Genomic DNA, 104,734 nt, shown 5'->3' with positions numbered 1-104,734 from the left:
CATGCGTCACGCAGCTTCAGACACAAAGTCATCACACACTACCTAAAGTAACCGCACATTTGTCACACACACCGCTTTTTGTAACGCACATTGGTCACGCACATCTTATTTGTTACTTTTATTGGTCACAAACATCACTTCACCATAAATTTTAGGCACATGGTTCTTGTACACTTTCTCATTTGTTTCGTCATCGGCTACGCACAATTTCTTGAATGTTCCGCTCATGTGTTACGTATATAGGTTAAGCACAGTTGTTTGCATGATACGCACATAAGACATCGCACACTTCGTTATATATTACGCACATCGTCACGCACACTTCTCTATACGTTACGCACATGGGTCACGCACATGGATCACGCGCGTTTCTTTGTATGTTACGCTCATTGGTCATGCAAACGTCCTCATATGGTACGCACATCTACCACGCTATTTTTTTATGTTACGCACATCGGTCACGCAAACGTCCTCAGCTGTTACGCTCATGGTTACATACATCGACCACGCACACATCTTTGATTTTATTTTTTCGTCGTTCTCTGGTGTGACGGGCGCAGTCATTTCTGATGTTTTGTTTGATTATTTTGTTTTGATTGTGCCACCCAGAAAGGTCACGTTGCGAAAGTCCGTATTTGCAGCTAAGAGCTTAATAACTGCTGTATTTTCAGCTGGAAACAATAACAAAGGAGTGGTTTATTGACATTCTTCCATGAGGTCGCTAGGCAGATTGCTGTAAGATTTAGTATGTGCCTTCCCTGCAAGCAGAGACCTTTTTCTATGTACTTCTCTGGGCTGGCGTTCGCGAGGAAAAGAGACCTCTGCCATGGGTCGAAACTTTGTTTGATCAAACCGCCGTCCACGATCGTGGACGCTTTGTATGTTACGCACATCGGTCACGCACACTTCGTTATTTATTGCGCACATCGGTCACGCACACTTCGTTATTTATTGCGCACATTGGTCAAGCACATTTTCCGATACATTTACACAATTCCTTGTACTACTTCTATGTATGCTATTACGCACATCGGTCATGCAAACTTCCTCATATGTTACCCACATCGGTCATGCAAACGTCCTCATATGTTACGCACATGGGTCACGCGCACTTCTTTTTATGTTACACTCATCGGTAACGCAAATGTTACGCTCATGGTTACGCACATCGGTCACGCACACATCTTTGTATGTTACGCACATCGGTCACGCAAACGTCCTCATGTGTTACGCACATCGGCCACACACTTCTTTGTATGTTACGCTCATCGGCCACGCAAACGTCCTCATATGTTGAGCACATGGGTAACACACTTCTTTGTATATTTCTGATTTTTTGTTTGATTATTTTGTTTTGATTTTGCCACCCAGAAAGATCACGTAGCGAAAGTCCGCATTTGCAGCTAAGAGCTTAATAACTGCTGTATTTTCAGCTGGAAACAATAACAAAGGAGTGGTTTATTGAAATTCTTCCATGAGGTCGCTAGGCAGATTGCTGTAAGCTTTAGTATGTGCCTTCCCTGCAAGCAGAGACCTTTTTCTATGTACTTCGCTGGGCTGGCGTTCGCGAGGAAAAGAGACCTCTGCCATGGGTCGAAAATTTGTTTGATCAAACCGCCGTCCACGATCGTGGACGGGGAGATCAAGAGCGCATGCTCCGTTCATTGTTTACTGGCCACTATTTGAGCCCACAATTACTAGCGCATGCGTGAAGCGTATATCCGCTGCGGGATAATAAGCCCGCATTTGAAACGGCGTCCTCCGTAGAAATATCACGCGACGAATTAAACGCCAGCGAACGCCAGCGAACGCCAGCCCAGCGAAATACAGAGAAAAGAGGCCTCTGCTAGCAGGGAAGTGAGCGCCTAGAAAGAATACCAGATTCTTTGATTTCCAAAAATTGTCTCAGAACTTATTAGATAACTTCAATTGTTTCCTTGCATTGGCCATCTACCTGCACCTGTGAACCAAACAGCTATAGGATACTGTACATGTTTCAACGACTAGCCTACCATAATTAACCATCCATGCAAGAACTAGGCAACGTCCCATTGTCCTGCGGCAAAAAGCTTTATCATAGCTTTTCCAATGATATTTCTTGTAATAAACACACAGAAAAAATTATAGAATATAGTGAGATTTTGAGGAGATTACATGAAACATGTGCTCCCTAATATATCTTATCGGAGATTTTCTGTTTTGAGCCATTCAAAAGAAGAAATAACAATAGTTTTTCTTGATATAATTTTCACAAGGCTACCCACGTTAGATTTGTTCGATAAGCCATATTACACATACTAATAAATCCTGAAACTCTAATATTCAGTGTAACTTATGTTGTATTTTTTCGTCTTGACCACTCAAATGTTTGCATATGCGTGCGCATAAGCGTACATATGCCGTTAGGTTGCCTAGTTCTTTCACGGAGCATTACTTAAGCAACTGATTCAACAAAGTAAACTTTGAAAATTCAAGTTCCCAAGGACCAAACTCAGTTTTATATGCTTCCTTGCAAGTTGCAACGCAACAAAAGATTGCAAGGGGATGTTACCTACGCAACTTAATTGCAACTCGCGACGCAATTTTTCTTGCGTTGCAAATTGCAGGAAAAATTGCCTCGTGACTATTGCCAATCACGCCGCCATTTAAGGTATATATTATGAATATGTTATTATCATATTAAATATAGATCTAAGATCGTATTTTTTACCTAGAATGACTCTACACACAAAATCTGGAAAGACTGAAGTTTATGTTTTGCTCTACATAGCGAAACAATCGAAGATTGCTAAATGAATAGAGCTGTAAGTATTTTATTCGGGTGACCTCTATTTAAGGATCACCAAGTCTTAATGAATTTTCGTAATATTCAAGTTTTTTTTTTTTAAAGTAATTTTCCCTGAGCGGATACAATCCCTTTGATCTCTATCGTTTTCTCATTACCAGGCGTTAGATCTTCATTCCTACCCGTCAAAGCATAACGACCAGTGAATGACTTCCTCAAGTCCAAACTTTAATTTACCCGACGCCATGACCCTTCTTTAATAAGCTCAAGCGCGAATGACGGCTCTCGTATATATTAAAAAGGCTCGAAGGTAAGTCGTATTTTTGTATTATACGTTTGAACATCATCTCGTTTTGTACGAGTACAACGCCTACTAGATATATTAGGCACTGCCTAAAGGCGGAGCCCTAGGAAATTAGTTATATAAAGTTAAATAAATCTAAAGATAAAGTCGTATTATTTGATCATACGACTGAACCATGTCTTGAACCATGTCGGAGTACGAAGCCTACTACACTTTTTTTATAAGAAACTTCCAGGGTTCCAGAGTCGCCTTTTCTTTTTCTTCTCTCTCATGAGTAGGGAAAGTTGGAGCCTCTCAGCCTATCCAGTCTGAGATTTCACCAAATTCTTAGAGCATACTTAGAACATGTCGAGGCTCAGATAGCACTAGAAAATATTGTTTTGTTCGTGTGAGGCATTCCGAAATCTGAAAAGCAGAATCAAATTGTGTTCATAATAACACCCTGAGGTATTTCTTCTATTGATTCATTTGTGTAATTCTCTACCTACTAATTCATTGGGTATTATATTTTTATATACAAAAATTTAAGGACATTTTCAGCCTTAAACTGCTTAAAAAATAAGAACGGCCCAGCTTCAATTGAAAATAAGACGTTCTTAGAAAAAACAATGAGAGTAAATATATTTAGGCACTGCCTAGAGGCAGAGCGTAAAAAAATAAGTGATGAAAGTTAGTAGGTCTAAAGATAAAACTACTTTTTTTAGAAAGGTTTTTTTAGAGGTGTAATCCCAATATTGCTTTAGATATGGACGTTGACGCATCTTGACATTCTCCGCCCTTCAAATATTCTATTTTTTGCTTTTCATGCGGTGCGGTCACGGAGATTTGACAGCGATGGCTCCGTGTCAAGCTCAGCGTCCACTAATCCCGTATAAGCCCGAAATTTACGAACTTTCTTTCCAAAAATAGTATAATTAATGATAACGGGGTGTTCGTCAAACTAGTCCCACTAGCCCATGCTCATATCGCCCCAGTCTCCATCGTTCGAAGAATGTGTTCTCCCTTCCAGTAGGCCAAAACAAAAACGATTGAAAATTAAACTACAATTAAAGAAAAATGAAAATTCCCTTATTGATGTAAAATTTGAACATTCTGCGTTGTAGAAGTAACAATTTGATACTATATACACAAGTAAAAATTCAAGGTCTGTGACAGAGTGGAATAAATCTGTTCGGCGGATGGCTCGAAAGTTTACGAAGACAGAAACCAAAAACAGCTTCACGCTGTGCTGGGACAGAACTAAATATATTCCAAATCACGCAGAAATCACACACATGTAGACACTTTACAAATAAGGGCATAAAATCTATCTAAAACACGCACACTCTTTACAACGTACACGCACAAGAAAAAGTTTATTTTACACTGTCACAGATTCTTAGATATATATCAATTTAAAAGCAGTGGAAAATTAAATTGCTTCTCCGGTGTTCGATTCTTTTTGTAAAAACAGACCAGCAGAGTGTGTTAGCGGTTAGGAGCCCCCCCCCCCCCCCCCTCCCCCCCAAACACACACACACACAAACAATAAATAAATACATGAATAAATAAATAAATAAATAAATAAATAAATAAATAAATAAATAAATAAATGAATGAATGAATGAATGAATGAATGAATGAATAAATAAATAAATAAATAAATAAATAAAGGTTATTTCAATATGAAAATCTTTTAATATTGCAGTAGATTTTTTAATATTTCAGACATTTTTAAAAGCCTCCAAATCTCAACATCTTCTCGCAAGAGCATGTTCCTTAATCCCCCTCCCCTCCCCCAATTAAATAATCTACCACCGTAGATTTGTAGTAGGCTACAAATTAGAGTTCTCATTAGAGTTCATTTGACTGGTTTAGCAGGTGAGCTAGGGCTTACAATCGGAAGTATGTATTACCCAGAAAGCAATACGCCCACTTGGACTGGAGAAATCAAACCAAATTGTCATCAGATAAACTAGGCCATTTTCTTAGGAAGCCGACGGCAAAAATGTACTTTACTTCCCCGCGCGAATCCTTAACCATTCCCATCTTATATAAATACAATCCATATTTGTATAGTTTCCGTTTGTCCGGTTTTCTTGTACCTAGTGAAGAGATAATCGTTATGAATATTTTGCAGGTTTTTTCAGTTAAAAGTCATTTTGCGTTAGTAGAGCGGATACGAGATTGTTGGTGTGAGATGTTATTGAATTGTGAACTTGATTCCTAGTCAAATGGGTCGAGTGAGTGAAAAGTCCTCATATATATCCAGTTTGTGGTTTTTGTAGTCATTAGATCTGATAAAAAGTTGATTGGTTGTCGGTGACAGGAAAATGTTGAAGGCGTCGATCCGGGAAGATACGCTGTTAAAAAACTACGAACTTTAAGTCCAATTCGATTAATGAAATTAAGACACAAAACTTCCGCAAAATACATTCATCAACTGTGATTTAATCCGAAAATGTGATTAATTGAGCGCAATGGACAACACAAATCTGCTATCTGAAGGACAAAAACAAATTATTTCTTTGTTTGGTTTAAGAAAAAGATCGCTTAAAGATTCCTAAAAGTCAAAATAATTTGCGATTAATTCAGAAGAGGTAAACAACTTTAAGTCTTTCTTCTTGTATTCTACCGAAAGGCCAATATGGGGAATTGCAGTCACCCTAAGAGGGAAATTAATACTTTTGAGTTATCATGATTAAACGCAGTGATCGTTTTTGCATCTTTCTTCCTTTTAGTCAATTTTGCAATGGCTGACTATATTGGAGAGAAGTTGATAGGTATTCAAGATTCAACTCGATTGCAATACTGTTTAATACCCAGAACCGTTGAAATGCTCATAACATTTTGTTTCCTTTTAATAAGAATGCATTTTGTAAGGGATAAAAGGAGATTTGCCATTCATAAATCTGTGAGATACAATTTTATTACAGTTAATAAACAAAACATTGTTTTATACAATTTATACAAATGATGTAAAAAAATCTTACACACATGTATTATCAAAGCAAATTTATAGAAAACACTGTTTTAAAAATATGCCTTATTCAAAGATACATTTTACATGAGAGAGGATTTAAAATTTTTTTTATTTCTTTCAAATTCATAAGAGATCATGTGAAATGTAAATGCCGAGCATTCATACCATACTTGTAATTTTCGTAAAAAAATGAGACACATTTGAAAACTTTCACAATAGGGTTTCGAGATCGTACACTTTACGTTACTGGATGTAATGGTTTATAATCAGCACTTAGATTTAAAAAAATCATGGATTGTTCAAAGGTAATAAGAGGAGAATGCTCACTAACCTCGAGGCAACATGATAAAACTTTAGTTCTAAATTTCTGAAGTTCTAAACCTTTATTTTGTCTTTTGGAAATAATCAGTGACTTCCTCTAAGCTTTTACGAAAGGATGTTTGGATTCTGTACAAAAGCGCTATCTTCCCGGCACACACTGGCTTAGAAACGTTTTAGCGGTCTCTCGCCTAAGGGAATTTGTCCCTTGAAGGCGGTTGTTGTTGACATTGATTTCAGCTCAGAAGCGCGACCTTGCAAAGATGGGTGTCTATTTCACTTTTTTTTTCTCCAAATCGTAAATGCCCTTTGTGAAATTAGACTTCTGTGTGGACACAAACCAATCATAACAAGCCGATTTCAAGTTACTTCAGACAATCTTTAGACCAAATTGTGTGTTTTTACACTTTTTTCGCAGAAAGTGTTAGAACATTTTGACATCTTTGGTGGCTTGGCAATTGAGAAGTCTTTTAGGGGCAAGCTAAAAAGTTAGATGGTTTGCAATGTCGAATTTTCCTGAGGTTGGAAAATATATAAAGAGAACAAACAAGGTGCCGGTGATTTCTGTTGTTTTCCTTCCTTATAATTTGTGACGTTTTCAGTGAGTTCATTTAATGTAATTGTACATTAATTTGCTAGTTGAAACTTATTTTGCTATTTTTGAACAAGAGGTGATAATTAGAAGCACGCGCCTACACAATCTCTATTCCTGTTAATTGCTCGCGCTCACAATAACACAGATATAAATGCCCTAATTGTACTCCAAATAGAGGGAAAAAAGAATTCATCTACAGTCGGAATTATCGAAACAAAGCTTGGGGTGATTCAAGAGATTATGAAGCGATTGTTTTTTCCATTGGTTGAATAAGCTCTGGTCTAGGGAATTGAAGAGACTGTTAAACGTTTAGTTTGTGTGCAATACAGGTGGCGAGGGGGGCTAGGCAGCTGACTAGAGTCGCTTGTCTTTCATTGCAGGTGAGGTTCCAATGCGAACTTCTCACTTGGTCTTTGTTTATAACACACGTGCGGGCGCAAAACCCTTGCCTGTGATTGGTTTATCGCTCGCGTCAGCACGCGTCAATCACAAGAAACGACTTTTGATTGGTTGACTGCGCGCGACTGGAATTCCTCCCTTCTTGTCCGAAAGGCGCGAAATTTCCTAAGAGTCACTCGCAGCAAATCACTGCTTAATACTTGGCGCATTTTTTATCAGAAAATATCTAAATATTCCCAGAAGCGTTGTTTGGATAATCGGATAATCTATTTGCTTATCGTGATTTAATGTTTGCATTTGCGATTAAGGTTACTGGATATTCCTATTGATATGTTTAATTATTCAAGCGACTCGCTCCCTAAATATTTTATCAAAGCATCAAAAACTATTTTTCCAAAGTCATAGGAAGTTAAGTATGTTGTTTCGCTATTTTATAGTTTCTCACGCGTCAAATAGCCGTTTAGAAGGTTGAAGTGCGCGGACGTTTTAACTTAGCTTCGGTAACAAGGTTAAACTTGCGCGCACCTCTTGTTTTTGTTTTGAGTTTCTTGTAAAATAAAATCCCCCCCTATGCACTGGATTGTATTATGGTGGTAAACTTGGATTGTCAAATCACAAAGCCCACCGATTATTAGCGAATCGTAAGCAACCAGTAATTGTTCCATCTTTTTCCGTGAATGAAAAAGACACTACCACCATAATGACGCGTTCTCATCCAATCAGAACACACCGCTAAATAGGGTTTTGTTCGAAGCGAAGGTAATCATAAGCGAGGAATTGGATAAGCTCAGAACAAGGTCGACCTACCTGAAATCTAGACGAAGTTTCCTATCGCCGTATTCACTAAGCGCTATGGATTCGGACTCAGAGTACTCAGTTGATGAAAAATGTGACAAAAAATCAAACGGTATAATACAAGACCGATACCTTACGCATGTTATAGAATACGCACTAAATGTAGGGTATTTCCCGGTTTTAGCTATTTAACTTTTACAATTTGGTTTTCCAGGTCGTCTCTTAGATATCCCGTGCAAAGTGTGCGGGGATCGGTCCTCCGGGAAGCATTACGGCATCTATGCCTGCGACGGGTGCAGTGGGTTTTTTAAACGAAGCATACGGCGGAACAGGTCTTACACTTGCCGCGCGACAAACGGAAAGGGGAACTGCCCCGTCGACAAAATTCATCGCAACCAGTGCAGATCCTGTAGACTGAAGAAGTGTTTCGATGTCAGTATGAACAAGGATGGTAAGTCTATCAATACTCAGTCAATATTTGCTTTGCAATTACAAAATACGGAAATCCTCACTTGGATATTAAAATCGTTCAAAGTTGTGTTAAAAGTTTGTAACGCGCGCGCGTGATTCTGAGAGGTTAATCTCTGCTTTTAATGTTAAAAAAATGCGGGTGAATTACCACCAAGGTTATTATGTAACCATTTGCTTGAGTTATTGTTTGCTTTGTTGATTAAGATTGTAAATATATATGTCGGATAAATATATTTTAACTGCCGCATTTCTGTATTGGCCTATTTACTATAGCAACCATTAACACCTTATGTTCACAAGACGCTATAAAATAACACAAATTGATAAATTTGTAGAAACGACCCGCTAGTTATCAGTTGCAAAAGGCTGCCTAAACCTTACAGGAACCTTCGCTAAGCTTTACGCGGACAAGATAGATCAAGTCACCCCGTATCTTGGAGTTATCTTAAAAGTATAAATTTCCAGCATGCGATACCCTATTCTAGATGGGATTAACTCTGACTTGCTTTACGAGAATAAGAAAATAAAAGGTATCCTTATCGAGTTCTATTTCAAAAAGGAAAAGGTTATTTTATTTTTTAAATGTATTATAAATAAGATCTTTTTACATTGAAATGACTTCTACCTTAAAATACCAAATAGGATCTTTAGCGAGCTTGCCAGCTAAGCGGAGTGCGCATGTATACTTTACTCGTTTTGAAATTAAGGTATTTTGAAAAAAATGCACCTCCTATTTTTGTCCTCAACTTATAGAAAAGGCATCGTTTCGTCGTGGCTTGAGGCGAGTTTTGTCACTGGGAGTATAAGTCAAATTTGAAAGAGGTAGCCATTATTCTCTCTTAAAAGATAGTTAATGTTAATGTCGCCTTTGCTGATTTTCAACGCGATTCTGCGTAAAATAACCAAAGAAAACAGAAATCACTTTCTATCAATCTGTCTGCATGGAGATAAAAACGGATGTATTTCTTTCTCAAAGGAAGACTTATCGGACTGTAGAGGAAATATATGCTTAAAAGTACAGGTTAGACACGCCTTTGTAACGACTGATTTTTCAAACGTCAGTAGCTGGGTTTTGTGAATTAAGCAACTTCTGACATTTCGTTTGTCTTCGGGTCTCCTGATAACTCAACTAATGGGCCTCATATCAAGCACTTATGTTCGCCCGCAACTCGTAATAAAACGCTGAAAATGGCCTTACAAAATGTCTCGTTCAAACACTGATAAAGAGAAAGAAGTGCATTTGCTATCTCAATGCGGTGACACGACTTATAGACTACTTTCCAATTATTTTTCCGCTGGCTGAAAGACACTATTAAAAGTCAAAATAATTATCTAAAATTGCAAAAGAAAGGATGATAGAAATAGCAACGAATTTATTTTTTACTTATGTACGCATTTTCTCGATCGCTTTTATCTTTCTAAAAGGTTGTTTTGGTGAGACTGCCTCCATTATTTTTTTTTGTATGGGGAAGAATTACCCGGATTGTGGGTGCGAAAATTTGCTGACGTATGAGTGAAGTTTTTCTTGGTTTAAACCTAGACAGGAACTACGCAAAGAATGGTTCATTATTTCCAACATCTTTGCCAACTGCATCCTAATGGCCTTGTGAAAGACCGGAGGAAATCAATCGCTTTTCGGCTTCTGAACTTTCTTTTAACTGAACAATGTCAAAAAGGCTCAAGTTTAGCAAAGGCGTTTTTAAATGACGTATCGTTCATCTGTAAAACTCTTTCGCAAGTTTTATTTTTGCTGTTTATTAGCGTAAATAATTGAAGAAGAGACCACCCATTGCCATGCAGTTTTCTTCATTTAGAATAAACTTTTCTTTTGTGAGTTGTTTTACTGTTAATTTATCTTTTTAAACCACTAAACTTCTTGACAGTTCCCGTTTTCTAGCAATTAACACTTTTTTGATTGAATAACTCCGAATATCATGCTGGTCCTTATATATCTCACAATACTATCGACTCTTTCTTTCAATACAAGTATCTTAAGGGAAAAATCTAAAAAAGTCGAAGAACTTCATTTTTAGTCAATTACTCGCTTCTTGAAGTATACTATTAAAAGTGGACTAATTTAGCCTAACATCTTTGAAGACACTACTCGATGCATTCTAGCGCCCCCTATTAACCAGTGTGAAAAGACTTTAATCCCAATAAAATGTATCATTTCAAAGCAAATAAACCACATCAATCCCTTTATATTTTTTTATTTATCTAACAATTTCACATTTCGCAGTTTAAGATACAGATTTTTCATAATTTCACCACAAAATCAAGCTGACGTTTTCACCAGCTTGTTTCAGTGACATTTTTACCGCCTCACTTTGTTAAAAGAATCTACATTTATTACCAAAAAAACTTAGATACTGTCAGTAGTATTAAATCTTGCATCTTCTTTGCTTACAACTAGAATTACTTCAGAACCTAGTTAATGATTTAATTCGTGTGACGAATTCGCTTTATGGTCTGCAGACATTATCAAACAAATATCCGGCCCTAAGTAAAAGAAAACTCAATTATATAGATATAATTTCTGCTTTTTACATAAAAACTACCCAAGTACATATTCAGTCGTTGAAATACCTTGAAATATGAGCAAACAATGACTGAATAGCTTTTTAGAATGGGTTTCCCAGTTAAGTATTTTCTATTGATGTACAAAGTGCTAGAGCATTTTTTTGAAGTGCAAAAATGCCTTCTGTTTTATAAGGCATAAGCTTGGTTAAGATTCCCTGCTTTCTTGTATTGTTTTTGCCAAACCTTTTATCCCGAATCTTTTGTAAAAGCTGCACGAAATCACGAAAAAGGAATAAAAATGAAAATGCCAAAACGATGATGAAATGACCTTCCAGTTATAAGTTGAGTTCATTTTCTCCTAAACTATATTTCTAAGTAATCACCATTTGGTTTGGATGTATTAATAAAACTTTACAATTCCGCTCTGTCAGCCATAAAGTTATATTGAAACTACAGGCTTAATTACAGAAGGAAGTATAAAAAAACTGTATTCAACCGCTTTTTATTCAGTTGTTATTACTAGCAATTTGTTTTAGGGTGGTTTATTGCTTTCTGGATAAAGGCTGGCCGACCGAGGGGTGATTTTTTTAGTCATTACGGCTACTATAATGGCATTTAAACACCTTCTGACTGCGACTACGGATATGAATTCAATTTTTAAATCAAATGCTCTAGAAAATTTATAAACTTCATAAATAAAATCCGGTTTTATTTTTATTTCGACCATCGATCGTTAGTTCATTATGTTTTTTTGACGTTTTTACGACTTTGAGTTTTCTGGATTATTGCCGAACAATATAGTAAAACCGGAATTGGCTACCTTCATTAACAGTCAAACATTTGAGTAAAGCGGCGCTAATGCAAAGTCCCTTACTTTGTTAAAATTTTTATGTTTTATTCAAAATGAACAATGCAGTATTCCAGTTTTTTAGATGTAAATCTTCACACATGCAAAAGAAAATAGACAACACAAATCCAGATATTCCAAATTCACTTTCACTTTAATGTTTGTCGCTTATTTCAGTCATTCTATGTCTCTCTTACAAAACCTCTTCGCTAATAAAGAATTGAAATATGTTTCGTGTCTTTAAACATACAGATATTTAGCATTACACTAGTAACTCAAATTATTGCAGAATCAAAGCTCTCCAAAACTCTGGTTCAAATTGAGCTACAAAATTGTGGTTTTAAAGCAAAATTTAAGCGAAGCCCTTTCTAAACGAAATGGGGCGTTTGGCCAGTTTCTTTTTCGTATTTGTAGTCCAATTTGTGGATTTAGCGGTACAGTTTATTTGCGCGGGCCACAGGTTCGCTCGTCTTAAGTCTAGGGCAGGTGCAGTGATATCGACACACAGTTGGGGTGCAAATGGCTGAATTTACGCATTGCATACCATCCACAATAGAATGGAGTGTTTCGTATATCATAAATCGACCCCGCTGTGATAGTTATTAAGGACTATCTCTCCAATAAAGCCCAGACATCGAGTAGAGTTTTCTCACTCACGTTTTAAGATTCGAGTTGGGGTCAAGTCGAACGTTGATGATTTCGGTCATCAGAAAGTCGTTAGGAGCTGGAAAATTAAACGGCAGAGCTAAAATTAAATTTTTTTGAGTTTACACTTTGAAATTAGTACTCTATTTTTTAACATTGCGTAACTCCAAGAATATGGAAAAAATATCTGTACAAAATATAAATACCCCTATAGAAACACCCCTTTGCTATTTCCGATTTTGTGTCTTTAAAGGAAGGCGTATATAGTCTTCGCTTAACGTGTAAGTAGAGATTTGACTCGTGAAAACATTTTAGAGATACATAAAATACATAAATACGTTTTCTCACTATGGTATCGTATTTCTATCGTCACTTTGATAGCCCTGTGTTAAAACATGTTGCATAAATTTTACGAAATGGGAATCTTATTTCTTTAGCTAACGGCACCCCTTTTCCCATTTTACACGTCCAGTCTTCTATTGTTTTCAAATTCAAAAGCTCTCTCTAAATACCTAACCTCATGAACTCTTTCCTTGACAAAAAAAAATAATTGTATTTTGTCACGTTTTGTTGTGTATTAGCCGCAGGAATTTTTAAAAGAAAAGTTAAAAAGTATTTACTTTATTACAAGCAAGCGTCTAGCGCTCGAAACAAAACAATTTCTTGGTCACTTGGCGTGGCCATTTGCTATAAGTAAACATTCCTCAAACTTTAATACTTTTTATTAAAAAAACTAATGCAGTTAGTAATTAAGTAAAAGAGAACTCAGTCATTTTTCTCATCATCACCACATAAGATAGCGTGCAAATTGTAACACAAACACAGCTAAACAAGAGCGCTACTGAATAATTTAGTCGAGGATTTTAACGCATAGACGTTACTTTGAGAGCCGGAGGGGGCGAAGTTCTAACTCAATCATAGCGCAAATACAATAAGAAGTTTGTCGAAAGTGCTTATCTGGGCGTGTTGTAAGCCATTAACGACTCTTTAGAGACAATACATGCGGGCATTTACTATAAAATTATTTTGAAAGCTTTCGACCGGCGGCAAACACAAGGCCGGGGTCGAAATCTCTCGTCTAATTTTCGCTGTAATATTTCATTTTAACAATAATACGTTGGCAATGTGTCAGTGGTCCCGCTGTGCTATGATTTCATCCTTGTCATTAAACATTAACAAGTTAAAGGGCACTTGCTGACAAGCTTTAGAAAACTGTTATTTTAATTATCTGTTATTCATGTAAACAAGTAGATAAATACCCTAAAAAAGTGATAGTGCTGTTTGGGGATACGTAGAGAATACACGACAGTACTTATTTCGAAGGAACTTCACTATTTTAGAGCGTTAGACCTTATTTAACCCTTGTTTTTTTATTGATATTTAATAGTTCTTTGCATCAGTGGGAGGTGTTGTATGAGACAATAAAAAAGTTTATTGAATTCCCAACAAGTTTTATTCAAAGGTTTTTGACGCTGTGGCGCGTTACCCAATGACAAAGCTAAAAAAAGTCAAGAGTACTCATGCGTTGCTGGCTAAAAAACCGAAAGCATTTCTCACAAAGGTGCCGAAATTGAGCCCAAAATCCTCTTGAACACCACTTGAAGTTATAGAGGTTATTATTTCCGTTGCTAAGCTGCATTTATTAGTTACTGTTTTATTTTGTGCCCTTATTAAGGGTAATAAGATAGATAAGTTGAGGAGAGTTTTGTTTTTGTTTGCGGCGCGTTTTCACAGGATTATCGCGCCATTGTTAACATATCATACAACTATTGAAACAAAGCTTTCTACAAAGGCAAATTTCTATTCACTATGCTTGACCAAGAAGATAATATGACTTTCTCTGGGCACGCTTAGCTTTCTTACGCAAATTCTCTAAGTGTGAAAACATCATCATTTATTAACGATTTTGAAATTCTTTTGCATTCTTTTCTTGCCCAAAATAATCTTTGTTCTTTAGCAGAGGATAAAATTAAATAATGGATAAAGTTGTAAAAGTTTTATTTGTATTTTAAAAGCAAGGGGAGTTTTTTTTCCCCATAATTCAGGTGGTCCAGCTAAACTCCCTTTCCCTTAATATAAGATAAATTTTATCACATCATTATAGATAAATAATCTGAGTTGAATCAAATTGAAATAAAAATATCGAGGTGTATTCACATAATAATTGCCATTAACAAGAACTAAAATCTAACAATACGAGACTGCCATTTTTGTTCAACGTATATCCTATACATTTTGTTCCGAAGAAGTTTTCCAACCTTTACGACTTTTTGAATGTCATGTCTTAAATTCAAGAAGCGCTTTCGCTGATACCATTATTTCACCCACAGTTTACTGGCAAGTTAGACGTAATTATTGTTTCTATAATCACAGACGCGTCTTCTTCTATGGGGTGCCTTCTCCATGAGAGCGATATTCTAGTGTCATTAGCACCTAAAGGTTAAAGTCAGTTATAAACCCAGTCGTGTTTGTATTTCACAGTCGTGTTTTTATTTGAATGGCCAGAATTCGTTCATTCGTTAACATGAATATCCTCTTTAACCGTGTGTTAAGCTAGTGCCGTTTTCAAGAAATTAGGACAAACGAAAAAATTGTTCTAGATCCTTCTGCAAGCTTTCGCGGTTTTTTTTTAGTTGCTTTCTTAAACCCTCGTGATTAGGCAAACTTTTTAAACAAGCTTTTTAAACCCCCTTTGCCCCCCGTTGTCCAAAAACATCTTTGCATGTCCTTCATTATTAATCTTTGACACTTTACATATGGCCAGTAATTATGTAGTTAGAAAATGCATTGTATCTTTATTATGTTCCTCTCAATTTTAGCCTCGTCCTCTTACACGTGCCTCGAGAAAACGCACGCTAGCTAGAGGCGCCTTTTACCATTTCTTGTCAAGAGTAATTATAGCTTTGCTTGTGCTGAAATGACTAGCATGTGTGAGGCATTACATGGATTCTATTGAATCAATAGGCTTGATATTTAACAAGGTCAAGGGAAATATATTCGTTTGTCTCTCGAAGGATTGTGTGCTCTTTCACTTAAAGGGTCTACGTCAAAAGTTTTCTGTGGGCCACGGTTTATTCAACAATGCGCCATTGGAGGAGAGACGGCATGCTGGAGAATCCAACTTACTTTGACCTTTGGGAGCGCCCGCAAAGTACGATGGATCCTCGAGCATAGAGAGACGGAAAAACCTTAAAGAGTTTCTGTCAGCCGCCATTTTGTGACTCTAGCAAAATACCGCTATTTTGTCATCCTAGCCTGCGAAGCAAGCCGAAAGGGCGGGAAAAGAAGAGAGACAGGACACGGCGCGCGCTCGCTATGAGAGGGAAGATGAGAGAGGGCTCGCTTTCCCTAAATTCCCCCCATCCTCTCCAAACTTTGGAATGATTACTCGTGGACAAACTTTAAGTCTTACAAATACTTTATAAGTTTCCTTTTTCTAAGAATAGGTAAAAATAAATTTTAAAAATTTGATGCTAGGTGCACTGAAATTATTACAGAATGAGTTGAATGGGGTTATGTTAGGTACTACTGTGTCACCAGTTTTACTGATGGGGAGGCAAAACAAAGCAAGGCTCAAATTGCCCCCGTATGAGCATTGTTAGGGAGCACCGTCCCTGAGGGGGGTACTCACAGAGGACTAATTGCGTCCCAAACTAACCCTCCTTCAGCTGTCAAATAGATATAAATTCGGTAAATATAAAGTAAGAACAGATATAAAGGTAACTTGATAATCTACGAAGATATAGTATTTAAACCTGACTATTCTGAATAGTTGGAGTACGAAATATAATTTTGAAGATACAATTACTTAAGGGATCTAGTTGATCACCACTCGATGGGGGTTTTGTTTTAGTGAGAAGTCGTACTGTGTTGTTTATCAAATCAAAAAACTTGTGGCCATTATTGCTGCAAGGGTGAGAAATGGGTGAGTGTTTGGTTCAGTTAGCTGGCTTTGCGGAGAAAGTACTCAACTTTGTTTACGGTGTGTTTATTAGTTACCAAGTCAACATGATTTGAGGTTGATGAAATAGCTTGATGTTTGGGTTAACCAGCTGCCCGAGGGAAGAAAAGTTTCAACTAATTATTTGTGAAACGGTAATCATGATATGATATATATAACTCGCACTCCTTTCTGTCTACTCTACACTATATTTTTACTAGATAAAGATTTAAGATATCCAAATTAACGATCTGTCAGTATTCTTGCGTGTTGAGTTGTAGAACAGTACAAAAAGCTAGTTAAAGCACATGCTCTTTCAATCTTCTGTAAAGCATGTATTATTCAACACTAAACTCAACCTTCCTAACAACTGTCCATCTACCCCCAATAAGAAAATGAGTTCCAGCCGATCCATGCCAAGCCCTTTAGATAACTTATTCCCCAACATAGGAAAAATTGGATGATTGCAGGCAAACTAATAGGCTTATAAGCTCCATAAAACGGCCTTCATTTAACATACTCTTAATAACAGAACTTTCCGAATTATTTTGTCAACCTCTATAGCGGACATATATAACATATAACGGGCGCATTTTCAGTCCCCGACGGTAATTGTAGCTCTTAAAGAATGTCGATCAACCACCTCTTTGTTATTATTTACACTTGAAAATACAGCGGCTCAATTGAAAGATGTCTGATACTATTGATCGTAAGTTTTCCGATGGAAATGGTTCTTTGGGTCACTGGGTATTGTGCGGGAGCGTAAAATGGCGGCTTGCCCAAACTGGGAAACAATGATACTAGATTCAGTAATTACATGACTGCCACCATTTTAGTGAGTGTATTTGTACACATTTAGAGTGGATACGGTGGCGCTTAAGTGTGGGTAGTATACTGGGTGCGGGTTAAAGGGAAAGATGGAGGATGGCTGATTGGGGATGGCAGTGAGGCCAAAAAGCAATAGAGGTAACTCTGGATAAGGATGGTCAGCCCTCTGAGGGAGCCTAACACTCCCAGTTCCTAAGATCTCCCTTAAATCAAATCACTAATCAAATACTTATCTCAACACAGCTGTACAACACGAACGTGGGCCCAGAAGCTCCACCCTACGAAAACAAAAAATGCTCAAAGAAGCTCAAGAAAGACTGGAGCTAGTCAGCGTTGCGCATGCACCACAGGGACCCAGTGGCTTCATCAACACGCTCCTAGCAGCCGAACCTCGCATGGATGGCTGCGGAATGGCCGTCAATGACTTTGATCTAGAGTATAAGCCAATCAGATTGCAGAGCGACATGTCAGTCCCTATGTATTACTCGAGTCCTGAGTCCGTCTGTGAAGCGGCGGCCAAGCTCTTGTTTATGTCTGTCAAGTGGGCCAGAAACATCCCGTCATTTATGAGTTTACCCTTCAGAGATCAGGTAAGATGCAGCAAGATTCTCGGAAAACATTCTCGGAACTGAGACGTATTCGCTAAATGAAAGTTTCCCCTTTAATTGAGGATTTCTTTGAAAAGTTTGAAGACTTTGTAGCTCTTTTATAAAAGGGTCCGCTCAATGGAGGATTAATGTGTAAAGCTTGACTGAATAATATGAAAAGGTGTTCTATATTATGAGGCTTAATAGCGGTCCGTTCTTAAAGGTTACATCATTATTTTTCTTGAAACGTGTTGCCTTTACTTCCTGAAACGTGTAGAGTTAATATTAAGATAATTGCCATATCCACCATGGGGGTTGTCAAACAGGTTTAACCGGTTTTTTGTGTCTCACCATCAGGTAATTCTGCTTGAGGAAGGTTGGCGTGAGCTTTTCCTGTTGGGAGCGAGCCAGTGGTCCATGCCGCTGGAAATCGCCCCAATCCTCGCCGCGTCCGGCATGCACGTGGATAACACGCCCCCCGAGAAGATCGTCGATGTCATGGCAACAGTCCGCACGCTTCAGGAAGCTGTCAACAAGTTCAAGGCGTTCGGCGTTGACTCGACTGAGTTCGCTTGCCTCAAGGCCATCGTGCTTTTTAAGCCTGGTAAGTCACGTAATATTATGGGAAAAAGTGACTATAATTGTCACGCAATATACTTGTCATGCGAAATATTGTCACCAGGGGCGGATACATGGGGGTGGGGGGGGGGGGGGGGGGGGGACGGGAAAAGAAAAGTTACTTAAAAAAAAGTCTGAGGGAGGCAGGTACTGTCCATGTGCCTCGGCTGCTTGACTTAGCTGACGCGACAATCCAATTCAGCGTGAAGTATTGTTAGATCATGTGACCTACCAAGAACCCCTGGATCAGTTATAAGCCGTCTATCCGACCATTATCCATCCCCCATTTTGAAATCCTGGATACGCCCCTGGTCACCTTACTACATATCACTCGCATTATACTGGTCATGGATATATTTATAGTTTAGTAGAATCGTCATGAAAAACACGACATTCTTCTCATGTTGCCCACCTTATCAAGGTCCAAATGTATAACGTTATCTTTATCACCCATCTTCTTGTGCCCGCTATACAGGGTCTTACTATTGTCTCTCTTTACAGCCGCGTGTGGTCTCAAGGATCCCGAACAGATCGAGACGACACAAGATCAAGCACAACTCATGCTTGGCGAGTACATACGGTCAACCTATCCCACACAGGTAGCCCGATTCGGCCGCTTGCTTCTACTGCTGCCTGCGCTACGGAGGGTCAGCGCCCTCGCCATTGAGGAGCTCTTTTTCAAAAAGACGATTGGAACTGTTCCTATTGAGAGATTGCTCAGCGATATGTTCAAAAACGAGCAATAGAGACCTCTGATTGGTTAGGGAATAATGCCTATTGTTGCAAAGGCAAATGACACTCTGTGATTGGCTAGGGAACAATGCCTATTGTTGCAAACGCCAATAACACTCTGTGATTGGATAGGGAGCAACATGTCTACACAGATTGGTTTAGGGAACAACATTATTTCTAGCATAAGACAAGCTCTTCATACTGTTGTTGTATGCTTCTAATGAATAGGTTTGGGAGAATTCAATGATAGATCAGTTTAATATAAATTTTCTCCATTTTTGAGTAAGGAAAAAAATATAATTGATCACACTTGGAGAAAAGTTTGTAAAACCTGGTCCTATCTATAATTTCTCTGCTTGCTTTAGAAATATATTTCGATTTTGTTTATAATTCTCAGATTATATTTAAAAGAAAAAAAGAAGTATTACTTAGTTTCTTGATTGATTTAGGCTAAGTTTAAATGTCGTATTATCCATGAACTGTATTCAATGCAAATGCGTGCAAATAAATCGAGTCGATTGTTTCATCTTCTATTGCATGAATTTGCATTAAATACGGCTCATGGATAATAAGATGTTTGTACTTAGCCTTAGGGATATTTCTAGTATATAAAAACAAAGTCTTGTTTGTCTCTGTAAAAATGTTTGTATCGATCGCCCCTTTATGACTTTTTGTTGAATGGGACGACATTAGTAATTGTACTCTGTCTCAAGAATATAGCAAATAGAAACATGGTGATGACATTCAAAATGTCTTTGCCTTGTTGAAAGGATTTCATCATCAGTGTTGCGTGGGTCAAGCTTTGATAAATAATAAGAAAGAAGACGGGATCCCACATGAACCTGTATTGCTCGATCCTAGAGTCGGAAAAATATTCTATACGCAAAACCTCTTTTGAGAGAGAGGGGGGGCTGGGAGGGCGAAGAGGGTCTAGTCGCATTGAATACCTCTTAGCGCTAAATACAGTTTACGCTTTGCATGGCTGTTAAGAATATGTACAAAGCACTTGTAAATAATCTTATTTATGTCATTAAACGTGGATACCAGTATAAACTAGAAATTGCATTTTTTTTTTCTTGAATAATCTTATTTATGTCATTAAACATGGATACCATTAGCTAAAAAAATGCATTTTTCTTTAAGGCTGATTTAGACAGCACGATTTAGTCGTATGCAATCACCCTACAGGATGCCTTAGCATTGGGTTAGGTCCACTGGGTTACACACTACGACATTCGCAGTATAGCGTCGTAGCGGAGTCGTTGGCTGAATTGCCCTCTGCGCTCGAGTCGTAGCGGTGTTGCGGGCAAGTCGCATACGACTCAATCACGTTGTCAAATTCAGCTTTTAGCGTTCTTTAATTAAAATATTTGGATAAATCTATCCCAATTGATTCTCCAAACATAAACAAGTGAATTATTTAAAGAGCCTTAGCTAGCCACACCTTTGTTATTGTTTTCATTTAATATTAGAACACAAAATACCGAAAAACCTTCTATAGAGAACTAAGTTTCAAACTTCATCTATACCAGATTCAATCGGCGATATTGCAACTTTCCCTGACTGATGAACAGAACCGTAGCAGGCCATGTAAGATTGGGGGTGGGGGCACAATAGAGAGACATGAAGAAAATATAGTGGGTGGAGCAGCCACGCCCCTTCTGGTCATTTCCTTATGATTAATATAATTTTCGAAAATATTGGGGAAGCCCTTGCCCCCAGAGCCCTTTCCCCTGCTACGGGCTCTGATGAATGAATGCTCTCAAACTTGGAAAATTGCTTGGAGGACAGAGTGGCGGGTTTTAGGATAATAAGATGGACCGGACTGGCTATCGCTTTGTTTTATATTCGTCGTAAAAATTATGAGAAATGCGCCAAATGCCACGCTCAAAAGTGATAAGTGAAAAATTGGAAATAAAAAAAATCATGCACGTCTTGGAGACGAATAAAACATGACCGACTGAAACCTCCCCAGTCCCCTTCAATTTTCTAGTGGTTAGTCCCTCGCCAAAATTTTGGTAGCGGGACGCCCCTACTTGCTATACACCGACAAGATATAATTCTGAGATGACCGCCTGAAGAACGCATGGGCAGGGTGAAATGTCCCCTCAAAGGCCCTGCACAAACGTCGTACTTTCCACGAGCCGTATTCAATGCAAATGCATGCAAATGAAGACAAAACAATGCATCAGGCTCATTTGCATAAATTTGCATTGAATACGGCTCATGGAAAGTACGGCGTTCAAACTAGGCCTAAATGGTGGGTTATTTTAGGTAATTTTCATATATGTAGTTTCAAAAAGTTGTCACCCGGCAGGTGGCAGTTTAAAAACAGAGGTACCATAACAGGGCTAATTTAATGTCTGCTTAATAACTAAGTCATTAATGTATAGTTCTGGCATCGCTGGAGCTTATTATCTTACCCTAAAAGAATAAATAGTACTCACACACACATTCCGGTGTTAGAATTGTTATTTACTATTTTCCATTCGCACTTGAAAATATTTTTATTTTATTCTTTTTTTCATATTTTTTTTACGCAATACAATTGTTCCCCTTTTCCTAAGTCTAAATTTAACATTTCATTTAAAAGTCAAAAGCCGGAAAAATCAATCGATCATCTATTGGTCATTAGGGCATTTTTCCTCCTTAGGCTTAAAATATAACCACATCATAAAGTCAGTCGTTAAACTAATGAAGATCCTGTCATTTATCGAAGCACTGAGGACGTTTTGTCTGATTTTTGCTAGCTTAATGACTTTTAACACAGTCATTTAGCCCGCTGTGAATCCCAATTAACTCCTCGCTGACATTAGAATCGAAACTTGTTGAGTCATTAAGGGAGAGACCACCAGGCGTTAAGAGGGGAAACGATATAAGTGGAAGAGTGCTAATATATAATGGTCTCTCAATTCTTCGGGGCTACCTGTCCACAAAATGGGGCCTTAATCAGTCATTTCTGGACCGGAATGATTCGCACCAAGACCGCTTGTCTTTTTATTTTGCCTTTATTCTAAATGTTTTAAAAGGGTTTCTGCGTTTTCGTTACATCAAATTTAGCAAGAATTATTGCCTGCTCATTTCACCTTCTATCAGTTTCCCAAATGGTAAGATTATATATATATATTTTAAACAGAAGACATTCAGTTTAACCACAAAATGGTGATTTGGAATTTCTACGTTTTTCGCTATTTTTTTTTTAACAAAATCTTCCACTTTTCTTTGCATCTTCTCTCTACTGTTTCTATGTATTGGCCCTTCTCGAAAACAGGTTATTGCCTTAGCAGGTAGTATATAAAGACAGAAACGCTGAAGGGAACTACCATTATTTTTCGTGAACTTTTATCTCCATTCCAAACCATCTAAAACAGGCCCTAGGCTAGTTTTAGGATGAAAGATGGGATTAAAAAAATCTTTACTGGAGTCTAAAAAAATTTGTAGTAACAAAATAAGGGCGGTGCTATATATACGAAGCAACAGATCATATTTGGTTGATCTTCTTTTTATTGATCCTTTTTTAGTGGCCTTTTTACTAACGATTTCTTAGACTCATCACATTTCTATACATAATCAAGTTCCTAAAACATTACAGTACCATCTCTAAACTATACTCGAAAGCTAAAATCATTTATAATATCACTAACAAGGCCATTCTTTTCTTTCACATATTAACATTTATTCGAATCTATGGAGGGACAAGAGTTGTTGGCTATGTTAAAACGCCGAACCGTACTTTTTCTCGCACCATATTAGACAAAGGGTGCAAAAAATAAAGGGGAAATAGCGACGAAACTGCTACACTCTCGTTTGACGCTTGATGTTAGTTTAACAGTAGTTTACCTCCAAGTCTGAATAATACGAAGAAATATTTACAACCAAGTCTACGCGCTAAAGTAAACCAGAACATTATAAAATGTTTAAGGACAATAGTGATTTTTAACTTCTGTAAAGTCATTTTAAAATGAACAAGTATAATTACCGAAATGTTTTGAACGTTACAGAGTTTGTAAAACGTAAAAAATGTGGCACATTTACCCTAACCTTTCTAAGTTTTCTAAGTTCTACTTGAAGGGATAATCAAATCACTACGCCTTCTCCCCTATGCAAACCTCTTACAGCTTCTACAACTTTATATTCTCAACTTTGTAAAGTCAGGATTCCTTTAAATAACTTCCACATGACCCTCCTTAAACATCCAGAGCCTTACCTTGAATACTCAAAGCTCAGCTCAAACAATTATTGCACCAAGAAACGCTATATACAAATAACCTTCCAATAACTCCACCCAGTATACCCCTAGAAATTTGTTGGTAAGATTCCAATAAGGACACTTAAAATACATTTTCCCGCAGAACCAATAGAAACTATCTTTGTTTTGACAAAATATATAGAAAAAAGGCGAATTTTACAAAAATCTTATTGATAATGCGAAGATTGTCATTTCAAGTTGTCCTACCGCTTCATTTAAAGGGGAGTTTCTACTCGCTGATGCTAGTTGTGCTACCTTTTCTAGTTAGGGTTACACGAAAGGTGTGGCCACAGCATGGACAGCAGGGCAGTGCCTTCTCCTCCTTCTTGGGGATATACCAGCAGCGTAAGCACCGGATGCGGTACTTCTTGTAGCGAATCCCGCACGCGTTACAGAGCGGGGTGCCGTCTTCGGCGTCTCGCCACAGAGGGGTCTTGGCAACTCCACATGACGCACACTCCTTCTCGATGTTCAGGGGGGCCACGCCAAGCTCGTGGTCGAATGTCACCTCGCCACTAGAATGAGGAGACGCGAAATATGAGTCTAGTACTAGACAAGAATAGAGAAAGAGATGCTTGGCAGTAAAATTATTATATCCCGATGTTCAAATTTGATTGTTAGTTCTATGGCGCGTAGCTAAAGATGGACGCACCCCCTCCCACCCATCCCCCACATAGTAAATGAAAAAAGAGAAAAAAAAAATACAAGCCCCCACCCCCGCTACATATTAAGCAATATGGATCACATGAGGAGTATTACAAAATCTATTGGTAGATAGATCAACAAATCAACCGTGTTAAACATGCATTACCTAAAATAGCTAGGAGAGCTATTTAGCTTGTATAGGACAGGGTTTATACGGGGAGAAGTTGAGCGACTTCGCTTTCTTTCCCTAGATTCAGCGGACCTTCTCTTCTTCGCACTGTAGCAGCAATCAATGACCAACTGAGCCTTAGGTTTCTCGTCCTTCGCGTCCTTTTTCACGGTTGTTTTCATCTGCAGAGTTACCCCTCTAAAATCCGGGTCACTTCGGTTCACGCTTTTCATGGGCTTTAAGGGTTTCCGGGGGCTGGTGCGTTTTTGTGGGGTCTTTTGTGGGGTTTTCAGGATTCTCTTTGTGTGTTCGAAGAAACTTGAAATTTTTCCAGGGAAACGCTTGAAACCCGGGCTTTCTTCCTCGCTGGAAAAATAAGAATATAATTTTTATTTGTTGACTCTGGCTTGTATTGTCAAGTATTTTTAAAAATTATCGCCTTTTATATGTTTTACAATCAATCGGATTGAATAGTATTTATTTCATAAAGAATAGTCGAAACAATCTTTGTGACTAATTCACAAAAAGAATAGAATGTTTAATTTGTTGACTCGGGCTTTGTATTATCAAGTATTCTACAAAATTCGCGCCATTTTTAAATCAATCGGATTGAATGGTATTTATTTCATAAATATTAGTCGAAAAAATATGTATGACAAATCCATCGCTTCATTTTAGGCCGATCGATCCTTCATCTATTAATAAGCTTATATATTACTTCACCGCTTTTTTTCTTCTATTCAAACAAAGTCGGATGTTTTGAAAATTAAGTCAATTTTCCACGAAATAAATCAAAACTGTTTATTTGTAATTAAAGCCAGCCATGTAATGTGTAATGACAGGCATTATAAAAAGATAATTCATCAGCAAAGGATAAGATGGAATTTTGTCAAGCCTTTTTATTCCAAAATTGTTTATGGAGATTGGAAAGTGTAAAAATACCGATCAAGTTTCGCGAAGAATGAAGGGATTTCATAATTGCAAAATCAAAAGCTATTTGAAAGGCTGTCAAAAGAAGAAATACATTGTTTTGTAATGTCATATTGAACAATTGAATAAATAATCAAGCACGGTGGAATTTAAGCAATAGCACTCATTAATTTCCATCATCATTTGTTTCTTTGAGCTAAAGAACAACATGGACAATATTTTAACTCCCTAGAGCTTCAATTCGCTGATTTTGTTTTTAATGGTCAGAGGAAAACATCACAAAACAAAGATAATTCAATTCATCTTTCAGTAGCAAGAACATTTCAAGAGTCATTTTTAGTTCAGTTTAGAACATTGAGCATTTGTACAATACTCTTTTGAGAGAAGTATAATAAATCAAAGAAGATTTCTTGCAAAAAGTTTGCTAAACGAAACGTCTTTTCAGAACAGGAGACAAACAAATGATTCTGCCTTTAAAGCATTCTTGTACCAAATCTTAATGGATAAGTTGTTGTTGATTTTCTAAATGTGCTATGTTTGAGATTTCATCTTACCTTGAAAACGAAGATGATGCGTTCGAAGATACTTCGTCGGTGAAAGAGAAGCTTGAACAAGAAGCAAGACTTCGGATCGAGTCGGGGCTTTGCCCAATTTTCGCTTTTTTGATCGAAATTCCACTATGGCTGGTCTCATTTAAGTTGGTGAAGAAACTCTTGTATCTCTCCAATTCGGCAATCGAAGAAGGAATGCGCTTGGAGTCAAAAAACGAATGTTTTTTCATGTAGAAAGTCATCTTTGACAATCAAGAACCTGATCGTACAAAAGATCACAGCAGAATGAAAAGACGTGCAGCACTGAAAGAATTTTGAGTTACGCGCCTTTCTCACCTCTAACCAATCAGAGCGCATCACTTATCACGTTCAACCAATCACATCAAAACACCGTGGCGGGAAGATGTGAATGCCTTCAAACATGTCCGCAGATTCGCGCCTTCAAGCCTCGAGGGCCTAGTCTGAACACAGGCTTCCCACCCGCGTCAGTGAAGGATTTCTAAGGACATACGAAAATCACGCAAATAAACATCAGTGAGTTATGTCTTCATGCTCTATTCATGAAATAAACTTAGTTGGGATGTAAATGGATCCGTCTGTGGTGTTTTTTTCTTCCTAAGAATCTCAATTTTACGAGTTTAGAGCGATATAAGTTTACCTCAGATTTTTGAGTCGATACTAAGTATGTTAATGAGACAAGGCTGGCAACTTTATTCTGACTACCTCAGCTTCAGCGCGATTTTTCAAGCAGTACGAAATACTGACACCGGTACAGGATGGGAGAGGGATGGAACTATCTCCGAATCGAGTTTTTAAGCAATCCGCCTAAAAACCTGCGAGAAAGGATGTTTTGAACGTCAATTTTAGCTTTCCGTCGATGATCGGGACATAGCAGCTGGTCAAATGGCATCCTTGGAATGTGATTGCATAGACAGCTTAGCCCCACATCACCCTAGACCCGACTTGTCTTTGTCATGGTTTCCTCACTAACATCTAAATTGTGAGTTGTTGTGTGAAACGTCACTTCTACAGCTATGAGGAGTACATGCAGACTGTCGACGTTTGCGACCGGTCGACCTAGAAGAGGGTTGGAGAAGGGACAAAGAGATGTCTAGGGTAGTGTGGGGCTACGCTGTCTATGCAAATTACATTCCATTAATTAAATTAAAATGTGTATTTACATAAATAAACAGAAGTAAACAAATATAGACGGCAATCCGTCTCTCCTCTCCGTGCTTTCAAACTGTTCAAAGAAATATCGGCTGATTAGAGTAGGAAATCCGAGTTATCACAGATTTCCCAAGGGACGAGCGATCACCGGAAGGGGATAGGGGTAAGAAATTGCCAGTTGACAGAAAAGATTTTTATAAAAAAAACTAAAAGGTAGAGAGGCATAGGGATTGGGTAGGTTTAAAATGTCGGTGGTTTAAATAACATAAACAACTGCAATATGTTTCTCACATCATTGTTCTCCCTTCAATAGATTTTGGAAATTCCCCCCCCCCCCCCCCACCCTTGGAAATTGGGCAGCAAGAAGCTTTAATCAGTCAAAATACAAGAGAGTGTCAATGACAGGAGATTAAACCTCCTAAATGTACAATCAAATAAAAAAAGAAAACAAAATACTTTACAAAACAACTTTAATTCCACAACTATTACTATAATTTCCAATATACAAAATTTGTAATGCTTAAAATGTCAAATAATTTAGTAATTTTTTACAGGTAAACAATGTTTACTGTGTTATCATTGACTGTAGCATCTGGTTTGTGACTGGCCAGCTCTTTGGGTCACTGTAGCCATCAGGTCGGTAAGGAGTATTAGAGACTGGCACAAGTGCATTGCAGTGCTCTTCGCCAACTTTGTGGATGGGCATCTGTCTGCCTGTAACTGTCATCAACTGTAGCTCCATTGGACCAAGACGTGGAGAGTCCTGACAAAAAGCATTGCATAATTAAGTATATATAATGGCCTTATCTAGGGATTTCTAAAAGCTGAGCAGGGAATAGACTCTAACCACATCCTACACGTCCTTTTCTTTTACTTTTCAGTAAGATTCCTTCTGCCAAATCACCAAAATCAAAGAATAATTTAAGGGGCGTAGGCAGGGAAAGAGCACAGGGTGCCAGCCCCCCATTAAATGTATAAAGACATTACTTTTTCAGGATAGAAAATTATCCTGACCACACCCCTGTTTTTTTACCAGGTGCCTCCCTCCTTCATCTCTAAAAGAAATTTATTAGCCATTAATAGTAGAGCTATATGCTATCAGGCATTTAGACAAGATTTTGTATAAGCCATACTATACTAGCTATGACAGTGTATCAATAATAACTATCAGTTTCTGTTATTTTAGGAGACCTACTGTATGAATCAAGTGGAAGCAGGAGCATAGAGAAATAGAGGAAGAAGGGAGATGTTTAGTCTTAGATATCATACTGTATGCTTAAAGTAAAATATTTTGACTGATACTTCAATGAAAAGGTTGAGGGGGGTGATGGGAGCACAGGTGACCTGGAGAGGTTTGTCTCGATACCCTAAGCCCTCTTGCTATAAGCTGAACCATCACCTCAAAGTTATCCTCGCCAGGCAAAAAGTAGTTCTCAAGTAGATCGTCTGGCTTTTCTGTCTGTTCTCCCACCATTCCTTCTTTAGCTAAGATCTCTTCTCCTTCTCCCTCCTCCTCTTCATCAGAATTTTCCTCATCTTCAATACAAGCAAGATAGAACTTTCTGCAATTTAAAAACCATGGAGTTAATGCAAGCAGACAAAATTTTAGGAAACATTGTATTTACAACTACAAGAGGAATTTAAAGAGGATCTGTTAGCTGCTATTTTGTTGAAGCCATTTACTGTAATGTAAGTAGATGAGTGTCAGTTGTCCAATTGTTTTCACCACCCTACGGTGAGACCTTCAATTATCAAGGTTTACTCTATACTGTAAAACAATGTAGCTCCATACTCATAACCAGGATTTGTAGGGGGCTGCACAATATTAGGTACAGTATCATTGGGAAAAAGGATCATATTCGACATTTTTTCTAAAGGAATTATCCACTTTAAGGTGGCCACACCCTTACATAAAGCAATGGTGGATACAGTGTGTGCTTGAAGGGGGGGGGAGGGTGTTTGGCTTTTCATTACCTATTTGAATAAATTTTGGGTACATTTATCTACCCCAGCTACAAAGAGATGGCAGTGCTCAATCTCTAGGATGCAAATACTGTAAATCCGATACATACCCCCTTTCCTGACACTCTAATAATAAATGCTATATTATTTCATGTTTACTGGCATTGTTTAGTATAATTATTTCTTTTATTAGCACACCGAGTAAACTTGAGGTCATCTATCTTGCAGTCAAACAGCTCAGCCATAATCTCAAGATTTGTCTTCTCCAAGTCCTCTACAATTTTAACCAGCTCTGTGTGCCCTTCCTGATGCAGTGCCACCTGTAGATCGGCACAATGAAAGTGTCGGTAAAGTATATTTTGTTAGTTTGTCAGTGGAGAGTGGCATAATAACTCAGTAGCAGTGGCTTGGCTTTCCAAGAAATATGTTTTGAGATCAAATCCAGGGTCAAGTCAGAGCCATCTCATGGGGTTGGGGCACTGATTTAACCCATTCGCTCCTGGGATAATAGCGGGCGAGATTCACCCTCTCCCTGAGAGTTTCACAAGTTTTTACAGCGAATTCGCTGTAGCAGAGAAAAAAACACATATGAGCAGTAAAGTAGTTTTTTTAGAGAGGTTTTTCTCACACACGCAAAGCTGGACGCTACAGGGTGGTATAGGGAAATATCGCAGTTTTTCTGCTGGGCGTTTCAGGCCAGTATAGGAACGACAATAAACGTCCTGTGAAGATGCTGCAAAAGTGTAAAAAAAATCCCTTTTTGTTCTTTCAGGGGTGGTCAGATTTTTATCTAAGAACTCATTCCCCTCCCCCCCTCGGAAAGATTAGGTTCATTTTTTTGGATTTCGCACCACCCCCCCCCCCCCCAAGAAAAAACCTGGGTACGGGCCTTAACATGCATGTTTTGTCGAAATCAGAAAACTAGTAGTCCTAATCAATTTTAGAAGTCTTTGATAGTCAGGGCTTCTGGAATTACGCGCTTGTTGGCGCAATTTGGCTTTTTCCGCGTAATCCACAAATGAAAGACAAAAAATTTAATTGCACAGCTGATGTGTTCTTTTAGGTGTTGTGACCTTATCGTGGTTGGAAGTTGTGCGCTTCCAGTCGCTTTAATACTGCCTCGACGTTCTTGTTATGGTCGTCTTCGTTTAGTCCACCAATAAGAATATCATCCCGATTGTTCAGCACTCGCTGGAGTTCTGAGAGAATACGGTTCATTTCCGCGTCGAATAGGTCTTGGCTGTTAACGCCGCCGAAAGCTAGCCGTCTGTACCGATAGTTGCCTTCTGGGGTGGAGAATGTCATCAGCTTTCGCGATTCCTCGTCTAGTGCAAACTGGTGGTATCCGTGATTCATGTCTAGTTTGCTAAACATTCGACAGTCCTTGAATGTTGCGATGAAGTCCTCGGTAATTGGTGCTTGGAGATCCAAGCTCACTCTGATGTCTCCTGGCTTCTTCGGTTTTGGTTGGACCACTAATGGTGAACACCATGTTATTGATTCATGTTCCGGGACAGGCTCCATGATGTCGGTGGTATGGAACTCGCCTCGGTTTCTGGATGACAGGCTGTGCGTGGGTAGGTGGATTTCGGTGTCTTTCCCGTCTCGTCGTGTTTTTCCGATCCCCGAAAAAAGCTGTGTGTGATTGTTGACTATTTGATCCCGCTGCTCGTTTCCGGTCTGTACCTTGTGTATGTGTTTGTTGGGTTGCTTCAGGCGTCCAGTTGCATCGAATTTCACCATCCCAAGTTCTTCGGGTGTCTCTCTAGTGGTAGCGAGTCGATGGTTCCGCCGATAATCGCGATCCTTGCTACGGTACTTCGGGTCTCATTGGCTATGGTCACGTTGATTTCACCGATTACGGGATGGCCCTTTTTAAGTGTTTTGAGTTTCAGCGTTGTTTTCATTAGCTGCACTTCCGGTTGGGCATTTTGAAGTGTTTTTAGATGATGTTCGTCCATGACGTTCGCATCGGTTCCGGTGTCCGGTTCGGTGGTTGTTTTGACTCCGTTTATCCAGATCCTCAATTTGTTTGCTTCCGTCGAGGATGGTACTGTGCTTGTCTTGCGTATATTCACATGTTTATTGAGTATCCGGTTGATATCTTCGTCGCTCTCTGTTTCGCTTGATGATTTGGTGTCGCTTTCGCGCTCCACGTGTCGAATCTGTCGGCGTCCTTTTCCTTTGTTTCGGCTTCCGAAGTTCCTTGATTGATGTTTCCCGCGTTGGTCTTGCCGTTCTGAGGTTGTTTCATCCTTCGTTTTTTGCGCCGCTCCTACACATTCGAGCGTAGTGGTTTCTTTTCCCGCATTTGTGGCATTCTGCTCCATAGGCTCTGCAATTGCCTGTGCTGTGTTTCGCTTCGCGCCGGTCGCATTCTTTGTGGTGTTGGTCGCGCGTGTGTCGCTTTGTGATTTGCTTCACCCTTTGAGATTCCGGCTACTACTTAAGCTTCCTTTCGATGGCTGCCGCTTGCGCGCTTGATTCTTCATCTATCGCTGCTTCGTCTAGTATTTCTGTCAGAGTTAAGTTCTTTCTTATAGTCTTGAGTCGTAGTTAAGCGCTTTTTATAGTCTTGATTAAATGATCTCGAATCGCCTCGTTCTCATCTGTGAATTCGCATTTCTGCGCTCCTTCGCGGATCCTTGTGTAATATTGCGCCATGCTCTCTTTGTCGGCTTGGATAAGGTTTCCGAACTGGAATCTGGCGTAGTTTTTGTTCTCCCTTGAGAGAAAGTTCTTATCCAGCTTCCTTATAAGTCTTGTGTAGGCATTGTCTCCGGCTTGTTCAGTTAGCTCAGGGAGTGAGTCTTCGATCGTCGAAGGTCGGCGATCTGCGGGCCGCCGTAGATTATCAGGCCGTCTTTCTTTGTTTCTGGTTCTGTTATTCCAAAGAAGCGAAACTGTCTTTCGATGTCCTTCTTCCACTTATCCCATCGGATTGCCCGCCGTGTCATTGGTGTCGGTGTTGATGTGGAAGGGTTTGGTACTGAGTTGTCGGTTTACTACGGTGATGTTGTTCGGGTTGGTCGCCGCGCTACTTGCGCCCGAACTTGTATCTGCCGTGTCATTTGTCATTCTTCTGCTTTGCTGATAATTCCTATTCCTCGTCGCCAAATGTTGTGACCTTATCGTGGTTCTACTATCAGAAAGCCATGAGTGAAGACGGTACGTGTTTATTGTAGATCTGTGTGATTCTACTCGTTCCTAATCATACATGTGCTATATGCTAATTACAATATTTGTGATCATTTGATTAATATGACGTAATCATTAAGATATTAGACTACTACATTAGGGTTCTTACCTCTATTTCTCGTAAAAAAAGAGAGATATTCTTCGTAAGAGTGCGATATTTCGAACTGAATTTCGAAAACAAATAAAATGACTAGGCGTTCTTCGGTTAACCGCGAAGGCCTAGGACTAATAATAAAATACCTTTTTTAATTGGCTGGTGGCTAGGAGCCAATGAAAATTTGCTTAAGATATTTTCACGCAAAAAAATAACCTTTTCAAGTTATTTCGTGCTTTTCTTCGGTACAAAATGTAGTTTGGGCGTAACAGTTGATATTTCGTGTAATTTAGCGCGTAACCAGTAAAGAATCCCGCAAAATTTTGATTTTTAAAGACAAATGTATTGCAAAATCCCGCGTAATTTAGCGTGTAATAATTGATTTTCTGCGTAATTTAGTTTCTACTTCTACTTCTACTTCTACTTCTACTTCTACTTCTACTTTACTTTTCAACACTTTCGTATCAAGAAAAGATGACAAAATATATATAAATCTAAATATATAAATCTAAATATAAATTAATAATAAATAGGTAATCCATAAATTCAGTCGACTTATTATATACAATAAAAATTAAAATCAATTATAAAATAAGATAATACAATAAGATTTAGCAAAGAATCTTGCGTGATTTTGAGTTTTTCTCCGCGTAATTCCAGAAGCCCTGGATAGTAACACCCTTCTCCATGATTACTGTATCTAAGTGAACTTGATGCCAAACTCCATTCGACTACCGGTACTTCAGCAAGTAAAACGAAGTCTCAAAGTAAAAACATGCACATTCTGCCTGACTGTTTTGGCAATAAATGAGAACATGTTTAGGTTTCAGGTGTTGATGCTTATGGGAGAAAACATTCGTATGGGATAAATTATTCTTGGGTAAGGAGATCCCTACTTATTTACACCCTTTTATGCACACTCAAGAAAATAAACTGCAAGGAGCAGTTTGATGTGAAGAAGAGTTTATATCACCTAACAGAGTGAAGGTTCCTTTTCACGCAATGTGCAGTAAGCTGAGTACTTAATGTAAGCAGCCAATGAGAAAACAACCCTCACCTCCCTTTTCAGCCATCTGTTATCAAGTATTTCTGTCCTACTGTACTTGTCTAATGAGTTTGCAGCTTTCTGTACACAAGAGGAAAAATATTTCACTTGATATATTACAGTAGAACCCAGCAAGTTGCTCTTATTTTTACACCACTCAAACGGTCTAGATCTACTCAAAATGATAAAAGATAATCAAATACCTCTGCAAGCTACATAGGGCAACAATACACATAGAAAGCATTCCCCTTATGGGAAACAAGCCCCTCTACTAATAAAAACTGCCAACAGGCTTGTTTTATTTTTGAATCCGTGACTTTCAGGAAAGCACTATGTTGACTTGAATAATGTCATTAACCTTTTTTATGGAATAATGCTGATAAAAAAGGGTCTCATGTGATTTGGCAGATTTGACGCGTACTTTTTAAAAATTTGTTTTAATCTTTCTTGTTTTTTTTGTTGTTGTTTATTTTTATCACCAATACAGTACAACAGTACCTCTGAGGCAATGTCTTTCTGCTTTGCCAAAGTGTTGTCAGTGTATGCCTCAATCTCTTCCTTTGAAATCTTCAGGCTTTTTTCGATATGAGCTAATAAAGTGTTCCAAAAGAAATAGCAATAATAATTTAAATAAGGCATAATGATATTGATATAGTAAACTGGTAAGGCTGTTGCAGAGAAGAAGCAAACAAAATAATTAGGGGGTGGGATAGAAGGGGAAAATGCAGTAAGTATGTGACCCCCGCAGAATGTGCCCCCACCAACTGATGAGGGGGCCAAAAAATACTCAACGGCTGGAATTATGCTTTAGTTAGTGACTACAAAAAGATCTAAGGGAAAAACCTACATAAGATTTTGGGATAATCATAAAAAATCTTTAGATTCAAAGACAATCTGAGTGGAAAAACTTAATTCTCAGATTCACGAAAATTGATATTTAAAAAAATATCTATGATATTCAATAAAGTATACCTGCTATGTCGGAGTGAGATTCTTCCATCTCATCCAGTTCCTGCTGCAGTAAAGCAATCTGCTTACCGTGCTCATGCCGACCATAATCCTTGTAAAATGACATGAAAACATTAAAAGGGATGTAACAGCAGAGGTCTAAGGGGGGGGGGGGGGGTTATTCCATCACACCCCTCATTCTTTTCCCAGCATTTATAGTCTCTGTCAGATGCCATTGTGTTATCCTAGCAAGATATTAAGAGTGGGAAAGCATGAAGCTGTTGCGATATTCTTTATTGTATCTTTTAAATGAATAAAAACTTTGTATTTAGATGTTTAATTTAAAACAAAAAATATTGAATAAAAACAAACCACCCCGGAATGGAAAAACGAACCACCCTGCTCAAAATCCTGGCTTCGGGCCTGGAAGGGAATATCCCTTCCTCTCCCAAACTCAGAATCAGAACATATTATAATAATAATAACAAATGAACCTACCCTATATTCTTGGCGCTTTCTAATTGCCTTCCTCACTTCTTCAATCTCTTTCTCTTTTTTTTCAATTTCCTCCCGTTTGTCTGAATTTTTGTGAAAAATATGGGCATTAATTTGAAATCGGTTGTAGTCCTAGTTTTTCAAACCCTAAATTGTTCAAGACCAACTCATGTAAAAAATGCTTTGTGCAGCAAAAAATATGGTATGCAAATTAGAAAACATCCCAATAGGCAAATACTGTAAATCTGCTTAGTTTGCTTTGAAATTCAATCCATTGCATTATCATTAAGCGCATCATCAGCTCTGCAGTGCATGGAAAATTGTGTTTTTTCAAATAAAGACAACAGAGTCAAGACTAAATTGACTCTAGATTAGAAAAAAATATAACAAATTGCAAAAAGTAGGTGCAAAAGGTGGGTTATAAAAAAATCAAATATAGTAAATAAAATTAATGGGATTTTCCAATGTCAAGTTTTGTTTGTAATTTCTTAGATTAAAATATTTCAAACTGAATTACATACTTTGAAGTTCACGTTCCTCTGACTTGATCAAGTCAAATTTGCTGAGCAAGGCTTTTTCAACCTCCTCATGGTTCACCTCGACAGCTTTCTCAACCTCCTTGTCTTTTTCCTTGGCTTGCTTCAACAGGGTCTTGATGTGCATTAACTGCTCATCTTTCAGTCTTGTGTTCTATCACAATAAATACTCATTATTAGTCCTAATGCCATCCTCAGAAACTCATGGTACTAATGTCTTCAATTACTTCCATACCCTGTCTTTAAGTCGCTCATTCTTGTCCTTCATGACTTTAAGTTCATACAAAAGATCTTCCATTGCCCTCTCCTTGATTTCAATTCTACAAAGAGTACGAAAAATTAGCAAAACAGGCAGCATTATGCACGTCAGATAGTGTGGAAGTACACACCCTGTGATGGTTGCCATGCATATATAATCACAAACACTTTTATTATTTAAACCAATCTACACTATCAATTTTTAGTTGACAACTATACTTTTTGGCATCTACACTAGCAATTTTTCATGTGTGACAATTCTTAATTGCCGAGAAAAAGCAAACCTGCTAGCTTTTGAGCAACTATAGTTGCCACATAAAAATTGCCGACTAAAAATTGTTAGTGTTGATCAGCAGTCAACAACAGTGAATTTTATTCTTGCTGATAGCTTTTAACGCCTATTCAAACCGAAAATCCGCCTCTATGTTTAAAAGCAAAAGCAAGACTTACTGGAAGGATAAGATGGCTTCTTCTGCAGTCATCTTCGGTTCCTTGACAACACTCTTTTTGCCTTTCTTCTTCTTCCCTCCTGATTTTTTACCGGACTTTTTCCCCTTCCCTTTTTTCTTGGGCGGCATGGTCGAATATTAAAGTTCCAAAAGCTTGACGAAATATTTCTTTGGCTTATACTTTTGTCATAGTATAAGTTCAGTGCACTTTTGCTTGCAAAATGGCCGGGTTTATGTTAGATTGCTTTTGAAAGAGTTTGTATCCAACCGGGCGCCATTTTGAAAACAAACGGTTGGGGACCTGAGACGAGCGTCAGGTTACCATGGAAGAACATGGAGCCTATGGGATGATGGGAAGAGTGGGTAAGTAGTAAAGTGAACGAAAGGGTTTATATTAGGGTTTCCCGAGCGACTATGTCAGGCGCGTTCATAGGATTGGCCGGAGGGGGGTTCGCAGTCATAGATATCATATGGAAATAATAATAATAATAATAATAATAATAATAATAATAATAATAATAATAATAATAATGATAATGATAATGATAATGATAATGATAATGATAATGATAATGATAATGATAATGATAATGATAATGATAATGATAATGATAATGATAATGATAATGATAATGATAATGATAATGATAATGATAATGATAATGATAATGATAATGATAATGATAATGATAATGATAATGATAATGATAATGATAATGATAATGATAATGATAATGATAATGATAATGATAATGATAATGATAATGATAATGATAATGATAATGATAATGATAATGATAATGATAATGATAATGATAAAAAAGATGAAAAATCAAAGATGAAAAATGATAATGATAATGATAATGATAATAATATAATAATAATAAAAAAGATGAAAAATCAAAGATGAAAAATCGCAGCAATTCTTAGCTAACCCAAATCGAGTGAAAACGGGCGTGACTTCCGACTCTGCCACCATCTTGTTTTGAAGATAAACATTGGATAATTTAGGCTTATTTATTACACCCAGACACCCGGCCGATCCCAAGGCCTATCCCGCCGACCCAAATGACAGGAAGGGGAGAGGGCCCTGGGACCAAGGTTGGGGGGTGTGCGCTGATCACCCTGATCACCCCCCCCCCCCCCCCCCCCTCCCCCCTTTGTACGTGACTGAATGTGGAAATCTATCTCACGCCATTTCTTTCCGGATACGGTGAGATTTAAAGCTCCTATCTCCTTTGAGTGTTTTACAGTGAAAGACTGAAAAATAAGCAAAAAAATCTATAGCCAGGCGGCGACACCAGAAACGACGATGGCCAACGTAGATTTACGGCAGAAAACAATAGAATTTGATTCAGAATTTAATAGCAGCACGTGAAAATGCGTTCTATCTGTTACAAACGAAGCTGTTTTCCAACAAACCATGACTTGAAAACTCCAACTTTCACGGTCAGGTCAATTGAGGACGCGCACGTTTGCATTGTAAATCCTCTAGTTAAGATCGCTACTGCAGAAATAATGCACTTAGTTTATTTTAATCTGTCTCTGACTATAATATTTTGCTTATTTTATTGCAATTAAATTGGAATCGATAGTCAAGCGCGAACGCACCATTTTCGATCTCGTTGCCATAGCCGTCGTCAACCTATGGGCTCAAAATCGCCTCGCCGCTTATCTATCATGTAATACACATGTTGATTCGTTGCTCAAATTTGTTGCCCCGGGAGGCAAAATGGCGGCTCGGGCCAGCCTCTAAGAAGGTCAGAGAAAACAACGCAGCGGATCCTTGCATGTAGCTTGACTCGGTTTTTAGAGTCATTAGAGAAGCTGGGAAGACTTGACTCGTGATATAAACAAGCAGGGGTTAAATGCCCTTGTATAGGATACTAAAAAAACATGCAAAGACTTTATGTAAATTCAAGACCCACTCTTCCACTCCAATGTGTCTCCAAAGCTTCAAGGCGCAAAAAAGCTTTTTTAGAAAGGTTTTTCCGCAAAGTAAAACCACAAAAATGCAGCCGGGCGGAAAAACGGAAAGGCGGCTCGACCCAGTCTCGCTCGTCCCCAATTGATCACAGCGCTTCATTCCAAGATGGCTACGAGCTTCGGTGAAGGCGGTACTAGGCCCGACACGAAACGGCTAGAGTTCAAAAAACAAAACCTCGACGATGCATACGCTGCACCTGCGAACTTCCTTGAGATCGACGTAGTAAACCCAGAAACGCACGGTGTTGGAAAGAAACGCTACACGGATTACGAGCTCCGTATGAGGGTAATAGTTGAATCCAGTAGGGTCATGTTTCGCGACCAAAGTCTAAATTAAAGCTGTGATCTAGCGGTTTTAATTGCTCTAATATGCAGGGTTAAGAGCTGTTAGATGTTCCGATCGAGTTATTTTGACGTTAGTATGCATTGAAGACATAAAAGTTGTTATGCAAGATTGGTTTTGCGAGCGTTATTGTTACTTCCTGTAGTACAGCAGTCAACAGAATTAATTGTCTTTTTAGTTTTTGGTTCAGTTATTCGATGGAATTATCAAATCATAGATAGAGGCCTCAATAGCTTTCATAGTAAACGCATATTCTCTTATCCCGATTTGTGTTTACAGCCGATTGTATCTGTTTTTCCATCAATTTCTAGTTTGGCTAGATATCACATCTCGTGACTTTGCTGTTTGTTCAACTCTCCTGTAGATACTTGAATTGTCCGCTCGTATTCTACGATTTTACTAATTTGTTTTAATTATAAAACCCTTAAAATTCTAAGAATCATGCCCGTCTATATATTTGGTGAACTAGGCCCACGTGGTATTTGTAACACGATTCCATCTTATTTGCTTTATGAATTTCTTTGATAAGTGAATTAAACCTTTGTTAATAAATGAGAAGCTATGCACCGATAATTTAAAAATCTGAATAATAATTCCGTTATTTTTGGATGAAAATAATTTGACAACTTAAGGTTTTACTTAATTATTGTAATTTCTTTATTTTTTTTTTTTTGTACCTGGTCAGTAAAACTAATGCCAGGGCTTTGTATGTACAGTAGATGCTCAAACAACTGACTTTCTCAATGGTCCAGTTTTGAATAGGTGTTTTGCGCTAATCCGCATCAAAATGAAAACGATGGCGCCATATTGCAGGCACGTCTGCTGCTTTGAGCATGCCCATATCATAAAAATGACATTACCCCCTGTACCTTTCAGCATTTTCAAAAGTTTGAATCTGTGTTAGTGTGGATGCCCCTTATTTAGCCCTTACGCATCAGCCAGAATTTTTTTATGTCAGAAAGGGCCTTTTTATTCATTACTCTCTGATATTTGTTCATTACTCTCTGACATGACAGCCACGGCCATTTTTGTGTCTATTTTGGTGTGAGTTTTTCTTGCAAATTATCATTTGACTTTTTAGTGCAAGTTGTTTATTCGATTGTGTCACTGGACAGATAAAGCAGTGGTAATGTTAATTATAGTGGTTACATTGGTATGAATCTAAATACAGTAATCCCAGGCTTAAATTTAATTGTCATTGAATTATGAACTTAATGTTTTGCAGACAAACCTACCAGTGTTTAAGCAAAAAGAATCAAGTGTGCGCAGGAGATATAGTGACTTTGAATGGCTAAGGAGTGAACTTGAAAGAGATAGTAAGGTACAGTAAACAGTTACTTGGTCTACTTAGAAACCTGTATAAAATACCATGTCGTGCAGTATATAAAATACTACTGTGTATAAGATGGATTTGAAATTTCAGGATTTATATTTTAAAAAAAATGGAAATTTAGAAGAAGAAAAATTGGCCAGTGTATAAGACATCTTGATTTTGAAAGGTCGCTTTTGAGTTAATTAAAAATAGCATTTTGTAGACTACATTATGGTGTTTCAATTATCAGACCCCCCCCCCCCCCCTTCTTCATGGTGCCCCTTCCTGGATCTACCCCTTGTCCCATTTTTGTTTGTTTTCTTTATGGGAATTCATTGTTAGCAGACGACTCTGTGAGTGAGCAAGTGTAAACTTGTAAGAAGTACTAACAGTAACTGCGTTTTCGGCTGAAATGAAAACTGTTAGCTAGAGGAACATTACAAAGGGATCTTGTAAAGCTATAAAAATCCCAATAATCCAAGGAAAAACTAGAGGTCCCTCTCCCAACCTTGACTCCCTTCCAAAGTTTTTTTAGATTTTGGGAATTTTTTTAACTTAACAAAATCCCTAACTGTGAAAACTTTTTTTTTTTCAGATTGTTGTACCAGCTTTGCCTGGAAAAGCTCTAAAGCGAATGTTACCTTTTAGAGGAGATGATGGTGAGTTACTTTTCTTAGTCAATCAAAAGCCTCGAGTTTTCATTGGCCAACACTTTGATGAATTCAAATTAGACAATTCCAATAAAAAATCTTGACCTATTGTTGTGTGACCCAGTGTTGTGTGATTAATTGCTTTGATTGACTGAGGCAAGAAAGTGGTGTAGCATCTGGAAATGTGTAAGTTTTAATCATTGTATATTTGTAAAATTTTAGGAATATTTGAAGATGAATTTATAGAAGACAGAAGGCAAGGTTTAGAAGCATTCATTAACAGGTTTGTTGGTATTTTGACACACTTGGAACAGTTGGGATTTCCAGGCCACAAAATTAACTTTTAACTGACAGGGTCCCATTATAGCCAGACAAAAAAAACCGTCAACACCGCAAATATGTATGGAATGTTTGTTCCAACCAATCACTTGCGAGATATTCAAAGTCAACTAGAAACATGTCTCAACAAGTCTCAGTGTCTGAATTCTTGCTTCTGATTCGTCAGAAGACAATAAACCTTCCACACATATTTTAGGTGTGCACAGTTTTAATGGTTGCGCTGTAATGTTTTCTGCTAAGTTAATCTCTGACCCCATTAAATTATGAAGCTCCAGGAAGTTACAAGTTATACATGAGACCTCCCCTAGCTGAGCAAAATAAGAGACAGCTAGCTGTACGGAACCAGTGTAATTATTGTGAAAAATTTGAACATAAAAAAAGGGGAATCTAAAAGGGACCTTCAACTGGGATAAGACTGTTACATATGGTCCACATGCAAAAGCCTGCCAATCATGCCAGTCATGGCTAGATTTTAGTAGAAATGAGTTGAAGCTAAAATCCATACTTTTCTCCCGATTATGTTTAATTGGTGTTCCTCTCCCTCCCTTCCCCTCCCTCCCAGTGTCCCCCATTTGAGTAATCATAGATCCCCTCCCATGGTTTTAACTTATTTTCTTTTTGTCATTCAAAAGGTGTTCCTCTCCCTCTCCCCCCCCCCCCCCCTCCTACCTCCCAGTGTCCCCTATTTGAGTAATCTCAGATCCATTCCCATGGTTTGACTTTATTTTCTTTTTGTCATTCAAAGGGTTGCAGGGCATCCGCTAGCTCAAAATGAGAAGTGTTTGCACATGTTCCTACAAGAACCCATGATTGATAAGAACTATGTTCCAGGCAAAGTACGCAGCACATGATAGGCCAATGACTTGGACAATGTGCAATGCATGTGTATTTAGATCAATCAGAATTGCTAGAATTTTTCTTTTAGTTTATTGTCAACCCTTTCATATGGGCTGCAAGCAATTACCCAGGATTTGCTGAGAGGAGTACTCAGCCATAGGTATCATTGAAAAGGGATAATATTTGATGAATCTTTAATAAGAAATGACACACTATTGCAGCTAAGGGGGTGCCTTGGTTGCGTCAAACATAAGGGCCTGGTTGAGCTTATTATGCTTTAGTTATGCTTTAGTCCTGGACCCATCATTGCTATGCAGCCTATATGACAAATGATATTTAGAGGCTATGTAAAATGCTCCTTACATCACATTGATTTTCTGATTCCTTTTATTTTCTTATATTCCTTTTTTTTCTCAAATGCACTGAGAAAAGGGGAGGTATTACCAACACACATGTCATTATATGAGAAATGGTAAGCTTGTATGTCATTTAAAAAGGAGAAAATTTTCATATAGTACTAGTGCATTGTAGGGCAGAGATGTTTTCATATGTATTGAAGGGAAAAAGTTTAATGCAAAAAGCTTTGACTGTACAATAGTAATGGATCTCACTAAGACTTTTTAAATATTGGATTAGTTAATTATGGATTCCATTATAAAAAAAATGAAAATGATATTAATTAGGGCTGGATAGAAACAGAATGAATCAAGGTGAAGGAAACAAGGAAATCTTTGAGAATGTGACTTTTTTGCACCCTTGTAAATCTAACATTTATCCACATCATTGATCTCTGAATATCGAGATTAAGTGATTTACTTGTATAAGAGCTAGATTCTAGACTTTTTGATAACAAATAAACTTTTACTAGAAAAGAACGTTGGATTTTAGTTGTCAGTATTTTGTAGAAACAACCCATACAGAGCATTTTTATCAATAAGCGTTTTTAAGCATTTCGCCATTCACAGTCATTGGCCATAGGGTTGAGGGAATCAAAAGTAAAGATCTGCAAAAAAACTTGAAACACACTTAGGGTTTTAAGAAAAGGGATTTGCTCAAAACCATTTAAGTGAGCCTAAAAACAAACAGGATTATATAATTTCCCTTTTAAGTTTTCCAGTGGCAAATAACGAAAGTATTTTCAAGAAATTATGGCATGTACCATGGGTGGATCAAGAGGTCAGCCATGTGGGCCGCAGCCCCCCCCCCCCCCACCTATTCCCAGATAATTGACAAGAAATATAAGGGAAACCCACAGAAAAACAATAAATCTAGCCACCCTGGCTTTGCGCCCCGTTGCTCTTAAATTTTGTCACGTATAACTGTTAAGGTAAGAGTTTTGCAAGCTGATTAGTTTCTTCGCGGTTTCGTCTGTCGCGTAGTTTATTGACATTTCATCCCCTCGGCACCCAAACAAACGACAACGCAAAAACCCAGAGACGCGAATCGGCAAGTAAACTGCTAAGCGAGAGATACAGGAGAAAGCTCTGCTAGCAGGGTAATCCTTGGAACAACAAGCCATGATATTACGAGGACGATTCTGAGTGAAGAAGTTGAGAAGAGAAAGGACGACAGGATTCAGTAGAACACGAAAACAGTGTAGGCTGTTCATACTTGGCAAGTGTGGGCTGAAGAGAGGAATTAGAGCCAGAGCTGTGGCAAGATCGTATAGTTTCGTAAGTTTCGATAGTATCAAAGGTGTTTGATTGTAGGGTTGATAAAGTAATGAGAGAGGATGATTGTAAGGTTGGTAAAGTCATAAAGAGCGAGGGCAAAAGTGGCAATAAACCCCTAAAAAGACTGCAGATGTAAAAAAAGTAATATTTGAAGTTTGTCATGTTTATGGTCCAATAGATTTTAGAAAAGTGTAAGGTTAAGTGCCATATGGTTGGGTTTTGATATTCAGCATGGAAGAGTGCAGGTAGTGAATTTATTTAATTGCTCATTATAAATGCAAGGGATACATACAAGCTTCCCCGGGATGTATCTATATACATCCCTTGCATTTATAATGAGTAATTAAATTCATCAGCCCCGCTCTCCCCTGCTGAATATCAAAACCCTTGCTGGGCTCTTAGCTACTTGCCTATTAATGAGGTTTTACATGAAATAAAGCCCTACAGAAAACAACGGAAACTGTGTCAATCATGTAATAATTATCATTACTTCCCTAAGTAAAGTCCCCATCATCAGCAAAGTCTATTGAATGCATCATGGGGAAGTGCTTAATTTAAGGCTGATTTAGACAGCATGATTTAGTAGTATGCCTCTTTACTGCCACACTGTTACAGTAAAACTCAAGTCGCAGAATGTAAATCAGCCTACAATGCCACTACAATGCACAACTAAGAAAGTCAGAGTATGTTATTCAGGGCTCCAACGCATATGACTGAATAGTGTGGTCTAAATAATCCTTTACGATGAGACGCCTACTCAGAGGGGCCGCTTATGTAAGGGGGATCCTTATTCAATCAATTACAGTACTGGTGGTTTCTTGTACTATGCTGCATGTGTCACCCAGGCTCAAAGCACTCCACACCTCAAGTTCTTCTCCTACCTCACACTATAAGCTAGGAAAAACACCCTCTAATCACCTTAATTAGAAATCCTTTCAGAAGTTACACCAAGTCTCCGAAACTGTAATCTCAACCTCCTCTCTTCTCCCACAACATTCATATCTACGACAGTTGTGGCAGTTCCTGGTCTTCCCTGCCGACCAACACGGCCACAAAGATGGAGGTATTCCTCAACATTCTTTGGAACTTCCATTAAATAGACATGATCCAGTTCTTTGAAGTCAAGGCCTCGAACAGTTTCCTCAGTCCCAACAAGAAGCTGGATTTGTCCTGTGCGAAAGTCTCTGAGGAACTTGTGGTATTTTGTGGGGTCTGGAATGGCCACTTGTTTGTACAGTGCGGCTGCATTGAGTCCAAGGTAGCGGAGTTCCCATACAAAGTCATCAACTGAGTGATTACGGTGGATGAAGACCAGAGCAGACTTCTGATTTGATGACTCATAGATCCTGCAATACACAACAGAACATATGTATAAACCACCCATAACATACAGTGGAAGTCAAGCTACACAGAATAAAACACAATTATACTGTGTAGCAATTGCTTATCTGGAAAAAGTTTAACATCGAACCAAGAGATGTTTTCCTTCAAACACAAAATGTTATTTTGACCTACATACATCCTGACGCTAGTGGGCTGTCCCTCCTTGACTACTAAAAAAGCATATTGATGGTTCACCATTAGAACTTTTGCAGACCCCCACCCAGCAAATCCTGGCTGTGCACCTGTTGAGAGTGCTCCCTTATGGATAAGAATTGGTTTTGTACAGATGACAGATGATGTCAAATCACCAATAACAGAATGAGCCTGATGGACTGCCACAAAGCTATTACTTTGCCAAAACTTGAGCTTTTGAAGGAACAGTCTTCCCATCAAAGAGTGCATATCGATGAGTTATACAAGGTGGTACTCTTCTCTGCTTTCCCTCGTAGCTTGGAGTCTCTGCGACAAGCACATGGTCACCCCACCCCATCTCTACTAGGTCCTCCTTCAAGACATCATTAGCTGTAGCCGTTGCACCAATTAGCTGGATGTTTTTCACCTGAGAATCATAAAAATCTGTAGTGTACAGATGCTATTTAAGCTCAATACACTTGGGGGTGCAATAAACCCTCTGGCAGTGTGCACCCTAAGTCATGGTGCTTACTTACATTACATACACAGGGGCACTTGGTTTGGAGCTCTGTTGTGCCTTCCACACCAGTTTAACTGGTGGAGGTTAGCACAATTTGGATTTTTTAAGGTGTATGCTAACAAAAATGTTTTTAAAATAAGTTGATTACAATGTGATAATGAATAAAATACTGACCTTAGATACAGCTTTTAGTTTGTCAACAAGCAATCTTCCTGGCCGTGGATGCATAAGTCTTGTTGCAATCTTCTTCTGTGAAGATCTCTGATGAACAGGGAGTAAAGTCTTGTCAACTTCATCAATCACAATGCGCTTGGTCCTCTGAAGAAGGTGTTCATGTTCTTGAACAATTTCCCAGAGTCGCTTAGGAGTGCCAATAACAATCCTTGGAGGGTGAAGTGAATCTTTCAGGAGCTTCTCTTGCCTTGAAAGGTCAACTCCACTTACCTACAATACATCAATATAGTGTTTTTTGAAACCTTCTGTCTAAACTTTGTCTTGTATTATTTTCTTTGTGGCATACATACAGTATTTCAGATATGGTTCCTGGTACTTTGTATAAGACATCCACATGTATCTAGAATTTCAGGTTTATCTTTTATCTTAAAGATTTTTTTCTGTGTATGTATAGGACAAATCCTATATCCTAAAGCATTTTTTGACAAAAAATAAGTGTGCTTTGTGTGCTGAAAAATATAGAACACTATTCTATTTATCATTTCCCAACTGAAAGTTCAAAATTATTTATCTTTGTTTAGATTCATATCACTATAAGAAAAACGTGAGGTTTTAAGCCAAAAAGCTTATACAGTATATGAAGAATCATAGAGTTTTACACCTTTTTTGTATGATATGTAGCCCTCTACATCCTGTATCGAATTATTGCAATGCTATTATTCCTGGTTTGTATTTTGGGGTAGCCCCATCTTTTTAAACATTGATCAAGGGCAGTAAAGGGGTAACCCTTTTCCTTATTAGGGGTGGTAAGCGGGGGGATCCCTTCACCTTATCAGGGGTGGTAAGAGGGGGGTCCCCTTCACCTTATCAGGGGTGGTAAGCTGGGGGGGATTGCTTCACCATTTTCAAATTTCAGAGAAAGGTAACCAGGCTCCATGATCAACTTACAAATGTTCGACAAGGAACAATCATTACCTAGAAATCATAATTTTAAAATTTAAAAAGGCATCAATCATTATTCATTATATGATGACATTTTGGCATTTATGAATCACAACGTCGACCAAAACTGTATCAGAAATAACTCTTACTACTAATATCTTCTGGTGATTTCTCTGATGAAACACTTACAAATGATGCCACAATGGATTTATCACCAAGCAGTCGTGACACCTCATATAACATCTGGCTGGCCAACTCCCTTGTTGGGACGACAATTATAGTGCCATATCCCCTCCCGGGATCTTGCACGGACGGTAATAGGAATACAAGACTCTTCCCTGTTCCTGTCTCTGATTTAATCAATAAAGATTTATGACTGAAAACTGATGGTAATGCTTTCTCTTGGATAGGCACAGGTTTTGTTATTCCCATCTTCTTGAGTTTCTCTACCAATTTTGGGTGAACACCAAAATTACTAAATTCACAACTGATTTCAGAATCCTGGAAGGATTCAATTTGGTCACCCTCTATATTTTCTACAATCGGGTTACAGATTATTTCATCAGCTTTAGGGACTCGGAATGTAACGTCATCATCATCATCTAAAAGGGATTTTTGTATTTCTCTGCTGACTTCGCTTTGAATGGGCAAAACTTTTGTCCGAAAATCGTTAGGTCTCCTCGGTGGTATTTTGCTTCCCTTGATATTTGCGCGAATTTTGTCCTTCAAAAACGTTTCTGTACTTTGCCATAATTTCATGAACTCCTCATCAGCATCACGCTTCTTTGCCCCTCGTTTTATTCCTTCTATCCCATCATCGTTTGTATTATAATGTGCTTTAGGTCTTCCACTCTGCGATGACATTTGACGGCAAATATGGCTCCAATTTTTTCCTCGTCCGACGAGTTGCAGGCTTCTTTGAACATGATTGGATGGTATTTCGCGCAAAATACCACCCTTCATTAAAAAAAGACACAATTTCATGCTACACATCTTCAGTTCTTCATCTTCAGATTAGTTCTGTAGAAAGATCTCGCTGAGTTCCCCAAGTTTTACATCTTTGCTCCCTCGTGTTGTTGCAAGAAGATGGTTCAATTTACGGCAGGCGTTCCTAAACTAAGAGTGTAGACTAGGCGCTTGTAAAAAAAATCCAGCCCCTAGGGGGCGAGGGGACGGGATCCCACTGGTAAAAATAAATAATATCTTCGATTTTTCACTTGTTTATTTATTTAGTATATTGGTAAAGATAATATATGATATCTAACTAGACTTTATGTGGTAATTCAGTAGCCCACTTACACGTTCATAAAATGTCGTGAATATTTTAATATTAAAATTGCTCACACTACCCTACCCCTCAAAGAAGGAATTGTCTGGCAAACAGAAGATAGCTCGTGCGACAAATTATTACTGCTTTTTTCTTATTTCTCAAGGAAAGCGGAATCTTCCAGAAGACTGAAGCTAGAGGAGGCTCTGGTGTGGTTTGGTAGACGCCGAGAATCATGCCAAGTGTCCCGTGGAACGAGCTGGGCAGATATATAGTTGTGGTAAGTTTTATGAATGACACTTACCGTTTGTTTTTAATCATGACACTAATGGCAGTGGTAACTGCATAAATTATATTACCAGAATGGAAGTGTCTTATATACTAGATCCATCCTGAATATTCTAAAAATGTATAGGAATGTATAGAAAGGAATAAGTTTAATATAACACATACTCCTTTTAATATTGAACATCTGAGGGTAATATGCAAATTTAATACTTTCTGACCTAAATAAGTGTATATATGTGAAAACCGGAAAAAGAGGATCCATTAATTGAACCAATTTTGAAGTGTTTGATATTACACAGCAGATTTGCCATTGATAGGTACAATGAAGACCACCCCACCCCCTCTCTGTAGGAAATTTTCTACATGATAGCATGATGGGGGAGGGCCAGTAAGGTTATGAAGGGGGTATTATTTTGGAAATTCAAGAAATGATAGGCTCGTCTAAATAATTGTATAAGAAACACTTCTATTCTTTAGTACATTTGCATTGTTGTCAAATATTACAGTTTTCTGGAAAGTGTCAAATTGCAGGCCTGTACCCAGAGGGGGTTGTGCAGGGGTGCGTTTGTACCCCTCACAATGGCGGAAAGTCCACTCCCAGTTAGCAACATGCATGCTTTTTGTAGGCAGAACTATAAAGCAAAAGAGAATTAGATAAAAAAAGGCATTCTAGATCACTCTAGTATGTCAAAAATCTAAAATTCAAACGTGTGGGAAAATAGCAAAAATAAATCCCTTTTTGTTCCTTCAGGGGTGGTTAGATTTTTATCAGAAAAACCCTGGCTATGGGCCTGAAATGTCAAGTTTTTTGGGGTGTATGGTGTTCAAAATTGAATATATTTTAATGTGTGAAGTCTTTATCCTTGGTATTTTTTTGTTACCAAGTTTTGGTCCCTTTTTTTACCTTTTTACCATGTTTATAGCTGAGCATGAGTAGATCTAGGGTAGAGTAGGCCATCCCCTACCTCTTTCTCTGAGCTTTTATTTGAAAATATGAAAGAAAAATATTTAAAAGAAATCTTAGCTTTGGACCTCCTTATTGTAACTTGTTGACCCACCCCTGCTGCCTATCTGTACAGGACCCGAAATGATCCCATGACCCGAAACGATCCCAGGACCCGAAATGATCCCCAAAAGTACCCCAACTGATCCTGGGACCCGAAACGATACAGAGGAGTCCCCGAAATAAACCCCAAGGAATTGCGGTAATGGACAAAGGGAAAGCAGAAGAAATAGTTGCAATTCTTGAAGCATAATTAAGGGTTAACAGCGACTCAATTTCTATTAAAAATCAATATCCTCACTCATATCTAATTTGCAGTCTTCCTCTCTTTCTTTTCTTTCTTGTGCTGCGCTTTTCTCGCATGGAGAAGAACAAGAAGTTTTTTGCTTCTTCTGTGTCATGTATATCATCAATCTTTATCAGGTTGACAACCTGGATTTAGTCACACATTTGAGAAATTGAGTGCCTTCACTTTTTCTGAATTAATATTTTCAGCCAATTCCTTCCCCTCCACTTTCTCACCAGCTTGCAGCTGATCTCTTGCTTGTGTTCCTTTGGCATTGTCGTTCCCTCCTTTGCTCCTTCTTTGTTTGGGTTTTTCCGAGGTGTGTGTGTGTGTGTGTGGGGGGGGGGGGGGGGGGTGTGGGGGGGGTGGGGGCACCAAAAATATGGGGGAAGCATAAAGGGGGGCATGGAAAATTTTGTTTCACCTGAAGGGGGGCAGCTAATTTTTCCCCTTACTTTAATCAAAATCCTCACGCCAACCCCCTCGGGATAATAAATGAACTTTCCCAAAAAAGAGATATCTGTCCTTGTATTTTTGTCCATAATGTACAGTACTGTGTGTTTTAGGAAAAAATGTAACAGTCTTTAAGATAACAGTATGAAATGCACAATGAATTTTTACTTTTCACAGATAATATGGGCAGTTATAAACATCATTCTTTTTGCAACAACGTACCATAATTATGGGGTAACAAAGAAATATACATATTTACGTGAGGTCATCAAGGTAAGTCATGCCTCCGCCCTGCACTTAACCAATCAAAAAGCACCAAATATAATCCATTAGTTTGAATAAAGGAAGTCAGAAAACAGTTCAGCTGTTTGAGTTGTTGATGAGAGTTCACACAAAAAAAACAATAAAAAAAACCCAATAGACTTATTGATGTCCTAGGGCACTCTCCCAATATGTCAAGAGCTATATTTTTGATAAGCAACTGTCCTGCTATGCTTGCTCCAGGATGATGATGTGAGATTAGAGTTGGGACCGCAAAGCACTGTTGTAAATCCTGGAGACCACTGACTAGGTACAGCGGTGTTGACTGGCTGTTAAAAGAAATCAAAATAGGGAGAAGGTTCTGTTTTCAGTCTGGTATTTGTAAAATCCACTTAAAAAAAGCCAGGGGCCTGTGGGTTAGAATTAATGTTAAAGATTTTATATATATATTTTTAATATGTGTTGTGTTTGTCTAGAATGGACTTCCAATTGCAAGAGGGGCTGCGATGGTCCTGAATTTTAACTGCATGCTAATCCTTCTGTCCATGTGCCGTAACCTGAATTCTCTTATAAGAAGGCACTGCAAGGTAACAATGATATGGATTATATAACCATCACTATGACAACATCATCATGACACCATCACCTTTACACAATCACCATGACATTACGACTCAATTACCTTTATTTTAGCATCATTTCACCATTGCTAGGCATATAACCTTGCTTGACACATTTTCATTCTTGTTGTCCATTCTCATCAGAGCACATGTATGGCCCCTGTCATCCGTGTACTGGACAAAAGCATCACCTTCCATAAGTACATTGCTTACACGATTTGCTTTTTCACAAGTAAGTATACCAAATAAATAATCTCAGGCAAAATGTGAATTTCCCACCTCCATAAATAAATCATTTGAAAATCACCTTAAATGTTTACTTAATAGTTGTCCATGTTGGAGCTCATTGCTACAACTTTGAAAACCTCATCGATAGCTGGAGCAAGGAGAATGAGATTGATGCAAAGCTCAGCCAACTGGATGGAGCTGATAACTGGGTCAACCCTATTCGCAGTGAAATGTCGGTAGGTAAAAGAGGTTCAAAGTGTGCTTTAGCTAAAAGACACACTTCAGCTGAGTCCTCTGATTCATTTATAAACCCTTTCATCAGGACAACTGTGTGAGAGAGCTAATTTATATATTATACTGTTTTTACTAACACTAGCTTATTGTTCTTTGTCACAGAATTCAGTAACAGAGCTATTTAAAACAGGTAACACAACCATCAACATTATAGAAAACTCATTGGTCCATTTAGGGTCATTCTTAGAAATGTTTCCATCACATCTAATTTCCAAAATCATATTTAAGACAGACAAACATGAATTTGAATTTCCCCAAAATACTTGGGGAAATTTTACCAAATACTGTAATACAGCAAAACCCCAATGACCCCCCCTCCCCTGTAAAGGTATTAATTACTTCTGTAATTCCCATAAAGTTATAACAAGTTTTCTTTGATTTTTAGAAATTTGAAAATGGTAAAATTATTCTCAAGGAGCACTCTGGCGCTCCCCCCCCCCCTGTATGGAATAGTCTCATTAAAAAAAAATAATCTCTAAACTCCAGACTGTGCAATGAAACCAGCCTTTTTGATAAAGGGAAATTTTGGGAAACATGTTTCCTAGGCCCATAACTAGGGGACGAGGTAGTGCACCCCCAACCCTGAATATCAGCCCAAAAGTAACTCCTCCCTCCCCCACCCCCCTTCCCTCCTCAGGAATTTGCAATTCCTTGTGTGAGTGGTCTTACTTGCTACAGATTCTAGCGATAAAAAAATAATATACCCTTCAACACTAAAAAGCATGAATTTGTCTTACAGTTGCAGGAGTCACGGGTGCCGTCATCACATTGTGCTTGGTTGTGATGGTGTCGTCATCAACAGAGCTAATCAGGTTTGTGTGGTATTTGTCATGATAATAATGATGGCTGTGATGACAATGATCGTTATAATAATGACTGTGATGATGGTTCTGATGATAATGATGATAATTATGGCAATGATCACTGTGATAGTGATGATAATGATGATGATGATGATTGTGATGATAATGATGATGATCATGACAATGATGTCTGTGATAGTGATGATAATGATGATAAAGAAAGTGATTCATGATAAAAAGGTTTAAAAATTTGTTTATAAGTTAATTATTGATGATGATGATAAGGATGAAAATGATTAGTTATAGTGGTGACTGTGTTGATCATTAAAGTGTCACTAATAATGATGACTGGATCATAATGATAATTGATAATGATAATAAAGTTGATTATGAAAATGATTGCTGCTTTGATGATCGTAGTTAATCATGGTTATAATAATGAGGCTTGTTGATAATTCTGAATTTTTTATGATGCCGAAGATGATGATATTACATTTTGGACAGGAGGTCGTACTTTGAAGTTTTCTGGTATTCTCATCACCTCTTTATTATCTTCTTTGCTGGTCTTGTTGCTCATGGATGCGGGTAAGTCTAAATTTGGGAAGGTCCTCTGGGGGACAGTTCCAGTACCGCGCGGTTAAACCAGCCTGTTTGTTTTAAAATGGCGGCTTTTTACCGGCGTACTGTGATATTTCGATGAATGCTAAGAAAACTAGACCAACTAAGGCTATAATTTTCTTTATGACTCCCTTATTATCAAACAAATCTGTCATCTTTTGTACAGTATGGTTTTAATGCTGTACAATTGGTCATAACAGCAAATGAGTCAATACTAGGTAGTCTCTTGGTGTTACGGAGCACCAGCACCAAAAACCCAATGGAACAAAAGCCAAAAACAAAGACCTTAGAACGAGACAATGGAATAGAGTACAAAGGCCTTGAGCACCAAAAACAAAGCTCTCCGTAACACCAAGGAATACCCCATACTACGATTGTTTGTTTTCGCCAGAACACGCGCGCATACGTTATTCAGCACTGTCCCTATGGGCAAGGAGAGTGGATGGGGGCAATTATAGAGTGCTAAAATGGGACTGTGCTCTGTTCGAAATTCATGCTCGAAAACAGTCAATATCATGCGGAATAGCCAAAAAAATGGTCTAACAACCTTTGATTTTCGTATAAATACAATATCATGCTTTTAAACGTCCAACGTTTTTTTTTTAACATCCACAGCAAGAGGCTTGAGATTAATTAAAAATACCTCGAAATTGAGTACATCAGCTAAATCCTCGCTGCATGTAATCTATTTTATGAAAAATTGGTAAATTTCTTCTTATTGCTCTTGGATAAAGTGAACAAGATGAGTCTATGTGTTTTTTTCTGTATTTTTATGCTCCCCAATATAGTAAATACAGTAACTTACCACCACCCCTAAAACTCCAAGCATAGTAACTCAAAAATACCCTTAAAGCCGCATTGTCACCAGTTTACTTCCGGCCGATTACGTAAGAATCTCCGATGATTTTTAACGGAAAACACGAAAAATATTTCAAAATATAGAAAGCAGTGTGTCTATTGGAAGTTTCTTTGAGGATGTGATTGCTAATTTAGTGCGGATGGCCTGTTAAATATGTCGGATTCGAATAGATTCTTTTGTCTTTTAACGGTTGAGGTTTCCGTCGGACCTCCGGAAGTAAACTTGTGACAATGCGGCTTTAACTTAACCCCAGAAAAACTGTTGGCCCTTCCCATCCCTTCCCTAATTGTTAAGAGCAATGTGACCTATGTCCTGAGATGCCATTTTTACTGTTAGGGAAATTCTGCGGTATCAGACCAACATGGATAAACACGATCCGGACGTGTGCAGAAAGCAGGAAAACCTGGCCACTTGGGGGGTAAAGGATCCGTGCCGTGTCTTACCGGAATTTGAGGCAGCTGGTGCCATGGTGAGTACTGGTCAGCGGTATCTGATGCAGGCCAAGAGAAAAAAGTATGTTGTTTATACAAACGCCGCTGAAATCTTATTTCATATCATACATAATTAGTTTCAGCTGTTCAGATTTCACGGTCAATTGCAGCATGGTTTGCAGGGACGCGGTCATTTTAACTGTACACTTGCAGTCTAGTCCCTAGCGTTCGTTTTGGGTTTCCTGTGCTGATTCGGGTTTTCTGTGGCTAATGATATGACGTCGCCCTCTCTTACCAGTCCCTCTTGGCTCACAGCAAGCCACCAAAAAAGGGAATAGGCTGGTAAAATGTGATATTTGTTATACTAGTCACGTGATGATAGTCTTTGCGTCATTTTTCAGACTTGGAAGATTGTCCTGCTTCCCATGGTTATCTATTTTCTTGAGAGATGTTTGCGGTTCTGGCGGTCCATGCAGCAAGTCAAGGTCGTGAAGGTGGTACAACCATGCTTTCATCTGATTGGTTTAGAAGGATATGCCCTAACTCTGATTGGCTGAAAATTTCCTAAATTTAATTGGTAATCGAGACAGTGCTGTCATTTAAAGGGTAGTCACGTAATTTTAAACACGCTGTTCGATTGTTTCAGGTTCGATTGACTGAAAATATCGTCATAGTTCGTTCTATGATTAGTCAAAAATAAAGATGCTCGTAACTCAAAAAACGTTTTTTTAACATTCTGTCTACTATAAGGAATCCTTTGATCTTGCTGGTATTGCTAGAAAGACTACACAGAAAAACTGTATGGAATAAGTAAGTGTCTGTGCAGGCATTGTGAGTCCCGGGAAATGATAAACACATGGTTGAAGTTGTTCTGCGCCTCTCTGAAAACAGATTTGTTTTGCTGACGTTTCGAGCATCTGTCTTTCGTCGGAGCAAAAGCAGCTGATATCTGATTGGTTGATCCTGATAGGGCTGTATCTTGATTTTTAAAAAAAATATGATCTCGTAAATGAAAGAAAACAAACTGTCCTTGTTATTTATAGGTCGTGAAGCATCCGTCACGAGTTGTGGAGATTCAGATGAAGAAACCAGGATTCGTCTGTGAGGCTGGGCAGGTACAGAATTTTTTAAAGAGGATCCCTCAGCCGCCATTATTATTGCCCCAGCAAAAAACTAAGTGTGAGAAGGCATCTATTTCCCAGAAGAAATTTTTGGGACTTAATTTTATAAATTTACCTCCTGCCATGTGTTTTATATATCGGCGCCCCCTGTCTTAGATCAGTCCCCCCCCCCCTTTCGGGAAATCCTGGATCTGCCCCCTGCTTCCATCGACTGGTTTGTTAGGAAAGCCATTGCTGAATGAATTGTTGAATGAATTTGGTAAATCAAATATTTTCTGTTTTTGAAGAGTTATTTTGAAATTTCGGCACATGTTTAGTCTTCCAAAGTTTAATGAAACCAATTGCAAAGGTTTGGCTGACAGGGGCTTTTTGACTAAAATTGAAGTGAGCCGACTAAAACTATCAGTGCAAATGGGAAATGACAAGTGTCAAATGACAGCTCTGTTATCGAAAAATACCGTGGGACTCCTCATATTTCTTCTGAAATAAAAAAAATGTGATAAGTTTACTTATAATAAAAACCAAAGTGGCAATTGGAAATATAACTACCATTTGTCCTTCGCCAATTGCACTGTTAACGTTTTTAAAATAGATGTATTGTTTGTTATATGCAGGCCCCCCCCCCTGGCGGCCAAAAAGTGGGTCATTTTTTATAAAGGAATCTTCACTATTCGTTTTGCGTATAATACCTATGACTGCGCACCCCCCCCCCCCCCCCCCATTGGACAATCCTTTGAAATTTTAAATCCACTTAAACCGTTTATTTGTCTTCTCCCAATGATCTTTAATTTGCAGTATGTGTTTCTACAAGTACCCAAGATCTCACAGCTTGAGTGGCATCCGTTTACGCTCACATCTGTAAGTATCTGTGTACTCCTTTCCCCTTGCAAGGACCGCTTATTATCCAGTTGAAAAAAAAAGGTGAATGGCTGATTGGCATATTTTCACTTTTTGAAAAATCTTCACGAGGCTTTTATTTGTAAAATACAATAAAGATACTCCGTAACAGCTGCAGAGCAAGTTTCTCGCAAATATTTTTATAACGTTATTCCAGGATCCGTTATTTTAGGTACCTGGGGCCGGTTCCTAGAAGGCCAGATAAGAGTTATCTGTAGATAAATGCTTATCCAACGGATAAATCCTACACAACAGATTACTTTTGTCCGTGGATAACTTTATCAAGCCTATCAGGAACCGGCCCCTGATAGGTAACCATATATTGCGAGGGTGACTCATTCATTCTATGTCCAGGCCCCAGAAGAGGACTACTTCAGCCTCCACATCCGGGTAGTTGGCAATTGGACAAGTAAGGATCAATAACCATATTCAGTATGATGTCAGTGACATAAACCTATTTCAATTAAGGTTGCACCCGCGAATTATAGTATCGTAACCCGCAGTGGTTCATGGGTAACGTATAAAATGGCTGAATCCTGGTCTCTTGAAGCCGTGTGAACGTTTAGAGGTACATAAACAAGAATACTGATGCTTTCTAAACATGTGTTTATTTTTATTTACGCTTATTTTTTTATTTATTTGATACCCATGAAGCACTGCGGGCTACGACACAGATTCTCCGAGTGTAACCTTATTTATTTGATACCCATGAAGCACTGCGGGCTACGACACAGATTCTCCGAGTGTAACCTTATTTACTTGATACCCATGAAGCACTGCGGGTTACGACACAGATTCTCCGAGTGTAACCTTATTTACTTGATACCCATGAAGCACTGCGGGTTACGACACAGATTCTCCGAGTGTAACCTTATTTACTTGATACCCATGAAGCACTGCGGGTTACGACACAGATTCTCCGAGTGTAACCTTATTTACTTGATACCCATGAAGCACTGCGGGTTACGACACAGATTCTCCGAGTGTAACCTTATTTACTTGATACCCATGAAGCACTGCGGGCTACGACACAGATTCTCCGAGTGTAACCTTATTTACTTGATACCCATGAAGCACTGCGGGTTACGACACAGATTCTCCGAGTGTAACCTTATTTACTTGATACCCATGAAGCACTGCGGGTTACGACACAGATTCTCCGAGTGTATGTAACCTTATTTGAAATGGTGTATACCAGGGGCACTATATATGGTGCCATGGCCATTATTTGTTGTTAATGACAGTTTCTACAGTTCAATGGTTTCCATGTATTTTTTAATGTCTTTTTGAAGCTGATCTCGCCAATCAGCTTGGAGCTGGAAACCAACAAATTGCAATCGATCAGATGCCAAGGTGAGTAGAATCCAACACATCCCATGCCCAAATCACAGGTAGCCCAAGCTCTTTTATTTGTCCCTATCGATTTTACCGTAAACATAGGGTGAAAATCAAAATTAGTGAAAAATAAAAAAGAACTTGTTGAAAAGACGTGTGGTCTAGTGTTGTGTTTATATTTACTTTTTGCGTGTTCTTTGGTCGTATTAGAACGCCTTTTTCAAGATTCAAGATTCGCGATTTGAAATTTTAAACGAACGGAGGGACAAATAAAGAGCTTGGGCTACCTGTGCCCAAATCAGTCTTAACGCAATTGCTCGTGTAGCAATTGGGTTATGACCAAAATGCAAATCGATTTGCTACCGAATCCTGAGTAGTACCGAACTGATCCCGAATTATGCCGAGCGGATTCCAAAAAGTACCGAGCTGATCACTAATGATGACGAGCGGATCCCGAGAAGTACCAAGCAGATTCCGAGAAGTACCAAGCTGATCACGAATCATACCGAGCGGATCTGGAGGAGTACCGAGTCGACCCTGAGTAGTACCAAGCTGATCCCAAGTAATACCGAAACTATTTGTGTCGAGAAGCAAGCCTTAAATCATCGATTTGCTCCATTAAGCGTCAACGAAGCCCCCAGGCAAATGTTATTTTTCGGCTCGTCGAGTGAAGTTTATTGTAAAGTTTTTATGACAGGTTGTGTATCACGGGTTCCCTTTTTCAGGATCGCAGTAGATGGGCCCTTTGGGACAGCAAGCACGGTAAACATAATTTTTATTCTCAATGAGGATGATGATGATGATGGTCGGAATGGTCATGATCATGATGATAAAGGAAGACAAAAGATGATCGTGGTGGTAACGATGATAAAGATGATCGTGGTGGTAATGATGATAAAGATGATCGTGGTGGTAACGATGATAAAGATGATCGTGGTGGTAATGATGATAAAGATGATCGTGGTGGTAATGATGATAAAGATGATCGTGGTGGTAACGATGATAAAGATGATCGTGGTGGTAACGATGATAAAGATGATCGTGGTGGTAACGATGATAAAGATGATCGTGGTGGTAACGATGATAAAGATGATCGTGGTGGTAACGATGATAAAGATGATCGTGGTGGTAACGATGATAAAGATGATCGTGGTAGTAACGATGATAAAGATGATCGTGGTGGTAACGATGATAAAGATGATCGTGGTGGTAACGATGATAAAGATGATCGTGGTGGTAATATGATGATGATATTAAGAGAAGGACAAAATAGATATTGATTGTTATGATTATGATGATCGTAATGGTCATGATGGTGATGATAAAAGAAGAAAAAAGAGATTCTTGTGATGGTAACGATTATGGCAACATAAAGGCTTCTTATTAGAAATGATTATGTTGTTGCTGGTTGATTATGATAGTGATGGTGATGATTTTGATGGACACTAAAAGACTTGTCTTGTGATTCAATTGATGAGGATAGAATGTTATGTTTCATTTGTAGGACGTATTCAGATATGAGGTCGTTATGTGCATTGGTGCTGGAATTGGTGTCACTCCATTCGCTTCCATTCTCAAATCAATCTGGTATGAACTATACAAGTACAAATAGGTTTAATCGGGAAAAGGTCAATCAATAAGCCATGAATTAATGAAATACCGTTTTTACTCGTGTATCAGATGCTACTACTACTACTACCTGTACTAGGTTTTTCAAATCTTATTTTCGATGGAAAAGAAAATTTATTACCACTGGGAAATTAAAAAAAACTGGACACCGGACAAGGATGCAAGGGACGTTAAAAAAAGGATAGGGCACAGCCACGCCCTTACTGCTCAATATAGAAAAACAAACCTTGAGGCACGCGCCCACTGGACCCTATCGGACTAACAGCACTATAAGCTGTCCGGTGTATAAGACCGCAATTTAATAATGGAAGCTTATCTTCTTATGGCGATCAGAAAAAGTTTTATGCCAGTCTACCAACGAGTATTTTTTAATTTTCTTTTCAGGTACCGCCATAATCAGGACCTGGAGAACTTGAGAGTGAAGAAGGTGTATTTTTATTGGATCTGCAGGGACACGTTTGCCTTTGAGTGGTTCTCTGACCTCCTTAAGCACATTGAGATCCAGGTATGAAAGGTCGCGACGATGATGCTGTTGGTCATGAGATAATGATTACGTAGATGATGATGGTGATTTGATCACGGGAATTAGGATACTTTGTCAGCGATTTCTTTATAAAATAAACAAAAATGAATCCCCAATTTATGTTGAATAATGAACCTTATAATCCAAAATGTCCCCTGTCTTCTGAGTTAGCGAAATCCTTTTTAGTTGCCTCTTGTTATATTTCTATTTCTCTTGTCTAAAATCCCTAGCGAACGTTGTTTTCAAGTCTCGAAACATTTAGCTAAATACGAAGTTAGGTTCGGAGAGAGCTCGGGCTTGTCACGAACACTAAAGAGGCTATGGTTACACAGCACCGTTCAAATGTTTCGAGACTTGAAAACAACAATCGCTAGGGTTTTTAGACAGGAGAAATAGAAATTTAACAAGAGGCAACCAAAAGGATTTCGCTAACTCAGAAAGCAGGCGAGATTTCGGATTAAGGTTAGAAATCTTTTATCGGTTAGTTAAATATTCAACACAAATTGGGGATTTGTTTTTGTTTATTTTATAAAGAAATCGCTGACAAAATACCCTAATTGCCGCGATTTGATAATGATAATTGTGATGATGATGATGATGATGATATTTAAGATCGAGATAATATTAGTGAGGTTGAGGGTGATAAAAATGAAGATGATGATGATCATGATCGATGATGATCATGATGATAAGAATGGTGGCGGATGATAACAGTCCTTGTGATGAAATGGATGACATAACGATCATGATATCGCGATTAGTGCGGTGTATGGGCTATGAAGCTTCCATAACTAGGGACCTTGAGATTTAAGATGACAAAGTAAAGACGATGACGCACAAGCTGTATTTGTCTTCGGGCTATAAGAAAAAAGAAAAGGATGATGGTAATGATGTCCTGTTAGTTTCGATAACGATTTTTTATGTTCTGTTACTCACATGGTGCAAATGGTTAAAGGGCAAAACTATTATTTCTGGTCAATATTGTTTGTATTTAATGATTATATCAATTATTGCCATATGAATGGTAATTGACGTAGTAGTAATGATTATAATCATGATGACGATGATTGAAATAATTTTGATGATGTTAGAATTGATTTTGTTTTTTCTTTAGATGGATGAGATGAACATGCCAGGTTTCATACAAATAAATATCTTTCTCACGGGATGGGACAAGAAACTGGTAAAGTAACCACAATTCACTGACCGCTCATTTTCTCTATCGTTTTCTTTTTTTGCCTCGAACAGTAAAGTCAGAAAATTAATAGCTTTTAGTTGGTAGCCTACTATACTATAGCACCGTTTTTTTAGGCTCTTTGCGGCTTTTCAAGGGCGACTGCAAAGAATGGAGGGTCTTTAAGCCCATGATCTTATTGATAATTGGTTGATACACAATGTTGATTTTTTTATTGGTTTTAGGCAAACCAAGTTGTTATGGAGAGGTCTGCAGACAGGGATCCCATCACTGGCCTTTTTGCACGCACAAAGTATGGACGGCCTGAGTGGGCAAAGATCTTTAATGAAGTTGCTGAGGCACACAATCAGTAAGTCTCTCTATGCATGTTGTAAACGTTAGCATTGTGATGAATAGTAAATTTGTCCGGATGTCCGTCTGTCTTTATCAAGCCTTTTACCAGCCCTTTCTAGTAACCCTAAATATATCCATTGTTATTTATTGTTTGTAGGATATCTGTTGGTGTGTTTAGAACAGGTTCAATAGGGCAGCTTTCCTGCCCATTGTCTAATGTTCGATTTCGTTTCTAGGACCTCTGTGGGGGTGTTCTTCTGTGGTCCATCAGGTCTTTCTCATGACCTTCACAAGATGTGTACTCAGTCATGTGACGAGACCAAGGGAGTCAGGTTTTTTTACAATAAAGAGAACTTCTGACCTGTATCACAAGACCAGGGGATAACTGATTATCTACAACAATGAAAACTTCTAGCCTATATCACAAGACCAGGGGATAACTGATTATCTACAACAATGAAAACTTCTAGCCTATATCACAAGACCAGGGGATAACTGATTATCTACAACAATGAAAACTTCTAGCCTATATCACAAGACCAGGGGATAACTGATTATCTACAACAATGAAAACTTCTAGCCTATATCACAAGACCAGGGGATAACTGATTATCTACAACAATGAAAACTTCTAGCCTATATCACAAGACCAGGGGATAACTGATTATCTACAACAATGAAAACTTCTAGCCTATATCACAAGACCAGGGGATAACTGATTATCTACAACAATGATAACTTCTAGCCTATATCACAAGACCAGGGGATAACTGATTATCTACAACAATGAAAACTTCTAGCCTATATCACAAGACCAGGGGATAACTGATTATCTACAACAATGAAAACTTCTAGCCTATATCACAAGACCAGGGGATAACTGATTATCTACAGCAATGAAAACTTCTAGCCTATATCACAAGACCAGGGGATAACTGATTATCTACAACAATGAAAACTTCTAGCCTATATCACAAGACCAGGGGATAACTGATTATCTACAACAATGAAAACTTCTAGCCTATATCACAAGACCAGGGGATAACTGATTATCTACAACAATGATAACTTCTGACCTGTATCACAAGACCAGGGGATAACTGATTATCTACAACAATGAAAACTTCTAGCCTATATCACAAGACCAGGGGATAACTGATTATCTACAACAATGAAAACTTCTAGCCTATATCACAAGACCAGGGGATAACTGATTATCTACAACAATGAAAACTTCTAGCCTATATCACAAGACCAGGGGATAACTGATTATCTACACAATGAAAACTTCTAGCCTATATCACAAGACCAGGGGATAACTGATTATCTACACAATGAAAACTTCTAGCCTATATCACAAGACCAGGGGATAACTGATTATCTACAACAATGAAAACTTCTAGCCTATATCACAAGACCAGGGGATAACTGATTATCTACACAATGAAAACTTCTAGCCTATATCACAAGACCAGGGGATAACTGATTATCTACAACAATGAAAACTTCTAGCCTATTTCACAAGACCAGGGGATAACTGATTATCTACAACAATGAAAACTTCTAGCCTATTTCACAAGACCAGGGGATAACTGATTATCTACAACAATGAAAACTTCTAGCCTATATCACAAGACCAGGGGATAACTGATTATCTACAACAATGAAAACTTCTAGCCTATATCACAAGACCAGGGGATAACTGATTATCTACAACAATGAAAACTTCTAGCCTATATCACAAGACCAGGGGATAACTGATTATCTACAACAATGAGAACTTCTGACCTGTATCACAAGACCAGGGGATAACTGATTATCTACAACAATGAAAACTTCTAGCCTATATCACAAGACCAGGGGATAACTGATTATCTACAACAATGAAAACTTCTAGCCTATATCACAAGACCAGGGGATAACTGGTTATCTACAATAAAGAGAACTTCTGACCTGTATCACAAGACCAGGGGATAACTGATTATCTACAACAATGAAAACTTCTAGCCTATATCACAAGACAAGGGAAAACTTTTCTTCTATGAAAAGGATAATTTATAATCTCTATAAAAAGAATAAGAAGCTGTTGCAATCAGCTTTAAGTTTTGTTTTTTTTTTTATAAAAAAAATGTAAAGAAAAAAAGCCTGATATTCTGTGAATTTATGCATTGTGCTTGAAAATAATAAAGAAAAATATTTGCATTCGCTCATAGAATTTGATAAACCCATTGACCACTGGTTATTTTTAGCAGAATTTATAAAAAAACAGATGCAACCCCCCCCCTCCACGTAAGATTGGGGGGGGGGGGCACAACACAGAAACATTAAGAAAATATTGGGGAATCATAGCCATACAATTTTATAAACCTCTACCCACCTCTCATTCCTCTGTGCTAGCGTCCCGTCTTGGCCCGACTGGTGCCAATGTATGTATGCTAGTGTGCTTCTAAAGTTCACATTTATGTATACATACTCGCAAGGATAGTTTGGCTATCCGACGGAGTTTTAGACTAACAAAGGTCGCATGCGTGATCCGCACAATTGGCATCACGCTAGCCCGGTCGCAGCTCTAGATCCCACATGGATCTGAGCTGTGGTTTAAAGCACTTCGTTCGAGTCGAAGTCGCCCTGCAGGTTTTTTTTTGCCGATGAAGTTTAACTGAGGCAAACCGGCTATGCCATGCTGACGAGTCCTAATAAGGACGAAACAGCTGTCCATGGTTGCCGAACTGCACGGGTAATAGACTGTGCTAGCGTCCCGTCTTGGCCCGACTGGTGCCAATGTGTGTATGCTAGTGTGCTTCTAAAGTTCTCATTCCTCCCCAGGCTCTCAAGAATATACAGCAAAATCACATAAAATGGCATATCTTCAAGAGGTTTAGGCATAAATGCATGAAACTTGTCAAGTGGGCTTTTCTTGTGAAACTGAAAAGGACAATGTATTTTATAATTATGGAAACTAAGGTCACGTGACTAAAAGGTCTACGAAAATTGTATTATTTTTAGGTATCAGCTGCCTGCATACGACTGCAGCTTGAAAATTGGGATATGTTTAGAAAAAACTTTAAAAAAATTCTTTTTGGGTTGAAAAAGAAAAAAGCACAAAATTGCATTTTTTTTATTTTTTTTTTTAAACTTATCCCGAGCTGTAGCTATGTACAAGCGGCTAATACCTACAAATTAATTCAATTTTCGTAGCATTTGGTTAAGGTTGGAGGCAGAAGCAATTACTATAAAAAAAATCCAAGATAGCCACCTTTTAGTCACGTGACCTTGGTTTTCCATGGTTACAAGATACATATTTTGTTACTGTTTCACAAGATAAACTCACTTTTTGTTAAAACCCCATAAAGATACGCTATTTTGTGTGATTTTCCCATATGAATCCTTAGAGCCATGCCTTGGATCCCCTATGTCCTTTTTGTGTTAATCCAATCATTGATTGCATGTTTCTTTAAAAATAATACAGCTGTCCATATATTGGGAGAGTTCCCTATAGCATCATTAAGCCTATTGGGGAACAATTGATTGCTGTGGCAAGCTAAGCTCCCATAATATGTTTATAGCAATCTGTTCCAGAACACCCTTTAAAGAGCTGACATTGGTTTTAGGCCATCAGAATTAATAAATCTTATCTATTTGTGACTTGAGTTGTGTTTGCTGATCTGTTTTCTTAGTGTTGCACTTTAAGTACTTTGTTGAAAAGGTCATTTCTGCTGTTTTTTCTCTTGTAAAGCTATTATTTGGCTGAACAACAGTTCCTTTCACTGTGGTTAGATGCATATCTTTCACACTTTATCCCTTTTCGTGATGCCTGAGTATCTTTATCTAATTGTGTTCATATTGCATTTATTAGTTTTGAGTCTTGTACTTTTCAGGGCAGGTACAGGCCTGTTAAGGGGCCAATTCATCAATAATGATGAATCATGCAAATAGCAGTCACAGAATGTGTAGCTAGTTATGACATCATTTTCTTGGCAATCTTAAGCAGTTTTTTTTTACAATATACTTCAAGGGGAGAATAATACTGTAGATTCATATAAGATAAGCTTTAATTAACATCAAGAACATCCCTATAGGCTACCAAAAGTGTCCAAGGTGTGGTTTGCATAACAATTTTATAACAGCTTACTTATAATAACTTATATACCTTATAACTAATAAAGACACAAGAGGAAACAACACACTACTTTTTTCAATATTGTCCAAACGAAGCCATCAACAAAAAACGATGTAATCTTGGCTTGTCTTTGTGCCGTAATTTCTTCCATACTGGCATTTTCAGTCTAAATGTAAAAAAACACAATTATAACAAGGGTGAGTCAATATTTCTTCATGTGGCAGGGCCGTAGCAGGGCATGGGGCACTGGGGCTTGTGCCCCCCAATCTTTTCAAAAATTAAAAGGAAATGACCAATATTGGCGTGGCTGTGACCCCAATATTTTCTTAATGTTTCTGTATTGTGTCCCCCCCCCCCCCCCCCCAAACTGACGTGGCCTGCTACGGCTTTGAGGCTGCAATACTATCATTGACTGTCAATTTAAATCCTTCAGCTCTTTGGTGTATCAAATACGGCTTATCAAAGTTCGTGAACGAACTAGTTCGAGAGAACAAGGATTCGTAGAACGTAGAGAAGTTATCGCCACAGAGAAAAGGATAGCTGCACAGCGCTCTTTTGGAAAACCGAAGATACCACTGCTGATGGCGGGTATAGCAACACTGGGGTAACTGCGCTTATCACCTTCCTCAAGCGAGCGTAGTACAGCAGATTTAAGCTACTTGTTCTCGGCGGAGTTTCCGCCTTTCCATACTGGGCCTACCAAAACAATAGAGAGTTTCAGGGAGCGTTACAGATCGTTGAACATCTTTTTTTACGCAATGTCCACTGGTGGTGGCCAGGGAAGGAGTCGTACGCGCCTGTGCCCACCCCTGCAAAAAGATGCCGCCTCACGCACATTGCGCACGCACGGATTTCTTTACGAGAACGTAACCCTGATGCATTGCGCCAAAGCATTTTATCAACGGCACCACGTCGTGATGGCGTGCAGATGATCATAGTCATGAAGGCGGTAAGAGCAGGAAACATTTCGCGGAAAGGGTCTAGGTAAAGTCATGTGCCATACCAACATTTCGAAGCCTGCTAGAGTTATGGGTAACAATAATACCTTTTAATATCTTTATATTTAATAACTATGATCGTTTTACGCTTTAATAATACAACATGAACTTTTAATGCAATATGAACTCATAACTAGATCTCCTCGCTAAATACAGTAGAACCCTAATAACTCCAATTCGGATCTCCCCGCAAACTAAATACATTGTTCGTTTCTTTGACTAGACTGGTTTTCAAAAATCCACGAAATACTATTTAATACTGATGCACTGTAATGTCTTTGTTCCTTTTTGTTTTGACTTGACTATTACACTTTAACAATTAAATTTTTAGATTTTGAAAACCACTCTGCTTAAAATTCATTTTCTTTATTTGTCAAAAATAGCTGTCGAATCCGTTATATCGCGACCCGCGTTTTCAAAGCACGAATTGTTTTGGTTTTCTGTTCCGTCAGTAAAACCATTCTGAGCCAATCGGAATCTCGCTTTGTGCACTTCCCTGGCTTCCCTCTGGACGAAAACCAGACAGTGTCGCGACAGAAAGCCAGGCAACTGCATTAGTCGAGAGATGGCATAAATCTGATTGGCTTGGAATAATTTGACTGGCGGAACATAAAATCCCACAAGACAAAAACAAATCGATGTTTTGAAATGAGGCGTCGCGATACAACGGATTCGACAGTAATAGGAATTTCATTAAGTAAATTACTTCAACGGGAGGGCCACCACGCATTTATATGGATATCGATACTTTGTTCATGATGAATGAGGCTATGAGCATTTCAATCGAACCTATAACTCGATCTGAGTTAAGTTCGCAATAGCGGGGTTGTATTGTATAAAGTTGGGGTTATCGGGGTTTTATTGGATTATTACAAAAGCAAAGAAGACCCCTACAGCAGTAGAAATCATTTGTCTTTGTACAATTGGGGACTTGCGCTAAGGGGTCACGTGACTGTTTGGGTGGCAAAATAGAGCGCGCTCAGGCTTTTATAATAACAGAAACAAAAAGCAACTTATTCAGCGCTTACGAAAAAGGCCAGAATTTTTTTTTTTTTTTTTTTTTAGAGTTTAGTTTCATCTAAAGATTTTATTTTTTGGTCGCTTTCTAGTGTGACAGGCGCAGTTACTTCTGATTTTTTGTTTGATTAATTTGTTTTGAATTTGCCACCCAGAAAAGTTACATGATCTTTTAGCGCAAGTTCCCTATTGATGTCAAGCTATTCGTCAGACGTCTTGACGCTTGGTAAGCCCTAGTAAACCGCACCATTGTGATCATTAACTTCAGGGCCGCGTTACTAGAAAGCAGATTAACGCTAACCCAGGGATAAATGCCCTTTTTGCAAAGATAGCCGATTTATCCCTGGGTTAGCGCTAACCCGCTTTCTAGGAACTGGACCCAGGAGAATACTTGTTTTAGACAAATCATACTAGTATGTCAGTTTATATAGACATAAAACGCTTACCAAGCCTAATGCAACATTGAGAATAGACACCCAGTATATTATCACTAAATTACACAGCCTTCCAAACTAAGCCGATGGAAATCGATAATTTATCACACATGGTAATTTGCTATGACGACAAAATAGCGGCTGACAAAGACACTATAAAGATTTGTTCATGGAAACAGATGCTTACAGTAACTATTCATGGAGATCTACCATTTGCGCCAGCTATTTATCACAGGCGTGTAGCGAGGGTCGGCCACAGGGGGCTCTGCTATGCAACCATGACAAGTCAATGGGATGCCTGTTGCGTCTCCATACTATGCTGTTAACTCCACTTTTCCATTTACATCAAGCCGAGCCTTTCCGCTGGCCAACAGTTCAAGAGCCCGCGGGTAGGCACGATGCTCAGCGGTCTTTACCCGTTCTTGTAAGCTCTGGACCGTATCCCCTGGCAACACAGGCACTGCTTCCTGCGTGATTATTGCACCCGCATCCACTTCCTCCTGTGAAGGAACGTTACTGTAAAAAAACTCCAGAACGTTTAAGTAGCTTTGCATTACAGGCCAATGTCACACCCAAGAAAGGTGATGGCCCATGAGAAAATTGATGGGGTGGGGTGGGGTGGGTCTGAATGGTATGCATCTTTTTTTTCCTCTTCTGATCGCGTGTTTTTTGTTATTATTGTCTTGAGCAAGTTTCTCTCTTTTCCTCTCTAGCATTCAGTTGCCTTTTCTAATGACCAGTCCCTAAGAAACTTACAGTTGAAAATATAGGAATTACATTTAACAGGGACATATCGTCGATGGCCAATTGGATTGTTGCAAACCAGATACGAAACACACGACAAGCCTGCATGTGATAATGAAGTGCTAAATTGCTGACTTGCGTCTCGCAGTGGCCACTAGTGACACAATGACGGACTTGGGGAGATCACGTGACCTTCGTGGTGGACAATCCAAACCAAAATAAACACATAATTTACTGCACCCGTCTTGCCAACGAAAGATGTTCAAATGAAAATAAACTTTTTTTGAAAGCAAAACTTGCTGGCTTTATTTGTAAGTGCTAAATAAGTTGCTTTTTGTTGCTGTTATTTCGCCACTAAGAGCCTGAGCGCGCGCGAGTTTGCCACCCAAGAAGTCACGTGATCTCTTAGCGCCAAGTCCCCTATTGTACCCCAATGTACGTAAGTCCTGTTTTATCTATTCGTTGAGGGCTTAGCAGAAATAGTTCAAAAGCCTACCTGCTTATAACGTCTATTCTTCAAGATTATTATTATTCTAATTTGAAATGTAAAAAAATTCTTACAACAGCTTTAGAGTATGTCAAGGCTCGTGTTTTTTCTAGTGATTTCTACCAATGCTCACATCTAGATCAGACTCACCACAACAAAATGGACAGTGCATCCTGAAATACAGACTCCTGCCGCGAGCACTTGCTGGTGGGCATCTATACCCTTAAAGGAAGGTAAGAGGGACGGATGAATATTAAGCAGTCGGCCTCGCCACTTGCGCACAAAGTCGCCAGAAAGTATCCGCATGAAGCCAGCTAGACACACGAGTTCCACTTGGGCGTCCTCCAGTGCCGCGTGTACAGCCATGTCAAAGTCAACACGGTTCTTGAAATCCTTGTGCTTGATGACCTGATGAGAAATACAGAGGTATGTACCTCTATTAGTGTGGCTCTGTCAACAATCAGTTTTTTTTTCATTAAAGCAGTTTTGGCCTTTAACTTCATGAGCATTTGGCCTTATGTGTTCTTGACGACATGACGGAAAAACATGACTTGAAGTTTCCAATAAGCTCATTTCACATCAAATAAGGCGGAAAATTCCCCTGCGACTTTTTTTTTTAAAATTGATGCGACTTTTTGTAAAGTGACATTGCAATTTGAGCTTTTCGTCTCTGAGGACATACACAGCGCAAGGATGATAAAGGAAAAAATTATCTCTAAAGGCCAAAATCTGGGTATGTGCATTTCAGCCTCACGATTTTTGTGTTTTGAAAAGGGAAAATCAGTCCGAAATACAAGGAACTGATGGCCATTGTAAGAACTTGTATCTTCTTTCTCCATTTCTTCGAAGTGCTCATGTTCAGGGTTTATCCGTCATGTCGTTCTTGACGAAATTTTGGCATTTGGCAAGTTTAGATGTTTTGGCCTCATGGGCTAATGTCGTAAAGCCAACTAGGACTCAGGAATAATTCTTTTATTTAAAAATAGTGTACTATCAGCTTTACCATTGTTGGTATCCCAGCATCCTGTGCCCGCTTGAGACCTTGGACCCCAGGCTTGTTACTGATGACAAGAACAATGTCTGCATGGCTGTCGTAACGTAAACTTCTGTCAATCAACGCTTGAAGGTTTGTTCCCGATCCTGAGATCAACACGCCAACACGCATTCTTGGCCTGTGGAGTAAAGAAATAGGGGAATTAAAAGGTCTTGGATTTTGCCAAGATGACAGTGCCTTTATCTAAAGTATGGGGTAAAGGGGGGTGAAAAGGGGGTGAAGGACAAGTTGACAGACAATCCTTACATGTTTACAGCAGCATCTCCATTACTAAGCTTAATTCTCTTTGCCACACCATCAGCAAGTGACGATGGCGTAGTGTTGAACAAGGTGACATCTGCAGAAGCATTTTCTAAAGCATGATGTATATTGTTGATTTTGACCCGCTCAATTCCATCCTGAAAATCAATCACCTGGAAAAAAAAGATGAATTGTGACAGTGTGATGGTAAGAAGTAACCTAGCAGCATATAGCTATTTTATTACACGTATTACGAGAATTTTATTACGTAAAGATCCTTTGTAGAAAATAGTATGCTATGTTTTTCCATGTGAAAAAGAGCTTTACAGCCACTCAGGATATCGTATAGCTTTTATCATATATGCGGAATATAACCAATCAGCGCAAGCGATTTACTTGTTCAGCCAATCAGGCGTTGCACTTTAATGGCTTCTCAGACAGATCTGGCAGTTTCGCATGTTTTGGGGCACTTTAACTCGGCGAAAATGGAGGAAAATAGATTTGCTGCCGTCGATTACTCAATCGAAAAATTTGTCTCGGAGCAGGAAAAGAAAAATACAGTTAGTAAGACTCAAAGGGATGTTCTTTTACTGAAAAGATTTTTAGTCTCCAAAAACGAGTCGAGAGAAATAGAAGATATTGAGCCCAAGAAACTTGACAATCTCATTGCCAACTTTTTACTCAAAGTGAGAAAGAAAGACGGCGAACAGTACGAGCGCTTGTCGCTCGAACAATCTCGTCATCTGTGAGCATTCGTGCTGCCTTTTTCTTCTTTTTTTAGATCTTTTTTCTTTGCAGCTAACCTCGTCGCTTTATGATTGAATCAGACAGTGAGTAAAGACATTTTTACTTTTGTTGACTTTAATAACCTTGACTTGCAAATCAAAGTCTTTATGGTTATTAAGGTTATTTTTTGTTGTTGTTACTATACTTTTCAGCTCAATAAACTGAATTTGCTACACGTATGTAGTCGATTGACATTCTTTCCCGCGTTATTTACCTCGATTTCCTTCGCTAGGACAACCTTGTCATGGTTGTATAATGTGCTCGCATAAAAACTTTCAATTATGTATTTACAATGAAAATTCTCGTTATAACAAAAAGCTCACAGCAAAGAAAGTGCTTTGTACTGGATTTTATTCATTCCTGGCTTGTGACTTAAAACTCACTCGTTCGAAGACTCGCTCGTTCGTGTTTAGCCACAAGCCACTCGTGAATAAAATCCCGTACGTCGCACTTTCAATGAAGTAAACTATATTTACAGAACAGACTGAAAGTATTTTAACATTTTCCAGCGTTGATTCGGCGTGGATTCTGAGTGGGCATCACCCACTTTTATTGCGTATAAAACCAATAAAAGTACTATATGGCAACGACAGAATGTGCATTCTACTGCAATTTTTTCGGGACTGAAAATGTTGATTGTTGTATCGAGAATATTGAGGTTCTAATGTAACTAGCTCCCCTCCCAAAATTCCTAGACTTGATGCTCATCACATAGGTGTATTCTTAAGTACGGAGCTATGTTTTCCTTCCAATGACAAAAAAACTGATAAACATAATTTCCTATTATGAATTACCTGGCCAATACTCCAGACAGTCTCTCCAGCATCCCGCAAACTGTCCAGAACAAATGCTGCATCACTACCTTCAACAATCAGAACACCACCAATGCCACAGTTGAATGTCCGCACCATCTCAGTCGTCGCCACTTGACCTTGAGACCAGATCCAGCCAAACACAGGTTGTATTTTCCAGGTATTAGCATCCAGTTCAACACCTTTCCCATCGGGAAGAATTCGGGGGATGTTCTCCACCAATCCTCCTCCTGAGTAACAATCATCATTTTTCTTAGTGTTTATATATAAAAATAAAATGCTTTGTTTGCAAGAAACATTCAAAATAATTATCCAGAAAGATAGTGGCTGCCTACCATAACAAAAGTTGGTTAAAAATGCTTGCAACTAACAGTAAAAAGTGTAATAACTTCCTTTACCTGTTATGTGAGCAAAGGCCTTGATCTTGCAACCTTCCCCTTTCATCAGTGGCAACACTGCTTTACAGTAGATGCGTGTCGGCGCCAACAGAGCCATGCCTAAGGATGTCATAGACTGCACCCCTTGGGTGGTGGGAAAGGGTGCAGGGCAGCTGAATTCTAGACCAGCAGCTTCAATCACACGTCGCACAAGACTAAAACCATTGCTGTGAATCCCACTGGACGCCAGACCAATTAGGACATCGCCTGTTTTAATTGCCTGAATGCGGGGGAGGACTTGCTCTCTCTCCACAGCCCCGACGGCAAAGCCAGCGATGTCATATTCTCCATTCTGATACATCCCTGGCATCTCTGCTGTCTCCCCTGTAAGACAATAAGACCGAAAAAAGGACATGTGAGCTGAAGTTACAGTGTATACTGATTATTAGGGTAGCTGTACAAATAACATCAGATAACATCACAAAAACAAAACTGAGTCTATTTTTTTTGTATTTGTCACATGACACACCAACTAGAAGTTAGTAGCTAACCACCAAATAAAAAAGAACTCATATGCGAAGCACAACAAATATAAATACTGTAAGTAGAGTACACAATGAAAATAAATATTTTGGTAACAATTGTGTCTATCTAATTTTCTGTACATTATTAATAAAAGATCTGCTGATTACAATTAGCCTTTCATAAACATACCTCCAATAAGTGCACATCCAGCCTGAGAACACCCTTCTGCCACACCCCTTACCACCTCCTTAGCCACACCCACATCCAGCTTGCCGCAAGCGAAGTAGTCCAGGAAGTAAAGTGGCTCTGCTCCATGTGCGAGGATGTCATTAACGCACATAGCTACCAGGTCTATACCGACGGAACCATGGCAACAAACTGACTGAGCCACCTAGTGGAAAAGAACCAGGCATTACTCGCACCACTGTGGCTTTTGACAGCAAAATAACAACAAAATAATAACCAGCAAGAAATTTCTATGTCAAGCTTACAAAATTGGGCAAGATTTTGTGTCTTCATCACTCAATGTCCTGATGGTTGCAGCCATTTCTGTGTTTATTTTGGGGTGGGTTTGTCACTCGGAAAGTGTGTGCATTGCAAAATATGATTGCATTGCAAAACGCCTGTTCAGTTGCAGAAAAGATACATACATACTCTTGCTTTAATTATTTGTAATCACCACATCAAAATGTCATTTTAAAATACAATTATGTATTGTCTCATTTACAGGACAGAAATATAGCAATAGTGATAGAAGCGCAATGTTAAGAACATACAGAAGTAGAATATACTTTAAATAGATTTGAAAATTTTAAAAGAAAAGAAATATACTATTTACAGGTGGACCAAGAAGGGGGTACAATCATGGTACACAGAGGAGCCATTCATTCCCGGAAACAGACACAGATTACTTTACGATAATTTTCCTAATCTCACCTTGAGTTTAGTGCCAACTCCATCGGTTCCACTGACTAGCAAGGGATCTTTATACCCAGCTGCCGCCAAATCAAAGAACCCCCCAAACCCACCCAGGTCTGCTGAACAGCCACTTCTTGCCGTCGCTGCTGCCAACGGTTTGATGGCCTTCACTAGGCTGTTACCTGCATCTATATTTACTCCAGATGCAAAGTAGCTCAGGGGTGCTGATCTAAGAAAGGATTGTGGAACAATGCTGAAACACATTACATGGGTACCCTTAACCTAAAACCCCCGGCATTTACATAACAAGTACACAGGAATCTAAAACATGTATACAGTACTAGCTACAGTATTAACCTGAAAAGCAAAACATTCTGTGGAGTTTTAGCAGGGAAAGACTGAAGATCGAGGTTTCCAATACCGCAAGCCCCATTTCCTATGCAACCAAAACATAAAAAATCTTGATCTTCCGCCTATGTAACTCCACAAAAATTCTTGCTTCAAAGGCTAGCTAGCTATAAAAACACCATATTTGGGCCAGTATAAAAGCAAGTGTTTATTAGAAAGTATTGCTACAGTGAAACATTCTTGAATTTATCACTTATGGAAAACTTATATGGAACTAATATGGAAAATTTCTGTCTCCTCCGGCCAAATACAAACAAACAATACAATTAAACATCTGAGAATGATAATGTTATACATAAAGAATATTTCCTTGCATAATTTGTTATATTAACATTGTAAAACCTTAAAAGTTCTGTCTTTAACAAATAACATTTCAATTTTTATTCTTCAAAAGGTTAATTTCAACCTTTTATATTTGACTTCCTTTGTTAAAGACTTTAAAAGTTTTTTTTTTGTTAATGCATCTACTATTATTATAATCATCATTATTTATATCGGGTAACATAGTGCAGACCAATCAAAGACAATCATAAATTGTAATTATTGTTAACAATCTAAAGCTGGACTGAAGCCAACAGGTATGAGCATTTTGACTTCATCATGGATAAAGTATTGCAAAACACATACTGTGACAGGATATCTCTAAAGCGGGGAACGGGGAATCGGGGAACGGGAAACCATAAAACAGGGAATACTAAAACGGGGAATCTCTAAAACGGGGAATACTAAAACGGGGAATCTCTAAAACGGGGAATACTAAAACGGGGAATCTCTAAAACGGGGAATCTCTAAAACAGGGAATACTAAAACGGGGAATCTCTAAAACGGGGAATCTCTAAAACGGGGAATCTCTAAAACGGGGAATACTAAAACAGGGAATACTAAAACGTTCGGCGTTGTTTTCATCGTTTCGACAAACACCGTAATATAATTAAACAACTTTTAGGGCTATTTATTTCTATTTTAACCTTTTTGAAGCTGCAGGCTTCATCCCAAACGTGCTATAGATCTAAATAATGAGAACGAAAGCTCAGATGTCAGCCTTCACGGCAAAAATGGACTGATTGGTGTGAAAACTCGACGGTATGTAGAGAACAAACTTTTGATGTAAGTACTTATAAGTAAAATAAAACACCAAACACTGTGCTGCTTTATGATTATTTGATAGAATAGATACTTTTTTGGGTATTTGCATCCCTTGTTATTTATTCTTTTGTTTGTTTGTCCGATTAATTTATTTCTTGGCTATCGGTGGCGCTCGCCGTCTTGTCAAATAAATTTTCTTTTTTTGGGGGTATTTGCATCCCTGGTTATCTATTCTTTTGTTTGTTTGTCCGATATAAATAAGCTATGTATTTCTTGGCTATCGGTGGCGCTCGCCGTCTTGTCAGATTGTTTTTCTTCTTCGTCAAATTTTTTTTACACAATCTTGTCAGGATAATAAATCTCCGACTCAAAGTGCTCGTCGCCTATTATCAACTTCTAAGACCTTTTCCAAGCTTTGTTAAGCTCGGTTCCTAACTCGTTTCCTGACTCGGCCCTTTGTTTGTCTTCCGTTTTAGTATTCCCATTTTTAGAGATTCCCCGTTTTAGAGATTCCCCGTTTTAGTATTCCCCGTTTTAGAGATTCCCTGTTTTAGTATTCCTTGTTTTATCGTTCCCCGTTCCCCGATTCTCCAATTCCCCATTCCCTGTTTTAGAGATAGCCTACTGTGACATGAAAAGTAAAAAAAAAAAATATAAATAATTTCTAATTACCTGCATGCCTTAGTAGCTATGTCCTTCCTGTAATAACAATCATCAAAGCAGATTCCCTTGACTCCCTCATACGCCTTCTCCTGTGCTAACACCACAGTCTCGGACAGGCCAACAACAGCAAGGACTCGCCCTCCAGACGTGACCACCTGGTCCCTTGACTCGTTTGGTTTGGTACCAGCATGGAACACCAAGGTGTCTTCTAGGCTCTGAAATTTCATTAAAATTCAAACTCTTCATCATGATAATAAAGGCACATTATAGTGGACACAACTGAGCATGTAAAGCAGAGAATTTATAAAGGTAATAAATAGAGGATATTACATGGTTATGCACGGATACAACTTTTATTTTCGTGTTGATATTATCTTTAGCAAGTGAGCACAGCATGAGAAGATAGAATTGTATCTGCAAGCAGCCATGTAATTTTCTCTTTATTATGAATGTGAAATCTTACATGACGACATCTTTCAGATGAAAACTCATTGGAAGCTCATTGTTTAAAACAACAACCATGCAACCTGGCTGTATCTTTTTGCATACTTTTTGGTTCATAACATGCATGTAACATGCATCTAACAGAGGACAGATGCATGCAAATATTTGTTAATCACCTTGAATTTTAATGACATCTTTCTGGCTTTTTATCAAAGTGAAATTTAAATGTATAAAAATGAATTCCAACTTTTCACTTACCATAACACCCTCTAAGCCATGGATGGTAAGACCCTTCTTGTATGAGCCGGGGTAACCGCCGCTAGCCATAACCACACCCACAGCAACCTTGCCAGCAGCGAACACTGGCATCGACATCTCTAGCTCACCAGTTACACACTCCATCATGGTGGCATAAAGGTCACTCTTCAGTAGAGGCAACAGGACTTGAGTCTCTACCGTCAGACATGAAAAAAAAATGATGTGGTCACAATAATATAGACAGACATCTTTCATAGGGGCAGGTACGGCAAAAGAGGAAGAACAAGATGCATTGGAAGTCCCATCACCCTCCCCCAACAACAACTCAAAAGCAGTACAGTATAAGGCCAGGTTTTTTTAGCCCTTCCCCAATTTCCATCCGGGACATCCCCTCCCCCCCTACAAAAAAATATATTTCAATGTCCTTTACTGCCCTGGACATATCATTCTGCTTGGTTGGACCTGTTCAGTTGTCCTGTGCTATTATTTTTTTCCTGAGAAAATGTTAGACAGATAATCAGAATGTTCTTCATTTCCAATCCCTGGTTTGCAAAGTCGCTCTAAGTACTCATACGCAAGTGCCCCTCCCTACCTGGGTCTCCAAACCTACAGTTAAACTCCAGCACTTTAGGGCCATCATTGGTGAGCATGATACCGGCATATAGGACGCCGATGTAGGGGCATCCCTCTTCCCTCATGCCGTCAACAGCTCTTTGCAGCACATCCCTTTTAATGGTCTCTAGCACATCATCAGATATCTGATTTAGAGAAAAAAGTGGTAAATAACTATGGATTGTCTTAAACATACCTGAGAACAAGAGGCATAGGCACCAATCCTTCTGGTAGTTGATTTTTGAATACCAATTTCGTTATCAGTACTTGGTAATCAAGAAACACTATGGACTATCTTAAACATACCTGAGGACAAGGGGCATAGGCACCCATGCCGCCTGTGTTTGGTCCCTTGTCACCGTCCAACAGGGTCTTATGGTCTTGGGCTGGAGGCATCGCTGCAATGGTTTTGCCATCTGTGAAAGCCAACACCTGGAAAAGGAAGTGGTACCTTATTGGCTTGCTATTTTGGGTTATTTTGATTAACAGATTAAAATTTGAATTCACACTTCTGTGGTGGGGTGGGTAGTACTTGGTACACATTCAATACATTCATTAAAATGTTTTCTTACGTAATTCTGAATACTTACTGAGAACTCTTCTCCTTCTAACTTTTCTTCAATAACAATAGTGCTGCCAGCATCACCAAAGATATTGTCCTGGAAAATGAAATAGGAGAATGGCATTGTGTTCAGTCTATAAGAATGGCACAATATATGTGACCCAGCTAAATTCATATAATCTACCCCCCCCAAAAAATTATGTAAGCTGATCACTCTCTGAAACTGGAATACTAATTAAGGAGATTTGATACAGTTTCTCGAATTCCCAATCATCCTGTTAATCACAACTCGTATCTTCTGCTACAGGGATCGGATCATCAAACTATTTGGCCATGTCATGTAGCTAGGGTTGAACTTCATAAAAATTTAACATTTAGTTACATTGCTGTTTCTATGGCAACAGAACGGCGAACCCATTAAATGCACTATTCATGAAATGCTGTCTGCTACAGGGAATTTTTTTAAACAAATAAGCTTTAGGAAATTATACATCAGACCTTGGTCAACAATTAGAGGAAGCTTTATTAAAATCTGTAAGAGGAATTCCGAGATATGAACAGCAATGTAAACACATGTTACAAAAAAAGAAAATAATTTGGGGAAGCTATTCATTCTTGTTTCAGCCGGTTAATTAATTGTACAAAAGCGCCCATTCAGATGTGGTTGAGTTAAAGGCATAAGAAGGTACCACAGGCGACTGCCATACAACTTATGAGGGGGAAAACTGGAGAACAACCCTCAGAGAGAAGGCAAGACCAACTAACTCAGCACCCTTCGGGAACCGAGAATCGAACCCGGAACCCTGTGTTGAGAGGCACAGGCACTACAGAGCGACCGGGAAACCTGTGGTGAGAAGCACAGGCACTACAGAGCGACCGGGAAACCTGTGGTGAGAGGCACAGGCACTACAGAGCGACCGGGAAACCTGTGGTGAGAGGCACAGGCACTACAGAGCGACCGGGAAACCTGTGGTGAGAGGCACAGGCACTACAGAGCGACCAGGAAACCTGTGGTGAGAGGCACAGGCGCTACAGAGCGACCGGGAAACCTGTGGTGAGAGGCACAGGCACTACATAGCGACCGGGAAACCTGTGGTGAGAGGCACAGGCACTACAGAGCGACCGGGAAACCTGTGGTGAGAGGCACAGGCACTACAGAGCGACCGGGAAACCTGTGGTGAGAGGCACAGGCACTTTAGAGCGACCGGGAAACCTGTGGTGAGAGGCACAGGCGCTACAGAGCGACCGGGAAACCTGTGGTGAGAGGCACAGGCACTACATAGCGACCGGGAAACCTGTGGTGAGAGGCACAGGCACTACAGAGCGACCGGGAAACCTGTGGTGAGAGGCACAGGCACTACAGAGCGACCGGGAAACCTGTGGTGAGAGGCACAGGCACTACATAGCGACCGGGAAACCTGTGGTGAGAGGCACAGGCACTACAGAGCGACCGGGAAACCTGTGGTGAGAGGCACAGGCGCTACAGAGCGACCGGAAAACCTGTGGTGAGAGGCACAGGCGCTACAGAGCGACCGGGAAACCTGTGGTGAGGGGCACAGGCACTACATAGCGACCGGGAAACCTGTGGTGAGAGGCACAGGCACTACAGAGCGACCGGGAAACCTGTGGTGAGAGGCACAGGCACTACAGAGCGACCGGGAAACCTGTGGTGAGAGGCACAGGCGCTACAGAGCAACCGGGAAACCTGTGGTGAGAGGCACAGGCACTACAGAGTGACCGGGAAACCTGTGGTGAGAGGCACAGGCGCTACAGAGCAACCGGGAAACCTGTGGTGAGAGGCACAGGCGCTACAGAGCAACCGGGAAACCTGTGGTGAGAGGCACAGGCGCTACAGAGCGACCGGGAAACCTGTGGTGAGAGGCTCAGGCACTACATAGCAACCGGGAAACCTGTGGTGAGAGGCACAGGCACTACAGAGCAACCGGGAAACCTGTGGTGAGAGCCACAGGCGCTACAGAGCGACCGGGAAACCTGTGGTGAGAAGCACAGGCGCTACAGAGCGACACTCTGCCAACTGCGCCAACACTGTGGTTTTCATAAATGGAGTATTTTGATTTATTTGCAAAAATAATAAAAACATTCCTATTTCTTGAAGATGACTTGCCATTTCATTACTTATTATAGTGATTCAAAGGTGAAAAATATTATGGTTTTGCAAATGGTGGATTAAAAATGTCGCGGAACCCCTGTCAAAACTACAGTAGGTTTTACAAAACATATAAGTTAAGTTGCTTATGTACAACTTTATGTAACTTAAGTTTAAGTACCTTCAACATGTCATGGACAGCTTTTATCGCCTCGTCCTTGTCACTGGCCACAACAACCCCCTTTCCCGCGGCCAACCCGCTAGCCTTCACAACCAAAGCAGCGTAGTCTGCTTTCCTGATATGCTCACATGCCTTGTCGGCATCAGTGAAAGAAGCAAATTTTGCCGTGGGGATGTCATGTCGAGACATGAAATGTTTGGCGAAGTCCTTGCTTGCTTCAATTTGAGCAGCCTTTTGGCTAGGACCAAAACAGGGAATTCCGGCATCTTGAAGAGAGTCCGCTATGCCATTAGCCAGAGGTGCTTCGGGTCCAACAACGACGAAATCAACCTTGTTATCACGGCAATAGGAGACGACATTTTCGTTAACGTTGACGTCTAGTACCGAAGATGAAACATTTTGCATCTTGTGTCCTTTGGTTCCAGCGTTCCCCGGCGCGATATAAATCGTGGAAACATGGTCGGATTGGGATAGTTTCCAAGCTATAGCGTGTTCCCGTCCTCCACTACCAATCAGCAGTACTTTATCGCCCATTTATGAGGAAAGTATCACAAAGTCCTCCGTGCGGGAAAGCAGTCGGTTTGAAAGTCACACTTCGTGAAGGTACATACACGTGCTAGCCGTAGTCTTACCCTAGGTGGGAGGGTAGTGGAAGGAAAAATACTAGTAGAGTTTGCGAGAACTAAAACATATTCATGTTGTTGTTCTTATTTTTAGATAGAGTGAGTAGTCTTATCAAGACGTAATTCATTAATTTTACTTCTGTATTAGAAAGTTACAATGAAGATTCTTTGTAATTACAAAGCAACCCTAGCCCCTCCCCGAAGAAAATATATTGACAGCTTGACGGTGATGTAAGGATTCCTGTGGTTATTATGGCGGCAAAATAGTCCTCTGTGTACTGAGAATAAGGTTTATTAGGGTTTCGGGATTCCTGTGGTGAGTATTTTAGGCTCAGGGCCTGTATTTATCTTCCCTGGTCCCTGAGCCTCGAGCGTCACTAAAGAGACGCACGAGGCTCTGGAACCAGGGTAGTATTTATCCACCAATTATAACAAATCATGCATTATGATTGGCTGAGCTAATCTGTGTGGATCATCCCCGGATCTCTCGCCTACATGTAGCCGCTGTACCGCCTGACAAGGGAAACGGAGGCGGCGGAGTGTGTGTGTGTGTGTGTGTGGGGGGGGGGGGGGGGGGGGGGGGGGGGGAGGGGGGTGGGGGGGTGGTGAGTAAGAAAGAATGGTCGCAGTAAATGCAGTCATGCATGGTTTGACAGATAAACAATAGCATCGATTGAAATTCATTTAAAATCCGAAACTCGACTGTCAAAGCAGTAAAAAATCCGAGATCCGCGCCCAATTTGTCAACAGAAACGTGATCCGCCGTATTTCCAAAATCCGGCCAATCCGCTGTAATATAATCATCAAAATCCGTAATCCGTGAGCATTTCGGGGCCGAATCCGCCGATCCGCGAACCGATTCACCCCCCCCCCCCCCCCCTAAAAATTGAGCTCGAGTTGTTGACTTGGTGATCGGCGCTTTGTAGCCTCCCCTTGTTGATCGAGTTAATACAAAATGGGTCGAAGCGCATGCGCACTTGCAAACTTGCCCCTACCTATGATGGACCGATACAACACAATAGTGGATCATGGGAAGGATTTAGAGGGTTGAATCCGTTGAATCGCTTTGTCTATAGGGTTATTGCTACCTTCAAGACCGAGACAGCTCGGGCCGCGAGCGACCCAAAAAAGACAACTCGCTTTATGTAAACAGGCCGTAAAATCGAGTGCATATTTACAAAATAGTTCCAATTTGTCAATCTGCCTAAACACGAGCGCGCGCGTACTAAAATGCGAGGGGGGGGAGGGGTATCAAAGGTTTTTGATCGGTTAACTCTAAAAAGATGCAATTCCAAGAGAAAATGCTCTCTTGGAAAGTCCTATATGTTATTTTGCCTGATAGTCATGTAATCTAGTTTAGTAATATGTATTTATATTATTTAAGAAGGAAGTTCTATTTTATAAGCCTATGGCTTCCCAGGACTTCCTGCCTAATCAAATTTTTGAATTGTAACCCTATAAAAAAGGTATTGGCAAAATAAAACTGTAAAATTGTATGTGAAACTGTTTAGTTTGACCACAGGTAGCCCAGGCATGCTTGTTCGTAACTCGGAATTCGGCTGTTCTGAGAGGGTACGAGTAAAGCGTTTTTTTTTGTGAAATGTTGTCAATAAAATTGCCTTAAAACTTAGAACATGCCTTGTTGTTGTCAAATTCGCGTGTTATACACGATTTTGGGGGCGTTTCTCAACGAAATTTATGACTTCTCTCCCCCTACTAAGGAAAGAAACAAGGTTGGAGGCGCCATTTTCGGTAGCACTCAAATACCGTCGTGGTTTCTGAGAGGGGAAGAGTAAGCGTTTTTTTTGTGAAATGTTGTCAATAAAATTAAGGCATGTTATAAGTTTTAGGCAATTTTATTGACAAAATTTCACAAAAAACGCTTTACTCGTCCCCTCTTAGAAGAGCCGAATTCCGAGCTACGAACAAGCAACCATTGCCTGGGCTACCTGTGCTCCTTCTCAGCGCAGTCAAGCGTAACTAATCGTCCAACAGCATCGGCCAAGGATGCTTGTGGCTACTTTCTCGTTTTAAAATACGGCTAGCGGCCAGGGAAAATAGTTTAGCTCGAATGTTTTGCCACATATCGAATGTAAGTTTACCCTGGCATAAGTCTGCGAAATAAAAATATTTTGTTTGTTGTTTTTTCCTCTCGAATTTCGACGGTATTTAATTAAGTGCTACCGAAATTGGCGCCTCCAACCTTGTCTCTTTCCTTAGTAGGAGGAGAGAAGCTGTATATTTCGCGAAAAAAAACATCCCCAAATCGTTATTAGACATACATTTGACAACAACAAGACATGTTCTAAGTTTTAAGGCAACTTTATTGGCAATATTTCACAGAAAAAATTGCTACTTCAATGCACTCATTTTACCTCTAAGAAGAACAGCCTATTCCAAGCTACGGACGAGATTAAAAACCATTGCCTGTGCTACCTGTGGTTTGACCATCTAATTGGTGGATTCTAAAAATTCGACCTCTATGAGTTGTAACTCTAAAAAATATGGCGAAATAAAACTGTGAAACTGTTTAGATTGACCATCTAATTGGTGGATTTTAAAAATTAGACCTCTCGGTCTCTTGTGGTCTAAGTGTTAAAAGTGAAGCTAAATGTTTTCACGCTAAACGCTTATGTCAAAAAACGACGGTTTTCTGACAGGTAAAGGCAGGTTTTCCGCCTTTTAAAACGGGGGAGGTACGTCCCGTCACAACCATGTCATGAGCTTACTCAAACTTGGCTGAACGCAGGAAACTTGTTTTCACTATTTCAATCAGCCTCTCTGTGAAGCTTTCTTTCAAAGCTTTATTATATATATTTATATATATATATATATATATATCCGTGGACTGTTTTTGACGACGATGAAATTAAAAGTATTGATAGCATTAGCAAGCCTGGTGATGAGTTTTGGGAGAATAAAGACGCATAGAAGGTATTTTAAATAACTTGTTGCGTTTTTGGAAATCTGTTGACTTGTTTATACCGAATGGATCATCAGGAATGCTATTTTGATGAGTAATTACTTTACTGGGTCAGGTTCCTAGAGATCAGGTTAGCGCTTACCTAGAGATGAATGCCCTTTTTGCATATAGCCGTATTTATTCCTGGGTTAGTGCTTACAGTTAAATAATTCTCAACCTTTCTAAACAATCATGCCTCACAAAGATGTTTTCAGTGGCAATAATACATTTTATCATAAATCGTGACTGTAAAACGAGTATAATGTTCTATATTTGCAGCGAACAGGCATCATTAGTCTTTACTGGTGACGTGAGCTTTGGTGGTGCGATACGATACTTCGCCGAAAAGGGCTTCTATGATTATAAAGAGACACTGACAAAGGTTGCCACTTATCTTCAGCAAGCTGACATAGCCATCGGTAACTATGAGTCGCCTTTTATACAGCGTAAGGATGAAGTAAAGGAAAATCGCTGGAAGACAGATGATGCGGTTACACTGAGGTCAACACTAAAAAGTGCGCCGGCACTTAGGTGGGTCAAACCTTCAAACTTTGAACATTATTTCTACAGTAGCAAACGCAAACTTTGGACATTATTTCTACAGTAGCAAACGCAAACTTTGGACATTATTTCTACAGTAGCAAAAGCAAACTTTGGACATTATTTCTACAGTGGCAAACGCAAACTTTGGACATTATTTCTATAACAGTGGCAAACGCAAACTTTGGACATTATTTCTACAGTAGCAAACGCAAACTTTGGACATTATTTCTACAGTAGCAAACGCAAAATTTGGACATTATTTCTACAGTAGCAAACGCAAACTTTGGACACTATTTCTACAGTAGCAAACGCAGACTTTGGACATTATTTCTACAGTAGCAAACGCAAACTTTGGACATTATTTCTACAGTAGCAAACGCAAACTTTGGACATTATTTCTACAGTAGCAAAAGCAAACTTTGGACATTATTTCTACAGTAGCACGTAGTACGTAGAGGATACTGCAAACGTCCGCGTCCTGAATTTACCTTGAATGTTTTTAACGTCGTGGTTTGGTGGCATGGTGGCATTTTCCAGGGGCCGCAGACCATATTTTGACGGGGGGGGGGGGGGGGGGGACGCTGAAAAAAGAGTGGCGGGAGTGGAAGGGGGGGAGGACTGGTATCTTCCTCACCCTCACGGAATTAGAGCAAATTGAAAAGAGAGCTCATATCCTGTATTTTGGTAAAATACAAACATTACTAATGTAACAAAGTCTCGTGTTTATATTCACAGTACGGTTATTGTCATTAGAATTTGGATTTTCAAAGGAGTAGTAGAACAATAGCGCAGCCTTGAACACTTATCAAATCCAACGGAAATTCAGCTAAAATTTACGCCATAGAATATTATTTAGAATTTTTTTCCCTCTTTAAAAACAAAAAAACACAGCAAAATGGCGGAAAATTTGGAGGCCCCCTCCCCCCGGTGCGCGGCGCGGCCATTGTTTTCACGTGCTATTGAATTCTGCATCCAGTTCAATTGTTTCTGTCGTCGTTGTCCACGTTGCCGTCGTTGCTTAACGACCTTATTTTTAGGGCCTTAATTAATATAACCACTATCCATGTCAGCTCACCAGTAAACAGCCACCTGCCCGAATACGAAAATGACATATATAATAAGCTGATAAATGATGGTAACAAGGTTACCAGGGGGAAAGGTCGTTATTTATTGGGGGGGAGGGAGACCGACACCGCCCCCCTCCCATACACGCCAAATTATTGTGTGTATGTGTGTTTTTTTTGGGGGGGGTGGGGGTGGGGGAGAACTGACTGAGTTAGGTAGGAGTAAAACGTTGTCGTTTTGGGGGTCTGGTTCCGAGGAAACTTAGTTTCTTTTCAGAGACCTTCTCAACTTACTAAAGATGGTCACAGTAACTGTTTTTCTCTTCTGGTTACCAGTTATAAAGTTTACGAAGCCCCTGGGGTACGCTCACCTTGAAAAATCACAATAATCGTGCAGATTTGCCAAATAATGAATATATTAGTTTCCTTATATGGAAGTGACCGCGTTTGGCAAAAACGACAATTTTGGGCTCAATTTTCTTGATATGACATGCCCATAAAGCCAATGCAAAAGTGTTGATTTTGAGCCCATTTTCAGAGGTGTAAATAATAATATTGTATGAGGGGGTCTGAGCGCAGGCTGCCCGTGAAAAATTTGCCATTTTCAAATATATGAAATGCTAATTATTAAAAACATAAATAGAACACAGAACCATTAGCTCCTGAAAAGTTAGTAAAGGGGGGATGTTGACATGAATTGACATTCGTAATAAATTTAGTGATGGAAGTAAATAAAACCAAACTGTAAAATATAAAAAAAAGTAGAAGCCGCACTTTAGGGGATTATGGTTTTCAACTCCAGCCAAATGAAAGTCATGAAACTTCAAACAGAAAGCGCATCACAGTCGTTTAACTATTTTGTAGGGTGTCTGGGAGCCTCCCCAGAAAAAAAATTATATTTCCAGACTTTTAGGAGACTCGGAAATTGATCAGAATACCTGTTCAAAAGGCCCTCCCCTAAACCCTGCATCAAAATTTCAGGCCATCCCAAAAATCGACGCTAAAAAATCGCAACCCTCCCCCCAAACATAGCAGCCCCCCACGTTAAATAATTAACCTTTCCTTAGAAAAAATTGATTGACCTTTGTTTCTTTTTTGTTTGTATTGATTAGAAAAGTGCATTTAAGGTGACAATCGCATTGGTTCACTTCCGGTCAGAATTACTTGGCGTTTTCCAAAGATAACGAACCTAAACTTATTTTTTTTCTTTTCTCCGCAGGTTTGCCGGTTACGATATACTATCTATAGCTAATAATCATTTAAATGATTTCAAAGAAATATCAGTAAACACGACAGTGAGGACGATTAAAAGTCTTGGCATTGTCCCACTGGGATACAGCTACGGACGTTATGACGCACCACAGGTAACCCACCTTGGCTAAAAAAAAGAAACGTGCATGTCCGTTTGAGCCTCTCTTTGGTGTAAAACCACAGGCCTCCAAAATATTCAAATTTAAACTAATTCTAATATATCACACACTCGATACTCGAAACCACTTGAAAAGGCGAGATTTAATCAGCAAAAAAGGAACACATTGATAATTTAAACATTTTTTTAGTTACATTTTTCACACCGGAAGTGATTCGCGGTATTACAGGCAAAAGCTAGCGGGATTTTTTCGGGTTCGGAGTTAGCGGAGTTGGAGAAACACCCCAGGGGCGGATACAGGTGGGTAGGGGGGGGGGGGTGGATTGGGTGGATATTCAACCCCTTTTATGAGAAAAAAATTGAAAAGTCACTACGTTTGAAGAAAATAAATGTCTGAGGGACGGGGGTTATTGTCCATGTGCCTTAGCCTGCTGGATTTGGCTGACGCGACAAATTCAATTGAGCGTGAAGTATTGTTTAGATCTATATGACCTACCAAGAACCAACTGGATCATGGTTACTGTATATTATCCTCCCCCTATTTTGAAATCCTGGATCCGCACCTGCATCTGAGAGTTTATCGAGGGCCAAACTTCTGTAAGAAATATATAAAAAATAACAACCTAATAAGTACAGGAACCTATAACTATTCTGAGCATATCGATTTAAAATTAATATTTGTTAATTTATTTTATAATGTTACACGAATTCAAAGGAGATCGACAGAGCAAAAAAATGGCAAGTTTTCCCAAAATAAGGTCTGGTTACCCTTCGGTAAGCTTGAATTTTTTGCATAGAGGTTCCTTATGTTACGTAAACCAACATATCAAAGTGTTGATATGAGGCTTGAAGTGCAATTTTCAAATGTTCAAAGTATGAATTCTTCTCGTTTTTAGGGAGAAGTCGGGCTCTGATCAGAAATTAAGCCAAATTTGCTCGCTAATATCTAAATTTCATATCTTCTAAAATTTTTTAAAATTTGGAATTAAGCTTTTTGTCAGAGGAACTCCTTGTATGCGGAATCTTGAGCTTATATATTGAGAATTGGAAAATATTATGCTTTTTTTTGCTCTGTCAGATCGATTTCGGCTTTGCCTCCCAAGTGGATACACACCCATAGGGTGCCCCATTTGGGAAGTTATGCAGTGTATCTATTTGGCGAATCTTTAAACCTTTGAAGCATACATGGCGCACTCTTTTATTTGCATTTTTCAGGTACCAGTCACCAAGGTAATCCGCGGTGTGAAGATCGCGTTTCTCGCTTATTGTGTTAACACTACTCTGTGTTGGTCCAGAATGGAATTCTCATCAGGTCCCGCTTACTACACCAAAGATGCAGCCACGCGCGATGTATACGAGCTAAAAAAGGTCAGACTTCTTATTCGCATCCATTCCTAATAGGTCATTCCAGCTATAAGTTTGCGCGTGCATAACCATAGAAACCTACCTCAACGTACCAGAATGCAGCGCGCGCTCTTTCAAGCTTACATCAAACAAAGCGCGCGCTGCATGCCGGTAGTTGAGGTAGGTTCCCATGGTGAGTGCACGCGCATGCTTATAGCTGGAATGGCCTATTCAGGGACGTACACAGGGGGGTGCACAGGGTGCGCGAGCAACACCCCCCTCATATCAATATTTTGGTGACCTTAAAACTCGCTCGGCCAATCTCTTGGAGGCCTGGGTCTAAGGGCTTTTCAAGACTTGTGTGATAAAGATTTGACCAAGCCATAAAGTTTTTTTTGACACATTATTGCCTCGAGTCTCAAATTGACAGGAATCAGCTTTTTAAAAACTGAAGGCTTTTAAAAAAAAAGCTTTTAGTTTTAGGGATGTTTGACTATTTGTGATGCTATTGTTCAACTACTCTTTCATTTACAACCATCTTGCCCCACTACCATAACCACACCCAATGTCACAATCGCTATCACTTCCGACACCTCTACTGCTGCACCAACCGCCACCACCATCACCATTACAACACCACAATTTATAGCATCACTACCAAGGTCATTTACAACCATCTTGCCCCACTACTATAACCACACCCAATGTCACCATCGCTATCAATTCCGACACCTCTACTGCTGCATCCACCGCCACCACCATCACCATTAGAACACCACAATTTATAGCATCACTACAAAGGTCAAATCTAACTAGTATAAAACATACTACTCCCACCACCACCATCACTATCATTATTTTCAACAACAGTATCACCACCACCGCAATCATTATCGCCTTGGTAGTTATCATAATCATTATCATCACCACTATTACTACCACCATCATCATTACTTATTAACATAATATTTTAATTATCAAGGCAATCAGGAAGGCAAATTATGATCATTATCAGATCATTTTATCATCATCACATAATATCATCACCATCAGCATCATCGCATTATATAATCATCATCAGCATCATCACATCATACATCACATCATGCATTTATCATCATCATCATTATCACCATCAAATCACACAATCTTCATCATCATCATCATTATCACATCATGCAATCATCATCGTCACGTCATACGATCATCCTCATCATATTACACATAATAATCACCATCAAATAATTTAATAATCATCACCACCGACCTACAAAATGTCCAGCAATACCAATACCTTCTGTTTACGACGATTCTCTACTCGTTTTCAGTCAAAATCTCCAGACATTATTGTCATCTTTCTTCACTGGGGCCTAGAGTACATCCCCTTACCTTCAGCAAACCAAAGACAAATAGCCAAAGCATTTGCATCACTTAACGTATCCATGGTGATAGGGTCGCATTCGCACAGAATCGAAAAACACTGCTTTCATGGCAACACGCTGATCTCATATGGCCTTGGAAATTTTGTCTTTCCTCCTTATCCTGGAAATGGCAACGACGAGGTAAGTTATTTAAAATACAGTCGTACCTGCGCTTATTTCTAGAATCGCGGGGAATTGGGACAAGCTGATAAGCGAACAGCATGATTTTGAGTGACGTACTTTTAAAGTAAGTTTAAAAACCCCCTAAATATCCGCTACTGATAATTGGATCGGAGCACCCTATGGCAACCTGGTGAACCTATGGTGAACCTGTTGATATCGATAGACATTTTTCAAACGACAGTCATCCAGACCTAGTAATTTCTCTTATGCTGCATTTACACCTAAGCCATCATGACCACGTTTAGTTAAACAAGGTTTTTCTTTGCCTGATAACTTGCCAAGTTTCTCATTGTGATGAATTCTTACTAGCTAAATGATCACTTAGTTACATGTACAGCACAGTCTATCCAGTTTTGTTCTTGGTTCTGTCCACTCTTGGGAGATTGAGATTCAAAACAGCTCAATTAAACCACGAATGCGGTATTAGATAACCTGGCGGCAACTCTGTAGTGCATCATCATAATTATTATATTGTAGCATCTTCCGCATGCATTTCGAGTGGCTTCCTGTGGTACTATTTATGGTAGAGAGGGGACTGAGGGTGAGCTGAGCCCTCCCTTCTTCTTATCCAGGCCCCCACTTTTTTCCTCCACAGAAAGTCCGAAATTGATAAAACCCTCGACACGCCTGCGGAGGAGGCTCTATAATAAGAGACTTGCGCTAAGAAATCACGTGACTGTTTGGGTGGCAAACTAGCGCGCGCTCAGTCTTTTAGTGGCAAAACAGCAACAAAATGAAACTTATTAAGCGCCTACGAAAAAAAAAAAAAACAGATCGCTTTTTTCAGAAAGGGTTTCGTTTCAGGTGTGACGGGCGCAGTTATTTCTGTCACGTGATCTCTTGGCGCAAGTCCCCTATTATATTGCGTTTTTTTTTTTCTTTTTTAGCTATCCCGAGAAACAGATTGATAATAATTCGTTTACTTTCAGATATTCAACTGGGCATTAGCCCCAAAGCATGCCAGAAGGCTACGTAATGAAAGCCGTGTTACAGAAAAGGACTATGAAAAAAAATTCAAAACAATGAACAATCCGACATCAAAATCAATGATCCTGCGAGTGAACGTCAACAAGTAAGCTGATCGACAAAATGACCGCACAAGAACCCTGACATCTTCAAATAACAAGTTTATTAACCTTGATTCAAAATGTAATAGACTAAAATATAACTCAGTTCGGGGTAGCGAGGAGTTTGACTTATCCGAGTTCGGGGTAGCGGGGGAGTTAGTTATCCGAGTTCGGGGTAGCGGGGGAGTTAGTTATCCGAGTTCGGGGTAGTGGGGGAGTTTGTTATCCGAGTTCGTGGTGGCGGGGAGTTCGAAGTATCCGAGTTCGGGGTGGCGGGGAGTTCGAGGTATCCGAGTTCGGGGTGGCGGGGAGTTAGTTATCCGAGTTCGGGGTGGCGGGAAGTTCGAGGTATCCGAGTTCGGGGTGGCGGGGAGTTAGTTATCCGAGTTCGTGGTGGCGGGGAGTTCGAGGTATCCGAGTTCGGGGTGGCGGGGAGTTCAAGGTATCCGAGTTCGGGGTGGCGGGGAGTTAGTTATCCGAGTTCGGGGTGGCGGGGAGTTCGAGGTATCCGAGTTCGGGGTGGCGGGGAGTTAGTTATCCGAGTTCGTGGTGGCGGGGAGTTCGAGGTATCCGAGTTCGGGGTGGCGGGGAGTTAGTTATCCGAGTTCGGGGTAGCGGGGAGTTAGTTATCCGATTTCGGGGCAGCGGGGAGTTAGTATCCGAGTTCGGGATGGCGGGGAGCTAGTTATCCGAGTTCGTGGTGGCGGGGAGTTCGAGGTATCCGAGTTCGGGGTGGCGGGGAGTTAGTTATCCGAGTTCGGGGTAGCGGGGAGTTAGTTATCCGATTTCGGGGTAGCGGGGAGTTAGTACCCGAGTTCGGGATGGCGGGGAGTTCGAGGTATCCGAGTTCGGGGTGGCGGGGAGTTAGTTATCCGAGTTCGTGGTGGCGGGGAGTTCGAGGTATCCGAGTTCGGGGTGGCGGGGAGTTAGTTATCCGAGTTCGGGGTAGCGGGGAGTTAGTTATCCGATTTCGGGGCAGCGGGGAGTTAGTATCCGAGTTCGGGATGGCGGGGAGCTAGTTATCCGAGTTCGTGGTGGCGGGGAGTTCGAGGTATCCGAGTTCGGGGTGGCGGGGAGTTAGTTATCCGAGTTCGGGGTAGCGGGGAGTTAGTTATCCGATTTCGGGGTAGCGGGGAGTTAGTACCCGAGTTCGGGATGGCGGGGAGTTCGAGGTATCCGAGTTCGGGGTAGCGGGGAGTTCGAGGTAGCGGAGAGTTAGTTATCCAAATTCGGGGTAGCGGGGAGTTAGTTATCCAGGTAGCGTCTCGCCGCCAAGGTCTTCTTTAATTTTCTATATGGCTCTCGTATTTTTTTCTTTCTAGGCATGGCATTGTTAACGCCGAGTACCTACCGGTTAATATCCAATTCCTGAAGGATAAAAAACTTCTTCAGCCAACTCCGGCGACAAATGAATGGGTCAGTGTATGCGGTAAAGGGGACCTTCACTGCATGGATAAGGGGCAGACGTGCATATAGATGGATGGATGGATGGATAGATAGACTTTTATTTGGGGTAACACTTAATATCTAAACAGATAACAAAAATAAATAAAGTGATATTTAGGTGAACTGGGAAAAATATATTAGAAAATTAAATGATCAAGGGCTTTCTTTTTTGCAGGATAAACTCATTAAATTGAATTTTACAAAGAAGGACGATTTGTAGTTGTGAAACACTTGTTATTTGGGTCACTGTCGGGCCTGAAACATTTTAGTTTACTGAGATCTCCTCATGATTTCAAGTGAACAATGATCGAGTATAGGAAACCCCCTGCACATGCCCACAAAAGAATGCTGATCAGCCGCTGGCTTTCGGTTGAAGGCGGGTATTCGTACCAAAGCACCTGGGGTGGGTGGGTGGTGAGGGGGGGGGGGGGGGGGTGGGTGTTAGGTGGATAGATAACCTGGAAGGGAGGAAAATGTTGAACATAAATGATGGCGTGGAATGGCATGAATGGGGATGACAAAAACGAGTATATAGAGTTACAAAATGGAAAGGTGGGATATATATATATCACCATCCTCGACCACTACACCCGAAGTTGTGAATCTACAAAAGTTTTTCTTTTCTAAAGACGTAGCAAGGGGAGGGATAGGGAAATTTGCCTCCAACATTTTCAAAAATTATAAGGAAATAACCAGTTGGGGCGCTTGGCTGTGCAACAAAATGTAATTTTTAAAGTGTAATAGTAAAGCCAGAACAAAAGAGAACAAAGGCGTTACAGTGTATTAGTACGAAACAAACTAAATAGTATTTCACGGATTTTTGAAAACCAACAGTTAACAGTATTTATTTCAAGTCTTGTCTTTAATGTTATAAAATATTCCATTAATACACTTTATTGTATAAAATGGTACAAATATTTTTTAATAATGTAAGAGTTGAAAGGCTTGACCAAATGTTCGTGTAAACAGCGAAATTGTTTGGAAAACATACATCATTGTTAGAATTATCAATAATGTGCACACATTGATGGGCTGTGTGTTTCATGATGCTGACTTCCCTCGTCTTGTGGCTACACGAGTGATTCAACAATGCTAGGGACATATCTCGTCGCGAGTCTGGTTGTTAGGCACGCGCACGATCATCCGGGAACCTCACAATTTGACGCGGGAAAATAAATTGGCGGGAAAACAATTTACGAGCACGCGGCATTTTCCTAGGAACGGCCTTCAATCCAGCATTGCTGTGACCGCCCGGCTGCCCACAAGATAAAGGACTATTGGCGAACTGCCTCACTGCACCTCAATATTGTGCACGAACAGCGCAAGCGTTGCTGGGGCTGCATCTTGACAGCAATATTTGCGCTGTCAACACAGGTTTGTGTGCTAACGCTGCCTACACGAGAAACACCTTAGCCTACCCATAATGCTTTGTCTTAGCGGCCATTTCCAATGCCAGCCAACACACCAGAAAGACGGGAAAACCGTTTTTATGTTTTCATGACCGTTTCATGTTGTTGCGCGCGCATAAAAAATGTCACAGAATGGAAGCTATAGTAGCTATAGTAAATGCTGTCAGAGAGTGCTATAGTCAAATTTGCACTAGGGTCAAATTCCCCTTCGCTCGTATTTGGGTCAGCTGAGGCCGGCAAGTCTGTCATTTTGGATGCGCGCGCAACATCGTGAAAACGGTCTAGGAATTTTATTATGAATCCAGCTTCTCAAATTCATGAATAATTAACGATTTATCGGTCCAATCATGTCTGCTTGTTTGGTAAGGTGGGGAGAATTGGTACCAGACCAAGAGTGCTGGGGTTAGCTCAAAAAGACTGATCACGCCACTGCTAGAACAAGGCATGCCAAACACTCGTTATTTGATTGCTAATTCTTTAGCTTTTGAAGAAGTCATTTTAAAAAATCGACATCCCTCGAGATTCGTTGCTTTCTCGTATTTTGATCCCATAAATAAAAACCGGAAGTTGTTTTTGATATACTTCTAGATTAGATATACTAGATTACCAGCAACACAGCATGAAAATTCTTACCTGACCTCCAACAAAGCATGTCCAAAAACGATAATGCAAAATATTTCCTCCATACTTTATACTTTGATAACATATAAAACGGATTTGTACTTAAACTTAGCCAATCCAGTCTTTAACATTACATACATTTTGACTTTCTCGAAACTTTGAAAATGAGTTGGCGACTAAATATTGCAAATGAAGCAAGAAAAAATTTATGAAGTTACTATTTCATTCTGGACTTAAAAAAATGGTCAGAACGACAAGTAACTTTATGTACATCTCATAACTAAGTCCAATAACTAGAAAGGTGTAATTATTTACAAAAGTCCTATATACAACATTAGGACATTTCACGATCCCTTGATTAAACCATGCTTAATCTCCAGTAAAGCTGCTAAGAGAATACTGGCACTAAAACATAGCAAGTTGCAGATTAAATAATTATCAAATAAGGCCTAGTAAAAACAGATAAATTACCTTTTCCCTTATAGTAAATGCATATATTACTTAAGTATATAAAACTATTAATTTTGTCATTATCGTTAAGTGGCAAGAAAAATATTTCACACATACACGAAATAGATCAAGATTCAATGTGCATTTTTTCCGCCAACTTTTTAATCAAAAGGGGTAGTTAAACACGAGGGAAAGCTCCTCCCACCCCCGGGCTCAAATTTGCAATTATTATCAGCATACTATCAAACTTGCAGTTAAAAATTATAAGCCTCCTGTAAAATTGCTTATTCACTGATCCTCAGTTGGTAGGAATAAAACCATTTTTTGCTCAGGTAACAAGACAGTTGTGGTGAGAGATTGATAACTTTCGACTGTCAACTAACGTTTTCGGTACAAAACTTTAAAGCTTGCATAAATTTTTATCGCGCTGTGATGAAAATGCTCGTCTTTCAGTGGTCAGTACGCAGCTCTTACAAGCTGCAATTTGATTGGGCAAATGAGCAGTATCCGCACCTCTACACAAAGAACGAGAAGAATGGAGACAAAAGAACTCCTTTGTAGGACAAAGATAAAAGGAGACAAAGCAGCTGTGTACTTACTCTCTTTTAGAGCACGCACAGCTTGGTATAGCATTATTTTACTATAAACAGGAACATTTTAGGCGGACAAGTCTAGGAATGGTGTTTAATTTGGTTTAGAATATGAAATTTGAATTTAGCGCTAAGAGCAATTGTCCTGACATGTTGACTCACTGACGGCTGATTGATAACTGATTGTTCTTGAGCCCGGGGGTGGGAGGAGCTTTCCCTTTAAAGCGGAACGTCGTGTTTAAGCCCTTTCTTTCGATTTTAATCACCAGCTACTGTGATTTCCCTTTTATCTCATTATATAAAATTACGAAAATCATGAGCCTATGATATGTGTAATAATAATTATAGTATGTGATGTATAAAAAATAATAGATAGAAGTCTAACCAGCTCGTTGACCTTTACATTGTATAATACAATGTAGTAGAGACCAACACGCAGCAGAGCTGATACACACAAGATATACGTTATGCAGTTTACCCGTGTATACTTTCCTTATCAACAAAATCATAAATAGCACGAAAATGAAGCTTACAAAGCCTGTGACTATAAAGCTACAAACCGCGCCAAAACTCTTGATACCTCTACACCTATTTTTGGACCAATTAGAATACCAAATAGCATTACAAGACACCCGCTCTGTCCCTGATATAATCACCCCTCCCCCCTGGTCCAATGTTGGTCCAATGGCAGGATGTCCACTCTCTAGCATGGCCCACTTGGAATCTTAGCATTGGACCGGAGGGGGGGGGGGGGGGGGGGAAGGTGGCTCGTATGTTGACAGGGTCTTGGCCGGCCGGATACAAATTTTTGACTTCGTTTGGCAAATTTAAAAAGGTATCAAGTAGTTTTGGCGCGGATTGTACTTTTACTAAAGACTACATCAGGAATTATTCTAACTCAATCACGTTAAGCTTATAAATGCCAGATATACTTCATGATGTATACCTTTGTAAATTCTATAGAACAAAATCCTAGGTTAGCAATCGATTAAAGCTAAAACTCTACAGACAATCAAAACTCATGAGCTTTTAGAAATGACTGTAGAGCTAGATTTACGGGAGCACACGTCAGGACTATTACCCACTCCCTTACTTTGTTCAATTCTTTCTTTAGGCTCCTGTTTGATTTTTACATCGGTTATTAATTTGGCATGATTTACCTTTCCTGAACTCTGTTCTGTGGTAATTGAACTTTGATCCCTTGTTGATGAACTTTGATCTCTAGTTGATGAACTTTGATCTCTAGTTGATGAACTTTGATCTCTAGTTGATGAATTTCGATCTCTTGTGGACAAGCTTTGGTCTCTTGTGGGTAAACTTGACACTCTAGTTCTTGGAGTCTGGACTTTTGTAGATGAACTCTGGACTTTAATAGTTGGACTTTGATCCATTGTGGATGAACTTTGCACTCCGGTACTAAAATTTTGAATTAGACTCTGGTCGCTTGTTGATGAGCTCTGCCCCTTTGGAATTGCACTCTCATCCTTTGTAGATGGACTTTGGTCTCTGGTTCTTGTCTGGTCCATCGCGTTCGAGCTCTGGTTAACTTCATTTTCGTCTTTCAGAAGTTGTTCTTCTTCATCCCCAAGGCTTGTGGCGCCAAGGCTATTCTCGTCGTTGTGTTGGTCTTCCATTTGTTCACCTTCAGGGCGTTTGTGAATCCTTGTCAAGTGTTTTCTTAGAGTACCATGGAATGTGAAACGTGAATCACATTTGGGGCACTGATAGGGTTTCTCACCGGAATGGAAGTTCATGTGTTCTCTAAGGTAGGCTTTCTGCCTGAATCGCCTTTTACAGATAGAGCACTCGTATGGTTTCAGTTTTAAATGGATAAGCATGTGTCTTGCAAGATTACCTCGCTGAGTAAAACGCTTGTCGCAGATTTTGCAGGGGAAGGGCCTGTCCTCATTGTGAAGCCTCATGTGTAAATCCAGAAGCCTTTGCTCCTTGAATTCCTTTCCACACCTTTCACAAGCAACACCACCCTCTATGGGCGTCGAGGGGGAATCATCGTCCATTGGAACTTCAGGCTCTAATTCTAAATGTGACACCATGTGAACATCAAGGTAGCATTGTTCTTTGAACTGCTTAAAGCAGACATTGCATGCGATCCTAGGCCTTTTGCTTATGGAGCCTCCTGGCTCTGTCTCTACCATGTTATCCTCCTCCTCGGCATGGAGGTACATGTGATCCACCAGAAAGCGCCTTTCCTTAAAGAGCTTCCCACACTTTTCACAAGGTATTTTATACAGTAATTTTTCTGAGCCATCTTCGGTTAACTCAGTTGAGTTGGCTGCTTCATTATTTTCGTCCTCTAAGTGTGTGCACAACAAGTGGACATCTAAAAAGCGTTTATCTTTAAAGAGCTTTCCACATTTATCACAAGATACTTCATTCCCTGTTGGTTCATCAGCCTCTGTTTTTGGTGATATCAGCTTTTCGTTCTGTATGGTGTCCTTGACAGGTGTCTCCGCACACGGGGTTGCCTTGTCCTCTGTAAGGGAAGGTTTCTGTTTATCGTTCGCTGCCTTTGCCCTAGCGGCTACACGGGCTTGTATTTGATGCCAGACTTGACTCTTCGCATGCGTATGCATATGGATATCTAAAAATCTCTTGTCTCTAAATACTTTACCACACTGACCACAAATAAACTTCATTCCTGTCGCACTAGGCATTGTCGTATTGGCAGCATTTGAAGTTGCAACTTCGCCTGACAGAGCGTGCGAGCGTAGGTGAATATCAAGTAAAAACTTCTTCTTGAACTGCTCTCCACATGATTTACACACGTAAGTAATATTTTCCGCTTTATCTGCAGGAATCAATTGCAGGGAGAAGACGGACTCTATCTTTGGCGTTCCTTCATTTGGTGAAGTATTCGCTTCTGCAGTGCTTTTTTCCGGAGGTTCGCATGGCGAGGGAATGCTTGGAGCATTTGTTGGGCTGCTCTGTGTACCACACTCACCATAATTGTGAAATATGAAAGTAGGGGGTTTCGGGCGCAGAGGAACAGGCTTGTCACTCTTCACTTTGATTTGTTTATTTGAACTCTCTTTCCCCTTTAACTTTCTTTTCTTTGCAATGTTGTTATCGCTGTTCTCAGATTTTTGGTTGATAACGGGGACCTGTGGCAAGACTTTGAGGTTTGTAATATTTGGCAGAGCATAAAGCTGAAAGACTTTTACTCTGTTGGAAAGATTTTGTACGTCTGTGTCACACTTTCTTTCAAAGACGGGCTCATCTTTAGTATTTCCTTCTGTCCTGTCCTGAATGGCTTGTACAGACACATCAGATTGGGTAAGAGATCTGACATTTGAAACCTTTAAGCTCAGATCATTATCTGGCTCTCCTACAACATCTTGGTCATGAAATTTGGATTGAAAACTGATAAAGTCAGTTTCGGGCACTGTTTGAGTAGAATTACTAGTTGTATTATCTTGTGTGCAAAGAGATAACGCCCATTGCAGTAACCCAACCAAGGTCTTTTTGTCGCAAACACTGTTGAGGTCTGTTTCTGTCCCTACACTCTTAAACGTCCTTTGAGAGGGATTGAAATCAGTATTTCCACCCGCAGACGACTTGTCATGCCTTACAATTTCTTGGTTGAAACTGAGCAGAACCTTTGCTGCCGTTGCGGTGTCGCTACTGTCACACTACATGCAATCAAAAAATATGTGTTAATATCTAGTAATAGTTGTTTAAATACTAGACAATAAATAAATAACATAATATAAATAGCTCAAATAGTGAGCAAGAAGTGTGCACAATTTCTTATTTAATCACGATGGATGGAAAACAAACAGTTTAAAAGCTGAGAATATATGTATAATTACTCCCTGTCACTGAGTCAAATTTTAAAAATTTTCTGGTAAAGGCAACATTGCCAAAACGTCAATAAAATACTCGGTGATTGGGAATAATTATTCATATATTCTTATCATCGAAAAATCACTGCACAGGACCATCTCAACACTTTAACAGTATAAAAGCAATTCCCTGCACCCTGAATGAAGAGAACTACAATAAAAAAAAACGTATAAGAAACTGGAGATTAAGAACCTACAGGCTGAAATTAGGCATTTCAAGCATCCCTTTTATAAAAACCTAGTCAGCCTGGTGGGGAAAGATGAAAGGTCAAAATTCTGATTTATGGTTGATAACAAGAGAGAAAAGATACTTTTCCTAAAATAGTATACCGTAGTCAAATACAACACCGGCCTATAAAATATCAGCAAGCATTCTGACTTGAGACTGTTATTGGTTAGTGTATGAAAAAAATAAAAACCAAATCAAGAACCCTTACAGCCGGATTTGTCAAACGTTATCCTGATTTATAAGAACCTAATCCGAATCAACCTAATCTTAAAAATTCTAGGGTTTTTTACACAGGTGTTTACTGTATAACATTGACGCAAGCGATAATGTCCAAGATGCGAATAAAAAAGTGCAAGTAATAGAAAGATGGATTTTGCTTTTTTGAAATTCTCATGAATTTTTCCAAAAAAAAACACTAATCCGTATTTATGTACCTCTGCAATCTGCACAAAAACAACAAGTGCAGGTCTGACTGGTCAGAGATGCACTTTCATAGCACTATTAAAAGGTGCTGTTATGCAAGGAAACAATCTTGAAAGGAGAATTTTACTCTGCTAGCAGAGTTTTTCTCCTGTTTGTTTCTAGCAGTTCACTTATCTGTGATGCACCTCTGTTCTTTCACGTTTTTGTTTATATGTGTCCTTTGTGTACACAAACAATTAAAAACATAAAGCACAGAGACGCAACACGGAAAAGTAAACAAACAGAAGGAAAGCTCTGTTGTGCCTGGTGCCCACTAGTGACATAACGACATAATGACATAGGCGCGTGCACCCTTATGTTCATATATTCAAGTGTGAATGGTCCGACATTTTGACATAAGCCCAACATAACCACATGAGCATAACGACATAAGAGAAAAAACATGGTTTTTACATGTCATTATGTCCATGTCTTTTATGTCGGGCTTAAAAAAGGGCCCGCACCTATTTTGTTATGTCGTTATTGTCACTAGTGTGCACCAGGCATTTAGGTAGGAGAATGTGTGCTGATCGCTCAATGGATCTTGTAAATTCCAGCATTTTTGTGTTTATAATTGTTCAGGAGAATGTCATCTACGTTGAAAAACTCCTCAACCTCAACCAGCCTCAGTCTAAGAAAAAGAAAAACTTGAAAACGAGCTGACCAAACAAAGAGTAAAATATGTGATTCAATTCATTGCTCAGTCGATTAAAAAAAATTTGAGTTTAAATATGTAAGATTTATCTGAGTATTCAACAGGGCCAGTTGAGACCCCAAAATATAGGTAGTACATTTGAATGAGTTTTGACTTGTTAGCCATCTAATATAATGATTAGCCTTCTAATACAATGATTCTATTTTGTGTTTTATTATATGGATATTATAGTATGCGTGCTGTGATTGACTAATTAGTAGTCATGAAATTCCTGACATTACCTCTGAGGGCGAAATTTCTCACAATCTTTTTAGATAACCAACATTTGAGTAGCGAATTCTATTACCCAGAAGAGACAGAAATTTTGTGAGCTTTTTTGGTGATGATTTGTCCGGTTGCACAAATTTCACTAAAACAAAATCAACCAAAAAAGTTGATAATGGCAGACAATGAGCACTCTGAGGGTGTGATTTCTCCCAGATTGTAGATGAAAATTTTGACAATATGACAAGCCGGCGAGCACAACCAATAGCCAAGAAACACAAAGCTTATTAACATCAGAGAAACAAACAAATTGGTGCAAAGACCCAAAAGAGTCTCATTATCATTAAGCAGCCAAAGTAATTGGCCTTTTCAATTAACTTCAGAAGTTTTATATATACATACAGTGGAGTTTTCACACCAAACAATCCATTCATGTTGTGAAGACTGACATCTGAGCTTTCTTTCTTATTGTTTGGGACATCTTCACATTTAGGATAAACCTGTAGCTTCCAAAAGGCGCAAAAAGGAAAAAAAATAACCGATTTGTTTGGGCACATGGGTCATTCTTCTTTATACGTCTGAAGGGCTACTCAAAACATAATCTCTTCACTCCAAGGTCTGTTTGATATCTTACGTCTTATACTGTTGAATGTTTTCACTTTGCAATTTTTTAGTTGCAGTGTGTGAGAGTTTCTTGTTTTCTGCCTTTTACAAATTTGATGAACTAATTGATATTCCCACAAAAAAGAAAGATGATTTCTTTTCTTGTCATTTTAATCTCAAAAAGCCTCGCTTGCTCGGTTAATAAATAGTCTACATGAGTACAAGGAGAAATTGATATTTTTCAATCTAACATACACATACATCACTAGTGCCCTTAAAAATAGCCCAAGTCACTTAAACAATAGATGTTGACCAGGTATACATCAAAACAAAAAAACTCTTACGCTGTTTGAATCCAGGCCCTCCCAGTTCGTAGTGTTGTATGAATGATCACGGTCAGGAAGTACACCACTATCAAACTTTCCCAAATTTTGTGGTTGTGATGTCTGACAGGAAAAGTCCATGCCTAAAAATCAATAAAACATACTGGTTAAACAAACAAACAATCAAACAAACAATCATGGACCATTAGGAAATAAGGGAGGGCATATTTTCATAACATGATAATATACAGTTGTACTAATAATTTATAAATTTCTATGGCAGATTCTGAAGATGATAGAACACACACCAGACAAAGCTAAAAATTTTATAACCCCCCAAAATACCAAGAATTAAACCTACAAATCCTCTAATACCCACTGTAGTAAACATGATTTTGTTATCCCACAAAAACTGATTGCAAAAAATATGTTGCTGCATTCATTTGAAGTGAATAGAAATATGTCCCTGTCACACACTTGCTGTTCTCTGCAGTACAGAGCTATGCTATCATGCAGACAAAAATCTACTCCAAAACTTCAAATAACTGCTGCCTACACAGGCTAACAAAGAGATTATCCCAGAAGGGCACCTACTGCACTGTATGACTGCATTTTTCTTTTTTGACTGTCCCAAAGAATTGAGTGGACCAAATTGATTCACTTTTCCAAACAGAGGTGTTTTTTTTTACATGTACCTAAATATGTATACATTGATTGCTTGATAAATAAGTTGTTATTTATTTTTATAACAGTTTATATATATATATATATATATATATATATATATATATATATATATTTTAGCTGTAACCAGGTATCTCCTTTGAAACCACCATCCAACATTTTGGTTCCCTGACAAAAACCTGTCTATACTAGTCTTATACTCATAAGTTATGTTTTGTGAAATCAACTGTAGAAACCCCAAAGCAATTATTTGGATAACCACTGTATCTTCAACGTCAAATTTATAACACCCCTCAGGAAATAATTATCTCTACAATAGGAAATCGAGTTGGGGGAGTATTTGGTGACATGGAACACCAATTCCTCTCTAGTTCTTCCATATTGAGGGGTAAGACATTTCATTCTAGTTTTCAAGTTAGCCTACTTACAGTATTTTTTTAGACACAGGTCAAGGCGCTTACAATATTTAGGGTGGGAAGGGGGTGATTATTTCAAAACAATTATATCTAGTTCTTTTTTTTTAAGCATACAGGAGTAAAAAGAATGCATAACAAAACAGTCTTTCATTGCTAAAATGCTGTGGCAGTTAGTAATGTCAGTCCCTAAGGTTAGGTGCTTATTCTGGGAAGGCGCTTATTTGAGTGAGGTGTTTATTCAAGCAATTATGGTAATCGTGCATGGAATTTCAGAAAATCTGCCATAATATAATATTACTTTTCTGCCATAAATTTTTATGACGCAGAAGATCCATATACTTACAAAACTGTCTGTCTTCTTTTTAAAGGGCCCACAGTAAATGGCTATGCTTTTAAGGTAACCCTCCCACTTGTGGCGAAGTCAATAAAATAAAATAAAATAAAATAAATATCTCTCAAAAAAATTTTAGAGCAAAAAATAAAACTAAAATGACCCCCACTCCCATAATTTTCTTTCAGTATAAATTTTGGGGTGATTTAAGGACAAAATCCTTGCAATTTACAGGTAAATTCTCAACAAATAACAAAGAGTTTTTATGCTAGAATAATGTAACCTTGTACTATGGTAAACATCTGCATATAAAAACCAACATTTTTCTAGATCAGGCTAATAGTACACAATAAATGTGTGTACCTTTTGACAAATCAGATTTTTTAGGTTAGGATTAGGTTTTTTATTGGTTATTTTTCATATAGACTTTAAAATAAAATCCACTTGCCAGATTCCTCGCTAACTTTGTTGTATTAAACTACAGTATGTGATGGCCCATTCTTACCCACCAGGGTGATATGGTTTTCATAAAAAGGGTGCTTAAAATGCCATAGGTTCTTTATCTCTAGGTTCTTATATGAGGTGTTTACTGTAGTGTGGAAAAGTGAGCTTCACAACCAGGAAATACTGCAGCAGGAACAGGAAAAACCTGATGTTATGAATGACTTCCTCGTATTCTGATAAAAGCCACAACACACTTCTGGGAAAAGGTGCAAATTATAAGCACATTATGAAGGTTTTTGTTTTCCAAGAGATTTCCAAGAATAAAATAGTGATTCTACTCCTTATTGTAGGTTGTTTTGTAGGTTGACTTGTTTTTTTTTTTTTGGTTTACTTAATTGGTTAGTTTACTAATTACAAAAGGAGGGATGCATTTTAGTAACATGTCCTTTCCTAAAGAGAGGTTTATAATAAATAAATTTAAAATAATAAATCAAATGCCTAAAAAAGCACACAAATTAATGAAGGTCACAAGATCAATGACTGGCTTTTTAAAGTACATGCAAAGAGACAGGAATTTCTTGACACATATAAACAAACAGGAAATATAACAAGATTCCAGAGCTTCCTGTTTTAGAACTCTCTATAGTTCCATGAAATTCAACGAAATCGAACGCGCTGTAAAAAAATCAAAATTTTGACACAGCATTCGCTCAAACGCCAGCAATTTGTACGAGCACAATATAAGAAAGGAAGTTATCAAGGCGCGATATAAGCTCATTCATACGGTGATGCTGTAATAAAGCACATAAGCTAAGATTAGAAATTTATACATGTGACGTGGTCAAAATTGTGAACGTTCTTAGAATGCGAAAACAGCAAACTCCTTTTAGCATCAGTATTAACCTTTTAAGGTAATACTTTAAAACGGAGGCATGAGTCATATAGGAGTCACCGGGCTAGCCCAGAATAAATTTTCGTTTCCAAGATGGCGGGGTTCATCCAAAATGCTTAGTACGTGACTTGTTAGGGTGCATGGAAATCAATAAAGTCCGTCTAATAATCAAGCATTCGATTACTATATTCCCTGAAAAACAACAATATATTTTATCTGTCTAATCTAAGATCTTAATCGATTTTAGATTTGTAGAAATAACTTTCCAAAGGCATTTTTGGAATCACGCGCTTTCAAGGGATCGAGAGTAGAGTACTTTTCATGTAACTACGGCCAGTCCACTTTTCTACGAATTACAAATACATGAAAGCTCCAGGTAGGATTTGATGTGCATAGAACGCATTAAAATTGCCTTATACGTGATAATGCTTACCTTATAACGTTGTTCGCTGCAATTTTGGAGTGTTTTAGGCACGGTCAATACGGTAACACCTTCAGTATGTAAATTCCGTCCTCCTCGATGGCCGAGAAATGTGAGTCCGCGACCGACAGCGGTTGGCACAGTGGGCGCAGATTATACGTCATCATTAGTACCAGGGTAGCGCTGAAATGAGCGCACAGGAAATCTGAAGATACCTTTTTTCTCCAGTGCTCAACCAACCGGTGCTCTGTTATGTCTAAGGCAACATATTTCTTAGAAACTTGTCGTAGACGTCGCCGGACCCAATTTTGCAGGTAATAAAATACGGTGCTATGGTGAAATAATGATAATAAACGGAAGATAAAAGGTTTATAGTGAAACCTCCATATTACGAATTTTAACCAAGGTCACCAACGGACACATATTCCTTTTTTTCCGTTTA

At 39.2% G+C, this 104,734-nt stretch overlaps 9 protein-coding genes and 1 long non-coding RNA gene across 12 annotated transcripts; 4 read left to right on the top strand and 6 right to left on the bottom strand.

Annotated features, from left to right (window-relative positions):
- Window positions 1–8,054: 8,054 nt before the first annotated feature.
- LOC5509909 (nuclear receptor subfamily 2 group E member 1) lies at window positions 8,055–20,406 on the top strand. The gene is made up of 5 exons (XM_001630336.3): window positions 8,055–8,270; window positions 8,373–8,609; window positions 17,653–17,999; window positions 18,354–18,600; window positions 19,116–20,406. The coding sequence occupies exons 1-5, from the start codon at window positions 8,216–8,218 to the stop codon at window positions 19,358–19,360; spliced, it is 1,131 nt and encodes a 376-aa protein (XP_001630386.2). The 5' UTR covers window positions 8,055–8,215; the 3' UTR covers window positions 19,361–20,406.
- Window positions 20,407–22,832: 2,426 nt separating this feature from the next.
- Window positions 22,833–26,414, bottom strand: LOC5509916. Its single transcript, XM_001630356.3, has 3 exons — window positions 25,894–26,414; window positions 24,407–24,775; window positions 22,833–24,110 (listed from the first exon to the last, which is right to left on the bottom strand). The coding sequence occupies exons 1-3, from the start codon at window positions 26,130–26,132 to the stop codon at window positions 23,825–23,827; spliced, it is 894 nt and encodes a 297-aa protein (XP_001630406.1). The 5' UTR covers window positions 26,133–26,414; the 3' UTR covers window positions 22,833–23,824.
- Window positions 26,415–27,513: 1,099 nt separating this feature from the next.
- On the bottom strand, window positions 27,514–36,352 carry LOC5509917 (coiled-coil domain-containing protein 83). The gene is made up of 10 exons (XM_032378919.2): window positions 36,047–36,352; window positions 35,574–35,658; window positions 35,324–35,492; window positions 34,806–34,885; window positions 34,332–34,419; window positions 33,858–33,949; window positions 33,372–33,440; window positions 29,221–29,342; window positions 28,460–28,622; window positions 27,514–27,823 (listed from the first exon to the last, which is right to left on the bottom strand). Exons 1-10 carry the CDS (start codon window positions 36,172–36,174, stop codon window positions 27,626–27,628), a joined length of 1,194 nt encoding a protein of 397 aa, XP_032234810.1. The 5' UTR covers window positions 36,175–36,352; the 3' UTR covers window positions 27,514–27,625.
- A 1,747-nt stretch (window positions 36,353–38,099) lies between these two features.
- LOC5509910 (sorting nexin-12) lies at window positions 38,100–42,387 on the top strand. Its single transcript, XM_001630337.3, has 5 exons — window positions 38,100–38,317; window positions 39,600–39,695; window positions 40,282–40,345; window positions 40,559–40,619; window positions 41,421–42,387. Exons 1-5 carry the CDS (start codon window positions 38,138–38,140, stop codon window positions 41,524–41,526), a joined length of 507 nt encoding a protein of 168 aa, XP_001630387.1. The 5' UTR covers window positions 38,100–38,137; the 3' UTR covers window positions 41,527–42,387.
- LOC5509918 (DEAD-box ATP-dependent RNA helicase CshC) lies at window positions 41,882–47,443 on the bottom strand. Its single transcript, XM_032378920.2, has 4 exons — window positions 46,526–47,443; window positions 45,395–45,664; window positions 44,919–45,127; window positions 41,882–44,531 (listed from the first exon to the last, which is right to left on the bottom strand). Exons 1-4 carry the CDS (start codon window positions 47,327–47,329, stop codon window positions 44,105–44,107), a joined length of 1,710 nt encoding a protein of 569 aa, XP_032234811.2. The 5' UTR covers window positions 47,330–47,443; the 3' UTR covers window positions 41,882–44,104.
- A 258-nt stretch (window positions 47,444–47,701) lies between these two features.
- On the top strand, window positions 47,702–62,982 carry LOC5509919 (cytochrome b-245 heavy chain). 2 transcript variants are annotated; one of them, XM_048721506.1, is made up of 21 exons: window positions 47,702–47,883; window positions 49,811–49,906; window positions 50,371–50,481; window positions 50,659–50,746; window positions 50,842–50,978; window positions 51,139–51,166; window positions 51,776–51,848; window positions 52,344–52,424; window positions 53,653–53,785; window positions 54,149–54,241; window positions 54,791–54,862; window positions 55,664–55,726; window positions 56,120–56,174; window positions 57,058–57,118; window positions 57,826–57,862; window positions 58,605–58,687; window positions 59,114–59,234; window positions 60,367–60,435; window positions 60,672–60,796; window positions 61,017–61,158; window positions 61,874–62,982. In XM_048721506.1, exons 1-20 carry the CDS (start codon window positions 47,839–47,841, stop codon window positions 61,138–61,140), a joined length of 1,695 nt encoding a protein of 564 aa, XP_048577463.1. In that variant the 5' UTR covers window positions 47,702–47,838; the 3' UTR covers window positions 61,141–61,158; window positions 61,874–62,982. The 2 variants fall into 2 exon arrangements, with proteins under 2 accessions (XP_048577463.1, XP_032234812.2); XM_032378921.2 differs by having other exon boundaries at window positions 61,017–62,982.
- On the bottom strand, window positions 49,779–52,455 carry LOC116616838. 2 transcript variants are annotated; one of them, XR_007306448.1, is made up of 3 exons: window positions 51,774–52,444; window positions 50,577–50,688; window positions 49,779–50,223 (listed from the first exon to the last, which is right to left on the bottom strand). It is a non-coding gene; the product is annotated as an uncharacterized LOC116616838 (long non-coding RNA). The 2 variants fall into 2 exon arrangements; XR_004295487.2 differs by lacking the exon at window positions 49,779–50,223 and adding an exon at window positions 50,351–50,474 and having other exon boundaries at window positions 51,774–52,455.
- A 3,010-nt stretch (window positions 62,983–65,992) lies between the features above and the next one.
- LOC5509911 (trifunctional purine biosynthetic protein adenosine-3) lies at window positions 65,993–80,368 on the bottom strand. Its single transcript, XM_032378940.2, has 14 exons — window positions 79,614–80,368; window positions 77,354–77,422; window positions 77,070–77,195; window positions 76,744–76,909; window positions 76,152–76,345; window positions 75,459–75,664; window positions 73,311–73,521; window positions 72,564–72,765; window positions 71,871–72,233; window positions 71,455–71,702; window positions 69,881–70,047; window positions 69,584–69,752; window positions 68,731–68,988; window positions 65,993–67,849 (listed from the first exon to the last, which is right to left on the bottom strand). Exons 1-14 carry the CDS (start codon window positions 80,145–80,147, stop codon window positions 67,664–67,666), a joined length of 3,099 nt encoding a protein of 1,032 aa, XP_032234831.2. The 5' UTR covers window positions 80,148–80,368; the 3' UTR covers window positions 65,993–67,663.
- A 2,607-nt stretch (window positions 80,369–82,975) lies between these two features.
- Window positions 82,976–91,842, top strand: LOC5509920 (capsule biosynthesis protein CapA). Its single transcript, XM_048721873.1, has 7 exons — window positions 82,976–83,170; window positions 83,478–83,729; window positions 86,025–86,169; window positions 87,390–87,542; window positions 88,847–89,080; window positions 90,052–90,194; window positions 91,512–91,842. Exons 1-7 carry the CDS (start codon window positions 83,100–83,102, stop codon window positions 91,663–91,665), a joined length of 1,152 nt encoding a protein of 383 aa, XP_048577830.1. The 5' UTR covers window positions 82,976–83,099; the 3' UTR covers window positions 91,666–91,842.
- Window positions 91,843–92,478: 636 nt separating this feature from the next.
- LOC116616843 (transcription factor E4F1) lies at window positions 92,479–104,449 on the bottom strand. Its single transcript, XM_032378941.2, has 3 exons — window positions 104,305–104,449; window positions 101,126–101,247; window positions 92,479–98,355 (listed from the first exon to the last, which is right to left on the bottom strand). Exons 2-3 carry the CDS (start codon window positions 101,243–101,245, stop codon window positions 95,725–95,727), a joined length of 2,751 nt encoding a protein of 916 aa, XP_032234832.2. The 5' UTR covers window positions 101,246–101,247; window positions 104,305–104,449; the 3' UTR covers window positions 92,479–95,724.
- Window positions 104,450–104,734: the final 285 nt, after the last annotated feature.

Source organism: Nematostella vectensis, chromosome 14, assembly GCF_932526225.1.
Source record: "Nematostella vectensis chromosome 14, jaNemVect1.1, whole genome shotgun sequence".
NCBI lineage: Eukaryota > Metazoa > Cnidaria > Anthozoa > Actiniaria > Edwardsiidae > Nematostella > Nematostella vectensis.
This window is presented reverse-complemented; position numbering and strand designations above follow the sequence as displayed.

Excerpts from the sequence above, each read along its gene's own strand:
- LOC5509910 (XM_001630337.3), top strand. The coding sequence starts at position 38,138 with ATGGCTACGAGCTTCGGTGAAGGCGGTACTAGGCCCGACACGAAACGG. Across the intron at positions 40,346-40,558 it reads ACCTTTTAGAGGAGATGATG|GAATATTTGAAGATGAATTT; the intron begins GTGAGTTACTTT and ends GTAAAATTTTAG. Across the intron at positions 40,620-41,420 it reads TTAGAAGCATTCATTAACAG|GGTTGCAGGGCATCCGCTAG; the intron begins GTTTGTTGGTAT and ends TGTCATTCAAAG.
- LOC5509909 (XM_001630336.3), top strand. The coding sequence starts at position 8,216 with ATGGATTCGGACTCAGAGTACTCAGTTGATGAAAAATGTGACAAAAAA. Across the intron at positions 18,000-18,353 it reads GTTTACCCTTCAGAGATCAG|GTAATTCTGCTTGAGGAAGG; the intron begins GTAAGATGCAGC and ends TCTCACCATCAG. Across the intron at positions 18,601-19,115 it reads CATCGTGCTTTTTAAGCCTG|CCGCGTGTGGTCTCAAGGAT; the intron begins GTAAGTCACGTA and ends CTCTCTTTACAG.
- LOC5509916 (XM_001630356.3), bottom strand. The coding sequence starts at position 26,132 with ATGACTTTCTACATGAAAAAACATTCGTTTTTTGACTCCAAGCGCATT. Across the intron at positions 24,776-25,893 it reads GCATCATCTTCGTTTTCAAG|CGAGGAAGAAAGCCCGGGTT; the intron begins GTAAGATGAAAT and ends TTATTTTTCCAG. Across the intron at positions 24,111-24,406 it reads AGCTCTCCTAGCTATTTTAG|TGGCGAGGTGACATTCGACC; the intron begins GTAATGCATGTT and ends TCCTCATTCTAG.
- LOC5509919 (XM_048721506.1), top strand. The coding sequence starts at position 47,839 with ATGCCAAGTGTCCCGTGGAACGAGCTGGGCAGATATATAGTTGTG. Across the intron at positions 50,979-51,138 it reads CTATTCGCAGTGAAATGTCG|AATTCAGTAACAGAGCTATT; the intron begins GTAGGTAAAAGA and ends TCTTTGTCACAG. Across the intron at positions 57,863-58,604 it reads CCTTTGGGACAGCAAGCACG|GACGTATTCAGATATGAGGT; the intron begins GTAAACATAATT and ends TTTCATTTGTAG.
- LOC116616843 (XM_032378941.2), bottom strand. The coding sequence starts at position 101,245 with ATGGACTTTTCCTGTCAGACATCACAACCACAAAATTTGGGAAAGTTT. Across the intron at positions 98,356-101,125 it reads AGGGCCTGGATTCAAACAGC|TGTGACAGTAGCGACACCGC; the intron begins GTAAGAGTTTTT and ends GATTGCATGTAG.
- LOC5509917 (XM_032378919.2), bottom strand. The coding sequence starts at position 36,174 with ATGCCGCCCAAGAAAAAAGGGAAGGGGAAAAAGTCCGGTAAAAAATCA. Across the intron at positions 35,659-36,046 it reads GAAGCCATCTTATCCTTCCA|AATTGAAATCAAGGAGAGGG; the intron begins GTAAGTCTTGCT and ends TACTCTTTGTAG. Across the intron at positions 27,824-28,459 it reads CTGGCGAGGATAACTTTGAG|GACTCTCCACGTCTTGGTCC; the intron begins GTGATGGTTCAG and ends GCTTTTTGTCAG.
- LOC5509920 (XM_048721873.1), top strand. The coding sequence starts at position 83,100 with ATGAAATTAAAAGTATTGATAGCATTAGCAAGCCTGGTGATGAGTTTT. Across the intron at positions 86,170-87,389 it reads GACGTTATGACGCACCACAG|GTACCAGTCACCAAGGTAAT; the intron begins GTAACCCACCTT and ends TGCATTTTTCAG. Across the intron at positions 87,543-88,846 it reads ATGTATACGAGCTAAAAAAG|TCAAAATCTCCAGACATTAT; the intron begins GTCAGACTTCTT and ends ACTCGTTTTCAG.
- LOC5509911 (XM_032378940.2), bottom strand. The coding sequence starts at position 80,147 with ATGGGCGATAAAGTACTGCTGATTGGTAGTGGAGGACGGGAACACGCT. Across the intron at positions 71,703-71,870 it reads GGCCTTTGCTCACATAACAG|GAGGAGGATTGGTGGAGAAC; the intron begins GTAAAGGAAGTT and ends ATTGTTACTCAG. Across the intron at positions 68,989-69,583 it reads ATGCTGGGATACCAACAATG|GTCATCAAGCACAAGGATTT; the intron begins GTAAAGCTGATA and ends ATTTCTCATCAG.
- LOC5509918 (XM_032378920.2), bottom strand. The coding sequence starts at position 47,329 with ATGTGTAGCATGAAATTGTGTCTTTTTTTAATGAAGGGTGGTATTTTG. Across the intron at positions 45,665-46,525 it reads AATCCATTGTGGCATCATTT|GTAAGTGGAGTTGACCTTTC; the intron begins GTAAGTGTTTCA and ends GATGTATTGTAG. Across the intron at positions 45,128-45,394 it reads AACTAAAAGCTGTATCTAAG|GTGAAAAACATCCAGCTAAT; the intron begins GTCAGTATTTTA and ends TATGATTCTCAG.